We start from the raw sequence: 136,780 nt of genomic DNA on the forward strand, positions 1-136,780 counted from the left end.
ACTATTGCTGGAATCATTTTTGGCTTCGGTAACGCCCGTCTCACCAATGTTTGTCTGGAAATTATGTATCACTCTTTTATACTTAACCCAGAGACGACAGGGCTAAACTAACAAGATGATGAATGGCGGGATAGTTTATATAACGGCCCCATTCAGCTGTGTAAGCGGTAACATAAACCACATGGAATTCTGTAAAGAAGACCATCGTTTACGAAGCCGCCCTCTAAATCTGGAAGGGCGTCGTCTGCATTTTAACATCTGTGATGGGTTTTCTTAAAAATAAGCTGATCACAGCAATCCCCCAGGAGTTATATGCATGTATAGCGCCACCACAGGAGAAGGGAAGCATTACATGGCTGTCCATGTGATGAGTCCTCCAAAGTGAGGGAAACTCGTAATAGATGTGAGCAACACAGGAGGGTCCTGACCAGGGGACACTTGGGAACCAGACAATACCGAAAAAATCATATCCCTATGTGAGCGTCACCTGTATATACAATGTAGCCGTGTGTATACTGTATATAGGACACACCAAGGCCCTTTATAGCTTTTTCCCTGTAGATTTATATTTTTGTGCTCTTTATTATTCATGTTCTATTCACAAATGAAAGCTGACAAATGGAAACCATCAACAAGCAGGTTAATATACGACAGTATGATGCGATTGAGACAATCCGCCCTACCATCTACTCACATCACTCCTATACACTAGAAGTACTAGACAGAGACTTATAGAGAATAATAGATCAGTCAGCAGCAGCTTGCTGATGGCTTCCAGTGCTAGATGGTTTTGGGATTTTTGTTAGAAAACAACTTGAAAAACAAATAAAACATTAAACAACGTCATTACTATTTGTTAGAGTTGATCAATATCTGATAATCAGAGGCGGAGCATCGAATTCATTGCAGCAAGTCATGTGGAACACAAACAAATACATTTATATGAAAAATTTGGGATTTGGGGCCAATTAGGCTCAGGTGGGCGGTCCTGAGCTGGATCAGATAGTCAGGGACCGCCCACCTGACACTAGAGAGTCTAATAGGCATATTGGGAGTTGTAACTAACTGCATTGATTGCTCAGGAGTGGCAGGGGCTAGAGAAAAATATCCAACGGCATCGGAATTGGTACAAAACTCCAAACCCTCTGCACATCAGTCTATAGCCAAGTAATTTCTGAGTGTCCCGAATTTGCTGGGATTGTTCCACAATTTCTGTTATTTCAATTGACAAGTGGGCGTTACCTTTCCTCTCGCCAAGTGAAGTGCCCTTACAAAGTCTGACAACATCAAATCAATGCTAATGGTGCTGAATTGTGTAGTCACATGGCCCTTTATAACAACCCAGTTGTCAATCTACTCATGGATTTCCAGGACTAATAACAGAGGATTGTACAACATCCGAGGAGAGCCAGACATCTACCCATCACTCTCCTCTAGAAGTGGAAGGTCCCCTTGATACGTCTTCTCTCCTTCCCGAGCACAAGATTCTCTAAGACGAATCGGTGACCATCGGATTCCAAGCACAAAACGTTCCTGAGAAGAAAACATGGAGCAGAAAAATTCTGAGAAATCGCATCAATGGAGGAAAACACACGGCAGCGCGAGAAGATCCATTATTTACTATGCGGCGCTCCGGGATGAATCTTTAATGCTCGGCTTAGATTTCCTGAATCTGTTTCTGTCTCCTTGTTTAAAAGCGAAGATACAAAGATATCCATGATGAGAAGAGAACGTCCAGCAGAGCGCCATCCTCTGGCCGCATCTAATACTACAGTCACTGAGGACTAATGATCCACAAGTACAGGAGCACACAAAGACCTGAAGATGGAGGAAAAGGAGGGCGAGAAATATTATAACATGTAACTGCACCAGCAGAATAGTGAGCGCAGCTCTGGAGTATAATACAGGATAAGTATTGTAATGTATGTACACAGTGACCGTACCAGCAGAATAGTGAGCGCAGCTCTGGAGTATAATACAGGATAAGTAATGTAATGTATGTACACAGTGACTGCACCAGCAGAATAGTGAGCGCAGCTCTGGAGTATAATACAGGATAAGTAATGTAATGTATGTACACAGTGACTGCACCAGCAGAATAGTGAGTGCAGCTCTGGAGTATAATACAGGATAAGTAATGTAATGTATGTACACAGTGACTGTACCAGCAGAATAGTGAGCGCAGCTCTGGAGTATAATACAGGATAAGTAATGTAATGTATGTACACAGTGACTGCACCAGCAGAATAGTGAGTGCAGCTCTGGAGGATAATACAGGATAAGTAATGTAATGTATGTACACAGTGACTGCACCAGCAGAATAGTGAGCGCAGCTCTGGAGTATAATACAGGATAAGTAATGTAATGTATGTACACAGTGACTGCACCAGCAGAATAGTGAGAGCAGCTCTGGAGGATAATACAGGATAAGTAATGTAATGTATGTACACAGTGACTGCACCAGCAGAATAGTGAGCGCAGCTCTGGAGTATAATACAGGATAAGTAATGTAATGTATGTATACAGTGACTGTACCAGCAGAATAGTGAGCGCAGCTCTGGATATAATACAGGATAAGTAATGTAATGTATGTACACAGTGACTGCACCAGCAGAATAGTGAGAGCAGCTCTGGAGTATAATACAGGATAAGTAATGTAATGTATGTACACAGTGACTGCACCAGCAGAATAGTGATTGCAGCTCTGGAGTATAATACAGGATACGTAATATATATATATACATTACACATTGATTGTTAGGCTTTAGGATAGTCTATATACTGTGTAGAGATTGGTAAGGATTGAACATATTTTGTGGTTACTTGCATTGGACAGTGAATTGTGTGAAGTAATTTCTGCCAAACTTGATTCTGGATAATGCTGTAACTTTATCTCGCTCGCTGTAATCCATGAATACCTTGTCTCATTTATTTCACTTCCTATTATTTCTAATGTACAATGAGGGAGTTGTAATGTTAGAATAATAAGATAAAAGTTTAGCAGATGGTGGAAGCCGATATTACTGGACTCAGCTATAAATACTACAAAATGTGCAGATTGCCAGGGCCAAAGCAAAATTCTCATTCTATACATTGCTGTACACAGGGACCACTCAGGCCTTATTAGAAGGCACATTACCGAAATAATACTCACAGTGATGTCACCGCCTATATATAATACCCCCTGTGGCCCCCAGTTATTAGGGCCCATGGCAGCATTCTGTGTTGCTGGTTGTTGCCCCCATATTCCCCCCGCCCCGTCTCCGGCCTTCTTGAGTATATAATAAGTATTACACAGCACTTGTACCCGGATATTCTTGTAGAAGATTAGAGAAGCGTCTGCGGCTCCGGTGAATACAATACGTTCTGTATCCTCGGCGGTGGAGGAAGGTGAATGGCGTCAGATGTGGGGCCCTGATAACGGCTGCAGTCAGTAATGAGATTTTCCCAGTTCTGGAGAACTCCATTACTGCACGTTACAACCATAAAGGAGCGTAAAAGGCAAAATCTTTAATAATGTGCTTGCAAGAGAGATTAATTTTACAATCTCATCAGCAAGAGAAGAAATGCGCCCAGTGTGCCCGCTCTGCCCATGCATGGCGGTGGTGTGGGGGAGGCGCGGGGCACATTAGCGCTGCTACTCCTGACTTCATTATCGCTGATTGTGGTAGAACATCTCCAATCAATCCCAGGAACTGAAGCTGGCATCTTAAAGGAGCACGTCTATGTATCTGCACCTACTAGGGCCGCCTACACTAACAGCACAAAGGGGAGCCCTCGCCAGGCCTGGGCACTGCTAGGGCCGTGTGTATAACACTGGGACCAGGCATCTATGTGGTGTCAGTATTGTGCCCCCCAGGACCCACTATGTATAGTATCGTCTAAGTACCCCCAGGTCTCCAAATATAGTGCCCCAACACATCCCACACAATATTGTACCCCCTTCTCCTATACAATATAGTATCCTCCAGATTGTACTACTATTTGGTCTACTAGGTGCCCCCACATCGTATTGTGCCCCCCAGATCCCACAGTTGCAGTGAGCACTTATATCATGCCTGGTGTGCGCTCAGTCCACCATCCGACAGGGTCAGCAAGGGGTGGGGTAAACCGTCAGATCGCCCCCTTGTTCACCCCCTGGGTATTGCAGCTCAGTCCCATGCACCTGTAGAATTGGACCGGCGCTCACTTTTTGATGCAAAACAATCTTCGCTTTATCCAGACAGGCCTGACGTGTTCCAGCTACACAGCCACCATGCTGCAAATATATGGATAGAATCCGGGACATTTGGTTATGGACACCCGCTGGTCTAAGGATATATGAGGTATGGGCCTGTACCCCAGGATCTGAGCGCCCCCACCCTACCTCTACAACCTCTAGGCCAGACCAGCAGGCTGACAGCTATTCCTCCTGACTCCCCTATACACATGCACTCTTGGTTCTGCAGACCGTGCAGGAAGATGTTGCTGAGCGTCTGGCTCCGACATATCTCATTACACAACTTGTGACCTCATATGACCTCATTGTGCAGAAACCACTTGTGGACATATATGGGTCATATATAGCACAGCCCTGGTCACGTGACACGTTAGGGCTCATAAATGAAGCTATACTTCCTCTGTCACTTCCCGTTTACAGTGGAAGAGGAACAGAGCAAAACCGAAGTGTCCAGCGATGACATGACAGATGGTTCCTCTTGGCAGCACAAAAATTCAGGTATCGCTTTTCTCCTAGCAGTGGGTGACAGTCAGCAAGCAGGATGCCATAGACCCCCAACAGACTGAATCTACAGGTGATCTCATGTATATGGGGGCGTCTGGGGGGCGGGGTTATATGACGGTGCTTTCTGCTTTTTACTGACGTTCCAGGTGTTTATTAGCAAGAAATTGGCGATACGACTGCAGGATCAGACTACAGAGATTGCCTGTAGTCTGTTACTATGGAGGCGCAGCTACAATTCACTCATTCCAACTAGTTACAAAGTTGCTTGTTTGTTCATTTTAGGTTCTAGTCCTTATAAAGGGGTTGTGCAATCCTAACAACTCACTGCAGGGGTCGCCACTGATCCTCAGCGCTACTATGTGAGCAGGGGACATGTTGTTACCCTGTTATGGGTTCAGCCGCCCTACATTCTTCCCATGTATATGGGGCCAATAGTAACAGGTGAATATTATATTAGACCTCGAAGCTTTGAGAAGTTGCTTTTGTGTCTGAGCCGAGATATTTCCAGGTACCTGCTGACGTCCTCCATTGTGCAGTTATAGGAAGTATACAGGAAATCCCATTATCCCAGGAGCGAACCCCTCCTTAGTATATACGCATCCTTCCTCTGTCCATCCCTTTCATGTAGTCACCATTGTTTTTGCAGGACTTTTGGTGGAGTCTTTATATAGCGGGATAAATCATTTGAACTACGAAGGTTTGATCCTTACGATGTTTCCTGTTCGATGGGTACAATGCCGGGCCCCGGGCACCAGGGCAAAATATGTAACAGCCGGTATGGGTGTCTATTAATGCTTCAGAGCCCCGTGGGCATCAGGACTTCCAATGCAAAGGGGTAAAAAATTGCTATATTTTGCTTCAACCATTAGTTTAGCTATTGCTGAACTTCCCAAAAATTGGTATATTGACCAATAAGTTTTGTTGGGTTGGGGCAATATGGAGAGCCAGTATTGGGGAGCTGGTCTCTTCTTCTGGCCTTCTCTTTCATCTTTGCAGCACGTGGGGTTGAATTCGGTGGTTACAGATTTCGGTTTTTTTCCTCTTTCATATAACTATTCCTAAAACCCAGATCTTCTCGGCCAGGGATTCCCAGGGAAGGGTTAAATCTCAGAGCAGGATGTGCAGTGTATTGTAATAAACATCATGTACTGTGTACACAATTACTGTAGTATACAAAGTGGATTATCTCCATAGCAAAGCCAGGTCTACCAAATGTAACCGGGAGAGGAACAAGTAGGGGCCCTACATAACCAGCAGCAGAGGGAGAACACGCACACTGATGTCACAGTACAGAGATAATACACACACTGATGTCACAGTACAGAGATAATACACACAGTGATGTCACAGTACAGAGATAATACACACAGTGATGTCACAGTACAGGATAATACACACAGTGATGTCACAGTACAGAGATAATACACACAGTGATGTCACAGTACAGAGATAATACACACAGTGATGTCACAGTACAGCGATAATACACACAGTGATGTCACAGCACAGGATAATACACACAGTGATGTCACAGTACAGGATAATACACACAGTGATGCCACAGTACAGAGACAATACACACAGTGATGTCACAGTACAGGATAATACACACAGTGATGTCACAGTAAAGGGATAATACACACAGTGATGTCACAGTACAGAGATAATACACACAGTGATGTCACAGTACAGAGATAATACACACAGTGATGTCACAGTACAGGGATAATACACACAGTGATGTCACAGTACAGAGATAATACACACAGTGATGTCACAGTACAGAGATAATACACACAGTGATGTCACAGTACAGGGATAATACACACAGTGATGTCACAGTACAGAGATAATACACACAGTGATGTCACAGTACAGAGATAATACACACAGTGATGTCACAGTACAGGGATAATACACACAGTGATGTCACAGTACAGAGATAATACACACAGTGATGTCACAGTACAGAGATAATACACACAGTGATGTCACAGTACAGGATAATACACACAGTGATGCCACAGTACAGGATAATACACACAGTGATGTCACAGTACAGAGATAATACACACAGTGATGTCACAGTACAGAGATAATACACACAGTGATGTCACAGTACAGAGATAATACACACAGTGATGTCACAGTACAGGATAATACACACAGTGATGTCACAGTACAGAGATAATACACACAGTGATGTCACAGTACAGGGATAATACACACAGTGATGTCACAGTACAGAGATAATACACACAGTGATGTCACAGTACAGGATAATACACACAGTGATGTCACAGTACAGGATAATACACACAGTGATGTCACAGTACAGAGATAATACACAGTGATGTCACAGTACAGGATAATACACACAGTGATGTCACAGTACAGGATAATACACACAGTGATGTCACAGTACAGGATAATACACACAGTGATGTCACAGTACAGGATAATACACACAGTGATGTCACAGTACAGGATAATACACACAGTGATGTCACAGTACAGAGATAATACACACAGCGATGTCACAGTACAGAGATAATACACACAGTGATGTCACAGTACAGGATAATACACACAGTGATGTCACAGTACAGAGATAATACACACAGTGATGTCACAGTACAGAGATAATACACACAGTGATGTCACAGTACAGGATAATACACACAGTGATGTCACAGTACAGAGATAATACACACAGTGATGTCACAGTACAGGATAATACACACAGTGATGTCACAGTACAGAGATAATACACACAGTGATGTCACAGTACAGGATAATACACACAGTGATGTCACAGTACAGAGATAATACACACAGTGATGTCACAGTACAGGATAATACACACAGTGATGTCACAGTACAGGATAATACACACAGTGATGTCACAGTACAGGATAATACACACAGTGATGTCACAGTACAGAGATAATACACACAGTGATGTCACAGTACAGGGATAATACACACAGTGATGTCACAGTACAGAGATAATACACACAGTGATGTCACAGTACAGGGATAATACACACAGTGATGTCATAGTACAGAGATAATACACACAGTGATGTCACAGTACAGAGATAATACACACAGTGATGTCACAGTACAGGATAATACACACAGTGATGTCACAGTACAGAATAATACACACAGTGATGTCACAGTACAGGATAATACACACAGTGATGTCACAGTACAGAGATAATACACACAGTGATGTCACAGTACAGAGATAATACACACAGTGATGTCACAGTACAGGATAATACACACAGTGATGTCACAGTACAGAGATAATACACACAGTGATGTCACAGTACAGAGATAATACACACAGTGATGTCACAGTACAGGATAATACACACAGTGATGTCACAGTACAGAAATAATACACACAGTGATGTTACAGTACAGGATAATACACACAGTGATGTCACAGTACAGAGATAATACACACAGTGATGTCACAGTACAGAGATAATACACACAGTGATGTCACAGTACAGAGATAATACACACAGTGATGTCAGTACAGAAACAATACACACAGTGATGTCACAGTACAGGGATAATACACACAGTGATGTCACAGTACAGAGATAATACACACAGTGATGTCACAGTACAGAGATAATACACACAGTGATGTCACAGTACAGGATAATACACACAGTGATGTCACAGTACAGAGATAATACACACAGTGATGTCACAGTACAGGATAATACACACAGTGATGTCACAGTACAGAAATAATATACACAGTGATGTCACAGTACAGGATAATACACACAGTGATGTCACAGTACAGAGATAATACACACAGTGATGTCACAGTACAGGGATAATACACACAGTGATGTCACAGTACAGAGATAATACACACAGTGATGTCACAGTACAGGATAATACACACAGTGATGTCACAGTACAGAAATAATACACACAGTGATGTCACAGTACAGGATAATACACACAGTGATGTCACAGTACAGAGATAATACACACAGTGATGTCACAGTACAGAGACAATACACACAGTGATGTCACAGTACAGGGATAAAACACACAGTGATGTCACAGTACAGAGATAATACACACAGTGATGTCACAGTACAGAGTTAATACACACAGTGATGTCACAGTACAGGATAATACACACAGTGATGTCACAGTACAGAAATAATACACACAGTGATGTCACAGTACAGGATAATACACACAGTGATGTCACAGTACAGAGATAATACACACAGTGATGTCACAGTACAGAGATAATACACACAGTGATGTCACAGTACAGAGACAATACACACAGTGATGTCACAGTACAGGGATAATACACACAGTGATGTCACAGTACAGAGATAATACACACAGTGATGTCACAGTACAGAGATAATACACACAGTGATGTCACAGTACAGGGATAATACACACAGTGATGTCACAGTACAGAGATAATACACACAGTGATGTCACAGTACAGGATAATACACACAGTGATGTCACAGTACAGAAATAATACACACAGTGATGTCACAGTACAGGATAATACACACAGTGATGTCACAGTACAGAGATAATACACACAGTGATGTCACAGTACAGGATAATACACACAGTGATGTCACAGTACAGGGATAATACACACAGTGATGTCACAGTACAGGGATAATACACACAGTGATGTCACAGTACAGAGATAATACACACAGTGATGTCACAGTACAGGATAATACACACAGTGATGTCACAGTACAGAAATAATACACACAGTGATGTCACAGTACAGGATAATACACACAGTGATGTCACAGTACAGAGATAATACACACAGTGATGTCACAGTACAGAGATAATACACACAGTGATGTCACAGTACAGAGACAATACACACAGTGATGTCACAGTACAGGGATAATACACACAGTGATGTCACAGTACAGGATAATACACACAGTGATGTCACAGTACAGGATAATACACACAGTGATGTCACAGTACAGGATAATACACACAGTGATGTCACAGTACAGGATAATACACACAGTGATGTCACAGTACAGGATAATACACACAGTGATGTCACAGTACAGAATAATACACACAGTGATGTCACAGTACAGGATAATACACACAGTGATGTCACAGTACAGAGATAATACACACAGTGATGTCACAGTACAGGATAATACACACAGTGATGTCACAGTACAGGATAATACACACAGTGATGTCACAGTACAGAGATAATACACACAGTGATGTCACAGTACAGGATAATACACACAGTGATGTCACAGTACAGGATAATACACACAGTGATGTCACAGTACAGGATAATACACACAGTGATGTCACAGTACAGGATAATACACACAGTGATGTCACAGTACAGGATACACCTATCACATAACGAAATCTTCCATCTTATCTTGTGACACAAGCCATGTCTCTTAGTACATACCCTGCTGGTCACACACCGGCCTCCACCCACACCCCAGAGGACACTGACAGGCTGACGTGCTGATACAGATGCATTAGCTGAGGTCATGTTATACAGAACACGTCTCCTGTTATAGACAACCCCTGTAATATAATTATTACTGCACTGGGGTTTAACCACTTCATCACCACACACAGAGCGACTTATACACTGCAGTTGTAGGGACATAAAATCTGCATCTTCTGTCACCTTATACATGGACACATTTATCATTGAGAAATTTGGAAATTTCCAGTGACCTCCACAATGGAAGCCGAGCTTTTTATCTACAAACACTTGTCCATGGGCTGTATCTGGTATCGCACTTATCCTATTCTCGGTCTCATGTTCAGGGGTCACTACAATTGTTGTGGAACTACAACTGCGAGGCCTTGCTAGGAGTTGTAGTCACACCGCAGTCGCAGGATGATGGCTATTGTATATACTGATATGATATAACAGTCCTGGTGGGATATAAGAGTCTGATGACATCACAAACCGATAGTAGGTCGCGTCTCTCATTGAAGAGAGCGGTGTAAGGAGATTTATTACTCAGGCAATGCTATATGGGATAAACAGTATGAGAATGAGTTTATAGTGGTCAGATATAATGTGCACCAAGCCCTAATATTACAGCCAGTGCCGGGCGCAGTCACGGTGACAAGTGACTATTAGATTCCCAAATCTATAGATCCCACAGGTGGTAGGGAGAGGCCAGGATCTTATAGGAACCCCCAGCCTGGTGCACATGTCAGCGGCTGTCATCACATGTGCACACGTCCAGGCTCTTAGACACTTGCAGTCTGTCTTGTGGCTTTAGTTTACCTTTGCCCTAGTTTTTGTATGGCAGGTTTATAGATAGGACTAGTCAGCGACTACATTGGTGCACCGCCCTGTGCTGAGTTATACAGATAGTCCCGGGATGACAAAGTTATGTCGTAAAACTTGACATTGCAGGTAATTCACCTTCTGTTCTGCCTTAAGAGCAGAAAACTAAGACCCATGGCAAAACAGTTCCATCACATGGCACCAATAGCACCGTGGACACGACTGACTTATAGCGTAGTCACGTCATTACATCACATGTGACTATATCCACAATGGCGCCACCAGTGAACACGTGAACATACAGCGGTCAGATATGTGTGCCATGTATTCACGTCCCTATAGCTGCACTGGATGACAGAAGCCAACCCCATAGTGTGTGTCCCATTGGGGCGGTCGGGCACCGCTGGCGTTGGTCATGTGACGCCTCATATTACAATTTGTTGCTGTTACAGGACATTCTGATACTTTTATTAAAACAAATCTACTAATTCTTGATCGCCCTAGTGATCCCAGTGACACCACAGCCCTCTCTGGGCACCCAGTGTCACGTCCCCGTATCTGACCCCACAGCGCCCCCACTCCCGGCCCTGTAATCCTGCACATTACAGATTTAGCAAGTATGTAAAAGAAATTCTATCTTAGTTGCCCATTGCAACCACAGTTTATTTTGTAAGCTGATGCAACATGGATGCTTCTGTGGCTACCCATAATAACCAATCACAGTGCAGCTTTCATTACGTATTCTGCTGCTGCAAAATGAAAGCTGCACTGTGATTGGTTGCTGTGGGAGACAAGAGATACTAGTTACCCATAATAGCCAATAACAATACAGCTTTCATTTTGTATTCTCCTTCAGCAAAATGAAAGCTGTGCTGTGATTGGTTCCTATGGGAGACAAGAGATACTAGTTACCCGTACTAACCAATCACAATACAGCTTTCATTTTGTATTCTCCTTCAGCAAAATGAAAGCTGCGCTGTGATTGGTTCCTATGGGAGACAAGAGATACTAGTTACCCATAATAGCCAATAACAATACAGCTTTCATTTTGTATTCTCCTGCAGCAAAATGAAAGCAGCGCTGTGATTGGTTGCTATGGGCAACTGAGACAGTTTTGCTTTTAGCTGAATGAAGCAGCCCCATTCTGCCTTAAGAAGGGGCGTGGCGCAGCTCTAACCACACCTATCGCTTAGACTATCCCCGCCCACCCATGCCGACCACGTGCACAGACCAGTGTTTGTGCGATGACAGCCTCTCGGCCCCGCCCAGTTGATCTGCGTAGCGCCGCCCCCCAGTCCCCGCTCCTCGGTGCAGGCTGCACTTGGTGTCAGAGAGAGGGCTGAGACGGCGCGGGGCAGACGGGCGGCATCACCCGGCGGGAGCGGGCACAGCATGACAGTCCGCGGCTAGGAGCGCCCTGACGGCTGGGTAAGGCGGCGGTGCTGGTGGGTGTGCGCCCGGGCTATGGCTCAGCATCCTCGCTGGTGCTGCTGGTGCTGCTCTCGGGGTGTAGTGGCAGCTGCTCGGTCCCCTCTCTGCCCCCTCACTGGTCCCCTCTCTGCTTGTGCCTTGTTGCTGGGGCTGCCCGTGTTCAGTGCCCGGCTCTTGGCACAGGCTGTACCTGGCAGCAGACTGGCACATCATTGTTGTTTGGCCATCACTGCCCAGTTTTTGGCTTTGGGGCTGACCCTCTCTTGGCAGGCAGGTCATTGGATTAATGGGCACTTTAGTAAGCTGGCAGCAGGAGGGGCAGAGGGGTCTAATGGGCACAGGTAAGGATGGATGGGCATATAAAGGGCACCGGCTAAGAAGAGGTTAATGCTGTCCACTCTCTTATTCCTCACTAGTGCCAGTGTTGTTGGGTTAGAGCTGGTTTCATCTTGGCTGCAGAGCTGACACTCCTATTTCTCCCTATTTCCAGTGTTATTGGGTATGAGCTAGATTCCTCTTGGCTGCAGAGCTGACACTCCTATTCCGCGCATGTACCAGTGTTGTTGGGTATAGGCTGTCATTATTTTGGCTGCAGAGCTGAATTCCCTTTTGGCAGTTGTCTTGATGGCTGTGATGATTGGTGCTCTTTCTTCTTTCTTGGCTGCAGAGCTGACAATCCATATTGAGTCTATATTGATGGCCAGGTAGTAGTGAGACAGACAGAGCGGACTTCTACTTGCTTTACATGTGCCTGTATTGGGTGGTGGAATGGATTGTGCCCATGTGGCTGGGTATAATAAAGCTCTTTCTCTGCCATCTCTCTGACTCCCTCTGCCATGCCTGTGCCTATATAGATGGGTATGATAATGTATATATTTGTGTTGTCTCTTGGCTGCAGAGCTGACTCTCCCTTTCCCTGCCTGTGTCTATATTGATGAGTATAATAATGTCTATGCTTGTGCCATCTCTTGGCTGCGGAGCTGACTCTCTTTCCATGTCTGTATTGGTAGGTTTGTGCCATCTTCTGGCTGTTTTTCTTGTTTATGCTTCTGCCTGTATTGTAGAGTATAAGAGGAATCTCTTCTCACTGTTTAACTGGTTCTGCCGTGCTTGTGCCAGTCTTGATGGGTAGGATTATGTATAGATTGGTGCCATCTCTTGTCTGCAGAGCTGACTCTCCTTTGTCTTTCTTGTGCCAGTCTTGATGGGTAGAATTTTATAGAGGTTTGTGCCATCTCTTGTCTGCAGAGCTGACTCTCCTTCGTCTTTCTTGTGCCAGTCTTGATGGGTATGATTATTTATAGGTTTGTGCCATCTCTTGTCTGCAGAGCTGACTCTCCTTTGTCTTTCTTGTGCCAGTCTTGATGGGTAGGATTATTTATAGGTTTGTGCCATCTCTTGTCTGCAGAGCTGACTCTCCCTCGCCTTTCTTGTGCCAGTATTGATGGGCATGACTATATGTAGGTTTGTGCCATCTCTTGCCTGCAGAGCTGACTCTCCCTTATCATGCTTGTGCCAGTATTGATGGGCATGACTATATGTAGCTTTGTGCCATCTCTTGGCTGCAGAGCTGACTCTCCCTCACCGTGCTTGTGCCAGTCTTGATGGGCATGGCTACATATAGGTTTGTGCCACCTCTTGTCTGCAGAGCTGACTCTCTCCTTGCAGGGTGCCTGTATAATAGTAGACAGCAGCCTGCACCAGTGAGTATACTGACAGGCGACCCCCGGCTTACTCACATTCCTGCATTCCACATATTCTTCACATGATCTCCTGGCAGATAATGCCGCGTGGTATCGATGTGTTCGCAGATAGGGCAGAGCTTGTGTTTTTAGCATTGATCTCCTGGCAGCTCGTGGCATTGATTATTGAGTGCCGGAGAGAATCGCTGCCTTTCATCTTCTGACTATCTCAGCTCTACTTGACATTGCTTCTTGCACAGATTGCTTCTGATGATGCCCTTTTGTCCTGGTATATTGCCATTGCTAGGCTGGCATAGTCTGTAGATACTAATGATCCCCCCCGGGCTTTACCTGAGTTTGCCCAATCTGTATCCTCTTTGTTCCGCGGTGTGGCAGCGATTTCTCTTTATTCCTGATGCCCTCACCCCTTTTTGATGCCACGTGACCTTCACCTGTTTGCACAAGACTGTAAATTCCATATATACCATGTAGTGAAAAGTATCAGATCATAGTAATCTAGGACGGGGGTAATAGGGGCAAAAATACCCCGAGATGTCCTGTACCCCATATCCCTGACTGTGCCTGCTAGGAGTCGTAGTCCTACAAGTTACCTGGGTGTAGTTTTCAGCATGCACCACTATGATGTCATCGCGGTACTTGTATGTGCATATAAATACACCCGTCATCATGGTTTCTATATACTGTATCTATATTTGCACTGAACGTATACACCCCATGCTACAGTATATATATATATATGTATTGGTGTGTATGCCTCTGTCAGTCCTAGGACTCTGTGCACCTGTCTTGTCTTCCTTCACACATACCTTAAAGGGATGGCTGGAATAACCGGTGCATCCTGTGCAGGTCTGTACGGTTTGCCAGCGCTTTAACCCTCTGCCTGCCAGGCGGGAGCCTTCAGCCGCCTCTCTACATTCAGTAGCAATAATTCTGTCACCGCCCAGTCTTTGTGGAGCGGATCAGCCGCCTGCTGGTTTTCTAATAAAAGAATGTGGTCGACTCTCTTCGTGTTGCTCGTGGTGAGATCTGGTTAAATGCAGGAACTCTTGACCTAAATGAATGACTGCGAGTAGTAATGGCCTCTCATAATGTGTGACCGCACAGCAGAACGAGGAAAGTTTAACCCTGTGCTGCCGCACTCTGCCTACAGGATGCTACATGGTTTTCAGTGTTACTGTACCTTTAAGAGCTGGCGTTGACTTCTGTATACAAACACGGACAGAATGAGACTCATTGGGCGGTGTATACACAAGTGTAGATTTCATGGCGTCTTCTTGAGTCATTTTCGAGGGCACTTGTAAGGGTAATACATGCTGGGTGACAACCACTGATGGTAAGCATTACAGTGTCCTTAAAGGGGTTGTCCATATTCGATAATCCTTTTTTGCTAGAAGGGTCCCAAGATGATCTCAGGTTGTCCTGCATCTGAGACCCCTGGCTGTATTCTTTGGATGAACCCTGGTGTCTTCTTCAATCATTGTCAAGTTAATGTATGCTGAGTGACAGCCATTAGTGGCAGCTAATACAGGACCCTTAAAGGATTTGTCCATTTGGAGAGTTAGAAGGGTCTTCAGGTGATCCCAGGTCGCCCTGTGGCCGAGACCCCCAGTGATAATATTTGGATGAATCCTGCAACTTGTGCTTAATTCTTCTACAGCACCTCCGCAGGTGAAATGAAGCATTACACAGTACCAAAGTAAATCTGTAGACTGCCCTTATAATGCATGACTGTGACGGGTCCTCCGACTAAACTAGGCTAGGACTACTTGGCGACTTTGGCTGCTGGACATGTTGCACGGCCTGCATTGCAGCTAAGGGATGTTGCACAGCCTGCGTTGCAGCGACTGAATGTGAACATGGCCATAATGCGACCAGCAAGTTACCCTGACTGAATCCAAACCTGCTGAATTTGAGTCATTGTAGGAACCAGACCGCCCCTTTAAGGGTGTCACCCAGCTCGCCACACACCCTGATGAGCGTATACACCTACATACTAATATCCATGTAGAGCTGTGTCCGTGTCTGTGACCTGCGGGGCCTCCGGGGCGAGCTGTCTGATACATTATTGATGTGATCCTCAGAGTCTCCTCTTAGTTTGGCGTTTCTCTCTTTGGTTTTTGGCAGTACCCCAATGATGCCTGAAGACGGATCCCCCGGGCTCAGTCCGCACGATGCCCCGTACGAGGACCTGCAGCGATACACCAATGCAGATGGACAGCAAATATACTGCAAATACTGGAAGCCGACAGGTCAGCCGAGGTAAGAGGAACTCAACGGGGGGCAGAATGTGCTTTAATTTGAGCCCTTTTAATTGACGTCGCTGCTTCTAGTCCTTCTGGAGCCTCGGATTTAAAGGGGATCTCTGCAAGTGTCACCAGATAGTGAAATCTTATATTTTCTATTCTATTTTCCGCATATGATTATGTGCCGGCCATCTTGCCTGATCTCCTCTGCTCTGTTAACAGCATTTAGTGATCTACTTTACAGCACAGTCATGGCCATAGGCAGCAATAGCCTCGACTCATTGAGGTCTATGGGAAATCTAGTATTAGGCTTAGAGGTCAGAGTTGAAATTGCAGGATATATTATTTTAAAAAAAATGCCAAAGATTCTTAAAAATTTGGTTAAAAATTGGTCTTTTTCAGGTGAAACACTCCCTTTAAAAGGAAAGTATTGTTATTAGGGATTCTCCCAATTGTTAAAGGGATTGTTCATGATAAGAAAACCATGGCGGTGTCCGCAGGGCGTGTGCTATTGCAGTCTACTCTAGTCACCTCATCGGAGCTGCAATACCAGACACAACCCACGGATCTATGAGGCGCTGTTTCTCAAAGAAGGCAGCCATGTTTTTCTTATCTTGAACAACCTCTTGATATGACTTTCCTGGTAAGTTCTGCCACTTTCTCATAGACACAATCTTCAAGGTATCAATCTGGAATCCACATATGTCTTACGGAACCAATCATCATGTTACATTGTAGTCGGAGAACTCCTTTAAGCCGTGACAGTAGCTCCTCAGCATCTGCCCTCCGATACGTGCTGAGGAGCAATGACTTGTAGCGACGTATCGATGTGCGTTATTTTATGGCCCCCTCCCGCTATCCGCTGACGTTCCTTTCCTATAGCGGCTGCAGGATTTGTGCAGACAATACCCGAGCGTTACACAGCGGGCTGCTTATGCAAATGAAATGGCGAGATGGAAATTAACGAAGATTGTAATGAAATCTCTTTTAAGAAGACGCCTGGAGATGAGACAGTTGGAGCAGACGTGCAGGATATAGCGCCGCTCTCGCTGTGTGTATATAGCGGCACAGTGTCAGCGATCGCAGCTGTAAACAGGGACAAAGTTATAGAGTCAGGTGTGCGGCGCGCGGCTATCCGGTTCCACCGGTTATGGGGACTGAGAAGTCAATAACATATACTGTATATGGAACCCTATAATGAATCTATAGTGAGTGGTACGTTCCAATGACACAGTGTTACCGTGTGACCAGAGACAGTGCACATGAACCTGCAGGTCACATGACTGACTGAGAGGTTCACACCACAGGCGGTTTTCTATCACTGTACCTGGTATAGTAGAAAACTGCAAGCGTAAGGTAATACGACATTTATAGACGTACCTAATGTACCGCCATATGTCTCCCGTTTTTTTTTTTGCATTTTGATAGATCACCGTGCTATATCAGACTTGTATTATTGGCACTGGGGGCATCTGTATCATATGGCAGCACACGGAACACCGTACCATGGTCCATGGACTATCTACAGCTTCATATTACATGTGTGCGCCTCCAAACAGCCCCTGAGTTCTGTGTACGGAGCTTTTTAAACAATTTTACAAAAAATAATGTCATATATATATATATATATATATATATATATATATATATATATATTGGGATTTTGGGGCATTAAAAAAAATTATAAAATCTGCCATCTATCACTTGAATCCCTAGATATATAAAAAAAAAAAAAAAAAAAAAAAAAAAAAAAAAACAAATAAAAGTGAGAAAAAAAATTAAGCATTGTATTTTAAGGAGAATTTGCAAAATATAAAGAAAAAAGTTTTAAAAATTTTCCAAAATTTCAATAAAAATATTTAGCTTTTTTTATGCATTTGCAAATTTATACCGTGATAAAGGAAAAAAAATTATAGTGTAAAAAATTTTGCTTCTTTTTCTGTTTTTTTTTTTACAATTGCAAATTTTACCCCTAAAAAACAGAAGAAAGAATCTAACTCTAAACATGTTATAAAAACCACCGCAGTCCTGGCCTCATTGCAAATGTGTTATCTGGCGGTACTAATGGGGGCGCTGCTGAGCCGGGCAGGAGATGGGTATCAGGTCCGGGGTCTGTGCACTACACGTGGGTTTTGCTTCCTTCCCCTCCACATTAGGCAGTTCCCCCACTGACAGCCGTTGTTCTCAGGGGGGGTCACAGCAGCCGGGCCCCCTGCCATCAGCCTATTGCCGGGAGAACTATGCAGTGATGTCAGTCGGGTTGAGCACCTGGTGACCATCTGAGTCGTGTTTCTCCATATCTGCCCACAGAGGAGATATCAGGGGCCCTGCTGTACACGTGAAGGTAATTCCGCACTTACTGACAGTTGCCATTTGCGGTCTATAAAATTTTCACCTCATTCATTATCTTCCATCTTGACTGCTTGGCTCATATATTTCTATGTTCAGCCACAGCTTAGTTAATAGGAGGCTCAAGTTGTCTGAAATCTGCTCAGACTCCTTTTTTCTCCACCATGCTTTATACTGCAGCCCAGATAATTTAGGCTAAATGCTGTAGATAAGTAAAAATACAGCAGGATATTCAAGCAGCGGTTGTTAATACTGAGAACATGTGTCTGGTCCATATTCCGGGTGTATATTCTGCATTATTCATATACCTGGTCCATATATGGGTGTATATTCTGCATTATTCATATACCTGGTCCATATACGGGGTGTATGTTCTGCATTATTCATATACCTGGTCCATATACGGGGTGTATGTTCTGCATTATTCATATACCTGGTCCATATACGGGTGTATATTCTGCATTATTCATATACCTGGTCCATATACGGGGTGTATGTTCTGCATTATTCATATACCTGGTCCATATACGGGTGTATATTCTGCATTATTCATATACCTGGTCTATATACGGGGTGTATGTTCTGCATTATTCATATACCTGGTCCATATACGGGGTGTATGTTCTGCATTATTCATATACCTGGTCCATATACGGGTGTATATTCTGCATTATTCATATACCTGGTCCATATACGGGGTTTATATTCTGCATTATTCATATACCTGGTCCATATACGGGGTGTATGTTCTGCATTATTCATATACCTGGTCCATATACGGGGTGTATATTCTGCATTATTCATATACCTGGTCCATATACGGGTGTATATTCTGCATTATTCACACTAGTTCTAATATTGTCTCTAGAAATACACAAGTTGCAGGATCCCAGTACAAGTAGTAGGACCCGGGGTTACTGTGTCAAAGTTTAGTGACTGTCAAGACAACTCCTGGGCAGGCTGACGTGACCGCCTGGGACGGGACCTTTGGTTTGTTACTGTAACTCTCCGGCACCGTCCACCATCACACCGTGACGGCGCAGGTTATGAGGGTCATTGATCCCATGAACCTGCCTGAAGATCTGTTGCAGCCCTGATACATTGTAACAGTGAGTGCAAACAGTATGGCATGTGCTCTCTAACTGTATGTGGGTGGAGCTTGTCACGAGAAGGGCGGGGCTTAAAGGACAAGTCCATTTTGCACAATCCCTTTTGTAAGTTCAGTCCCTGATCCTTGGCCATCTCCTGTAATCTTTGTAGGAACTCCATTGCATGTATTTAGTTTTCCTGCAGCATCTTCAGAAAGGAAATTAAAGGGAGTGTCACCAGAATCCAGCGTATCACACCAGCCCCACAGACAGATCGTTTAGGGTCACCTGAATTGAACGGTGTTTTCCCCGTGTGAATCGATGCCTCTGTTACCGAGATCTAGTCCTCTTTGGAGCTATGAAGTCCCCTTTAAAGTAATGGCCGCCTCCTCGTTGTTTGAAAGAGCTCATTTGCATATTGACAAAATGATGAAATCGCTGTAATGGAGGCAACGATTGACAAGAGGAAAACGCTGTCGAATCGGGTAACCCCAACCTATCTATCTGCAGGCTGGGTTGATATGTTGGGTGTGGTGACACACTCCCTTTAAGTTTTACCTATTGGACAACCCCTTTAAGACCCCCCACCTAATATACCAGTAACACATTCCCACCCAGCCCACTACATGTGTAGCTGACTCCTCGCTACACGCCGACTCCAGATGGGATGTAATAACCAGACTCGCATGTTTGCGGGTTACGTGAAGGGAATCGCGTGTCAGTAACAGCTAATAAATCCGCCTCGGAACTGGGAAATAACCTGATGTGGTTGGTGCAGACACGGTGTCATTCTGGGGTTCGGCTAATAGCGGTGACACCGACTCATTCTCTGTGATCTAGTACGAGAGCGACGCCAGTTACTTACTATGAAGAACGTACATGACGGAGACGGCCGAGCAACGCGAAGGATACGGCTCATATTGTCTCCAGACAATAATCTTCAGTTATGTTAATCCTATTTTTTAAGAATTTTTGTTGCTTTTTTTTTGTTTGTTTGTTTTTAAAGTTACTAAATCCTGCATTTTTTACTTTGGCCACTAAGCCTAATAATAGACCAACACTTTCAATGAATGTCGGCTTTTGTCATTGACATCACAGATGAGATTAAAGTAGAAGATAACACCTCTATAGATGACACCACCGAGCCATCATTGCATCACGCCTGATGATGTCACAGATTAGCTCCTCCCCCTCCCTGCACAGGGCATAGCTAGGAAACTTTCCCATAGACCTCAATGAGTCTGGTCATCTATAGGTGATCCTCCATATACATCCCAGGTAGAACTAGTTATACCGCCGCCTGTATCGCTGCAGCCGGGTCCATTGTTAACAAGGGCAGGGACATTCCTGGAATCGCTAGAGCGGCCAATGGACTCTGGCTACGTCGCCGTGCACACTATTTATATGCACATTACCCACTGTATAGCATTCTGTACCTGGGTGCGGTGCTATTTATTTTAACACCATGTGCGCTGACCACTTGTGCGCTCTATCACCAGTTTATCTGGGGTCGCCCCAGTGTTAGTCCAATAAAATGAAGGCTCTATTCACACGTGGTACACAAGATGCAATGTTTTCACCCCACAGCGGGGGTACAGCTCTTTTATTATAGTGCCTGTAGACCTCCACCCTTCCTGCGATAAGACCGGGTTTCTTGCACAGAATTGCTCTTTATCGCCTGTAATTTGCAGCCCGGCCCCGGATGAATCTTCTGAATAGATTTTGCAGCAGACAATGGCCTCCACGGCCGCGTCTGACATGACAGGTGCATCTCCCATCAGCGCGCCGTCCGCCAGGTATCTGTATCGCCAGCAGGTTCTCCATCAGCTTCATCAAAGGATTATAGGAAAGAAAAACCATTTATGTAGTGAGTGGAGGAAGGTCTGGAGACGTGACCTCAGGTGGAGGACGGCAAGGACGCCGAGACGGCTCAAGGTCACGTCTACACGGCTCAGCTGCCATCTCCAGTCTCAGCGATGTGACAGATACTTAGTGAGATTCGGTGCAGAACGACTCAATACCGGAGCTGTCCATCACCTGGTGGCGGCTTCCTGACGCTTCCTGACGAATTGATATGTGTGTGGAAATGAATTGACTGCCCCCCCTCCCCCCCATCTTCGGGAATATTACTAGTTTATGAAGCCACTTCCTTCTCTGGTGTTGCAGAATGGCGGCATTGACAGACTGCTACTACTTCTTCTTCTCCTTTTTCTCTTCCTCCTCTTCTTCTCTTTCTCCTTCTACGTCTTCTCCTTCTCTTTTATCTTCTCCTTTTAATGTCATTTGATTAAATCCAAGGGGCGACCATTGGAAATTAGGGGACCCCTGATATAATTGTGGACCCCTGATGAGGCCTCTGTGGGATGTTGGGGGTATTGATCAATGCAATGGTTTATAGCAGGGGTAGGGAACCTTCGGCTCTCCAGCTGCTGTGAAACTACAACTCCCAGCATGCTCCATTCACTTCCATGGGAGTTTCAAGAACAGCAGAGCAAGTATGCATGCTGGGAGTTGTAGTCTTGCAACATCTGGAGAGCCGTACGTTCCCTACCCCTGGTTTATAGGATGGAGCATCATAGGGGGATAGAAGGCGATTTGGGAGGGGGGGGGGAATCCTTTTGGACTACTTTGACAGCCAATATGTTGATACAAGTGACAGAGGCTTCAGGGACAGAGGTTTGGTGTAAGGAAATAGGAATTTGGGGCTATGGATCTAAGTGCATTGGCATATAGGAAGCAGGGAGGGAATCCCTTTAGATTTAGGGGACCCTGATATGTTGTTGCAAATGATGGTAGGCTCTTGGGCAAGGGTGTAAGAAAACCGGGTATTGAGGTGACCCCAAAATATGTAGATACAAGTGACAGAGGAAGATGTGGATTTGGGGGATATGGATCTAAGTACAATAGTTTATAATACACATCCAATACAGGGAGGTAGAAGACAATGGGAGGGAAATAGGGGATCCCTGATATGTGGATGGAAGTGATGGCAGCTACTGGGGACAAGGAGGAAGAATGTAGCATAGGAAGACTGAAGGAAACTCAGCCCCTCCTTGGGAATTCAGGGGTGTGAATCTTAATGCAATAATTTATAGGAAACATCCAATACAGGAAGGTAGGCCGTAATGTGAAGGGAGTTCTATGGATATAAGGTGAACCCCAAAATGTGACTGCACATGATGGAGGCGTCTGCAACCAGGGTTTGGGGATTAGTATGCAGCGTAGAAAGACTGAAGAATATGAAGGGCAGCCTTGAGAAATTTGTGATCTAGCTATAGGTGCAATTGGTTATAGGGAACCTCCAATATAGGAAGGTAGACCGTAATATGAGGGAACTCCGCAGGGAGTAAGATGTGACACGAATTGTGAATGCACATGATGGAAGATTCTGCAACCTGGGATGGGGGTAATTGAGCAATGTAGAAAGAATTTGGGGATATGGATCTAGGGATGGCGGTTTATAGGGATCCTGCAATGCAGGGAATAGGCAGCTATTTGGGAGAATCCCTCTGACAATAGGGTACCCTGACCTGCCGCTGCTAAGGAGGATTCAATACAGTGACGGATTTATGGCGGCCTCATCTGACAATATAAGGAATGTGCACAGAACTGGATCCCAAGGGGACGTTTTCTGTCGAAATACTGAACACTATTTATATGATAGCCTAATACATCACTGCCAATGTAGGGGGGCACTAAGGCGATCAGGGGCCCCTCTTGGGATAAGAGGATTCTTATATTCAGATGCAAATAGTTGTCGAAGATGGGATTAAGACACTGGAAGGAAAATTGCAAAATCGGTGATGAAATCCGCTGGTGAATGAGATGTCAGGCTCTGGCTTGTCGGCGTCTAGGAGCTCCAGCGTTTTAGGGGTTAAGCGTGTACGGCATTCAGCCCTAGCACGTGCCGCTGTCGTAGTTCACCGGCTGCTGGATAAATCAATATGGATGTTTAAATTGCATTGTGGAGCTGTCAGATTAGAGAGCGCGCCATTGTACCGCCGCCTTAAACACTCCGCTGTGCAATGTTCATTTCGCACCTGTGCTCCATTGGCTTCTGCAATTCTTTCCAATGCAGATGTAACCGGAGGATTTGCATTTCTCATTCGCCTTCCTTTTTGTTTGGCGTTATCATTTGCTAAACAAATTCCTTAAGAAAAAGAATCCTCTTGACACAGCAAAGCGAGAGCCCGGTCCAGGTTACTCCGGTGTCGGAGACCCTCCAGCCATGATGAAAGACTCGTGTTATTGCATTAGTCTGATATCTCGTGTATTCCTGCGGGGTTGTATTGTGTTTGTGCAACGTTTTCCCAGAAGGGTCATATTAAACGGTGTTATTATGGGACTGGCACTGCTGTTTTATGCAATTTTACCTTCAGAAAGAAGACTGCACCGCTATATTGTATACAATTGTGCAAGATATTGCGTGCAAAACATTACCTTTAAGAAATTATCCAGCAATTAAAGGGTTCATCACATCCCTTTAAGACCCTCAGCATAGGCTAATTGTTAAAGGGGAAGTTACTGATGATTTCCTTTGCAGCGGCCACTGCAGGACCAACGTGGTATGACATGGTGACCATACAGATACTATGGATGGCCATGTGATACATGGATGGCTTGAGTCCTCCAGAGCGAAAAATTCTGCTTCGTAGTGAGCTCTATATGAAACCCATATGAAGCAGTGTTGTCCTAGTGCAGCCCCCTCCTTCCTTTATTGATACTTGAATCCTCCATAGATATCTATTTAGCTTACTTATATGGCGCCATCATATTTCGCAACGCATTACAGACATTGTCAGTCACTGTCCCATATAGGGCTCACAATCTATATTCCCTAACAGTATGTCTTTGGAGTTTGGGGGGAACCGGAGGAAATCCATGCAAACACGGAGAGAACATACTAACTCCTTGCAGATATTTGATCCCAGGACTCCAGCGCTGCAAGGCTCCGGTGCTAACCACTGAGTACTGTATTTTTGATGCCTGTTGGCATACATGGTACTGACTGTCTGCTTCATGAATAGTAGGATATATCAGGACCAGTGCATTCAATACATATATGATCATAGACGATTGGAATTTAGTTATTAACCTGGTTCCCATTTTCTATGTTCTCCACAGGGCGCTGGTGTTTGTAGTGCACGGTGCCGGGGAGCATTGCTGCCGATATGATGATCTGGCCCAGATTTTATCAGGCTTAAACTTCTTTGTCTTTGCCCACGACCATGGTAAGTGCCAATCTGCAAGCTAAGAAATGGTACGAAAGGGGTTAACCTTTGGCAATAGCAATTATTCTCTGGGAGAGTCAATGGGGAGCCGCTAAAATCATTTGCTGGTATTGTAAGTCCGGTTTATGTTGCTAAGTGAAATGCCATCGGTTTTACGTCTCCATGCAATTTTGTTGGCAAGAGAATTATTTTCAACCTGTCGCAGCTAGCAAAGCATTACTGCTGGCAGCCTGATTCTTATAATCAATTGCTATGGGAGCCCGGACCGTCCAGATATTTAACCCGTCACTCCAGTCAGTGTATCCACCTGCTTCATAATCTGTGATAGTGGAGACGGAGACAACAAATATCTCATTGTGTTCTCGTATCCTCATTATATCTCATTATATGGCGGAGAACAGAATGGATTTTTCCATTGGAGGAGTTTTCTTATAGAAAAATAAGAAAATATAACTACTATGACACTGCACCCTATATACAAGAATATACCTGCTATAATACTGCTCCTATGTACAAGAATATAACTACTATAATACTACTCCTATGTACAAGAATATAACTACTATAATACTACTCCTATGTACAAGAATATAACTACTATAATACTACTCCTATGTACAAGAATATAACTACTATAATACTGCTCCTATGTACAAGAATATAACTACTATAATACTACTCCTATGTACAAGAATATAACTACTATAATACTACTCCTATGTACAAGAATATAACTACTATAATACTACCTCCTATGTACAAGAATATAACTACTATAATACTACTCCTATGTACAAGAATATAACTACTATAATACTGCTCCTATGTACAAGAATATAACTACTATAATACTACCTCCTATGTACAAGAATATAACTACTATAATACTGCTCCTATGTACAAGAATATAACTACTATAATACTACTCCTATGTACAAGAATATAACTACTATAATACTGCTCCTATGTACAAGAATATACCTGCTATAATACTACTCCTATGTACAAGAATATAACTACTATAATACTACCTCCTATGTACAAGAATATAACTACTATAATACTGCTCCTATGTACAAGAATATAACTACTATAATACTGCTCCTATGTACAAGAATATAACTACTATAATACTACTCCTATGTACAAGAATATAACTACTATAATACTGCCCCTATGTACAAGAATATAACTACTATAATACTACTCCTATGTATAAGAATATAACTACTATAATACTGCTCCTATGTACAAGAATATAACTACTATAATACTACTCCTATGTACAAGAATATAACTACTATAATACTACTCCTATGTACAAGAATATAACTACTATAATACTACTCCTATGTACAAGAATATAACTACTATAATACTACTCCTATGTACAAGAATATAACTACTATAATACTACTCCTATGTACAAGAATATAACTACTATAATACTACTCCTATGTACAAGAATATAACTACTATAATACTGCTCCTATGTACAAGAATATAACTACTATAATACTGCCCCCTATGTACAAGAATATAACTACTATAATACTACTCCTATGTACAAGAATATAACTACTATAATACTACCTCCTATGTACAAGAATATAACTACTATAATACTGCCCCTGATAAGTTGATATGTTCGCTCCTCTCTAGGGCGAACATATCAAGGGAATGCCGTGGACATAGTATATCTTGACTTCAGTAAGGCATTTGATAAAGTATCACATAACCTTCTTATTGAAAAAATGATTAAGTATGGCTTTGACAAAAAATCAGTTCGGTGAATTCACAACTGGCTTAATGATCGGGCACAACGAGTAATACTAAATGGCTACACGTCGAACTGGAAGAAAGTCAAAAGCGGGGTACCGCAGGGCTCTGTTCTGGGCCCAGTACTGTTTAATATCTTTATAAATGATCTGGACGATGGAATTATTGGGGAACTCATAAAATTTGCAGATGATACGAAGATAGGAGGAATAGCCAACACTAGAGAGGAGAGAGAGTGTATTCAAAAGGACTTAGACACACTGGAACAATGGGCTGAGGCCAACAAAATGGTATTTAACAGGGACAAATGCAAAGTTCTACATCTGGGTAACAGAAATGTAAAATACATATATAGTATGGGAGGAATAGAACTAAGTGATAGCATAGGGGAAAAGGACTTGGGCATAATAGTAGATCACAAAATCAACATGAGCCAACAGTGCGGTGCTGCTGCAAAAAAGGCGAATAAAATTCTGGGATGTATTAAGACAAGCATTGAATCTAGATGAAGAGAGGTCATTATTCCGCTGTACTCTTCCCTGGTCAGACCACACCTGGAATACTGTGTACAGTTCTGGGCGCCTCAATTCAAGAAAGACATCGATATATTGGAGCAAGTCCAGAGAAGAGCAACCAAAATGGTGGAAGGTCTGCAAACCATGTCCTATGAGGAGCGGCTAAAAGAACTGGGATTGTTTAGTTTGCAGAAGAGAAGGCTGAGGGGAGATTTAATAGCAGTCTACAAATATCTGAAAGGTAGTCACAGTGCAGAGGGATCTCCCCTATTCTCATTAGCGCAAGGAAGTACAAGAAGCAATGGGATGAAACTAAAGGGAAAGAGATACAGATTAGACATTAGGAAAAACTTTCTGACAGTGAGAGAGTGGAATAGGCTGCCACGGGAGGTGGTGGGCGCTCCATCAATGGAAATCTTCAAGCGGAATCTGGATAAACATATAGCTGGGATAATTTAGGAAGACCTGCACTCGCAGGGGGTTGGACCCGATGGCCCTTGAGGTCCCTTCCAACTCTACCATAAGAATAAGAATAAGGGCAGGTTTCTCCTTATTACCCCCCTTCCTTCCCCCGGCTGGTTACAGTTACTATACATGTCATGTTACTTGCCAGTACAATGTGATGCAGTTACGGTCTTGTAGGGAGGGGTGTGTAATGAATTGGGGATTTACTCCCTTCCTGTCTCGGTTTCTGGCAGTTTAGAGGAATCTTTGAAGTCTCCATTAGTTGCAGAGTTTTGGTTCCTCCTTTCCTCTCTGGCTCTTTATGAATCATTGTGGAAAGGGAGTGACCCCGAGCACAATAATGACTTATTTTTCATTACCTCCAAGTGACTTGGAAAATAATTGTCAGATAAATTTTTTCTTTTCTGGATTTTTCAGTTTCCGGGACCTTCCACCTCCGCCACCTCTTTGCACCCTTTATTAGTTGCCACTTTTCTGATTCTAGGACAGTTGGATTTCTTTCTCTAGCCCTCACCGTTCCTGAGCAACCACTTCTAGTTTCAGCACTCACTATGCTAATTAGTCTTCTACTGTCAGGTGGGCGGTCCCAGAAAACCTTCTCCAGACTAGGACCACCCACCTGACAGTAGAGAACCTAATACTTATTTTGGGTCCTGACTCTAGCAATGATTGCTCTGGAACGGCGGGGGCTAGAGAGAATAATCCAACTGCACCAGAATCTGTGGGCCGGAGCCTGTTGAAAGGTGCAAATTGGTGGAGGTGGTGAAAGGTCCCTTTAAAGGGATTGTCCATAGAGTTGAGTAGAGTTGCAGCTCACCTGTGTGACCTCTGCTGTATTCATACAGGGGTACAGGGGGCCCCTATTCTTTTGCTCAGGCATAAGAAATACAAACCCCCGCACAGCCTGTGGGCAGACAGCAGGGTCACTGTTTTTAGGGAAAAGCAGCCATGTTATTCTAACCTCTTACCGTCCCTTTAATCCCTGGGTGCAGAGTCTCTGGATGTGCAATAATAAACCTTTGTACAGAACTGCATTCTCCTCTGCCTGGATTGTAAGCGCTGAGCTCCAGACTATTATAATTACAGACCCCTCCCCATATAATCACCACCATTGGGTCCGAGCTTCTGTAAGTAACCCTCAGTGTGGGCGTGCGGCGTGACACGGTGGCGTTGTGCTCCTTGCCTCTGCCTGCCCTCACATTTACTCACTTTTATAGTTTTGGAACCTTTTGTGAGTTGAAATAACTGGTGGACATGAAGTGTACAAGATACATCAGTGAGGTCCTAAGTGCCTGAGACCTCCTGGTGGGACTAGTCTGGTGGATGACTTTATATAAAAGACAATGGGTCACGCATGCTTCATGAGCTGGTGCCGAGCCCCGGGGAATGGCCGACGTCCAGCAGTTCAGACCTTTAACCCTTCTAGGCAGTAACCGCATCTTGAAATATTCCGTTTTTACAGTAAAGTAAACACAAGCACCTTACAAGACATAGCTGTTTTGGATGCATATGTAAACTTTGCACCCTGGCCCTTGTGTCCGTGGGGCCACAGCCCCTCTGTCATATAAGAAGACACCAGTTGGCACATGATAGGTGGGGTCTGGTGCAGATTTTGCGTTGTGGCTTAAAGAACCTTTGCCTATAGCATGGTAAGGGTCTGAAGGTCTGTCCCCCAACCTCATGTACCAGGGTGCAGGTGCAAAGTTATAAGGTGTCCATCTATGGCACAAGGTAGGTGGTGGGCTCTGCTACAGATTTTGCATGGGGCCCCCTGAGCTTCAAGTTAAATCTTTGCTGTAGTACATAATATAGTTAAGGTCTGAAGGTTCAAGCCCCCCCCCCCCCCCCCCCGCACCAGGGCCTGCAGGTTATGTGTCCATCTGCGGCACGTTGTAGGTAAGGGCACTGTTACAGATTTTGCATTGGGGTCCATAAGCCACAAGTTACACTTATGCATATATAATACAGAATCTAATGGTCAGGGCCCCCCCATGCACTAGGGCTCGGGTGCATCTTATACAGTGTCCATCTCCATGACCATGTCAGATCCTATATAACTAGGTACAGGCGAGCTAATAGAGCCCATTACAGTAGGGTCCCTATACTCCTTTGGTATGGGTGCAATACCAGGGCCAGGGTGCGATGGCAGAACCAGCGCCACCCATAGGACTCCATTATGTTTTGTTTTTTTGATATGGGCCCCCTATGCACCAGGACTATTTTTCATTGCTGTATATTTTGTGCTATTCCTACATTCAGGATCTTTTTTTTTTTTTTTTTTTGCACAAATAATTTTCGGAAAATGTGTAATCCGTCAGTCGTCTCTGATGTAAACATCTAAGCCTTGAAATAAAGTCACAAGCCCCAAGTTCTGGAAGCTGCAGTGGGAGATGAGAGCTGGGCTAACAGATGGCGGAGGACTCTGCGGACCTGGTATATTAGCATTGACATGGCTGGTGCTTGTCTCCTCGCCAAGCGCACGGCACAGGCAGTATCCTGCTCTGCGGGGAGCCAGATATTAATACAGATACCAACAGTTCACCATCCAGCGCGGAGAGCCTTCCTGCTGGCACTGCCCCGTTTCTATATTTACTAAACTGACATAGCTTGGCAAGGCTGCCCGGGATCCCAGGATGGTGCCAGAGCTAGACATGCCAACTTCCTTTCATGAAGAGGAGCGTTAATATGGTCTAGCCATGTCTGGACCATACATTTAACTCATTGTTGCCTGAATTGTACAGCCGGGTGTGATGACTTATTCAATGGCACAGGCTGGGCAGTCAAGTCTAATTTTGCAGTGGTCGCGGTCATACCCCGATCCTGGAGAGGGCTTAGTGGACCCTCTGCCAATCCTATAGACCATGGAACCATCCTAGATGGCCTCTCCATTGAGTAGACCCCCCTTAAGTGACCGATTCTCTCATTACACTCTATGGACTGTCCCTCTCTAGCAGCCCCCCCTTATTTTACCGTACGCAACTTTTTTGAGCTAATTTTTCAGTAGAATCGCCTTTGTAAAGACCTTATATTGAGCCCCGAACAATGGAGACTACAATATACTGCAGAGTGGACGTTCCAACGCTTCTAATTTTGCAAGGACAATTCCAGGAACTGGGCCATAGATTTTATGTAAACCCCAACCCAAAATGGCCGTTCTTGGGGTGTTCCCAGAGGGCTTTAATGTTCAGACCTATGAAATGTCATCAAGTATGGCAAGGTTAGCGATGAATAGAAAGGGGGTCCAAGCTGGGGTCTAATAGAAAGGGGGTCCAAGCTGGGGTCTAGGAATGAGGGGAAGCCCTGTCTGGGGCCAGGAGGTGTCCATGCTAAGGACCAAGATTTAAAGGGATACTATTCTGAAGATTAGGGATGAGAGGGGAGCCATGCTAAGTACCAAGATTTGAAAGGGGGAGCCATGGTGAGGTCTAGGAGGTGTCCATGCTAAGGACCAAAATTTAAAGGGATACCATGCTGGCTATTACCAATGAGAGAAGAACCACACCAGGAACCAAAAGTGAGAGGGGGAGCCCTGGTGGGGTCTAGGAGGTGTCCATGCCGAGGACCAAAATTTAAAGGGATACCATGCTGGCTATTACCAATGAGAGGGGAACCACACCATGAACCAAAAGTGAGAGGGGGAGCCCTGGTGGGGTCTAGGAGGTGTCCATGCCGAGGACCAGGATTTAAAGGAATACGTTGTTGGGGGCTTTGAATGAGAGGGGGCTCAGGCTGGCACCTAGTAAGGACCACCCTCAGCTCACAGAGATTTCATCATATAGGACGTAGTAAGAGGAGCGCCCTGATACTCCTTTATTTTGGGGAGGGATATGGCATGAAAGGCATTGAAGTCTGACAACACCTTCACCTTCTTCCGGTCCTTGCAGCTCATGATGGGGAAGGGGCTACTGCTTGTCATTGAGGAGACAAAGGCGATGTCAGTCCAAATGGTCACCAAACTTTCCTAGAGCCTGCAAATACAGGGAATACATCCTTGATGAATTTGCCATGTATGTCATTCAGGAGTCTCAGAAAGCAGTGTAGGAGCTGTAATGCAGCCATATAGATTCATGCAGCAAGAATAAGGGATAGATCCTTGAAAATCTAATCCTATATGTCATTCAGGAGCCTGGAGAAGCAGGGTGAGCTGTGTAATGCAGCCATACTACCCAGCTTTCCCGGGATCAGATAGAACTGAAGCCTCCTTTTGCCACCTCTTGATTTCTAGCAATATGGCGCCCTGCAAGCGTCCAACTGCCCCCGGGAACTGTAATACTAAAGGGTTTATTCTCCGGCTTTAAAAGCCTTGAAAGTGCGAATTGCGAGATCAGGTGTCCGCCGGCCGCCAGCGTCACACTTAATACATTCTCTACGGGCTGAAGACGGGAATCTCAGGTCTGTTTCCATCAACAGCCGCCGCCTAATAAATGTAGAACTAGTCCTGACTGCAGCGGCAGATGGATAATAATCCATCAACAATAAAAAAGGAACATTCATAAGGAGAATTATCTGATTAACCCCTCAGCGGCCGGCCCACAGGCGAGGGGGAGGATAAGCTGCAGCCACAGCAATGACTTCTCTCTAATGCAACAGTTCGCTCTAAATCGCAGATGATAAAGCGTTTCCTTTGAAGGATTTTTTGATGATAGGTCTCTGCCTTTGATCTGCCCTTGCAATTATAATTCTTGCTTATTAAAGGGGGATTGCATTTCAATTTTGCTGAGAATTAGAAAGGGAAAGGAGATGGAAATCCAGTTCAGAGCGCGGCAGCGTAGAGCCTGGGACCGCAACCGCGCCGTGACCTGGGCCGACTCCACTGGGTTCCCTGGATCCTCATCCCTAGTGTGCACCTGTATGTAGGTTACCTATATACCTATGTATGACCCATCACCGGCCCGATACTGCCATATCTGGGGGTCTATATTATAACAGTGTGGGGGTGTTCAGGCAAAATATGTAATAGGGATCCCCAACTTACCATGTGCTAATAGTATAATACACACAGTGATGTCACAGTACAGAGATAATAAACACAGTGATGTCACAGCACAGGATAATACACACAGTGATGTCACAGTACAGGATAATACACACAGTGATGTCACAGTACAGGATAATACACACAGTGATGTCACAGTACAGAGATAATACACACAGTGATGTCACAGCACAGGATAATACACACAGTGATGTCACAGTACAGGATAATACACACAGTGATGTCACAGTACAGGATAATACACACAGTGATGTCACAGTACAGAGATAATACACACAGTGATGTCACAGTACAGGGATAATACACACAGTGATGTCACAGTACAGGATAATACACACAGTGATGTCACAGTACAGGGATAATACACACAGTGATGTCACAGTACAGGGATAATACACACAGTGATGTCACAGTACAGGATAATACACACAGTGATGTCACAGTACAGGGATAATACACACAGTGGTGTCACAGTACAGGGATAATACACACAGTGATGTCACAGTACAGGATAATACACACAGTGATGTCACAGTACAGGGATAATACACACAGTGGTGTCACAGTACAGGGATAATACACACAGTGATGTCACAGTACAGGGATAATACACACAGTGGTGTCACAGTACAGGGATAATACACACAGTGGTGTCACAGTACAGGGATAATACACACAGTGATGTCACAGTACAGGATAATACACACAGTGATGTCACAGTACAGAGATAATACACACAGTGATGTCACAGTACAGGATAATACACACAGTGATGTCACAGTACAGGATAATACACACAGTGATGTCACAGTACAGAGATAATACACACAGTGATGTCACAGTACAGGATAATACACACAGTGATGTCACAGTACAGGATAATACACACAGTGATGTCACAGCACAGGATAATACACACAGTGATGTCACAGTACAGGATAATACACACAGTGATGTCACAGTACAGGATAATACACACAGTGATGTCACAGTACAGGGATAATACACAGTGATGTCACAGTACAGGATAATACACACAGTGATGTCACAGTACAGGATAATACACACAGTGATGTCACAGTACAGAGATAATACACAGTGATGTCACAGTACAGGATAATACACACAGTGATGTCACAGTACAGGATAATACACACAGTGATGTCACAGTACGGGATAATACACACAGTGATGTCACAGTACAGGATAATACACACAGTGATGTCACAGTACAGGATAATACACACAGTGATGTCACAGTACAGAGATAATACACACAGTGATGTCACAGTACAGAGATAATACACACAGTGATGTCACAGTACAGGATAATACACACAGTGATGTCACAGTACAGGATAATACACACAGTGATGTCACAGTACAGGATAATACACACAGTGATGTCACAGTACAGGGATAATACACACAGTGATGTCACAGTACAGGATAATACACACAGTGATGTCACAGTACAGGGATAATACACACAGTGATGTCACAGTACAGGGATAATACACACAGTGATGTCACAGTACAGAGATAATACACACAGTGATGTCACAGTACAGAGATAATACACACAGTGATGTCACAGTACAGGATAATACACACAGTGATGTCACAGTACAGGGATAATACACACAGTGATGTCACAGTACAGGGATAATACACACAGTGATGTCACAGTACAGGATAATACACACAGTGATGTCACAGTACAGGATAATACACACAGTGATGTCACAGTACAGGGATAATACACACAGTGATGTCACAGTACAGGGATAATACACACAGTGATGTCACAGTACAGGATAATACACACAGTGATGTCACAGTACAGGATAATACACACAGTGATGTCACAGTACAGGATAATACACACAGTGATGTCACAGTACAGAGATAATACACACAGTGATGTCACAGTACAGGATAATACACACAGTGATGTCACAGTACAGGATAATACACACAGTGATGTCACAGTACAGGATAATACACACAGTGATGTCACAGTACAGGGATAATACACACAGTGATGTCACAGTACAGAGATAATACACACAGTGATGTCACAGTACAGAGATAATACACACAGTGATGTCACAGTACAGAGATAATACACACAGTGATGTCACAGTACAGAGATAATACACACAGTGATGTCACAGTACAGGATAATACACACAGTGATGTCACAGTACAGGATAATACACACAGTGATGTCACAGTACAGGATAATACACACAGTGATGTCACAGTACAGGGATAATACACACAGTGATGTCACAGTACAGAGATAATACACACAGTGATGTCACAGTACAGGATAATACACACAGTGATGTCACAGTACAGAGATAATACACACAGTGATGTCACAGTACAGTATAAGATAAGATATACTCCCTCTTCTGTTATATATATCTCTTTTTGCTCTTTATCTCGACCTCTTGGTCGTTGTTAGAAAACAAATGTAAATCCTAATATCCAGATCCTCAGACTGTGCCGGGTGGGGTGAGTGCAGGATATTCCGGTACTCTCTGTGACGGCCGGGTGACCCTGTGACTAATCGATATCTCTTTAGCTTCTTCCTGTTTCCATCTAGACGCAGAATACCAGGTGAGTATTACAATGCGATGTATTATTATATATTTGTGTGATTTCCCGCTGTGTCCGGATATTCAGCCCATTACCAGTAGTGGGGTCTTTGCTGCCGCCATTGTGGGTCAGTGCACATGGTATTACTGGGCATTGCCCCGTCTGCCATTCTTTATATCTTCCCCATCCATTAATGTCCCCATAGTATCCCCATTGTTCAGTATTCTCTCAGCGTACATATCTCTATTTCGCACCCGATGATTTTCCAGTGTCACATTTTGCTGCAGAGTTTTGCATCCCATTCCTTCCAAGGCCTTGGCATACATATTGATTTCTGTCCGTTGCTCTGACTCGTCGCTGCCTCGTACACGTCTCTTCTCTCTCCTCACTAATTGTGTTGTAGGATTCTCTGCTTGGCCCGTGGGGACCCCGAACACGATCCCTCTCCTTGTGGTGAGACAGTGGCCTGTGGCGGGAAGCCGTAGCCCGGGCTTGTGTGTCTGAGCCCATCAGGGAGCTTAGAGCCGGGTGATAAACGCTCCTCGGTTAATTGGCGGATATTATTAAAACCCGTAATGAAATGTAATCACATTAAGTCAAGTTCAGAAGTTTCCTCGCTGCAACGCTGCCGGTTGCTAAGAGAGATTTAATTTTCTTAAATTGCAGCAGAAATCTGCCGTACGGCGGAGCCCTGATTGTGTAATAGCTCCAGCACAGCAGCGCCTTCACACAAGCCCTGCGGCAGGGCGGCGGTGGTCTCATCCATCACAAGAACATCCCTGTATGAAGGGGGAGACGTGGAGATTTATGTATCTAGGAGCATAAGACTATATACACACATATTCTTCTCTCTAATATATGTTATCACACATGGTCAAGGTTAAGGCCACGTTCACACCAATGTCATAATGAGGCCGAGTTGACAGATTTCCGTCCAGGTCGATTGAATATTGTCTAATGTTGCCGCATTTATCATAAATGTTGCAATTTTTGGATATTCCTATTCTAAAGATCGGTCAAACTTAGTGCTAAAGGGGCGGAGCCTTGCATACAAGATGCCCATGTCATGCCCCGCCCCCTCTACCCTGCACTAGGCATAAGGCATAAGGCAGATAGCACACTTAGTAAGTTATTAGCAGATACATGTTACAGGGTACAGATGGCAGACATCAGAAAGTCCTGCATTGATACAAACCCTGGAATTGAGTCTTATCAGGCGAGTTATCTCCGTCTCTGGCAGGATGACTCCTCTCTGATCTTGTGCCATCGTAGAATACATATCCCTGTATGCCAGGGCACAGAGCATGCCAGGTACCCAGCGTGCAGTAATACATGGACTAGGCTCCTATCAGATCTATGCGGACAGTGTGACCTAGCATCTCATAGATCATATCTGCTCACATTATAATAATCATAACTCGTACCCCTGCCCTCTCATTACCAGATTAGTGCCCCCACCCCCCGCACACCCTCTGCCTCCAGCATTATGTCTCAGCAGAGGTCTGTGGTGAACGTGACAGACTGGATGGAAAATGTCCCATTAACCAAAATGAATCAGCAACATTTACTGAGGAACATTCATAAACACCAGAGCAATGGGACACAATGTATCTCCTGAGATGGGCTGTATGACATGTGGCCACTAGGGGCACTGCTGTGTGACAAGGGCTACTAATTAAGGTAGCCATAAGGGGTATGCAGAAGGCAATGTAGTGTGGACAGACGGTGCAAACAAAGTCCCTATGGGCAAACAGACATGAAACCGAGAAGAGCTTATAGTCAGAAGTGTCCCTCACAATCCCTCAGATCTACAGATTATACATTGTTATTGGTCAGATTCACAATCACAAGCCCAGTCCTATAACGTAATAAAGTAAAGTCACTGTGTACATACATTACATTACTTATCCTGTATTATACTCCAGAGCTGCGCTCACTATTCTGCTGGTACAGTCACTGTGTACATACATTACATTACTTATCCTGTATTATACTCCAGAGCTGCGCTCACTATTCTGCTGGTACAGTCACTGTGTACATACATTACATTACTTATCCTGTATTATACTCCAGAGCTGCGCTCACTATTCTGCTGGTACAGTCACTGTGTACATACATTACATTACTTATCCTGTATTATACTCCAGAGCTGCGCTCACTATTCTGTTGGTACAGTCACTGTGTACATACATTACATTACTTATCCTGTATTATACTCCAGAGCTGCGCTCACTATTCTGCTGGTACAGTCACTGTGTACATACATTACATTACTTATCCTGTATTATACTCCAGAGCTGCGCTCACTATTCTGTTGGTACAGTCACTGTGTACATACATTACATTACTTATCCTGTATTATACTCCAGAACTGCGCTCACTATTCTGCTGGTGCAGTCACTGTGTACATACATTACATTACTTATCCTGTATTATACTCCAGAGCTGCGCTCACTATTCTGCTGATACAGTCACTGTGTACATACATTACTTATCCTGTATTATACTCCAGAGCTGCGCTCACTATTCTGCTGGTACAGTCACTGTGTACATACATTACATTACTTATCCTGTATTATACTCCAGAGCGGCGCTCACTATTCTGCTGGTGCAGTCACTGTGTACATACATTACATTACTTATCCTGTATTATACTCCAGAGCTGCGCTCACTATTCTGCTGGTGCAGTCACTGTGTACATACATTACATTACTTATCCTGTATTATACTCCAGAGCTGCGCTCACTATTCTGCTGGTGCAGTCGCTGTGTACATACATTACATTACTTATCCTGTATTATACTCCAGAGCTGCGCTCACTATTCTGCTGGTGCAGTCACTGTGTACATACATTACATTACTTATCCTGTATTATACTCCAGAGCTGCGCTCACTATTCTGCTGGTACAGTCACTGTGTACATACATTACATTACTTATACTGTATTATACTCCAGAGCTGCGCTCACTATTCTGCTGGTGCAGTCACTGTGTACATACATTACATTACTTATCCTGTATTATACTCCAGAGCTGCGCTCACTATTTTGTGTACATACATTACGTCCTGTATTCTATCATGTATACACAGTGACTGTATATAATCTCTGCCATGATACATGAGTATACGCTGTCACTTCTGCGCAGTATGTGCTGCAGTCACTGCAGAGATGGACATTGTGGCTCTGCTGTAAATCACTGATGGTGATGAGCGAGTCAGAACTAAGTGCAGAGACTCCTCTCGCTCGCCGGCCCCTTCACTGCAGCTCATTACACTGCGGGGAGTCATTTGTGCACTGTCGACTGTTTTATACCAAGTGGGATCATTATTTTTGCTGTTTATGCATTAACCCTTGCCTGACATGGTGTTGCAGTAATGCAGATAGTATAATTGGTGTTGCGGGGTGGAATGTTCTTTTGCCACAGTTTTTGTAACTACAGCAGCCATGTAAATACACCATTAGGGTAGGGGGTGCTTGAGTTTGCCCATTTGCCTCTTTTTGTGTCTGTCTGGTAGCAGCTTTCACTGTTCTCCATTGTGACTCAGGAGCTCCCTCTATTGGTAGGGGCAGATATCTGGAGTTTTGGCCTTCTAAACCTAACTTGACAATCTTGGGCCTCAGTGCTATGCCTTTAACAAGGCTCCCACCTAACATTACCATATGGGGGTCCTATTATGTAGCACAGTTTGGACCCCTCTCAGCTCCACGGCCTGTTAAAGGAAAACAAGTTGTAAAATAATAGGAGGTTGCATTTTATCAGCGCCCCACCAGCATTTTAATAGTTAATGGTCCGGAGGGCAAAATCTATTTTATGGGGTTTTTTGTATCACTAAATGTAACGAATGTAATTAATCTAGTGATGAATCCATAAATCATACATTGCACTGTATACACCCCCGAGGCAGTCCCTGACATTTTCTTAAAGGGGTTGTACAGGCTTAACCAAACATGGCTGCTTACATACAAACAGCACCATACCTGGTCACACTGATCTGCCCACAGGTCCTCACCAAACTCCATCACTGATGTGACCCCTAGGAGCTCTGGCAGACGGGCTGTGCGCATGTTCTATTGTCCCGGCACCATGACTCCTACACTATGGTGCCACTGGATGGAAGATAGAAGATCCGTGCATGGTGTGGCTCCACCTCAGTGCTCTGTAAGGACAAAGGCTCCCCTAACACTGCGTATCCCCCACTTGATGGCGCCGCCCTCTCAGGGACTCTGTGATGTGTCGCCCGAGGCGTGATGCCCATCTCACCTCGTAGCAGTTATGACTTCCCTGTTCTATCGTCATTCTAACTAGACACGGTCTCGTAGAAGCTGCCGCCTCCTGTACGGTGTTGACTATGAGCGTCACTGGGTGAGTGGCCTTCGGGTCTTAACCCCCTTTAGGACTATGGCCGCTTGTCATCTCAGTTAGGAGATTGACTTATATGTTTCACATGACCCAAAAATTACAAGTTATTTTTTTAAAAATGGATAAGTTATGGCGAACTGTGATGGACTGATCCAGCAGACCCCGGCATGGACCCTGACACAACCAGGAGGTCCAGCCAAGGACAACCCTATTGGAGGGCGGTGGGGCTGATCATGTACTGCTATGAGATCAGTAGACCAAAACACCAACTCTGACTCCAACCAGAACTGGCCCTGACTATGACTACAACTCCACAGCCCTGGTGCAGATCAGCTGAGCCTACATGTTATTTCACCAGGAGGATAAGCGTCCGCCGCGTACCTTTGATCCACTGATCTCTAGATAAAACCGTTTTTAACCCTTGCAGCCCTGCAGGAACATCCTGGACCCGGCAGCTTCTGCTCATTGATATCCTGCAGTTTATTTACACCCATAAGCGGTATCCTCCCTCCCCTCCCCTTGCGTCCCTTGGACCTCCTCCAGCACCAGGCCTAGGTGCGACTTCTACCCCCTATAATTACCCCAGTGCTCAGGCCATAGGACAACGTATAATTAGGTCAGTTCCTCAGTGGGGGGATGGGTCTTCTATAACGGTGATCTGCGCCTGGGTTATTCCTAGCAGCCGCCATGTAACTTCTGGCTAATTTACAGTCCTGAGCGGGCGCCGCGGATTAATTAGCACATACTTATCATCTCTCCATCTAGATTTTGCAGGTGTAAGGTTTACCACTGAATATTTACAGAAGTTGTCAAAACTTTCATCAAAAACTAAAAATGGGAAATTAGCTGTAACTGGATCTACTTAACATGGAGTCAGCGTCGCGCGCTGGAGCTGTATTACTGCGAAACCCAAAATCCGGAATTTTATCATCGTCTTGTGTTTGGCACCAAAAATTCTGTCCTGAATAGTCTCTTACTATGTCATTATAGGGGGCGCCACTCTTCTGTTCTGATACACCATCCAAATGTCTGTGCCTGCAGTCACCACTAGGGGGAGATAGAGAGTTCAGGGTATAAATGGACTGTAAAGCATAATCACTAATGTCCCAGAAAAATGGGGAGACCCCCCCGACTCCTAGAGCAGTAAGGAGCTCTCCTGAGCTGGTGCAGTCTGTATTAGTTTTGGGGGTCAGTATTGAGGCCTGTATGGGGTCTGTATGTATTTTGGGTTCTGGCCTGGGGTCTGTAAGGAGGAGTTTTGTCTGGGGTCTGTATATATTTTGGGTTTCTGGCCTGGGGTCTGTGTAGTCTAATAGTTGAGTGGGTGTTGGCTGAAGTCTGTATTAGTTTAGGAGACTTGGTTTGGGGTCTGTATTCAGGGGCCTAGTCTGGATTAGTTTAGGGGGATCTGAATTTACTTGGAGGATATGATGTCTCTATTTATTTGGGGGGGGGGGGGGTCGGGGGTCTTCATTGGTGGTCTGGTTTGGGACCTGTATTGAGGGTCTGTCAATGAATGAGAGGACTTGGTCTCTCTAACTTCCGTACTTTCGGGTATTGGTCTAGGGCAGGGGTAGGGATCCTTCGGCTCTCCAGCTGCTGTGAAACTACAACTCCCAGCATGCTCCATTCACTTCCATGTGAGTTCCAAGAACAGCAGAGCCAGTATGCATGCTGGGAGTTGTAGTTTTGCAACAGCTGGAGAGCCGTACGTTCCCTACCCCTGGTCTAGGGTCTTCATTGAGTGGTCAGTAATGAGGGGTCTGGTGTTTATTTTTGGGTTCTGGTCTGGTGTCTGAATTTGACTTTGGGGTCTACCTTTATTTTTGGGTGTGACTACATGGCCCCCCACCCATGTGCTTATATTAATACCGGTGCCTGGAGGGGTCTGCGGGCCTCCCCACGCACCCTGTGCCACCACCTCTGCGCCCTTATCGCTTCGCCGATGATTATTTTTGCATTTGCAGTTTCTTGTTTTCCAGGCTCGCGCATTTCTGGTCCCTTCTCAGTAGATTTTGCTTTGCCCCTTCTATGCCAACTCAACTTGGCAGGATATTTCCAGATTGCGAGCTCCATAATGTGCAGGACATGGGCAGGTGTCAGATGGAACGAGTCTCCATCCTGCCAAACAAGTTTTCTTTTTTCCTGACCCATTTACGTTCCTTGCCCAATTCACCTCGGCTCACCCAGCAGCTCCCATCAGGCCTGAACATCATGTCTGCCTGGTTGTTCAGTGATACGTCCCCGGCCCATGATGACACCGGGCCTAGACCGGCACAGGTCAGAGAAGCAAGGGTGGTGTTACAGAGGACTGACTGTCACTGTCGCCGAAGGACCCAAATCTACCTTGGCCCGGCCTAGTCAGGGACGTATCACCGGTTGAGAGACCTCCTATTGCTTCCTCCATTTTCCCCCGCACATCGATATCTCCAGGGTCGATATTTGAGGATTTTTGCATTTTTGGATGATTTTATACAAAATGGTTAAAATTTTTCCTCTTTTTGCTTTTTTTCTCTCACAGTCGGCCATGGCCAGAGCGACGGCGAGAGGATGATTGTGTCCGACTTCCAGGTCTATGTCAGGGACTGCCTGCAGCACGTGGACCTTGTGAGGAAAATCTTTCCAGACCTGCCAATGTTCATCTGCGGACACTCCATGGTGAGACCCCCCTCCCCGTACACCGCGGTCACTCTATAGAGCGGTCTATGTCAGGCCGCCCGTCAGCTGTGTGCGCAGGACTAGGTCAGGGCCGGACGTCAGACCATCAAGGAGAAGTATATAAAGATACGAAGAAAGCAGGAACCTCTCCTTGCTTTGGATGGGGTGGGGGGGGTAACATGGCCGCTCCTGCGTATTCCCTTTCATCTGGCCTTTGAGGAAGATTATGGCGGTGGCAACATTCTAATAAAATTTTTAGCATAATAGCTCCGACGTGTCCATAAATGAATAATGAGTGGGCGATGAGGCGAGAACGGGGACGTGGACTTCAGATCTGTAGCCTGAGCCCTTAGTGAGGCAGCACAGAGACACGACTGGTCTGGTCACAGACATGACCGCATTAGTCAGAGGCATGACCACTACAGTCAGAGACATGACCGCTAACAGTCAGAGGCATGACCGCACCAGTCAGATGAACAGAGACTGCTGCCCCATGAAGAAGACAGGGGACCCCCATTGTTGTGATTGGCTGCAGGCCTAGGGGTCCTTCTTTATGCCCATTCCCCAAGGCTTTGATTCAACAAGTCCAGATCGGTTTATGGGGTCACTACACGTTATGGGGCGAGAGTTATAAAACATATGTACCAACCAACCAATCACAACGCAGCTTTCATGTCTGGTAGCGCTCATGACAAAATGAAAGCTGTGCTGTGATTGGTTGTTATGCTGACAGCCTCACTGTTTATTACATGTATTTTCCTATGTTTTACTCCAGGGCGGCGCTATTAGTATATTAATGGCCAACGAGCGGTCATCTGAATTTTCTGGCCTGATCCTGATCTCCCCCCTGGTTTTACCAAATCCTGAATCGGCCACGTCATTCAAGGTGAGTCACAAATTCTTGGGGTTCTTTAAGGGGTTGTCCATGCTTTATTCATTCATGACCCCCTCTTGCAGATCAGGGGGGTCGGACACCCAGGACACCCACGGATTTAGCTTCACAGGTCATGTTATGTCACATTTATCAGTCACATGGGCTGACGCGCTTTAGTCCCATTCAAGTGAATGCACTGGGCTGCAATACCAAGCACCACCACTATACAATGTATGGCGCTGTGCTTGGTAAGTAGTGAAGAGGCCGCAGCGCTCACATGATCACTGATGGGATATTCATATATAACATTGTCCAGGACATTGTCTAGAAGCAGCGCCACATCTGTCCACAGGTTGTATCTGGTATTACATTCAATTCCACAAAGCTGGGTTGCAATACCAGACACAACCACTGAACAGGTGTGGCGCTGCTTTTGGTGCCATATCTATAATCTGTATACAGACACTTTTACTGTCACCCTGTATATACTTATCTATATATCTTCCCCTCACAGGTGTTTGTAGCCAAAATACTGAACCATCTTCTGCCCAACTTCTCCCTCGGCTGCATTGACCCAAACTTTGTGTCCCGGAATAAAAAGGAGGTGAGCGCCTTATACCTTGTTACTGGTCCGGGGCCATAAGGGTGTTGTTGGGGGAAGATAAGCGGCGCCCGCACGTGTTACAGCGGAGCTCTCCATTGGCACCGCTGACTGTACATGTTATTCCTATGGAGAGGGAAAGAGGAGCGGCCAGTGCAAAACTCCATCAACGCCTATATACGAAAATCCATAGGGAATATACCCAAAATGTCTGGTCCAGAGGCATGTGCTACAATACTCACAGCTGAGGGTTTGCTGCAATTGCATCTTAAGTCTCTTAGGAAGTCACAGCAGTTAACCTGACCTGTTGTGTGACCGGGCGACCAAGGGCTGTAGACGAGGCGCTGTATACTGTATACACCCTCTTAGCAGCAGTCTGACAACCTTCATGTTGTAGAACCAGAATGACCAGATTCCATACGTGACCTCTAGTGACCTCTACTGCCTGCGGACTCAGCGCTGACCAGATTTGTCAATCATTTACCTATACTTGCATTCTTACCCTATAGCATCAGATAATACGGGATTATTGCATCGCGGGGTCACTTGCTCCACCTAGTGGCCTTGGCAGAAGTACTAGTGTAATATAGGATAGGCCGCAGACTGCCCCCTACTGTCCCCAGGCAGTAATACTTGTCATGCCGCCGCACACACAGCCTATAATAATGTAGCAGGTTCTGCCAGTCTCTGCTGCAGCCGGTGGTGTAAGGGGTTAAAAAGGTCACCAGGCTGTGAAGTCGTCATCCTCATCCATATTTTAGAGACCCCCCCCCCCCCCAAGTCTCCGCTCATGGCTCATTATGGAGCGGAGACTTTCAGCTGCACCTCTCAGTATATAGATGCAGATCGGGGGCCACTCGCTGCTCGGAGTGTCACCCCCAAGACCCCGCGAGAGCCTCAGCAATATTGTATGATGGGGGGAGTAGTGCGGAGCCGAGCTCACAGATACTATCTCATATAATAGGATACAGACACTGGCGTAGCAGCTCCATCTCATAGGCTACACTTAGATACACTGCAGGCAGTATCAGTAGGATTAGATACACAGTGCAGGATAGAGTATCCACAGGATAGGATTAGATACACAGCTCAGTATACGGTATCACACAGGATAGGATTAGATACACAGCTCAGTATACTGTATCACACAGGATAGGATTAGATACACAGCTCAGTATACTGTATCACGCAGGATAGGATTAGATACATAGCTCAGTATACGGTATCACGCAGGATAGGATTAGATACATAGCTCAGTATACAGTATCACACAGGATTGGATTAGATACACGGCTCAGTATACAGTATCACACAGGATAGGATTAGATACACGGCTCAGTATACAGTATCACACAGGATAGGATTAGATACACGGCTCAGTATACAGTATCACACAGGATAGGATTAGATACACGGCTCAGTATACAGTATCACACAGGATAGGATTAGATACACAGCTCAGTATACAGTATCACACAGGATAGGATTAGATACACAGCTCAGTATACAGTATCACACAGGATAGGATTAGATACACAGCTCAGTATACAGTATCACACAGGGTAGGATTAGATACACAGCTCAGTATACAGTATCACACAGGATAGGATTAGATACACAGCTCAGTATACAGTATCACACAGGATAGGATTAGATACACAGCTCAGTATACAGTATCACACAGGATAGGATTAGATACAGCTCAGTATACAGAATCACACAGGATAGGATTAGATACACGGCTCAGTATACAGTATCACACAGGATAGGATTAGATACACGGCTCAGTATACAGTATCACACAGGATAGGATTAGATACACAGCTCAGTATACGGTATCACACAGGATAGGATTAGATACACAGCTCGGTATACGGTATCACACAGGATAGGATTAGATACAGCTCGGTATACGGTATCACACAGGATAGGATTAGATACAGCTCGGTATACGGTATCACACAGGATAGGATTAGATACACGGCTCGGTATACAGTATCACACAGGATAGGATTAGATACACGGCTCGGTATACAGTATCACACAGGATAGGATTAGATACACGGCTCAGTATACAGTATCACACAGGATAGGATTAGATACACGGCTCAGTATACAGTATCACACAGGATAGGATTAGATACACGGCTCAGTATACAGTATCACACAGGATAGGATTAGATACACGGCTCAGTATACAGTATCACACAGGATAGGATTAGATACACGGCTCAGTATACAGTATCACACAGGATAGGATTAGATACACGGCTCAGTATACAGTATCACACAGGATAGGATTAGATACACGGCTCAGTATACAGTATCACACAGGATAGGATTAGATACACGGCTCAGTATACAGTATCACACAGGATAGGATTAGATACACGGCTCAGTATACAGTATCACACAGGATAGGATTAGATACACGGCTCAGTATACAGTATCACACAGGATAGGATTAGATACACGGCTCAGTATACAGTATCACACAGGATAGGATTAGATACACGGCTCAGTATACAGTATCACACAGGATAGGATTAGATACACGGCTCAGTATACAGTATCACACAGGATAGGATTAGATACACGGCTCAGTATACAGTATCACACAGGATAGGATTAGATACACGGCTCAGTATACAGTATCACACAGGATAGGATTAGATACACGGCTCAGTATACAGGATCACACAGGATAGGATTAGATACACGGCTCAGTATACAGGATCACACAGGATAGGATTAGATACACGGCTCAGTATACAGGATCACACAGGATAGGATTAGATACACGGCTCAGTATACAGGATCACACAGGATAGGATTAGATACACGGCTCAGTATACAGTATCACACAGGATAGGATTAGATACACGGCTCAGTATACAGTATCACACAGGATAGGATTAGATACACGGCTCAGTATACAGTATCACACAGGATAGGATTAGATACACGGCTCAGTATACAGTATCACACAGGATAGGATTAGATACACGGCTCAGTATACAGTATCACACAGGATAGGATTAGATACAGCTCAGTATACAGTATCACACAGGATAGGATTAGATACAGCTCAGTATACAGTATCACACAGGATAGGATTAGATACACAGCTCAGTATACAGTATCACACAGGATAGGATTATTTAGATACACCTTCCATGAGCTTAGATACATAATTCCCCGGCACTGTAGCTAATCCTTTGTATCTAGGACTGTGGCAGATATCCGGAGTCTCAATGTCAAAAATCTTGAGAGAGCCAATAAAGTCGGAGTGACCTTATTGTTTCCCAGAATGCCCCGGGGTGTTTTGGTTTGGTCACTAATGGGTTAACATTTTCACTGAATGTTTGGAGTCACCTTGAAGGTTCTTGTCCTGTTGATGATCAGATGATGGGGTCGGTGGGGTCGGCAGCTGTCGAACATACTGCAGGAGTCATTTCATGGCTATCAGGCAGCTGACAGCACCGTCTGTACGAAGTCTAACCAAATGTGACAGCTGCTAATGCGCTCGCGCCGCGCGCTCCCCTCTCACCTGTGCTGGAGCACTGCTCAGATCTGAGTTGTATCCGCAACCATGCCGTGTATCAGCAGTGAGGCAGGGGGCACGGAGGACCTCACTAATGTAATAGGGAACAATATGGTACCCCAAGAAGAACTGCCCACATCATCCTCATCACACCACCTTTCCAGTAATTTGCCTCATAGTACAGGCGGGCATGTAACCATCCCATAAGTATGCTGCAATGATGGCTGCTAACATCTAAATCTGATTATTATGGCACCACTCGCCCCTCCTCTGCCCTCGGCTCAGTGACAACGCTACCACTGTCTGAAGGGGGCAAATAACCTGCTGAGACAGACTTGGTACTAGGGAGAAGCTGGCCATAGTAAGCAGTCTGACCATTCATTACCGCTGTCTTCCTCTAGGTGGAGTCCTATGCCACTGACCCCTTGGTTTATCATGGATCCATGAAGGTTTCTTTTGGGGTTCAGCTCCTCAATGCCACCTCGCGGGTAGAGAAAGCTCTTCCTCACTTCACGCTGCCTCTGTTATTGTTCCATGGCACGGCGGACAAGCTGTGCGACATCCGAGGCTCCCGCCTCATGATGGACACTGTACTCAGCGAGGACAAAACACTAAAGGTAAAGACATGGCATTACTACTTATCCCTACACTTGTATTATGGATGGGGTCAAGTCTGACATTCAGGACTCCAGGAAAGCTGTATGATAATCTCCTTGTCCGTCTAATTTGGATAATTGAGTGTGAATGTGGCGGAGTATAAGGCGTCCATAACACCTTTCTGGAAGGTTCATCTGATAGGATCCAGATGCTGAAGCGGCTCCGGGAGGGGGGAGGGGGCTGCACTTCGTCCAAAATTAAATAGTAGATTCAGTCTGTGCGGTGTTAATAATGTATCGGGGCTGGAGAGATGATGAATACTAATGGCAGATACCCAGACCGGGCGGGGGAAACTCCGACACAATCTGACCAAGAGCGCTGACAATGTCTGCAGGATCAGACCACTCCCTAATGTCTATGGCACTGTCACAGGCAAGGAGGATTGGGCATGCTGGATTTCAACATGTCCACTCCTTTGTTCTCAAGGGCAGGAACTACACGTATGACAGCAGCTTATTCCATGCCATGTTAGGACCCCTGAGCAGAGCATGCTTATGTATGGGGGGGCTCCGGAGGAACAGTCAACAGCTACTTAAGGTGCAAGGCCACCATAGAAAGGCAGTGACCCTATAACAAGGATTAAATCTGTCTGTTCCCCTCTCCAGGTCTACGATAACGGATTCCACGCTTTGCACAAGGAACTGCCTGAGGTGACTAGTTCTGTGTTCCAAGAAATCGAGAGATGGATCCTGGAAAGATTAGGAACCACAGGAGCTGCCCCACCTAATACGAGTCCTACCCACAGCCCCTAGGAACGTCCTCCTGCCACGCAACGTCGGGTTCCTTCGGAATAAGCTTCCAGCCAATATGGTCTTCTTCCTGCTGACCATCCCCAAACTTCACCCCATCCTAATTCCAAGCAAACCTCTGACCTGGACCCTTCTCAGCCGAGCCCAAGTCTGACTCTTACCCAATGTCCTCCAGCAGAACTTCTCGAGATGAAGGAAACTTCCCTTACATCTTGTTAGAATTCAGAGAAAGCACAAGAAAAGCATCAACCCTTCTCAAGGAGCTGCGGGACGTCCCGGCGCGGTGAAGACTGTTGTCCAAGGAGGATTTGGGCATTACCGTTCTCAGCAATAATTTTACAACTTGCGTCCACGTTCCTGATGGATTCCTGTGGATGAAGGATTCACTCGCGATCAGCCTGGACCTCGCGGACTAGAACCTTCGAGAGATTACAAAGCCTCCTGGACTCTTCTCCGGCAAGCACAAAGCAATACGATCCAATGTAACGACTTAGTGTTTTAGGAGTGAGAATCCGGCCCCGTCCCTGAAGGACCCCCTTGTAGATACCCCTCCCCCTGCCCTGGTTTTAATAGATTTTATTACACGATATAATATGATATTTAATATGTTAATATATTTACTGCCGGAATGGTTCCAGTAGTTTTTTTTAGATTATTTTTTACATTCTAGAAATGTGAACTTTGTGGCCTTTCTGCCTGCGATCCATTGCTGATATGTAACGTCTCCTCTATCCGCTCATGTCTGGGGGGGGCAGTGTGTGTAGGGTGGTGAAATGTTTAACAAAAACTTCAAAAAGTTCTTGCCCCCTCCCCATAGTGTAGCATATAGCCGACTGCCGTCATCATAAGGGTCAGCAACTCTGCAATAGTGATGGGTGAATCTCGTCAGACCCCAAAGTATAAGAATCGCGGGCCACAAGGCGGTGCAGAAGGTTAGTAACCAGCTCGTACTCCCCTTTAGCTCCTCTTTTTTCCCCGTGTGTCTTAGGGCCTCTTCAGGCATCCTGTGTGACGTCACCACTGAGGCCCAATCACCTATGGGGCATGTGAACTTTTAACACAAGTAGCCATAGCATTGACGCATCCCATGTGATCACCAAGGCCCAATCGCAGACCTGGGGCCACTGCCATTACCCAAAGGCTGGAAGAGGCCCCAAAACTCCAGGTAACCGAGGAGAAGTGAGGAAAGGGGATTAGGTCCCCTGCATATTATACTGTGGGTCTGAAGAGACCCCCGAGTATAATAATTGTGGCTGCTGAATCCCCCAAAAATTGGCTTTGGATGACCCCAAATTTTTGGAACACTTGTAACATGCCTGGATTGTTACAAGCCGACTCGATCATCCCTATTTTGCTGTATATTGGGCCCGAATACAAAATCTGTAACCGGGCCTCATCGACCTTGTTATAACACTGGCATCATCATATAGGGCCAAGGGCCCCCCCCTAAAGTAACAGGGTCAGGAAGCAACTGCTACCTCCGCACCCATACAATTACACCCCTGAAGTTGTCACCTATTCTACATAGCACCCCTGTGCCTGCACCCTAATACGCAGTCTGGGTCCACTACAAATCTAATGTTGTTTAGTCTTAAGGCCCAAATTTTGGTGCCGATTCCATAAAATAGGTTATAGGGGTCGGATTGTCATTTTTGTATACACAGCAAATCCCATGGAGCCTTCACACAGAGCTAAAAGATGAAATTCTGTCGCCACCACTAGAGGGAGCTCAGGAGCTTACTGCATACAGGTTCATCATTAGTAAGTTCCTGCGCTGCCCCTAGTGGTGAGACACAATGGTATCATTTAGACTGAGTTCACATTCTTGGAACCACCATTGATGGAAAATGTGAATCCAGCGTAAACCTTGTCTGTGGGTGAAGATACGCAGGGGATTTGGCGCTCTGTAGCAGGAAAATTACTGTCCGACTCCTATAAAGATTGTAAAAATTAATAAATTAATTTACTAAAAAATAGACTTCGAAGTATTCAGAAATGAAGGATTGATTCTAAGCTGCCTAATAATTTCTATATTCTCCATTCACATCCAGAGCTGCGTTTACAGGCTGCTCCATTGTACGCTGCGGTTTGTAGCATTTACATCAGAACATGTACAAGGCGTCTGATGTAAAGAGAAATCGCTCCACACAATGCAAAGCATCAGTGGATATTGTGAATGCAGCTTTAGCAGGGAGTGGAGTACATACAAAATGTTATACAAGCTTCCCCTATGATGCAATGAAACATTCCAAGAATTCCCTAATACTCCAGCACCCCTGGCCCGGCAGAATCTGGCGGCATTATCCTGTATGACGTTGAATACCGGTTCTGCTCCGTCGCCATAACACGACCACATTCCCTTGATCGCCGGATTTATGCAGAACTTGCCTTGAATGTAATCCTGTAAAATTAGAATGTCTGCACATGGTGACTAAGGGGGACTACAACTCCCAGCATTCCCTGCAGAAGCAAAGAATGGGACTTGTAGTGCCCCACCAGCTGCAAATGATGGAGAAAGCGCTGGACATGACAATAGTCAGAGTTACCCTTTATGGCAGAGCAAAGGGGTGAACAGATCAACTCCTGCCTGGAAAGGGTTAAAACTGTAATAGTGGAAAAGCCGGAGATTTCTATAACCGCTATACTGCACTTTGTAACAAGAAGGCACAATATACCGTATGTCACTTTTATACCTGTAACACAGAAACACCAAGAAATAAATCTGACTGTTAGAACTGAAATTATTGTAATGTTTTATCTTCTATATAGTGATCTGTACCCTGCGGAATAACCTGGGTATATACTGTATATAATGCTATATGTACAGCCGGTATAACCTGGGTATATACTGTATATAATTATATATGTACAGCCGGTATAACCTGGGTATATACTGTATATAATTATATATGTACAGCCGGTATAACCTGGGTATATACTGTATATAATTATATATGTACAGCCGGTATAACCTGGGTATATACTGTATATAATTATATATGTACAGCCGGTATAACCTGGGTATATACTGTATATAATTATATATGTACAGCTGGTATAACCTGGGTATATACTGTATATAATTATATATGTACAGCCGGTATAACCTGGGTATATACTGTATATAATTATATATGTACAGCTGGTATAACCTGGGTATATACTGTATATAATTCTATATGTATAGCCGGTATAACCTGGTTATACACTGTATATAATTCTATATGTACAGCCGGTATAACCTGGGTATATACTGTATATAATTCTATATGTACAGCCGGTATAACCTGGGTATATACTGTATATAATTATATATGTACAGCCGGTATAACCTGGGTATATACTGTATATAATTATATATGTACAGCCGGTATAACCTGGGTATATACTGTATATAATTCTATATGTACAGCCGGTATAACCTGGGTATATACTGTATATAATTCTATATGTACAGCCGGTATAACCTGGGTATATGTTATACTTCTTGTATATAGTGATATAACTTGGGTTTGGCTGGAGATTCTTTGTACGTGGCCCAGATCTGTAGACTATAAAGCACAGACCTCGCCGCATTGTTATATCTGACAACCTGCTGCCGCTTCTATGGGAGATTTCTGTGTCACTGTAACCAGGAGCGATACTTTGTACAAGCTGTGAAATGTATTCTGTGCAGCAGTTAAAATGTAAATTCTCTTCATTAACATGTATCGGCTTCTCCTGCACCAGAACACATCACAGCTGTTCTGGCATCTATAACCCGGCGCTGCTATAGGAGGGGGCACCGCTATATGTTACACCAAACCGCAGGAATACAGATACAACCCTTAGCAGGACCAAGGAGACATCCCTGCACTACATCTTCAGGCTCCTGGAAAGTCTCAGCACTCTTAAGTCTTCTGAAGTGCTTTGAGTAGGTTACCAATGGGTAATATCATTTACTCATACATTTCCAGGAGGAATCGCAGAGGAACAGCTCAGCACTTACTACATAAAGAGCGAAGATGAGATACCTGACACCAGCAGTAACATAACCTGCTCTATAACTGCTACATTGTATCACCGTTATTAAGAGCAGCCTCTGGAAGGGAACGTAAGACGTCTGAACACTAATAATGACTTTCTACAGAATTACCTGCGTCCCTTTAATAGGAGATTATTTCCTTTAAGCCTCAATGATGAAAAGATGGTTGTGGTGCTTTTAGAAATGAAATGTGAAAGCTGGAATCGCAGGTGACACCCGTGTGATGTTTATTTATAAGGAGTCCTATGACAGAGCTGTCAGCGAATCTTAATGTCTGAGGCTCAGCGAGAAAAGAAGATAGGTGACAGAAAAGGAGGAATCATATGCAACAAAGTAAGGAAGAAAAGCATCAGCTCAGGACTTGTCTCCTCTATGGACAAGAATAGCATTACTACAAAGAGACCAAAGAGTATAATAACACTGCCAACTATAGAGGAAAATATAACTACTATAATACTGCTCCTATGTACAAGAATATAACTACTATAATACTGCTCCTAAGTACAAGAATATAACTACTATAATACTACTCCTATGTACAAGAATATAACTACTATAATACTACCTCCTATGTACAAGAATATAACTACTATAATACTGCTCCTATGTACAAGAATATAACTACTATAATACTACTCCTATGTACAAGAATATAACTACTATAATACTGCTCCTAAGTACAAGAATATAACTACTATAATACTACTCCTATGTACAAGAATATAACTACTATAATACTACCTCCTATGTACAAGAATATAACTACTATAATACTGCTCCTATGTACAAGAATATAACTACTATAATACTGCTCCTATGTACAAGAATATAACTACTATAATACTGCTCCTATGTACAAGAATATAACTACTATAATACTGCTCCTATGTACAAGAATATAACTACTATAATACTACCTCCTATGTACAAGAATATAACTACTATAATACTACCTCCTATGTACAAGAATATAACTACTATAATACTACTCCTATGTACAAGAATATAACTACTATAATACTACTCCTATGTACAAGAATATAACTACTATAATACTGCTCCTATGTACAAGAATATAACTACTATAATACTGTTCCTATGTACAAGAATATAACTACTATAATACTACTCCTATGTACAAGAATATAACTACTATAATACTACCTCCTATGTACAAGAATATAACTACTATAATACTGCTCCTATGTACAAGAATATAACTACTATAATACTGCTCCTATGTACAAGAATATAACTACTATAATACTGCTCCTATGTACAAGAATATAACTACTATAATACTACCTCCTATGTACAAGAATACAACTACTATAATACTGCTCCTATGTACAGTAATATAACTACTATAATACTACTCCTGTGTACAAGAATATAACTAATACAAAAATAGAAAAAGATATAAAGTAGCTCACCCTTGTAGTCGTTCAAATGATGATTGTTGGTGCACGACCCTATTCTCCTTGACTCATTGGAGTAAATAAATGGAAGTATAATCTTGTCAAACCGAAGGTTCGATATAAGGGTCCGCGACTCACAGCTTGTAAAAACTTTTCTTTTTATTTCATCCTTTTAAAATTTCTGTTTGCCACCATAGGCTGAAGTATACATTTAAACACAAAAAAACATAGTGTAGACAAGGTAGACACTGGACATGGTGAGTTAAAAACCGCTAGAAAACTGACGCGTTTCGGGACTATTGAGGCGTCCCTTAATCATAGTGAAACTAGCCTGAACATTGTAAGCAGTGTGAACTTAATATACACTCTGAGATGACTAAAACTGGGAGGATCCAAAACCTTTCTACATCATCAGCTGATCATTTAACCCTTCCTGGCAAGTTTGTGGATCTCACTTAGTTTTGTTTTAAATAGAGACAAGGATAGAAGTAAAAAAAAAACAAAAAAAAACAAAAAAAAAAACACTTGTTTATTCGAGATTATTCTGTTGCACGAGCATAAAAGAATAAATATCTCAACTCTAACTAAAGTTGATATCAAAAAAAAGATCTTACTTAAAAAAGAAGCATTATGGATCCTCCGGTTTGGCTGTCGGCAACCGGAGGGTATGAATGCTAAGTCAGACCTGGCTTTTATTTTTTGACTAACAAACTTTTCATCTCTAACCTTATTAAATTAACGTGTTTTATTTTATATCATTTATAAAAAACGTATAAAAATTTTTTAGATATGTTAAGGGATGTGTTGAAAAGTTTTGAGAATTAAGGTATCTGTATCAGCGAATCTGATGTCTATCTTAGATGCTTGGTTAAAGTTAGTGAAAACAGTGTTACATGTCAGTTTACCTGTTAGACTAGATTTCAGCCCTCAACTCTGCAAGTTAATTACCTTGGGAGTGGTCAGGCTTGTTGTACCTTTGTAGGACTAAATTCACATGGAGGGAGGTACTGCGGTAATCTGTTTCAGTTTAGTATTGAAAGTAGCTAACTTTTTGATATCAACTTTAGTTAGAGTTGAGATATTTATTCTTTTATGCTCGTGCAACAGAATAATCTCGAATAAACAAGTGTTTTTTTTTTTGTTTTTTTTTACTTCTATCCTTGTCTCTATTTAAAACAAAACTAAGTGAGATCCACAAACTTGCCAGGAAGGGTTAAATGATCAGCTGATGATGTAGAAAGGTTTTGGATCCTCCCAGTTTTAGTCATCTCAGAGTGTATATTAAGTTCACACTGCTTACAATGTTCAGGCTAGTTTCACTATGAGTAAGGGACGCCTCAATAGTCCCGAAACGCGTCAGTTTTCTAGCGGTTTTTAACTCACCATGTCCAGTGTCTACCTTGTCTACACTATGTTTTTTTGTGTTTAAATGTATACTTCAGCCTATGGTGGCAAACAGAAATTTTAAAAGGATGAAATAAAAAGAAAAGTTTTTACAAGCTGTGAGTCGCGGACCCTTATATCGAACCTTCGGTTTGACAAGATTATACTTCCAAGAATATAACTACTATAATACTACTCCTGTGTACAAGAATATAACTACTATAATACTACTCCTGTGTACAAGAATATAACTACTATAATACCGCTCCTATGTACAAGAATATAACTACTATAATACTACCTCCTATGTACAAGAATATAACTACTATAATACTACTCCTATGTACAAGAATATAACTACTATAATACCGCTCCTATGTACAAGAATATAACTACTATAATACTACTCCTATATACAAGAATATAACTACTATAATACTGCTATGTACAGTAATATAACTACTATAATACTACTCCTATGTACAAGAATATAACTACTATAATACTACCTCCTATGTACAAGAATATAACTACTATAATACTACTCCTATGTACAAGAATATAACTACTACAATACTGCTCCTATGTACAAGAATATAACTACTATAATACTACTCCTATGTACAAGAATATTACTACTATAATACTACTCCTATGTACAGTAATATAACTACTATAATACTACCTCCTATGTACAAGAATATAACTACTATAATACTACCTCCTATGTACAAGAATATAACTACTATAATACTACTCCTATGTACAAGAATATTACTACTATAATACTGCTCCTATGTACAGTAATATAACTACTATAATACTACCTCCTATGTACAAGAATATAACTACTATAATACTACTCCTATGTACAAGAATATAACTACTATAATACTGCTCCTATGTACAAGAATATAACTACTATAATACTGCTCCTATGTACAAGAATATACTACTATAATACTACTCCTATGTACAAGAATATAACTACTATAATACTACCTCCTATGTACAAGAATATAACTACTATAATACTACTCCTATGTACAAGAATATAACTACTATAATACTGCTCCTATGTACAAGAATATAACTACTATAATACTATTCCTACAGTATGTACAAGAATATAACTACTATAATACTACCTCCTATGTACAAGAATATACTACTATAATACTACTCCTATGTACAAGAATATAACTACTATAATACTACTCCTATGTACAAGAATATAACTACTATAATACTGCTCCTATGTACAAGAATATAACTACTATAATACTGCTCCTATGTACAAGAATATAACTACTATAATACTACTCCTATGTACAAGAATATAACTACTATAATACTATTCCTACAGTATGTACAAGAATATAACTACTATAATACTACCTCCTATGTACAAGAATATACTACTATAATACTACTCCTATGTACAAGAATATAACTACTATAATACTACTCCTATGTACAAGAATATAACTACTATAATACTGCTCCTATGTACAAGAATATAACTACTATAATACTGCTCCTATGTACAAGAATATAACTACTATAATACTACTCCTATGTACAAGAATATAACTACTATAATACTATTCCTATGTACAAGAATATAACTACTATAATACTGCTCCTATGTACAAGAATATAACTACTATAATACTGCTCCTATGTACAAGAATATAACTACTATAATACTGCTCCTATGTACAAGAATATAACTACTATAATACTACTCCTATGTACAAGAATATTACTACTATAATACTGCTCCTATGTACAGTAATATAACTACTATAATACTACCTCCTATGTACAAGAATATAACTACTATAATACTACTCCTATGTACAAGAATATAACTACTATAATACTGCTCCTATGTACAAGAATATAACTACTATAATACTGCTCCTATGTACAAGAATATACTACTATAATACTACTCCTATGTACAAGAATATAACTACTATAATACTACCTCCTATGTACAAGAATATAACTACTATAATACTACTCCTATGTACAAGAATATAACTACTATAATACTGCTCCTATGTACAAGAATATAACTACTATAATACTATTCCTACAGTATGTACAAGAATATAACTACTATAATACTACCTCCTATGTACAAGAATATACTACTATAATACTACTCCTATGTACAAGAATATAACTACTATAATACTACTCCTATGTACAAGAATATAACTACTATAATACTGTCCGCAGGGTGGATATTTTGGATGACAACGAATATTACAATGGTTGTATCTGATACCCCTCTTGCCCCTACATCCTCGGTATTATTCCGCCATCTCTTGCTTCTCCTATGTAAGAGTTAACACAATTGACTGCACCGATAATCTGGACTATTACGAGGCTTCAGAACTCTTTAGAATTCATCTCCATTTTCCGTGCTTCGCTCTGTTTACCGCTAATCATCCTTCTCTTTTTCTGCCATGGCTGCCTCAGCGATTTTTCTAGGTTTTCCTTTCTCAGTGTGTAATAACACGCACTATACCGCCCCCCCAGCTCTCAGGAGATGCGGCCCCCTCCTTCATTCAGAATTTGCAGCTGTACCGCTGGTATTCAGTTCTGAGCGCGCCCAGGCGTTGGTAATTGGCTGACAAATGCGCATCCACTGCTGTGTTCTGGGCCTCTGCTCGGGGGGAGTGGGCTCGGGGTCTTTTCCCTCCCTTGTTAACCCTGGACCCGCACTGTGTTGTATACTGATAATAGGGGGGGCACCGAATACAAGAAACAGCCCCTGTGCTCTAATATTGATATAGAGTAAGATTGCCACATTATTTAGGGGGGGGGAGGGGTGCATTAGATTTTTTGTGGTCTTGTCCCCAGATATTTTTGGAGTTGTTATTCCTGCTGGTCCTGACACATTCTCACCTAACTCCCCCCCCTCCCCCATAGCCTGCAATTTTCCTTTTAGCCACTAAGCCTAATAATAGATAGATGCTTGCCAATTCTGTAGGGGTTTTCTTTGTAGTATTACAATAGAAGATAACACCTCTATAGATAACACCACTGACCCATCATTACATCACTACTGACAGTAAATGATGTCACAGCCTGGCTCCTCCCCCTCCCTGCACAGAGCAAGTCTAGAAAATTCTCCCACAGACCCCAATAGATCGGCTCCAGACACGGCTCTGTGCAGGGGCTGCGTACACGGAATGATGCTGAAGTTGTTACATTGTTTTCACTTCCGATGTTCTGGGAAAAAATTTTTGGTTGCAAAGGTGGACGAAGAATAAACTGTAGAGCTGGACCAATAATACAGAGCCCAGCGCGGGTGTGCCACCTGGTGGACAGAGCCGCTACTGCACTGAAATGGTCAATACAGGTGAAGAGCTGCAGGGAGGATTGTTCTATGGAAGGAACAAAGAGTAGTAAAAAAATAAAAAAAATTCAAAGGTCTCTCACCTGTAAAATTCCCCGAACAAAGGCTCCGAGACCCCCGACCAAGTCTGTGTACTGGTCCTGCAGCAATGACGTCACGTACAGCCATGTGACCAGGGTAGTCAATCACGGGCCTCAATGATGAAAGCGGGGACCATAAGTGGAGACTGGCGGGAACAGGGGGCGAAGGGGAGGGGGGCGTATAAGTCTATGGCTGCCAATGTAATTTTATACATCACCAATGGCCATACAAGATGGAAGTATCGTCATACAAAGAGGAGGGGATAGATAGATAGATAGGAGATAGATAGATAGATAGATAGGAGACAGATAGATAGATAGATAGATAGATAGATAGGAGATAGATAGATAGATAGATAGATAGATAGATAGATAGATAGGAGACAGATAGATAGATAGATAGATAGATAGATAGATAGATACCCCACTGTGCCAGTAGGTCATTGTTAGTATTATATCTACCTGTATATTTTGTGTATTGTATGTAACCCCCAAATGTAAAGCACCATGGAATTAATAATGTAAAGCACCATGGAAGTAATGGTGCTATATAAATAATAATAATAATAGGAGATAAATAGAAGAATATATAGAAAGGGAGACAGATATTTGTAGATGGGGTAGTTGTACATGATGGTATGTATAGAGTCAGATATAAGACAGATAGAGACCAGAGCGGCGCCATATGGTGAAGGCAGGTGCTGAGGCCTCAGGACAGCGGCGAGGTGCGCGCCATAGATAATACATAAAGACGGCAGGCAGCGCTCCAATATCCAACAGGAGACAGAACTTATTACCTGGTGTGGACATGGGCGGGAAAGGCTCTCTGTATTAGATACTGCAGTGCTGTCTGCTTTATTAGATATGAGAAGAGTCCCTGCGAGGACGGATACATGGGGGACTGATTGTCCAATAAAAGCACATTCTCCATCTACACAAGTTGCTGGCAGACTGGATTGTGTTTTCTGGATAGATAGATAGATAGATAGATAGCAACCAAAGCAAACCAGGCAGATAAATAAGAAAGATTAGATACACATGCATAGATTAGATACATCACCTCCTCAGTAAGGTGACAGATTCCTTCAGTAATGCAAGGGTTAAAGGCAGACGAAGAAGGAACCTTTCCCCATTGTCTGGTGCCCACAAGGAGTCAGCATGGCACCTTCCTCCGCTTTCTCCTTGGCGGCCGCGGCCTATATACATCTCACTGCTCATTCCCTGCAGATTTTTTTTGTAACACAAGATCAAAGTATCTCCCAGGAGTCTACAGCCAAAACTCCAGCAAGAAGAATAGAAAAGAAAGATTCTGAGGAGACGGCAGATAAAACGAAGGAAACTGTCCCTGCAGGATGTGAGCGGCGGGGACAACATGGTGTAAAGGCATTGTATATGACAATAACGTACAGAGAACAAGAAACAAAGGAACAGAAACTTCTACTAGTGCTTACATATAGTGAGAGCGGCAAGAGCCTGACACTACAATAATACGTTACATCACTGATCCTGGATTATACTCCAGAGCTGCACTCACTACATACATTACTTACCCTGTATTATACTCCAGAGCTGCGCTCACTATTCTGCTGGTGCAGTCACTGTGTACATACATTACATTACTTATCCTGTATTATACTCCAGAGCTGCGCTCACTATTCTGCTGGTGCAGTCACTGTGTACATACATTACATTACTTATCCTGTATTATACTCCAGAGCTGCGCTCACTATTCTGCTGGTGCAGTCACTGTGTACATACATTACATTACTTATCCTGTATTATACTCCAGAGCTGCGCTCACTATTCTGCTGGTGCAGTCACTGTGTACATACATTACATTACTTATCCTGTATTATACTCCAGAGCTGCGCTCACTATTCTGCTGGTGCAGTCACTGTGTACATACATTACATTACTTATCCTGTATTATACTCCAGAGCAGCGCTCACTATTCAGCTGGTGCAGTCACTGTGTACATACATTACATTACTTATCCTGTATTATACTCCAGAGCTGCGCTCACTATTCTGCTGGTACAGTCACTGTGTACATACATTACATTACTTACCCTGTATTCTACTCCAGAGCTGCGCTCACTATTCTGCTGGTACAGTCACTGTGTACATACATTACATTACTTACCCTGTATTCTACTCCAGAGCTGCGCTCACTATTCTGCTGGTAGTCACTGTATACATACATTACATTACTTATCCTGTATTATACTCCAGAGCTGCGCTCACTATTCTGCTGGTACAGTCACAGTGTACATACATTACATTACTTATCCTGTATTATACTCCAGAGCTGCGCTCACTATTCTGCTGGTACAGTCACTGTGTACATACATTACTTATCCTGTATTATACTCCAGAGCTGCACTCACTATTCTGCTGGTACAGTCACGGTGTACATACATTACATTACTTATCCTGTATTATACTCCAGAGCTGCGCTCACTATTCTGCTGGTGCAGTCACTGTGTACATACATTACATTACTTATCCTGTATTATACTCCAGAGCTGCGCTCACTATTCTGCTGGTGCAGTCACTGTGTACAGACATTACATTACTTATCCTGTATTATACTCCAGAGCTGCGCTCACTATTCTGCTGGTGCAGTCACTGTGTACAGACATTACATTACTTATCCTGTATTATACTCCAGAGCTGCGCTCACTATTCTGCTGGTACAGTCACTGTGTACATACATTACATTACTTATCCTGTATTATACACCAGAGCTGCGCTCACGTGCAGGCTTCTGAGCTAAAAGCTGAAAAGCAGAATTGTGAATACGGCTCTGAAGTACAATACTGGCTGTAACAGTTTCCTAGTTCATGGCCTTATTACCAGTTGTGTTCTGTATTAGATGATCAGATAATAATCTGCGGCCGGCGTCTCCATCGCTGTCGCGTCTCCTCTGACCTTGTAATGTTGGTCTAATCAGCTGTGACCTTAATAAGATTAGAATTTATAGTCGCCCGACACTCGGCTCCTTCATGAATAATTGAAGGCGAATTTCTCCATCAAGGATGACACTGCTCAGTCATCTATAATACACAGACAGCGAGCCGCGCAGCTTTAGAGGGAAACGGTGGCGAAAACTATCGGGGAAAAACCTGATTTTCATGTATAATTTTTTTTCATCTTCGCTGGAGAAAGAAATAAGAAACAACAACAAAAAAAAAAAAATTTCTTTTCCAGAGATGTCAAAGCGTGAAACAAGTTTCAGCGCCGCACAGAAGAACCGCAGGGAAGCGACCGAGTCTTTTATAAATAGCCGTCCTCGCAACGCTCGCTAATTAGCCGCCAGACCGGGAGCAAAGAGGAGAAACCAGCAGAGGTGGCCGAAGATTTGTCAGGAATGTTTTTTCTGCTTCTAAACATTTACATACGGAAATTAATGAAGACGTTGCGCTGACTGCATCTGCCCGAGATAGAAGGGGCCGGAGCCTGCGGGACTGACGGGTGATGTGATAGCGGAGGCGAAGGATCTGCAACATTACGAGCCCCTCCTTAATGAACTAATAAGACAAGGTGGGGTGAGAGATCACTGGGGGGGGGGGCTACAGGCGGCCGGGGAGGGTAATATATAACCCCCTCAGTGCCAGAGCCGACCCACCAACCCAGAGGGGAAGGGGCTGACCCTGATCACTAGAGGACGGAGGAAAGGACTGGGCTGTGTTCACATTAAAGTTTTCCCTTACATTTAGTAAGTTTCTGATGTGGTCATAGACCTTAGTATTCACATGGAAAGCAAATGAGTGACTGTACCAGCAGAATAGTGAGCGCAGCTCTGGAGTATAATACAGGATAAGTAATGTAATGTATGTACACAGTGACTGTACCAGCAGAATAGTGAGCGCAGCTCTGGAGTATAATACAGGATAAGTAATGTAATGTATGTACACAATGACTGTACCAGCAGAATAGTGAGCGCAGCTCTGGAGTATAATACAGGATAAGTAATGTAATGTATGTACACAGTGACTGCACCAGCAGAATAGTGAGCGCAGCTCTGGGGTATAATACAGGATAAGTAATGTAATGTATGTACACAGTGACTGCACCAGCAGAATAGTGAGCGCAGCTCTGGGGTATAATACAGGATAAGTAATGTAATCTATGTACACAGTGACTGTACCAGCAGAATAGTGAGCGCAGCTCTGGAGTATAATACAGGATAAGTAATGTAATGTATGTACACAGTGACTGCACCAGCAGAATAGTGAGCGCAGCTCTGGGGTATAATACAGGATAAGTAATGTAATGTATGTACACAGTGACTGTACCAGCAGAATAGTGAGCGCAGCTCTGGAGTATAATACAGGATATGTAATGTATGTACACAGTGACTGTACCAGCAGAATAGTGAGCGCAGCTCTGGGGTATAATACAGGATAAGTAATGTAATCTATGTACACAGTGACTGCACCAGCAGAATAGTGAGTGCAGCTCTGGAGTATAATACAGGATAAGTAATGTAATGTATGTACACAGTGACTGTACCAGCAGAATAGTGAGCGCAGCTCTGGAGTATAATACAGGATAAGTAATGTAATCTATGTACACAGTGACTGTACCAGCAGAATAGTGAGCGCAGCTCTGGGGTATAATACAGGATAAGTAATGTAATGTATGTACACAGTGACTGTACCAGCAGAATAGTGAGCGCAGCTCTGGAGTATAATACAGGATAAGTAATGTAATGTATGTACACAGTGACTGCACCAGCAGAATAGTGAGCGCAGCTCTGGAGTATAATACAGGATAAGTAATGTAATGTATGTACACAGTGACTGCACCAGCAGAATAGTGAGCGCAGCTCTGGAGTATAATACAGGATAAGTAATGTAATGTATGTACACAGTGACTGCACCAGCAGAATAGTGAGCGCAGCTCTGGGGTATAATACAGGATATAGAAGAAGTCTATATAATTTCTGAATAGACATTACCTTCCAGCCATCAGGGTTAGCCTGGTATACAGATTATATATATTGTGCGGTTTCGCTTCCTTTCTTTGCAGACTCCATTATTATTTCTCTATAAACAGACATTTGAGTCATTTAATACAAACTCTAATCTTTGATTCTTATATTAGACACTTTATCATTGATATTGGTGAGTCCGTACATCATTACTGTATAGGGTGACAGATGTATCATATATATATATATATATATATACACACATACGTACGCTCTGCCCTCCCCCTATAATCCGGCCGCTCCTCTGACTTGTGTCTCATGCAGTGTAAACAGCAAAGTAAAGGTAGAAAATAAACGACACTGCACCCGGTGACTATCGGTAGATACAATGACTAAATCCTCACAATACGAGGTGAATACGCTGATGTCAGTCTAAGCACAATTCACACTGACTAACTTGCTATAGCTGCATCTTAAAGGGATATTCCGGTTTCAGGAAATATTATAATAAATATTAATTCTTGGTATTCTATATTCTACCTTTGCAGACACCAGAGTACCCCTTTAATACCCTTTAATGTTGGGTTTGTTCTGTATTGCGGGTGTCAGCCAGGTATCCGCATAAGCCTATCAGCTGTAACGCATAGGAAGGACAAGGCAATAAAACATGGATCCTGCCGGGCAGTGGAAGCGCACAGCCCGCCATGACAAACCCCAGGTCACTATTCTAGCACTCCAGCCCCAGACTGCCCAGCAGCCGCTCCAGGGCCTCCAGACGCTGGTTGGCTTCTGCAATGGCGCTGTAGGTCTGGACGTTGCCAGTGATATGGAAGCGGATGTCATCGATCAGCGGGATGGAGTCGGTCTCCTGGCGCTCCTCTACTGCCGCCGCGTCTTCTCGGACCGCAGAAGCAAACTCTTCTGAATCCACCAGCTGTGAGGAATAAAAAGGGGAGACGACACCTTAAAGGGATGGTCTGACCTCCTATAACTAAAGCGTATTCCTTGTACAGACTATGTCCGGGACCTTGACGGTCAGTAAGAGGCCGGTCATGGACATGTCGTTCCTGTGTGTCAGGCCAGTTTTGTACCTTCTCAATGATCCTGGCCATGTACTCCGTGCTCTGATCCTCCAGCCGCGTCAGCTGAAAAAGCTTTGCCGTCTTCCAGATGGTGATCACGTTGTCCTCGTCCAGAATCTGCGCCAAGATCTTTCCACAAAGTCGCTTCAGCCCCGGGAGCAGATACATGTCCGCCACACAGAGCACCTCGTAGGCGTTCTCCGGCGACAGCTGCAGAGATCCGAGGAGAGACAGGAGGTTAGAGCGAGAGAAAATACAGGACAAGCAAGTAATGAGAAGTCACTGCGGCCAGACTCACCCTTAAAGGGGTTCTCTGGGGCTTATACGCATTGACGACCTATCCATAGGGGCCCAATGGATAAGGAAGCTGCAGCCGATTCCCTGAGTACCAAGCACAGCGCCATCCATATCATAGTGGCTGTGCTTGGTATTGCAGCTGCTGTACCATGTGACTGATGAGCGTGATGTCATCAGTACAGCGAATAGGCTGCTGCGCTAACAGGTTCTATAGCTTCATCTGCTGATCAGCAGGGCTCTCAGGTGTCAGACCCTGACCAATCATATATGCTATAGGTCATCAATATACAGCATCATGAATACTGCTTTAAGAGGGGGTGTCTCACGACAAGCTGAAAATTCTTCCAAATGTTTAGTGTCCAGTACTGGTGTCCTAGCTCCAGTACAAGAACACGCATTAGGGACTTCACAAGATTTTTAGGAGGTATTTTCTACCCCCTTCCCCAGCCTGTTTGTACCCAGGATTCAGACCTAGAGGACGTCAATTTTACAATTTAGGGGAAACATCACATCCTAAGGAGTTCTCCTTTAATTCTGCTTTCCACTAGATACACTGTCCAGGGTTTATAGCCCACACGGCACACTGCTGCCACCTGCTGGTACAACTCCAGATGACACGTGTAACATGTACGGTGGAGATATCAGCCACATCCTACAGTCACCTGGGGAAATAAACCTGATGTAACAGGGATGAAGAGTCACTAAAAATCTGCAGATCCTTTATATCGCTGGGGGTCTTACCATTTGCATTTACTTATAAATAACTTAAGGTAAAGGAAATGTCTCAAGAACACCAATAAGACTGTGTTGCCAGGAGAAGCCCAAAAGGTCGCTGAGCTTCTCTCCAAGGATTAGTCAGACCCCCACTCATCACACCCTAGCCTAGGGATCAGCTGCTGTGAAACTACAACTCCCAGCATGCTCCATTCACTTCAATGAGCATGGACACATGCGGGGGTCTTACCTCTGTGTCATCCGTGTATATGTAGTACAGCACCCGGGTGAAGGTCTCCTCGCTGATGTTGTGCAGGGTGATGACCGGGATGCTGGGCTGTGTCTGCAGCTCCTGACTCTCACAGAAGTGATCCTGCAGCAGGGCCTTAAAGTAGTCGCTGCGGCCACAGAAAAACAGCTGGAATGGGAGGGGGAGAGTTATGGTACTGCAGAGCAGGTGGGGTCCGACAACCAAGACCCCCACAGATCAGTCGTTGGAAGAGGCCATGATACTTGTGAGAGCTGCAGCCTCTTCCTTGTGCCAATAATGTCACAGTCATCAGTCACATGGTACAGAAGCAGCTCAGTCCTAATCAAGCGAATGAGGCCGAGCTGCAATACCAAGCACAAACACTATACAGTGTATGGCGCTGTGCTTGGTATTGAATGAAGAGACCGCAGGGCTCACCCAAACACTGCAACCTCTTCCAGCAGCTGATCTGTGGGGTCCTGGGTGTCAGACCCCAACAATTACACATCAATGACCTATCCCAATTATAACCCCCCTCCATATAATCATTATTACCTTGTGACAGAGGAAATTGTAGCCCATTATCTGGAAACAGACGTCGGGGTAACTGGAGAAATTATCTGTGCTGTCGAAAGGCAACTCCCCGAATCCAACCTATAAGAGACGGCCCAATATGATACAGGAGGCGGCAAGACAGGACAGACAAGTCACACGTCCATCAGGAGCGGATTGTTAGAGTGGAGCTTTAAAAGGGACTTCAGATCAACCCCTTTAAACTGCCCCTTTAAATGTGTTTATATTATAATCAAACACGCTCCGTGACTTCACAGCAAAATAAGACAATTATTAAGTCGCATTGCAGAAAACACGTCTGTGCGATCGTGAGCGAGAAGGAAAGCGGCTCCATAATGCGCGGCACGACGTACGTGATGTAGGTGACGTCTGGTGACAAGAAAATAGCTGCATCAGGTGCCGGGAGGAGCAGCCGTGTAATTACACCCTGTGCCTTTAATAGTCACACTGCTGCTGCGACACGTGTGTCAGGACGATTACAGGCAATCACACGCCTCTACCTAAGCACTATAACTCCCAGCATGCCCTGACAGCCTGTAGCAGCTTGGAGTCCTGTTGTGGCGTGCTGAAGGTTACTTACCCCTGCTTACGGGATTTAGGAAACTATAAACCATGGCTAAATTCTTCCAGAAACAGCACCACTTTTACCCATAGGCCACATGTGGTACTGCACCTCATCCCCATGTCACATCCACAGGGATGAACTACAATACCAAGCACAGCCTGCGGATAGAAGTGGCGCTGTGTCTTAAAGGAAAGGATTAAAAGAACATTGCTGTTTCTTCTCAATAGAGCGCCACCCCTGTCCATAGTCTGTGCCTGGTATTGCAGCTAAGCTCCATTTAAAGGGGTTTACCAGGACATACATATCTTTAAGGCAAGTCATCAGTATCTGATCAGGGGTGGGGGCTGACAACCAGAAGCCCCATAGATCAGCCAATTACAGAGGCCATAGCGTTCGGGTGAGCCAGGGCATCCATATAGAAGTCCTTTAAGTGATGGTGATGAGTTGCAATACCAGACACAGCCAGTGGACAGGTGTGGTGCTGTTTTTATATTAGAAAGCAGCCATGTAGTTCTCTAATCTTGGACAACTCCTTTAAGGAGACAAACTTAAAGAATGACCCCCCCTCCCCCAGTATAAAAACATTCCGTTCCCAAGTCAGCGGCCAGTAAGTTATATTTAGTAGCCGCAGTCTGAGGTCGTCCGGTCAAATGAATCCAATAATAGCTCGTGTAGACCGGACTGGCAGCGGTAAGACACGGCGTGTTCTGGAGCTGCAGAACCTCGGAGAACTTGACAATGGCGGCGATCTTATTCCTCAGGTTATCCACATTAGAAGTCATTCCTTGAGCCATGGCGGACAAAGATGGCTGCCGGCTTGAGGGCCCGGGGCACAGAGGTGGCCTCTGCCTCATTACCCCTTCACTGCCTCTCGTACCGCCATCACCTTCTACCTGCGATCGGAACATTTTTGCAGGATAAGTGTCCATAACAGCACCACCCCTTTAAGGCATAACAGCACAACCCCTTTAAGGCTTCCTGGCCCGACCGCTGATCTAGTAACCCCAATTTACTGACAGGGTATGAAGCTGTAATATGGACGCTGTAATATAGAGACAATACAATTCAGCCCCTAATCTCACCCCCGTCCTGCGGTGAGATGTAGACAGAAGGGTGTTTGGATAGGTCACAGTTCACATTACTGGATAGGTATCTTACCCGGAGCTCAGATGGCAGGGCACAGTCAGCAAGCATGGCCAGGTCCTCGTGCAGCCGCCCATTCCCCGAGGGCTCAATGGTCAGGACCTTCACACATGTTCCAGGTTTGGAAGAAACTGGTGAGAGGAGGGAAACGTGGCATTACTGCGATATTCTGCAGGATTCGCTCCATTACTACCCACAATGCAAAGCGTCTGCAGCACTAGGACATATGGCAGGATAAAAACAAAAAAATGAAATCATCCAAGACTTAAATATTGGACACTTCCTTACACCACATTCCCTTTAAAGGGACCCCTATTAGTTCCTAAACACTCCCTTTAAGACTGTCCCATACAATGACCAGGAGCGCCTACCAAACTCGTAGACTTTTTTGCACTTCTCCTCCAGCTCCTCGATCAGATCCTGCAGGCGGCATTGCTTGGCCAGTCTCTTACAATCCTCCACATGTTCCACATCGATGTCCATCCGACCTGAAGGAGAAGCACAGACAGCGCCCCCATCAGGCCCCGAGTGTTACTCTACACCCCACTCTCACTGTGAGGACCATCCACCATGACGGATTAGATCTCAGGGACAGTCACGGGCACAAACGGCTTTATAACAAGGCAATATAGGACAATATACCCACGGCCTATAAAGACCTTTAGCTAAATCTCCCCACATACAGATGACCAGGCTACAGTCTTGCAGGCAACCGCACAGACAACAGGGGGCGCAAAACGTGAGCACAACAACCCTCTATATCAGCAGTGGGTAACCTTCAAACTACAAGTCCCAGCATGCTCCATTTACTGCTTTGGGGATTCCAAGAATAGCAGAGCAGGAATGCATGCTGGGAGATGTAGTGTCAACACAACCGAAGGGTGTTGACCCCTGTGCTACAAATATACACGTGTCATGGAGGCTCTCACCTGTATACAGGTACTGGAGAATGGAGCCAAAGGCAGCCGGATTGATCTGGGGAGACAGAAGTGACATTTTAATAAATATTGACTTCCAAATCCTTCTTCCAAAATTTCAAATGCATGGAGCCCCTACCAAGTCTTCTGGTGTGCCAGAGGGGCCCCATCATGCACCGGGGCCCAGGTGTGACTGCTGCCCCTGTATAGATGCCATCTGCCTTATACAGGCATGATATACTTGCAGTGACATCTAGTGGCTAATACCTGGCACTACAACTGCACGTCCATTCTACAGTATTTTTAATTTTTTTTTACATATTTTTAGCTCCAGCATCTCCTAATTTCTTCCCCTTCCCTGTTCCCGCCCTGTCCTACCAGCGGATGCTTCAGAGCGATCATTTTTTTCCCCTTCCACTTGGTCTCAAACATTTCAGCAAAGTAAGGGCTGCGAGCGCTGAGGATGCAGCGGTGGGCGCAGAACGACTCCCCGTGGACCAGAAACATGGTGTCACTATAAGAGCCCTGCTCCAGGAGTCTGCAAGAGAGAAGACGTCAGATTAGGAAACAGCGGCGCAGATTATCGGGACATCTGGATTATCAGATTATACGAATTGTGCACAGAGATTGGGGAGACGAGCGGCGCTCTCACCGCTGCAGGAAGTCATCGTAGTAATCCCGCTGCATGCACTTAGCGGTGATCTGCTTGTAATCTTTCAGCAGGCGGCGGATGGTATCGCTCAGGGCTCCGTACAGGCAGCGCTCGCCGTCAAACGTGTTCACCTCACACCTGGCTCCTGCGACAGAATAACACGCCAATAAATCTCCAGCACTGGCATAGAATTCACTGAGGAAATTCTGTCTATTCGCCACCACCACCAGGGGGCGCTCCGAACCATTAATAACTTACCATTGGCTAAAAGGTAGCGGACAAGATCTTCATGTCCACAAAGACAGGCGTAGTACCTGCGGAGGAGAGAAGCGGGCGTCACCGACGGGGCTAGGCCTAGATGTAAGGGATCATAGGCTGGTATCTTGTACTGACCCCAGACTGCTCACTGCTGAGGGTTTGTTGCAGTTGTGTTCAGTCCAGACAATCATCAGAATTAAAGACTGGTACAGCAGCCTCCAGCGTAAGTGTGAATACAGTCCAATAGGATATTCTCCAGTATATGGGATTATCTATAGTGGATGCAACTGTAACCAAACCTCAGCTGTGAGAAGATTTAGGTAAGGAGAGGTAATCAGACTCTGGAGAAAAACCTCCCATTCACTGACAGCAAGAAAAGAGGTCCAGGGATACAGAAGTATATCTGAGAGGAGTCAGCAGCGGATACAGCGCAGGATATCACATCTCCACCCCACCGGCCCCAGCACTCACAGCGGGGTACTGTCCCACTTGTCACGCACGTTCAGTTCCACGTCTCTCTGCTCCACAAGGTATCTATAGGGGAAAAAAGAAGATAATGTACACAGTGACTGCACCAGCAGAATAGTGAGCGCAGCTCTGGAGTATAATACAGGATAAGTAATGTAATGTATGTACACAGTGACTGTACCAGCAGAATAGTGAGCGCAGCTCTGGAGTATAATACAGGATAAGTAATGTAATGTATGTACACAGTGACCGAACCAGCAGAATAGTGAGCGCAGCTCTGGAGTATAATACAGGATAAGTAATGTAATGTATGTACACAGTGACTGTACCAGCAGAATAGTGAGCGCAGCTCTGGAGTATAATACAGGATAAGTGATGTAATGTATGTACACAGTGACTGCACCAGCAGAATAGTGAGCGCAGCTCTGCAGTATAATACAGGATAAGTAATGTAATGTATGTACACAGTGACTGCACCAGCAGAATAGTGAGCGCAGCTCTGGAGTATAATACAGGATAAGTAATGTAATGTATGTACACAGTGACTGTACCAGCAGAATAGTGAGCGCAGCTCTGGAGTATAATACAGGATAAGTAATGTAATGTATGTACACAGTGACTGTACCAGCAGAATAGTGAGCGCAGCTCTGGAGTATAATACAGGATAAGTAATGTAATGTGTGTACACAGTGACTGCACCAGCAGAATAGTGAGCGCAGCTCTGGAGTATAATACAGGATAAGTAATGTAATGTGTGTACACAGTGACTGCACCAGCAGAATAGTGAGCGCAGCTCTGGAGTATAATACAGGATAAGTAATGTAATGTATGTACACAGTGACTGCACCAGCAGAATAGTGAGCGCAGCTCTGGAGTATAATACAGGATAAGTAATGTAATGTATGTACACAGTGACTGCACCAGCAGAATAGTGAGCGCAGCTCTGGAGTATAATACAGGATAAGTAATGTAATGTATGTACACAGTGACTGCACCAGCAGAATAGTGAGCGCAGCTCTGGAGTATAATACAGGATAAGTAATGTAATGTATGTACACAGTGACTGTACCAGCAGAATAGTGAGCGCAGCTCTGGAGTATAATACAGGATAAGTAATGTAATGTATGTACACAGTGACTGTACCAGCAGAATAGTGAGCGCAGCTCTGGAGTATAATACAGGATAAGTAATGTAATGTATGTACACAGTGACTGCACCAGCAGAATAGTGAGCGCAGCTCTGGAGTATAATACAGGATAAGTAATGTAATGTATGTACACAGTGACTGACCAGCAGAATAGTGAGCGCAGCTCTGGAGTATAATACAGGATAAGTAATGTAATGTATGTACACAGTGACTGCACCAGCAGAATAGTGAGCGCAGCTCTGGAGTATAATACAGGATAAGTAATGTAATGTATGTACACAGTGACTGCACCAGCAGAATAGTGAGCGCAGCTCTGGAGTATAATACAGGATAAGTAATGTAATGCATGTACACAGTGACTGCACCAGCAGAATAGTGAGCGCAGCTCTGGAGTATAATACAGGATAAGTAATGTAATGTATGTACACAGTGACTGCACCAGCAGAATAGTGAGCGCAGCTCTGGAGTATAATACAGGATAAGGGATGTAATGTATGTACACAGTGACTGCACCAGCAGAATAGTGAGCGCAGCTCTGGAGTATATTATGTAATGTATCTTGGGATCAGAGCAGTAGCAGCTGTTTCTATCAGTACACATACATGTCTTGCTCAGGGGTCACTATATTGGGGATGTGAGGGATTAGTTTGGGGTACAGCTCCTCCTGCACTATAGGGGGGATGTGAGGGGTTAGTTTGGGGTACAGCTCCTCCTGCACTATAGGGGGGGGGGGGTGAGGGATTAGTTTGGGGTACAGCTCCTCCTGCACTATATGGGGGGTGTGAGGGATTAGTTTGGGGTACAGCTCCTCCTGCACTATAGGGGGGATGTGAGGGGTTAGTTTGGGGTACAGCTCCTCCTGCACTATAGGGGGGGGGGGGTGGGTGAGGGATTAGTTTGGGGTACAGCTCCTCCTGCACTACAGGGGGGGGGGGGGGTGAGGGATTAGTTTGGGGTACAGCTCCTCCTGCACTACAGGGGGGGGGGGGGGGTGTGAGGGATTAGTTTGGGGTACAGCTCCTCCTGCACTATAGGGGGGGGGGGGTGAGGGATTAGTTTGGGGTACAGCTCCTCCTGCACTATAGGGGGGGGGGGGTGAGGGATTAGTTTGGGGTACAGCTCCTCCTGCACTATAGGGGGGGGGGGGTGAGGGATTAGTTTGGGGTACAGCTCCTCCTGCACTATGGGGGGGGGGGGGGTGAGGGATTAGTTTGGGGTACAGCTCCTCCTGCACTATAGGGGGGGGGGGGGTGAGGGATTAGTTTGGGGTACAGCTCCTCCTGCACTATAGGGGGGGGGGGGGGTGAGGGATTAGTTTGGGGTACAGCTCCTCCTGCACTATGGGGGGGGGGGGGGTGAGGGATTAGTTTGGGGTACAGCTCCTCCTGCACTATAGGGGGGGGGGGTGAGGGATTAGTTTGGGGTACAGCTCCTCCTGCACTATAGGGGGGGGGGGGTGAGGGATTAGTTTGGGGTACAGCTCCTCCTGCACTATAGGGGGGGGGGGTGAGGGATTAGTTTGGGGTACAGCTCCTCCTGCACTATAGGGGGGGGGTGTGAGGGATTAGTTTGGGGTACAGCTCCTCCTGCACTATAGGGGGGGGGGGGGGTGAGGGATTAGTTTGGGGTACAGCTCCTCCTGCACTATAGGGGGGGGGTGAGGGATTAGTTTGGGGTACAGCTCCTCCTGCACTATAGGGGGGGGGGGGGTGAGGGATTAGTTTGGGGTACAGCTCCTCCTGCACTATAGGGGGGGGGGGGGGTGAGGGATTAGTTTGGGGTACAGCTCCTCCTGCACTATAGGGGGGGGGGTGAGGGATTAGTTTGGGGTACAGCTCCTCCTGCACTATAGGGGGGGGGGGGGTGAGGGATTAGTTTGGGGTACAGCTCCTCCTGCACTATAGGGGGGGTGAGGGATTAGTTTGGGGTACAGCTTCTCCTGCACTATAGGGGGGGGGGGGTGAGGGATTAGTTTGGGGTACAGCTCCTCCTGCACTATGGGGGTGTGTGTGTGAGGGATTAGTTTGGGGTACAGCTCCTCCTGCACTATAGGGGGGGGGGGGGTGTGAGGGATTAGTTTGGGGTACAGCTCCTCCTGCACTATAGGGGGGTGTGTGTGAGGGATTAGTTTGGGGTACAGCTCCTCCTGCACTATAGGGGGGGGGGGTGAGGGATTAGTTTGGGGTACAGCTCCTCCTGCACTATAGGGGGGGGGGGTGAGGGATTAGTTTGGGGTACAGCTCCTCCTGCACTATAGGGGGGGGGGGTGAGGGATTAGTTTGGGGTACAGCTCCTCCTGCACTATAGGGGGGGGGTGTGAGGGATTAGTTTGGGGTACAGCTCCTCCTGCACTATAGGGGGGGGGGGTGAGGGATTAGTTTGGGGTACAGCTCCTCCTGCACTATAGGGGGGGGGGGGGGTGAGGGATTAGTTTGGGGTACAGCTCCTCCTGCACTATAGGGGGGGGGGGGTGAGGGATTAGTTTGGGGTACAGCTCCTCCTGCACTATAGGGGGGGGGGTGAGGGATTAGTTTGGGGTACAGCTCCTCCTGCACTATAGGGGGGGGGTGAGGGATTAGTTTGGGGTACAGCTCCTCCTGCACTATAGGGGGGGGGTGAGGGATTAGTTTGGGGTACAGCTCCTCCTGCACTATAGGGGGGGGGGGTGAGGGATTAGTTTGGGGTACAGCTCCTCCTGCACTATAGGGGGGGGGGGTGAGGGATTAGTTTGGGGTACAGCTCCTCCTGCACTATAGGGGGGGGGGGTGAGGGATTAGTTTGGGGTACAGCTCCTCCTGCACTATAGGGGGGGGGGGGGTGAGGGATTAGTTTGGGGTACAGCTCCTCCTGCACTATAGGGGGGGGGGGGGTGAGGGATTAGTTTGGGGTACAGCTCCTCCTGCACTATAGGGGGGGGGGGTGAGGGATTAGTTTGGGGTACAGCTCCTCCTGCACTATAGGGGGGGGGGGTGAGGGATTAGTTTGGGGTACAGCTCCTCCTGCACTATAGGGGGGGGGGGGGGTGAGGGATTAGTTTGGGGTACAGCTCCTCCTGCACTATAGGGGTGACATTTGCAGGCACAGTTCATGCAGTTTGCAGTGATGACTTTGGAGATCTCAGGTCAGTACACTCCTGTCTATACAGTGGCCGAGCAGTCTCAGTCTGTGCTATGCACCTGTGTCCCCGGTATTATTAGGGGGCTCCCCGGTGACCCCTGCTGCCCCCTCCCCCAGGCTGCCGTCACATACCGCACTCTGAAGATGTCGCCCTTCCTGCAGCTACTAAACAGGTCGCTAGTGTCCATTGGCCCGGGCCCGGCACTGGGCGGAGCGAACGGCTCATTGACCCGGCGGGTTCGGAGCGCAGAGACTAGAAGCACCGGGAAACGGCGGCGGCGGATCCGGTTACAGGCCCAGGAAGAGGCGACTACGGCGGATACAAACAACAGCTGACTGCCGCACTGACACAGCCAGGCAACCCCGCCCCGACTACAGGACTCCGCCTCCTCACCTGAAACCACACCCACATTAAAAAGACAGCGACAAATAGCGAGAGGCCTGCTGTAACCCCGCCCACAAGCCCCTCCTCTCAGGTATAAGGTAAACGCCCACCGGCTTCAGACTTACATAAGTGGGTGGAGCTTAATAGTCACGCCTCCTATAGGAAGCCGGCAGTGTAAATAAGAGGTGTGACTGTGTGAGGACCGTATAGGACATGTGATATACAGCTCAGCTCCATATACCTGCGTATAACATATAGGACGTGTGATATACAGCTCAGCTACATATACCTGCATATAACATATAGGACATGTGATATACAGCTCAGCTACATATACCTGCATATACCTGCGTATAACATATAGGACGTGTGATATACAGCTCAGCTCCATATACCTCATATACCTGCGTATAACATATAGGACATGTGATATACAGCTCAGCTCCATATACCTCCATATACCTGCATATAACATATAGGACGTGTGATATACAGCTCAGCTACATATACCTCCATATACCTGCGTATAACATATAGGACGTGTGATATACAGCTCAGCTCCATATACCTCATATACCTGCATATAACATATAGGACGTGTGATATACAGCTCAGCTCCATATACCTCCATATACCTGCATATAACATATAGGACGTGTGATATACAGCTCAGCTCCATATACCTCCATATACCTGCATATAACATATAGGACGTGTGATATACAGCTCAGCTACATATACCTCCATATACCTGCGTATAACATATAGGACGTGTGATATACAGCTCAGCTCCATATACCTCCATATACATGCGTATAACATACAGGACGTGTGATATACAGCTCAGCTACATATACCTGCATATAACATATAGGACGTGTGATATACAGCTCAGCTACATATACCTCCATATACCTGCGTATAACATATAGGACGTGTGATATACAGCTCAGCTCCATATACCTCATATACCTGCATATAACATATAGGACGTGTGATATACAGCTCAGCTCCATATACCTCCATATACCTGCATATAACATATAGGACGTGTGATATACAGCTCAGCTCCATATACCTCATATACCTGCATATAACATATAGGACGTGTGATATACAGCTCAGCTACATATACCTGCATATAACATATAGGACGTGTGATATACAGCTCAGCTCCATATACCTCCATATACCTGCGTATAACATATAGGACGTGTGATATACAGCTCAGCTACATATACCTCCATATACCTGCGTATAACATATAGGACATGTGATATACAGCTCAGCTACATATACCTCATATACCTGCATATAACATATAGGACGTGTGATATACAGCTCAGCTACATATACCTCCATATACCTGCGTATAACATATAGGACGTGTGATATACAGCTCAGCTCCATATACCTCCATATACCTGCGTATAACATATAGGACGTGTGATATACAGCTCAGCTACATATATCTCCATATACCTGCGTATAACATATAGGACATGTGATATACAGCTCAGCTACATATACCTCATATACCTGCATATAACATATAGGACGTGTGATATACAGCTCAGCTACATATACCTCCATATACCTGCGTATAACATATAGGACGTGTGATATACAGCTCAGCTACATATACCTCCATATACCTGCATATAACATATAGGACGTGTGATATACAGCTCAGCTACATATACCTCCATATACCTGCATATAACATATAGGACGTGTGATATACAGCTCAGCTACATATACCTCATATACCTGCATATAACATATAGGACGTGTGATATACAGCTCAGCTACATATACCTCCATATACCTGCGTATAACATATAGGACATGTAATATACAGCTCAGCTACATATACCTCCATATACCTGCATATAACATATAGGACATGTGATATACAGCTCAGCTACATATACCTCCATATACCTGCGTATAACATATAGGACATGTGATATACAGCTCAGCTACATATACCTCCATATACCTGCGTATAACATATAGGACATGTGATATACAGCTCAGCTCCATATACCTCATATACCTGCATATAACATATAGGACGTGTGATATACAGCTCAGCTACATATACCTCCATATACCTGCGTATAACATATAGGACGTGTGATATACAGCTCAGCTCCATATACCTCATATACCTGCATATAACATATAGGACGTGTGATATACAGCTCAGCTACATATACCTGCATATAACATATAGGACGTGTGATATACAGCTCAGCTCCATATACCTCCATATACCTGCGTATAACATATAGGACGTGTGATATACAGCTCAGCTACATATACCTCCATATACCTGCGTATAACATATAGGACATGTGATATACAGCTCAGCTACATATACCTCATATACCTGCATATAACATATAGGACGTGTGATATACAGCTCAGCTACATATACCTCCATATACCTGCGTATAACATATAGGACGTGTGATATACAGCTCAGCTCCATATACCTCCATATACCTGCGTATAACATATAGGACGTGTGATATACAGCTCAGCTACATATATCTCCATATACCTGCGTATAACATATAGGACATGTGATATACAGCTCAGCTACATATACCTCATATACCTGCATATAACATATAGGACGTGTGATATACAGCTCAGCTACATATACCTCCATATACCTGCGTATAACATATAGGACGTGTGATATACAGCTCAGCTACATATACCTCCATATACCTGCATATAACATATAGGACGTGTGATATACAGCTCAGCTACATATACCTCCATATACCTGCATATAACATATAGGACGTGTGATATACAGCTCAGCTACATATACCTCATATACCTGCATATAACATATAGGACGTGTGATATACAGCTCAGCTACATATACCTCCATATACCTGCGTATAACATATAGGACATGTAATATACAGCTCAGCTACATATACCTCCATATACCTGCATATAACATATAGGACATGTGATATACAGCTCAGCTACATATACCTCCATATACCTGCGTATAACATATAGGACATGTGATATACAGCTCAGCTACATATACCTCCATATACCTGCGTATAACATATAGGACATGTGATATACAGCTCAGCTCCATATACCTCATATACCTGCATATAACATATAGGACGTGTGATATACAGCTCAGCTACATATACCTCCATATACCTGCGTATAACATATAGGACGTGTGATATACAGCTCAGCTCCATATACCTCATATACCTGCATATAACATATAGGACATGTGATATACAGCTCAGCTCCATATACCTCATATACCTGCATATAACATATAGGACGTGTGATATACAGCTCAGCTACATATACCTCCATATACCTGCGTATAACATATAGGACATGTGATATACAGCTCAGCTACATATACCTCCATATACCTGCATATAACATATAGGACGTGTGATATACAGCTCAGCTCCATATACCTCCATATACCTGCATATAACATATAGGACGTGTGATATACAGCTCAGCTACATATACCTCCATATACCTGCGTATAACATATAGGACATGTGATATACAGCTCAGCTACATATACCTCATATACCTGCATATAACATATAGGACGTGTGATATACAGCTCAGCTCCATATACCTCATATACCTGCATATAACATATAGGACATGTTGTGATGTAATAATATACAGCTCCATATAACTTATAGGACATGTGATATACAGCTCCATATATAACGTGTGGTGTAATAATATACAGCTCCACATACTTCAATATACACTCACTGGCCACTTTATTAGGTCCACCATGCTAGTAACGGGTTGGACCCCCTTTTGCCTTCAGAACTGCCTCAATTCTTCGTGGCATAGATACAACAAGGTGCTGGAAGCATTCCTCAGAGATTTTGGTCCATATTGACATGATGGCATCACACAGTTGCCGCAGATTTGTCGGCTGCACATCCATGATGCGAATCTCCCGTTCCACCACATCCCAAAGATGCTCCTCTATTGGATTGAGATCTGGTGACTGTGGAGGCCATTGGAGTACAGTGAACTCATTGTCATGTTCAAGAAACCAGTCTGAGATGATTCCAGCTTTATGACATGGCGCATTATCCTGCTGAAAGTAGCCATCAGATGTTGGGTACATTGTGGTCATAAAGGGATGGACATGGTCAGCAACAATACTCAGGTAGGCTTTGGCGTTGCAACGATGCTCAATTGGTACCAAGGGGCCCAAAGAGTGCCAAGAAAATATTCCCCACACCATGACACCACCACCACCAGCCTGAACCGTTACCGATACAAGGCAGGATGGATCCATGCTTTCATGTTGTTGACGCCAAATTCTGACCCTACCATCCGAATGTCGCAGCAGAAATCGAGACTCATCAGACCAGGCAACGTTTTTCCAATCTTCAATTGTCCAATTTCGATGAGCTTGTGCAAATTGTAGCCTCAGTTTCCTGTTCTTAGCTGAAAGGAGTGGCACCCGGTGTGGTCTTCTGCTGCTGTAGCCCATCTGTAGCCTCAAAGTTCGACGTACTGTGCGGCGTTCAGAGATGCTCTTCTGGCTACCTTGGTTGTAACGGGTGGCTATTTGAGTCACTGTTGCCTTTCTATCAGCTCGAACCAGTCTGGCCATTCTCCTCTGACCTCTGGCATCAACAACGCATTTCCGCCCCCCACAGAACTGCCGCTCACTGGATGTTTTTTCTATTTCGGACCATTCTCTGTAAACCCTAGAGATGGTTGTGTGTGAAAATCCCAGTAGATCAGCAGTTTCTGAAATATTCAGACCAGCCCTTCTGGCACCAACAACCATGCCACGTTCAAAGGCACTCAAATCACCTTTCTTCCCCATACTGATGAACTGCAGGAGATTGTCTTGACCATGTCTACATGCCTAAATGCACTGAGTTGCCGCCATGTGATTGGCTGATTAGAAATTAAGTGTTAACGAGCAGTTGGACAGGTGTACCTAATAAAGTGGCCGGTGAGTGTATCTGAAACTTTGATCGACAAAAAATCCTTACCTAAGACTTGGTTGTTGTCCTGAATCCTTGATGTTCTGATCTATAGAAGTGATGACAATTTTAGAGCTAAAGGGGAAGTTAATTGAGAACACTGTACAAACGAGCAGCACCTAGGACCATACTGGTGTATATAGCCTAGATACAAAATGAGATATGGTTAAGCATGGAGGTATACAGGTTCTGTATGATATCCTGTGGCACATTTACCTACAGATATTACAGCCTGTATTGGGCCTGTAGATATTGCACACTCGTAGGTCAGTAAACCCCTGTCCAAGCTAATCCAATACATGCATTATTACTGATAAAAATGGTGACCACTAGTGTATGTGCGGGTGAGCATTATCCTGCTGAAAAATCTCTATAAAATATATCTGCTATAATACTACCTCCTATGTACAAGAATATAACTACTATAATACTACTCCTATGTACAAGAATATAACTACTATAATACTACTCCTATGTACAAGAATATAACTACTATAATACTGCTCCTATGTACAAGAATATAACTACTATAATACTGCTCCTATGTACAAGAATATAACTACTATAATACTGCTCCTATGTACAAGAATATAACTACTATAATACTACTCCTATGTACAAGAATATAACTACTATAATACTACTCCTATGTACATGAATATAACTACTATAATACTACTCCTATGTACAAGAATATAACTACTATAATACTACTCCTATGTACAAGAATATAACTACTATAATACTACTCCTATGTACAAGAATATAACTACTATAATACTACCTCCTATGCACAAGAATATAACTACTATAATACTATTCCTATGTACAAGAATATAACTACTATAATACTACTCCTATGTACAAGAATATAACTACTATACTACTCCTATGTACAAAAATATAACTACTATAATACTACTCCTATGTACAAGAATATAACTACTATAATACTACTCCTATGTACAAGAATATAACTACTATAATACCACCTATGTACAAGAATATAACTACTATAATACTGCTCCTATTTACAAGAATATAACTACTATAATACAACTCCTATGTACAAGAATATAACTACTATAATACTACTCCTATGTGCAAGAATATAACTACTATAATACTACTCCTATGTACAAGAATATAACTACTATAATACCACCTATGTACAAGAATATAACTACTATAATACTACCTCCTATATACAAGAATATAACTACTATAATACTACTACTATATACAAGAATATAACTACTATAATACTACTCCTATGTACAAGAATATAACTACTATAATACTACTCCTATGTACAAGAATATAACTACTATAATACTACTCCTATGTACAAGAATATAACTACTATAATACTACCTCCTATGTACAAGAATATAACTACTATAATACTGCTCCTATGTACAAGAATATAACTACTATAATACTACTCCTATGTACAAGAATATAACTACTATAATACTACTCCTATGTACAAGAATATAACTACTATAATACTACTCCTATGTACAAGAATATAACTACTATAATACTGCTCCTATGTACAAGAATATAACTACTATAATACTACTCCTATGTACAAGAATATATCTACTATAATACTACTCCTATGTACAAGAATATAACTACTATAATACTACTCCTATGTACAAGAATATAACTACTATAATACTACTCCTATGTACAAGAATATAACTACTATAATACTGCTCCTATGTACAAGAATATAACTACTATAATACTACTCCTATGTACAAGAATATAACTACTATAATACTACTCCTATGTACAAGAATATAACTACTATAATACTGCTCCTATGTGCAAGAATATAACTACTATAATACTACTCCTATGTGCAAGAATATAACTACTATAATACTGCTCCTATGTACAAGAATATAACTACTATAATACTACTCCTATGTACAAGAATATAACTACTATAATACTACCTCCTATGTACAAGAATATAACTACTATAATACTGCTCCTATGTACAAGAATATAACTACTATAATACTACTCCTATGTACAAGAATATAACTACTATAATACTACCTCCTATATACAAGAATATAACTACTATAATACTACTCCTATATACAAGAATATAACTACTATAATACTACTCCTATGTACAAGAATATAACTACTATAATACTACTCCTATGTACAAGAATATAACTACTATAATACTGCTCCTATGTACAAGAATATAACTACTATAATACTACTCCTATGTGCAAGAATATAACTACTATAATACTACCTCCTATGTACAAGAACATAACTACTATAATACTACCTCCTATGTACAAGAATATAACTACTATAATACCACCTCCTATGTACAAGAATATAACTACTATAATACTACCTCCTATGTACAATAATATAACTACTATAATACTACTCCTATGTACAAGAATATAACTACTATAATACTACTCCTATGTACAAGAATATAACTACTATAATACTACTCCTATGTACAAGAATATAACTACTATAATACTACTCCTATGTACAAGAATATAACTACTATAATACTACCTCCTATGTACAAGAATATAACTACTATAATACTGCTCCTATTTACAAGAATATAACTACTATAATACTACTCCTATGTACAAGAATATAACTACTATAATACTACTCCTATGTACAAGAATATAACTACTATAATACTACTCCTATGTACAAGAATATAACTACTATAATACTACCTCCTATGTACAAGAATATAACTACTATAATACTACTCCTATGTACAAGAATATAATTACTATAATACTGCTCCTATTTACAAGAATATAACTACTATAATACCACCTATGTACAAGAATATAACTACTATAATACTACCTCCTATATACAAGAATATAACTACTATAATACTACTACTATATACAAGAATATAACTACTATAATACTACTCCTATGTACAAGAATATAACTACTATAATATTACCTCCTATGTACAAGAATATAACTACTATAATACTGCTCCTATGTACAAGAATATAACTATTATAATACTACTCCTATGTACAAGAATATAACTACTATAATACTGCTCCTATGTACAAGAATATAACTACTATAATACTACTCCTATATACAAGAATATAACTACTATAATACTACTCCTATGTACAAGAATATAACTACTATAATACTACTCCTATGTACAAGAATATAACTACTATAATACTGCTCCTATGTACAAGAATATAACTACTATAATATTACCTCCTATGTACAAGAATATAACTACTATAATACTGCTCCTATGTACACGAATATAACTACTATAATACTACTCCTATGTACAAGAATATAACTACTATAATACTGCTCCTATGTACAAGAATATAACTACTATAATACTACCTCCTATATACAAGAATATAACTACTATAATACTGCTCCTATGTACAAGAATATAACTACTATAATACTACTCCTATGTACAAGAATATAACTACTATAATACTACCTCCTATATACAAGAATATAACTACTATAATACTACTCCTATGTACAAGAATATAACTACTATAATACTGCTCCTATGTACAAGAATATAACTACTATAATATTACCTCCTATGTACAAGAATATAACTACTATAATACTGCTCCTATGTACACGAATATAACTACTATAATACTGCTCCTATGTACAAGAATATAACTACTATAATACTACTCCTATGTACAAGAATATAACTACTATAATACTGCTCCTATGTACAAGAATATAACTACTATAATACTACCTCCTATATACAAGAATATAACTACTATAATACTACTCCTATGTACAAGAATATAACTATTATAATACTACTCCTATGTACAAGAATATAACTACTATAATACTGCTCCTATGTACACGAATATAACTACTATAATACTACTCCTATGTAGAAGAATATAACTACTATAATACTACTCCTATGTACAAGAATATAACTACTATAATACTACTCCTATGTACAAGAATATAACTACTATAATACTACCTCCTATGTACAAGAATATAACTACTATAATACTGCTCCTATGTACAAGAATATAACTACTATAATACTGCTCCTATGTACAAGAATATAACTACTATAATACTACTCCTATATACAAGAATATAACTACTATAATACTACTCCTATGTACAAGAATATAACTACTATAATACTACTCCTATGTACAAGAATATAACTACTATAATACTGCTCCTATGTACAAGAATATAACTACTATAATATTACCTCCTATGTACAAGAATATAACTACTATAATACTGCTCCTATGTACACGAATATAACTACTATAATACTACTCCTATGTACAAGAATATAACTACTATAATACTGCTCCTATGTACAAGAATATAACTACTATAATACTACCTCCTATATACAAGAATATAACTACTATAATACTACTCCTATGTACAAGAATATAACTACTATAATACTGCTCCTATGTACAAGAATATAACTACTATAATATTACCTCCTATGTACAAGAATATAACTACTATAATACTGCTCCTATGTACACGAATATAACTACTATAATACTACTCCTATGTACAAGAATATAACTACTATAATACTGCTCCTATGTACAAGAATATAACTACTATAATACTACCTCCTATATACAAGAATATAACTACTATAATACTACTCTATGTACAAGAATATAACTATTATAATACTACTCCTATGTACAAGAATATAACTACTATAATACTGCTCCTATGTACAAGAATATAACTACTATAATACTGCTCCTATGTACACGAATATAACTACTATAATACTACTCCTATGTAGAAGAATATAACTACTATAATACTACTCCTATGTACAAGAATATAACTACTATAATACTACTCCTATGTACAAGAGTATAACTACTATAATACTACTCCTATGTACAAGAATATAACTACTATAATACTACTCCTATGTACAAGAGTATAACTACTATAATACTACTCCTATGTACAAGAATATAACTACTATAATACTACTCCTATATACAAGAATATAACTACTATAATACTACTCCTATGTACAAGAATATAACTACTATAATACTGCCCCTATGTATAATAATATACCTATAATTGGATAATAATGACCAGAGACTTTTTTATGTTTAATGTATGGAGCTCTTCTGTTTAGTGTAGTCGGTTTCTGACCATGTAGTGACTATGGATATCTACTGTGTAGTAGTAATAATGGGTGAGGGTGTGGCTATTTAGCCCTGCTCCGCCTCTTTTAGCCCTGTACCATGTATAACACAGTGTATAACTTTGTCCTGGATTGTTTCTTTAAGGTCAGTGAAGCTGTCAGATATAATGTGTTATACAATGGTCCCCTCTCGTCTTGGTATTTCTGGAATGTTGATGTATTAGAGCATAGGAGCCCTTTTAGCCAGTTTTTATTGGGGTGTGGTCAGGGGTCTTGTTCTGTAGGATCGCACTGATATTACACTTCTGTATTCATATTTGTGTGTTTCTACAGCAATATCCAAACAATACATCCACTTACTTCCTGAAACAGCGCCACTGCTATCCATAGACCATGTTTGGTATGGCATCTCAGCCCCAAAAGAGGAAAGCTGCAATACTAGACACAGCCACATGCAATATAATGGCGCTGTTCCTGAAGAAAAAGCTGAGATATTTCCTGACCATCAGCTCAAATATATTTTTATTCTTTATGTAATATTTTTTATTAATTTAATTTTATTTTTTATTGTGTCAAGCTGTAAGGATCCACATTGCATGCGGGTAGAATCGGAAAGCAGACAAGTGAAGGAGGCGATAAATTCTGGTCCTACATCACGACACGCAGAAAATAAAAATACGACAATACCCTGCTCAGCCGAGGCCGAACTGGAATGCACCGGCAGATAAGGTTTACACCAGAGAGCTGGCTTGTAATAGAATCTTTGGAAGAATAAAGTGCAATCATATCAGACGTTGTAAACTGGAGAGCGGCCGGAGGGCGATGGCGAGAAGGCGGGCACTCAACGATACCGTGTGCTAATTATACTTCTGTGCTGCTACAGGCCAACAATCCAACGTGTCAACCCATCTAGGTACAAGTACGGATTGTGAACTAAAACATTTATAACCCCACGTGCCCAATAATTAAGAAATTAAAGTTTGTCTCCGCCCACTGGGATCCGCCCATTTTGGTCTCTACAGGTGGGTGTCTTCTTCCATGGTCTCCGTCTCGTCTTTATTTGTCTTGTTGATCAATGTCTCCCAACCGTCTGCCCGGTGAGAAGTGCCGCCATTAAGGCTTGTTTTCTTTTCTTGCATTTCTGATTGGCCGTCCATAGCCACGTCCAGGGTTGGGTTATCATGGCAGCCGTTTTCTACAAAATGCAGCTCCTTATTGTAAAAGAGAACAGACAATCACTCACCTACACACTGAGATATAGTCCTGTGCTATAATACTGCTACCTACATACAAGAATATAACTACTATAATACTACCTCCTATGTACAAGAATATAACTACTATAATACTACTCCTATGTACAAGAATATAACTACTATAATACTACTCCTATGTACAAGAATATAACTACTATAATACTACCTCCTATGTACAAGACAATAACTACTATAATACTACCTCCTATGTACAAGAATATAACTACTATAATACTGATCCTATGTACAAGAATATAACTACTATAATACTACCTCCTATGTACAAGACAATAACTACTATAATACTACTCCTATGTACAAGACAATAACTACTATAATACTGCTCCTATGTACAAGAATATAACTACTATAATACTACCTCCTATGTACAAGACAATAACTACTATAATACTACCTCCTATGTACAAGACAATAACTACTATAATACTGATCCTATGTACAAGAATATAACTACTATAATACTACCTCCTATGTACAAGACAATAACTACTATAATACTGCTCCTTTGTACAAGAATATAACTACTATAATACTGCTCCTATGTACAAGAATATAACTACTATTACTGCTCCCATGTTACCAGTATGATATAAGTGCCTGCGCTCTTGCACTCACCATATTCTTCAGTTTCGGTAAGCGTCTCTGCCAGCAGATGTATATCAGTCCTGCAATGATGATCATTACACAGATAGAGCCAATAATGACCAAAACAATGAAGAGTTTGCCGTAGTCACTCCGGGGAGGGCTGGGCCGGGACTGACAGCTGACTGTGCTGGAGTAGCTTTCAATCCCAATCTGTAGTTAAGTGATGAAAGGGTTAATAGTTTAGGATTTTTCTATAATTCTCCTGATTTGATGAGTGATTTTGTGGATAATCTGTACTAGGATGTATGTGGGGGCGCTGTTTTATTGGAGTCAATGGAAAAGATTCACTTTAGGCTATGGTGGATAGCGGTACTGCAGATAGGAAAAGCTAGACTATACCTGCCTGATCAGACACATAGTTCTCGCTGATGTATAACATGTCATCCACAGTTTTATAGAATAACATAATACTCTCACTCTATTTTCTATTCACGTACATGAATGTATTCCATTAGTTACTACAACCCAATCTAATGTATTCGCCTTCATGGACTCTGCTGCCCTCTAGTGGACATTTTATTAGAACATGTGACGACTCTACATTGCTCTTTGAGGATTTGATCATTCAATATCTGATCCCAATATGAGGTCAACAGATCAGACGAATGCAGACAACATGGCGTCACAGATAGAATGGATATTAATCCATGAGATTATGGTATACAGAGCCTGCAGGATGAGATACACATGGCTGCCTTCTTCCTGCTCAGCTGCAATACCACACACAACCTGTGGACATGTGTGGTGCTGTTCTTTGAAAGAGTTCAGCCATGTTTTCCCAAGACGGATTTGTTATTGGGTGCAATATATAACCCTCCATATACAGTGAGCTCCCCCTAGTGGAGTTCCAAGTACTATAAGATACATTATAGAAGACAATCTTGTGTATATAGAGCAGGTTCATAGGTTGTATATAGCACTGACCTCTGCAAGACTCCTCTTTATATCTCCAAGTGCTGTAAAGACGTCTTTAACAGGAACCACACCTTTACAGAACAGATAATTGTGTTAGTCAGGAGGGAGTATATGACTTCATGCAATAGTTTTGCTCCAGCTTCAGATCCCTCTGCCAGCAAAGTTGCGAGTTATGGATGGGGAGCGCAGCCAAGGAAAGTGGAGGTGCCAGTGCTGGCTCCTCAGCGACTGCACAATCTGCCGCATGAGGCGACATGCTCTTCTTGCCTTGTGGCAGTTGTGTCTCTGCCCCCGACTGATACAAGTTACCTGCCCTGATATATTGTAGTAAGCGGGGCAGCAATGCTGATGTATATAACGCACAGATATGGTCTAGACTGGACGCAACTGTAACCAACCCTCAGCTATCAGAAGTTTTAGGTCTGTCCAAGTTTTCAGACTATTAACAACAATAATGGGATGTTACACTCATCGGTCACATGGCCTGTGTGCAACTCTGTGTCATTCAAGTCATTAAATTGTGCTGCAATACCAAATACAGCCACTAAACAATGTATGGCGCTGTGCTTGGTGAAGAACATGCAGCATTTATCCCAATGCTGCAGCCTCTTCAATCAGCTGATCGGTCAGGGTGCTGAGTGTCAATATTTTATGCCTGGAAACCCCCATTAATAGTAATTTCCTCCATTCTGTAGGACTATATCACCCCCCCCCCCATGTTCTTTTTATGAGATGTGACTTACGCTCCTCGTCCGTGATTGTCATTAGAAGATGGTTGTCATTCTCGTTGGGTTTGCTCAGGAAGATCACCCAATCCCTCTGAGGCGGGTCTGTTTTCCATGCTAGCGCCCCCTCCAGCAGTGACAATAGGTGCTGCCCCTTCTGCCATCGGAACTCCTCCTGTGAAGAACAATGACACGGTCAGGTGATGGCGCTATTCCTACATCAACCCTCTATTACCACTTATCAGTCCTTTCAGTCATAGTCCCTGTGAAGACCACAATGGAGATGGATCGAGAGTACCAAGAGGATATTACATGGCACCATATCACTTTAGCTCCATGAGATAGACACCTGCAGCAAATACACTAATTGTCATAAAACTCACCACACCCAGAAATTTTGGATTGCTGCAAAATGTACTGCTATATACCATACAGAGCCTGTATATACCTCCATGTCCTGCCGTATCTCATCTTGTATCCAGACTACAGGTGTAACATCTGTGGTAAATGTACTGCTATATACCATACAGAGCCTGTATATACCTCCATGTCCTGCCGTATCTCATCTTGTATCCAGACTACAGGTGTATTATCTGTGGTAAATGTACTGCTATATACCATACAGAGCCTGTATATACCTCCATGTCCTGCCGTATCTCATCTTGTATCCAGACTACAGGTGTATTATCTGTGGTAAATGTACTGCTATATACCATACAGAGCCTGTATATACCTCCATGTACTGCCGTATCTCATCTTGTATCCAGACTATACAGGTGTAACATCTGTGGTAAATGTACTGCTATATACCATACAGAGCCTGTATATACCTCCATGTCCTGCCGTATCTCATCTTGTATCCAGACTACAGGTGTAACATCTGTAGTAAATGTACTGCTATATACCATACAGAGCCTGTATATACCTCCATGTCCTGCCGTATCTCATCTTGTATCCAGACTACAGGTGTATTATCTGTGGTAAATGTACTGCTATATACCATACAGAGCCTGTATATACCTCCATGTCCTGCTATATACCATACACAGCCTGTATATACCTCCATGTCCTGCCGTATCTCATCTTGTATCCAGACTACAGCTGTAACATCTGTGGTAAATGTACTGCTATATACTATACACAGCCTGTATATACCTCCATGTCCTGCTGTATCTCATCTTGTATCCAGACTACAGGTGTAACATCAGTGGTAAATGTACTGCTATATACCATACAGAGCCTGTATATACCTCCATGTCCTCCCGTATCTCATCTTGTATCCAGACTACAGGTGTAACATCTGTGGTAAATGTACTGCTATATACCATACAGAGCCTGTATATACCTCCATGTCCTGCCGTATCTCATCTTGTATCCAGACTACAGGTGTAACATCTGTGGTAAATGTACTGCTATATACCATACAGATCCTGTATATACCTCCATGTTCTGCCGTATCTCATCTTGTATCCAGACTACAGGTTTATTATCTGTGGTAAATGTACTGCTATATACCATACAGAGCCTGTATATACCTCCATGTCCTGCCGTATCTCATCTTGTATCCAGACTACAGGTGTAACATCTGTAGTAAATGTACTGCTATATACCATACAGAGCCTGTATATACCTCCATGTCCTGCCGTATCTCATCTTGTATCCAGACTACAGGTGTATTATCTGTGGTAAATGTACTGCTATATACCATACAGAGCCTGTATATACCTCCATGTCCTGCTATATACCATACACAGCCTGTATATACCTCCATGTCCTGCCGTATCTCATCTTGTATCCAGACTACAGCTGTAACATCTGTGGTAAATGTACTGCTATATACTATACACAGCCTGTATATACCTCCATGTCCTGCTGTATCTCATCTTGTATCCAGACTACAGGTGTAACATCAGTGGTAAATGTACTGCTATATACCATACAGAGCCTGTATATACCTCCATGTCCTGCCGTATCTCATCTTGTATCCAGACTACAGGTGTATTATCAGTGGTAAATGTACTGCTATATACCATACAGAGCCTGTATATACCTCCATGTCCTGCCGTATCTCATCTTGTATCCAGGCTACAGGTGTAACATCTGTGGTAAATGTACTGCTATATACCATACAGATCCTGTATATACCCCCATGTCCTGCCGTATCTCATCTTGTATCCAGACTACAGGTGTATTATCTGTGGTAAATGTACTGCTATATACCATACAGAGCCTGTATATACCTCCATGTCCTGCCGTATCTCATCTTGTATCCAGACTACAGCTGTAACATCTGTGGTAAATGTACTGCTATATACCATACAGAGCCTGTATATACCTCCATGTCCTCCCGTATCTCATCTTGTATCCAGACTATACAGGTGTAACATCTGTGGTAAATGTACTGCTATATACCATACAGAGCCTGTATATACCTCCATGTCCTGCCGTATCTCATCTTGTATCCAGGCTACAGGTGTAACATCTGTGGTAAATGTACTGCTATATACCATACAGAGCCTGTATATACCTCCATGTCCTGCCGTATCTCATCTTGTATCCAGTCTACAGGTGTAACATCAGTGGTAAATGTACTGCTATATACCATACAGAGCCTGTATATACTTCCATGTCCTGCTGTATCTCATCTTGTATCCAGGCTACAGCTGTAACATCTGTGGTAAATGTACTGCTATATACCATACAGAGCCTGTATATACCTCCATGTCCTGCCGTATCTCATCTTGTATCCAGACTACAGGTGTATTATCTGTGGTAAATGTACTGCTATATACCATACAGAGCCTGTATATACCTCCATGTCCTGCTGTATCTCATCTTGTATCCAGACTACAGGTGTAACATCAGTGGTAAATGTACTGCTATATACCATACAGATACTGTATATACCTCCATGTCCTGCCGTATCTCATCTTGTATCCAGACTACAGGTGTATTATCTGTGGTAAATGTACTGCTATATACCATACAGAGCCTGTATATACCTCCATGTCCTGCCGTATCTCATCTTGTATCCAGACTACAGGTGTATTATCTGTGGTAAATGTACTGCTATATACCATACACAGCCTGTATATACCTCCATGTCTTGCTGTATCTCATCTTGTATCCAGACTACAGCTGTAACATCTGAGGTAAATGTACTGCTATATACCATACAGAGCCTGTATATACCTCCATGTCCTCCCGTATCTCATCTTGTATCCAGACTATACAGGTGTAACATCTGTGGTAAATGTACTGCTATATACCATACACAGCCTGTATATACCTCCATGTCCTGCCGTATCTCATCTTGTATCCAGACTACAGGTGTAACATCTGTAGTAAATGTACTGCTATATACCATACAGATCCTGTATATACCTCCATGTCCTGCCGTCTCTCATCTTGTATCCAGACTACAGGTGTAACATCTGTGGTAAATGTACTGCTATATACCATACAGAGCCTGTATATACCTCCATGTCCTGCCGTATCTCATCTTGTATCCAGACTACAGGTGTAACATCTGTGGTAAATGTACTGCTATATACCATACAGAGCCTGTATATACCTCCATGTCCTGCCGTATCTCATCCTGTATCCAGACTACAGGTGTAACATTTGTGGTAAATGTACTGCTATATACTATACACAGCCTGTATATACCCCCATGTCCTGCCGTATCTCATCTTGTATCCAGACTACAGGTGTAACATCTGTGGTAAATGTACTGCTATATACCATACAGAGCCTGTATATACCTCCATGTCCTGCCGTATCTCATCTTGTATCCAGACTACAAGTGTAACATCTGTGGTAAATGTACTGCTATATACCATACACAGCCTGTATATACCTCCATGTCCTGCCGTATCTCATCTTGTATCCAGACTACAGGTGTAACATCTGTGGTAAATGTACTGCTATATACCATACAGAGCCTGTATATACCTCCATGTCCTGCCGTATCTCATCTTGTATCCAGACTACAGGTGTAACATCTGTAATAAATGTACTGCTATATACTATACACAGCCTGTATATACCTCCATGTCCTGCTGTATCTCATCTTGTATCCAGACTACAGGTGTAACATCTGTGGTAAACGTACTGCTATATACCATACAGATCCTGTATATACCTCCATGTCCTGCCGTATCTCATCTTGTATCCAGACTACAAGTGTAACATCTGTGGTAAATGTACTGCTATATACCATACACAGCCTGTATATACCTCCATGTCCTGCTGTATCTCATCTTGTATCCAGACTACAGGTGTAACATCTGTGGTAAATGTACTGCTATATACCATAGAGAGCCTGTATATACCTCCATGTCCTGCTGTATCTCATCTTGTATCCAGACTACAGGTGTATTATCTGTGGTAAATGTACTGCTATATACCATACAGATCCTGTATATACCTCCATGTCCTGCCGTATCTCATCTTGTATCCAGACTACAGGTGTAACATCTGTAGTAAATGTACTGCTATATACCATACAGAGCCTGTATATACCTCCATGTCCTGCCGTATCTCATCTTGTATCCAGACTACAGGTGTATTATCTGTGGTAATGTACTGCTATATACCATACACAGCCTGTATATACCTCCATGTCCTGCCGTATCTCATCTTGTATCCAGACTACAGGTGTAATATCTGTGGTAAATGTACTGCTATATACCATACAGAGCCTGTATATACCTCCATGTCCTGCCGTATCTCATCTTGTATCCAGACTACAGGTGTAACATCTGTGGTAAATGTACTGCTATATACCATACACAGCCTGTATATACCTCCATGTCCTGCCGTATCTCATCTTGTATCCAGACTACAGGTGTAATATCTGTGGTAAATGTACTGCTATATACCATACAGAGCCTGTATATACCTCCATGTCCTGCCGTATCTCATCTTGTATCCAGACTACAGGTGTAACATCTGTGGTAAATGTACTGCTATATACCATACACAGCCTGTATATACCTCCATGTCCTGCCGTATCTCATCTTGTATCCAGACTACAGGTGTAACATCAGTGGTAAATGTACTGCTATATACCATACACAGCCTGTATATACCTCCATGTCCTGCCGTATCTCATCTTGTATCCAGACTACAGGTGTAACATCTGTGGTAAATGTACTGCTATATACCATACAGAGCCTGTATATACCTCCATGTCCTGCCGTATCTCATCTTGTATCCAGACTACAGGTGTAACATCTGTGGTAAATGTACTGCTATATACCATACAGATACTGTATATACCTCCATGTCCTGCCGTATCTCATCTTGTATCCAGACTACAGGTGTAACATCTGTGGTAAATGTACTGCTATATACCATACACAGCCTGTATATACCTCCATGTCCTGCCGTATCTCATCTTGTATCCAGACTACAGGTGTAACATCTGTGGTAAATGTACTGCTATATACCATACAGAGCCTGTATATACCTCCATGTCCTGCTGTATCTCATCTTGTATCCAGACTACAGGTGTAACATCTGTGGTAAATGTACTGCTATATACCATACAGAGCCTGTATATACCTCCATGTCCTGCTGTATCTCATCTTGTATCCAGACTACAGGTGTAACATCTGTGGTAAATGTACTGCTATATACCATACACAGCCTGTATATACCTCCATGTCCTGCCGTATCTCATCTTGTATCCAGACTACAGGTGTAACATCTGTGGTAAATGTACTGCTATATACCATACAGAGCCTGTATATACCTCCATGTCCTGCTGTATCTCATCTTGTATCCAGACTACAGGTGTAACATCTGTGGTAAATGTACTGCTATATACCATACAGAGCCTGTATATACCTCCATGTCCTGCTGTATCTCATCTTGTATCCAGACTACAGGTGTATTATCTATGGTAAATGTACTGCTATATACCATACAGATTCTGTATATACCTCCATGTCCTGCCGTATCTCATCTTGTATCCAGACTACAGGTGTAACATCTGTGGTAAATGTACTGCTATATACCATACACAGCCTGTATATACCTCCATGTCCTGCTGTATCTCATCTTGTATCCAGACTACAGGTGTAACATCAGTGGTAAATGTACTGCTATATACCATACAGAGCCTGTATATACCTCCATGTCCTGCTGTATCTCATCTTGTATCCAGACTACAGGTGTAACATCTGTGGTAAATGTACTGCTATATACTATACACAGCCTGTATATACCTCCATGTCCTGCCGTATCTCATCTTGTATCCAGACTACAGGTGTAACATCTGTGGTAAATGTACTGCTATATACCATACAGATCCTGTATATACCTCCATGTCCTGCCGTATCTCATCTTGTATCCAGACTACAGGTGTATTATCAGTGGTAAATGTACTGCTATATACCATACAGAGCCTGTATATACCTCCATGTCCTGCCGTATCTCATCTTGTATCCAGACTACAGGTGTAACATCTGTGGTAAATGTACTGCTATATACCATACAGAGCCTGTATATACCTCCATGTCCTGCTGTATCTCATCTTGTATCCAGACTACAGGTGTATTATCTGTGGTAAATGTACTGCTATATACCATACAGATCCTGTATATACCTCCATGTCCTGCCGTATCTCATCTTGTATCCAGACTACAGGTGTATTATCTGTGGTAAATGTACTGCTATATACCATGCAGAGCCTGTATATACCTCCATGTCCTGCCGTATCTCATCTTGTATCCAGACTACAGGTGTATTATCTGTGGTAAATGTACTGCTATATACCATACACAGCCTGTATATACCTCCATGTCCTGCCGTATCTCATCTTGTATCCAGGCTACAGCTGTAACATCTGTGGTAAATGTACTGCTATATACCATACAGAGCCTGTATATACCTCCATGTCCTGCCGTATCTCATCTTGTATCCAGACTACAGGTGTAACATCTGTGGTAAATGTACTGCTATATACCATACAGAGCCTGTATATACCTCCATGTCCTGCCGTATCTCATCTTGTATCCAGACTACAGGTGTATTATCTGTGGTAATGTACTGCTATATACCATACACAGCCTGTATATACCTCCATGTCCTGCCGTATCTCATCTTGTATCCAGACTACAGGTGTATTATCTGTGGTAAATGTACTGCTATATACCATACACAGCCTGTATATACCTCCATGTCCTGCCGTATCTCATCTTGTATCCAGACTACAGGTGTATTATCTGTGGTAATGTACTGCTATATACCATACAGAGCCTGTATATACCTCCATGTCCTGCCGTATCTCATCTTGTATCCAGACTACAAGTGTAACATCTGTGGTAAATGTACTGCTATATACCATACACAGCCTGTATATACCTCCATGTCCTGCTATATACCATACACAGTCTGTATATACCTCCATGTCCTGCTATATACCATACACAGCCTGTATATACCTCCATGTCCTGCTGTATCTCATCTTGTATCCAGACTACAGGTGTAACATCTGTGGTAAATGTACTGCTATATACCATACAGAGCCTGTATATACCTCCATGTCCTGGTGTATCTCATCTTGTATCCAGACTACAGGTGTATTATCTGTGGTAATGTACTGCTATATACCATACACAGCCTGTATATACCTCCATGTCCTGCCGTATCTCATCTTGTATCCAGACTACAGGTGTATTATCTGTGGTAATGTACTGCTATATACCATACAGAGCCTGTATATACCTCCATGTCCTGCCGTATCTCATCTTGTATCCAGACTACAGGTGTAACATCTGTGGTAAATGTACTGCTATATACCATACACAGCCTGTATATACCTCCATGTCCTGCTATATACCATACAGAGCCTGTATATACCTCCATGTCCTGCTATATACCATACACAGCCTGTATATACCTCCATGTCCTGCCGTATCTCATCTTGTAGTTTTTATTTGTACGTGAAGCTCAGACAAGTGGATAATGAAATTCTCCTAAATATTTCGGTACTTTGTGACACTGCCGGCGCTCGGCGATCACTAATGAGGCCCGGCCATGGCCAGAATTCCCATACGCACATGCAGCAAGGCTTGGCAGTAATGAAAGGGTCAATGCCTTATGGAAAGGTCACCGCGCGCTTCCACATTCCTCCTCCTGCTGCTGCGCAGGCCGTCTAATCCCCGCTGCTGTTGCCATCGTAACATGGAAACCCTGGAGATGGTTAATAAAGACAGTCGACAGTTGTCATGGAGACTGCTAAATCTCAGGGCAGGCTCCGGCCTGCGCGCTCAACAATACAATTTGGAGGCAGAAAATCCCGTCCTTGGCAGCCGCGGAGGCAAAAAGAGATCACTGGATGTGTTTGTGCCTCAGTGACTTATTTCATCTACGTGGTTCAGCCGTATAGCGCCCCCCATTGGACAGATGACATTTCAGCAGGTAGTAGGGAGTATCTGCTCCAGGATTGCGTCTTGTCCTATCCCTACCTCCTTTGTTTTCTTCCAATGTCGGCCATTTTGGCCACTAGGAAGTTATTCTTTGGGGCATCGATAAAATGAATTTATTGCAAAAATTTGACAATTCTCCCAAAAAAGGGGTGACCTGCTGGGGTCCAGGGCGAGCAGGAAAACCTGCCATTTGGCCAGGGAAACAGTCCCCGTGGTTTGGGTACATTATAGGCCGGTCACGGGTGCGTGGTCAGCAAATTTAGCGTCCAGGTCACAAGACAGGTGCGGTTACGACTACAGTTCATTCGTATAGGTTTGAATACCTCGCTCCCATAGGAATGAATGGACAGCAAGGGGTTAAGCGCGGGCCACCTGCACCGTCCGCTTCCATTCATTCCTATGGAGCGAGGTATTCGAATACCATTCGCTCATCTCTAGTTACGACCCAAGGGGTGTAGCGTCCCGCGGCAAATATTTGCTGCCCGTGCTGTCCCCCAGGATAAGGTTGCGCAGTTGTTGGCGGTATGAACTATACTACCTACATCAGACGGGTAAGAATGGCTGCACTTAGTGCCATACAGTTTACTGCAGTCGGGGAGACACCATTACCCTGTTCATTGATTTTGGGCCTACCATGAAGGACCCTCCAGAACCCCCTCTGCGTCTCTGCCCAGAAATAACAGCCTCCTGATAACATCACATCATACAAGGACTTACACAGTCAATGTCATCCGACATGTTCAGTATAACATAGTTTTTTCCGGCCAAGTTAATCCAGTCCTTGCAGATGACCTGTGAGAAAAACATTGGACACGTCAGAAATGCTGGAGAAGATTTAGGTACATAATAGGGCCCTTACATGTACCTCTAGGGCCCTTACATGTACCTCTAGGGCCCTTACATCTACCTCTAGAGCCCTGACATGTACCTCTAGGGCCCTTACATGTACCTCTAGGGCCCTTACATGTACCTCTAGGGCCCTTACATCTACCTCTAGGGCCCTTACATGTACCTCTAGGGCCCTTACATCTACCTCTAGAGCCCTGACATGTACCTCTAGGGCCCTTACATGTACCTCTAGGGCCCTTACATGTACCTCTAGGGCCCTTACATCTACCTCTAGGGCCCTTACATGTACCTCTAGGGCCCTTACATGTACCTCTAGGGCCCTTACATCTACCTCTAGAGCCCTGACATGTACCTCTAGGGCCCTTACATGTACCTCTAGGGCCCTTACATGTACCTCTAGGGCCCTTACATGTACCTCTAGGGCCCTTACATGTACCTCTAGGGCCCTTACATGTACCTCTAGGGCCCTTACATGTACCTCTAGGGCCCTTACATGTACCTCTAGGGCCCTTACACGTACCTCTAGGGCCCTTACATGTACCTCTAGGGCCCTTACTTGTACCTCTAGGGCCCACACACACACCACTATGTTACCCCATCTGATTATCACTGCAAACACAGAGCTATAGTCCTGCAAAGAACTCTACTGATGGACCCTATGGATCCTCTTGACTGGGCCACGTGGACCTGAGATCTCTAGTAGATCTTCTCTTGGGTCTTCTCTATGATCTTCTCAGCACTCACTGCACCCCCCCCCCCCCCCACACTGCACGGGTGCACCCGTATTTGTTGGTCATACCTGATGTGATGCCATTGACACCTCACTGGGGACCACGGCCTTGGTTGGGTATTCATCTCTTTGGGTGGAGAACTTAATCCTTCCCTCTTCACTAGCAATATGCAATGACTGGGTTGATAGACTTTCTTCTTCATGATACCCAGGTCCTGGTAAAGAATGTCCTGCAGGAAGTCCCCATGAATCAGCTGGAGGTCCGGGGCGAGAGTCTGACTCTAGGTCCTGGTTAACATGATGGTTCTTTGACCATGAATGCTTCCTGTTCTTCCTGGAGGTCTTGGTGGTTGGATGAACAGGAGAAGTGACTTCCATCTTGGAAAGTGTCCTCTCCTCAATATTTGGTAATGGTGCTATCCTATCATTTTGTGCTGTCGTCTGAACTGAATCTGTCTCTTCTGGGACATTGGTGCTTGGAGAGGTTACTTTGGAGGTCTCCTCAATATCTGTAGGCCACAATGCTGTAGATGTTTCTGCCAGTTCTTTAGGTGGAATGCTGCTGCTATCTGGAGTCTCTTCTTGGTTGGTATCATAGGAACTTGTGGTATCTGGTCCATCTGAAAAAGATACATAAATGTTATTGTATCTATAAGATCCTCATCTCAGTATTCTATAGTAACATCCTATAAGGGTGCATTCACACGGAGTACCGTGCCGCATGACCTGGCACGTGTATGCCGTGTGAAATTTTGAGCGCCGTATACGCTCCCATTGATTTCAATGGGAGTTAGTCTCGTATACGCCGCGTTATTTTGCGGCCGTGATTTTGCGGCCGCAAAATCACAGCCGCAAAATAACGCGGCGTATACAATCCAGGCACCCATTGAAATCAATGGGAGCGTATACAGCCCACAAAGTCTCACACGCCGTATACGTGCCACATCACGCGGCACGTTACTCTGTGTGAACTCCCCCTAACACAGGAATCAGTATAAGTAATAGATGGTGACTGTACCAGCAGAATAGTGAGCGCAGCTCTGGAGTATAATACAGGATAAGTAATGTAATGTATGTACACAGTGACCGTACCAGCAGAATAGTGAGCGCAGCTCTGGAGTATAATACAGGATAAGTAATGTAATGTATGTACACAGTGACTGTACCAGCAGAATAGTGAGCGCAGCTCTGGAGTATAATACAGGATAAGTAATGTAATGTATGTACACAGTGACTGCACCAGCAGAATAGTGAGCGCAGCTCTGGAGTATAATACAGGATAGGTAATGTAATGTATATACACAGTGACTGCACCAGCAGAATAGTGAGCGCAGCTCTGGAGTATAATACAGGATAAGTAATGTATGTATGTACACAGTGACTGTACCAGCAGAATAGTGAGCGCAGCTCTGGAGTATAATACAGGATAAGTAATGTAATGTATGTACACAGTGACTGCACCAGCAGAATAGTGAGCGCAGCTCTGGAGTATAATACAGGATAAGTAATGTAATGTATATACACAGTGACTGCACCAGCAGAATTGTGAGCGCAGCTCTGGAGTATAATACAGGATAAGTAATGTAATGTATGTACACAGTGACTGACCAGCAGAATAGAGAGCGCAGCTCTGGAGTATAATACAGGATAAGTAATGTAATGTATGTACACAGTGACTGCACCAGCAGAATTGTGAGCGCAGCTCTTGAGTACAATTCGGGATAAGTCAGGGGTGTAAGTACTGGGTTAGCAGCAGTAGCCGCTGCCACAGGACCCTGGACATTAGGGGGTGTGGCGGGCCCCTGATGTTATATATATATTTTTTTAATAGGCCGGTACTTGCTTGCTCTCCTGCGCTCCGAAAGGCTTCAGGCCTATTTGGTGTCATCCCAGATGTCACATGGGCTGGGCCTGCATCATTATGTGTTTCAACACAAGCCCAGCTCAAGTAACATCTGGTCCATCATTGAAGATGGCCAACATCAGCGGGGAGTGCGCCGGAGCCCAGGAGAAGTAAGTAACAGTGCTTTTTATGTTTCTCTCCTCCCTTGGTTCTCCAATAATTATACTCTGTGGGTAAGGGCCAATGTAAAATGTTTGCCTTGGGGCCCCACCATTCCTAGTTACAACACTGGGCTAAGTAATGTACATGTGTTTTCGTCTGACTTTTCTAACATGACACATGATACGGTTCACAATCAGAATACAATACACCAAGCAATATATGATGGTAGCGCCTCCACCTGTCTGAGCTCGGCTGTTGTCTTCGCTGCTGCCATTCGATTTCTTCGCTTCATCATCCCAGAAATATTTTGGTGACTGATAGATGGAGATTTCTTCTGTCTCCTGGCTGGAGGAGCCGGAGCCCTGAGGTGTATTTAGGAGGATGTGCTGAAAGTCTGGGTAGCTGTCGCTGCCGCGCTCGCCGGAGTCCGCGCTCTCTAGATTGGACAGTGATGAGACGTCCAGCAGAGATGTGGAGGACAGGCCTTCTGTATGGGGGTCCTCACAGGTGACCAGGAGGAAGCAGGACAACCCTGTGGAGAAACACCACGCTGGTCATACACACCCGAATGCAACTTTACTACACAATAGTCTAAGAATAAATGCAGAAATTTGCAAACTACAACTCCCAGCATGCTCTGACAGCCCGCAGCCTATAGCAGACGCATGCATTACTATCCTATTGTCAGCCTGAAATGTGTCTTATGGATTCCCCTACTTCTCTTTCATCTTATTTTCCTACTTTAAGGTATCCAAGACAGGACCTGATACTTTGTGTAAAGAGGAAAATGGAAATGAATACTGCCATAATACAGCCCCTGGTAGCAGAAATAAATACTGCCCACCTAGTGCACATAGAACATTATATAGAGTTTACATAATAGTGCCATACATGCCCACAGAATGCTATATAAAACATAAATACCACCATACAGTGCCCACATAATGTATAAATAATACAACCATATAGTGTCAACATAATAAAAGATAGTGTTAGTATAATAGTTGTATACAGTGACGATATAATGCTATGTAGTGTATAAATAATACCACTATATAGTGCTTAAATAATAGCTCCATGAAGTACCCACATAATGCTATGTAGTGCATGAATAATACTACTATATGGTGCATGTATATTAATGCCATACAATGCCCTTATAACGCTATATAGTGCATAAATAATACCAGCATATAGTGATTCCATAAAAGCACCGCACACTGACCACATAATGTAGTGCGTATATAATACTACCATATGGTGCCTACATATTGCTCGGATAATACCGCCTTACAGTACTATATTGTGCACTTTTCACTGTGACATAACTCCATATATTTATAAGTTCAGACCACGGTGAGGTCACGTGCTGGCGGCCCTATGGGTATTGCCCCCTCTGCCCATGCCATGACCCAGTTCTAATGGCGGCCGTAGGGACTCATTGGTTATAGACACCCTGTCTGAGTCCCGGACAGCACTTCTTCTCGATTACAGGAGCGGTGTTACACCCCCTACTGGGAGACAGCGTGCAAGTGTCACGCACCAACATGACTAAATTAATTATGTGATCCTCAAGGGCCTGTTTAGCATGATGAATGTCTCGCAGCCGCCGCAGATTCCTAATCTCATTACACAAAACAGAACGGCTGAGACTCCAACAGAAGGACGAGTGCCAAATGTCATCTCCCTAATAAAGCAGACGCACTCTTCTGCCAGATCAGCCAACGTCTCGACCCAAGAGCTTGCAACCTAACCAGAGCGCACAAAGGGGCCGGACCTGGGGATAGGAAAAACTCTGCAAAAATAAAAATCCACCCCTGACCAATGGTTTGGGATGCAGGGCTGGCAGGCAGGCCTCCTCTGGACCGTACCCAAGGTGCCATTGTGAGATGTGCCCTCCCTTTGCTGCATGAATTTTTAACATAGTGTGCACAGTGTCAGACACTGCGACACAATACCCCCGTGCCATGCAAATAGCAGACTGCAGAAGGAAGCAGAGACAGAGCAGATCTTACCCAAGCAGAGGTGCCAGGCTCGCAGCATCTTCATGTCAGTATGCGATGTACACCCTTGGAGCAGAGGACATCCCTAGAGCCCAGCAACGGATGAAGGGCACCAAAATGCCAGCTTGCTTCTTTTTCTCTCTCTCTCTCTCTGCAGGGTGATGGAGGAAATCTACAGGTGTCTGGGAAGGACTGCCCTCTTCAAAGACTCACGCTGCAAATTCCTGTCGGGAAAGAATCCTCAAAATGAGCCGGGCATCGGATAGTGGTGGCATTTACTATAATGGGCAGCGGGCAGGGGGGCATTAGTGTGGGGGTCAGGTACTAGCAGGTATCAGCAGGAGGGTGGGCAGAGATCTCCTCTGGGATGATATAGGATTCAGTATAAGGATCCAGGGGCAGGCAGTAGGGGCATAGCCTAATCCGTGGCCGAGCCCAGGGGTCTGAGAGGTCGGCCAGTGCCGGATACATCACCCTGTATCTCCCTGATACATAGTATCCTGAACAGATAGATATCCACTCACCTCCTCCCTGCAGGGCTGGCGCAGTGTCTGTCTGCAGATCTCCTCTCGCCCTCATGGTCCTACTGCCCGCATCTGCTCACAGCTCCTCCTACCTCAGCCCAGGGCACGACAACAGTCTGTGATGTCAGAGGAGGGGGATCACCATCATAATACTCGTCTGCAGGGCCTTCATGTCACAGCAGAGTCCACCTACACATCACTATATGGTGTATATAGGGGGGAGTCAGGACATATAATAGTGCATGATATCATTGTCACAATAGCTTACTGCTGTGATGTCATAGCTGATCTGACCATAACCTCATAGTGATGTCATAGCAGCCTACCAGAGGGAAACAGTAGTGATGTCATAGCTTATCTAACTATAACCTCATAGTGATGTCACAGCAGCCTACTACAGGGACACACAGTAGTGATGTCATAGATTATCTGACCATAACCTAATAGTGATGTCACAGCAGAGCAACCTACTACAGGGAAACACAGTAGTGATGTCATAGCTTATCTAACTATAACCTCATAGTGATGTCACAGCATCCTACTACAGGGACTCACAGTAGTGATGTCACAGTAGATACCAGGTTGAAATACTTGTGATGTCATAACAGCATACTTGACCCATGTGTGATGTCACAGTTTACATGACCGAAATACACTTGTGATAATCAACTTATCTGACAGCAACAAACTTGTGATGTCACAGCAGCTGACCTAAAACATAACTGTGACGTCACAGCAACCTACCAAAGGGAATCTCACTTGTGATGTCACTGCAGCCCACCTGAGTAAAACCCATGCGTAATATCACAATAGCTTAACTGATCTAAACACCCTTGTGATGTCACAGCAGCTTGCCTTATACTTAAGTGTGATGTCACAGCAACCTACCTGACAAACCTAATTGTGATGTCACAACCACCTACTAGAAGGAAACACACTGGTGATGTCACTGCTGATCACCTCGGTGAGACCCTTGTGTGATGTCACAATAACTTAACCTGACTGAAAAAAAAAATGATGTCACAGTAATTGGCCTGATATTTGTGATGTCACACCTGCTCACCCGATGAAAAAACACTTTGTAATGTCACAGCAGCCTGACGGAAACAGACGTGTGATGTCACAGCAACTTGCATAAGTGATACTACATTGTGATGTCACAGCAGCCTACAAGAGGGAAACACAGTTGTGATGTCACAGAAGCTTATTTGACTGAAATACATGTGATGTCACAGCAGTCAATCTGACAGAAACAGACATCAGATGTCATAAAGGCTCATCTAACCGAAACCCATGTGTGATGTCACAGCGGCCTGACAAACACTGTTGTGATGTCTCAGCTAACCTGTCTTACATATACAGGTGATGTCACAGCAGCCTAACAAGAGGAAAACATAGTTATGATGTCACCGCCGCTCACTTGTGATGTCACTAGTACTCTATATCTGCTCTGGTTCAGACCTTGGATAAAGTTGCTAGTGAGAAAAGTTTATGAAGACAATGGTAGGAGAGCGTTGTAAAGAGACAACCACTTGTGAGACACCCAAAGATGTGCTGGGGTAGTTGTCATGTCCCTTCCCCCATCCTACTCCTATAAAGTACATGAATTATCTATGAGGGTAATAGTAGCGCGCAGTGCGTAGATCCTGGGGCACAAGTGTAAGTAGAGGGGGTACTAGATCCTGACACTATCGGCCTGTCCGTATATCACTGCCCATCACAAAGACATATCTCCGAGGTCAGTAACATTCCTTACTACAGAATGACGCTTGTTTATCACAAAACAAAACTGTTTTTACCAGAATTCATCCAAATTTACAACCCACATGAAATCCTGCTGACTGCACTACTGCCACCTGCTGGCTGCATTAGGGCTCTACATCACGGCTATGTGGTCTGCAACCTGTAGGAGTAGTAATGTCACAACAGCCAGAAAGCAAGAGACCACTTGCCTAGAGAACAGACTTATATGTTGCTAAATGGTGAACCCTTCCTCCATTGCTACAGACTTACATAATCCAGCAAATAACTGTTCACTGCCGGAACACGGGACGCATCACTTTAAGACCGGCTTCACACCTCGCTGTAGCAGGCACACATTTTGCAGCCAGTTACAAGGCGTTTTTACTTCATTCACCGCAATACAAAGCAGCATGATCATTGACCACACGGCCAATCTGGTGCCTGTGAACCCAGCTCACAACTTGCACTATGCGGTCTCACAGCTGAAGGTTTGCTACAGTTGTCTCTACTTTAGGTAATCCCAAATCCATACAGCCTCGGCTCCATGCACATACAGTAGATTTTACTCGCCCTGAAACATTGTAACAAATTATCAGAACAGAACTACATGCATGCTGCTCATGTGTCCAGCCTGGAGGCAACTGTAACAAAACCTCAGCTGTGAGGAGTAGCGGATTTTAGCAAGATGAATATTACAGTTATAGAAGGTTTCACTGCAGAGTAATGAAGTTCTCATTATATAGAATTGCACCACCCCTTATGGCAGGCGGCCAGGGCCGGTCACCTGTGTATAAAGTAGTGTCTGGAGCGCGTCCCCATCACCAGACTGTAAGATGGCAGTCACCGCCAGCAGATGCCGGCCTGACCTGGTTTAGTAAATCTCCGTTGTAGTTCACCACTAATTACCCATCTGCTCGTTACAATCTTTAGAGCTTAAGCTCAGCGTCAATCTGCTGCCGGGAATCAGACGTCAGCTGTCAGCACATAGAGCGGACCAGAGGCGCTCATCACACAGGGCGGGTATCAGGGGGTATATACCACAGAGCAGATCCGTTATATTTACTCAGCCCCCTTATATAGGGGGGGGGGTCGCTTTTCACCATATTTCATAAACCTACTTTCGATCCTCCATGTGATCGCAGGGTCCTGTCATAGGACCGACAGCAAAGCCTTAACTCATCGAGGCGTGAAAATTAAGATTCAGCAATCCCCCCGCCAGGGGCAAAACTAGCAAACACTGGGCCCCACAGCAAACATTCACTCTGGGGTCTGAAGAGCCCCCAATGTATAATCATTGCAGTATTTGTTGGGGTTCGCCCTACAAGTACTCTTGCCACAGGCCCTTGGCCGTACTGATCCCCACTCCAGCTCACAGCTGCCTCCACTTTCCCTTTTTTCCTCCGAGGGCCCAAGTAACATTATAGGAGACGCACGGGGCCTACTTCTGGAGGACATTAGGGTAAGTGGAGGTGGCCACAAGCAGGACTGTAGGACTCATTACCACTGCCGGGGCCACTAGGGTCCCGGGCTCAATGGCAGTCACTGCGGTACTTACACCACTGCTCCCTGCGGAGTGCCTGGCTACAAAGATGTGCAGTGGTTGGGCATTAAAGGGGTTGTCCTGTTACGTCCCCCAGTTACCTCTATAGGGCTGCAGGAGCTGATTATAATCCCAGCTGACCCATAGCATCGCATTGGTCACACAAGTCCACTGATGCTCCATTCAAGGCTGTAGGGGGACTTGTAGTCCCCCATCCTTCTGATAACTGGAGGACTCAGCGATAAAGCTCCCAAGCCATCAGACCCTTATCGCCTATCCACAGGACAGGGAATAAGTCTCTATGTCAGCACCCCCCCCTTTAAATAGTTCACAGGTTTGGGGTTAGTCCTGTATTTTGGACAGTAAGGACAATCCAGTGTGCAGTAATATTCCCGCCAGCAAATCAGAACTGGAACAGATTGCGCTAAATTCAGTGCAATGATCTGTAGTATTACAGGGCGGCCATTGCAATGGATACCAGTCTGTAACACACGGACACCATAGATAGGTTTCCCTGCTTGTTACTGTTCCCATTATATCCATATGCAATAGTAAGACTCCTATACAGCGGCTTTTCACGACAACCCTTACTGCACAGACTTGGGCTCAAAGTTTGGATCAGCAATAGGGTTCACCCAAACCGAATAGGGGTGTAAAGGAGTAATTCCCTCCATTCACTTCTGCCGGATTCCTGAGCACGGTGTGTAGAACTGGCCTATGCTTTTCGCCACAGACAAATAAGAGAAAATATGACAGTACAATATGGACTCAGAACATAAAACAGATGGGTAACACAGCCGTGTGCAATAACCCAGGGTATCTGTAACCTTCCCCCCTTACTGGTGAGCTGAACCCTTCTTCTTACATAGTGCAGACCTGTGAAATATAAAAGTACAACCAAGTAGCAAAGAAACGTCTTATGTTTTACTAGAAAATTACAAGTTACATCAGTTTCAAATATACACAAGTACTATCGCAGAAGTAACGTATCCTCAGCGCACCAGGCCTGATGCCCAAGCAGCAGGGTCTGGGCTGGTTAGGGGCTTGCAGACACAACAGATGCTACAACTTTCTACATCGCTCCAGACCTGGATGACCCAGTAAGTAGGAGATTTGTATAACCTTGGTGCTATAAGGTGAACAGTCTGTAAGATGCCATTTTACCATGGCATGGAGATTCAGTCTTTGATATAGAGCAGCTCCGGCTTCACGCCCCAATGACTGCCCTTTGGTGCAAAAGCAGATTTGTCACAAGATCTTCTCCCTTTCCCTTATCGTGTGCTGACAGAGGTCAAATCGTCCATGTGTCCCACATCGCCTCCCATACAGCATGCAGGCTCAGAACTGCTGGACGATGAGTTTCTTCTTCACATCGTGTGTGAACCTGTTCAGCTTGAACAATTCGCTGTCGTAAAATGCAGACAGGTTGTGGATATTAATCTGCCGAGCCTAAAGAGGAGAGACGGGAGATTAGGAACGGTAAAAGAACAGACGGCTTGGAGGGGTATTCCCTTGTAAGGTGATGGCGTCATCTTTAGGATATGCTTTCAGTTACAGTTGAGACGGGATCTGACCCCTAGGACGGAGGGATCACTGTGCTAAACTGCATGTGCATTCCCTTCTACATTATCCCTGCAAAGTATCCCCTGGTCATGTGCAAGAAACAGCAGCTAGCCCCATTATATCTGAATGGAGAAGGTGATGCATTGAACACTACAGGACCCATCTTTCTCAGGCTTGTGGAGGCTCAGAGTCACGTCAGCTTCAGAAAAGCACCACCATGTGCCAACTGGACAGAAGACAGCAGCCATCCTCATTTATCTGAATGGAGACTGGTCATGCAGAAGAGGATGCTTTTAACGCTACAGGACCCATCTTTCTTAAAATCATGGGGGCCCAGAGGTCAGTCCATCCATACGGAGCCCCTACTATTATCCAGAGCAGACATACCTTATCTACAAGGTCTTTCTCAGACACCTCGATGGCATCCTGCTGGGCACCATATCTGTTCCTCTGGTAGGTCACTTGTTCAGCCACCAGCTGCTTTAGTATGAAGAGTAGCAATTCATTGTTGTCTCTTCTGAATGCCAAGTATCGGGCAAATGTCTGCAAATATAATAATCCACGTTACAATTATGCCTATGCTTCATTTTTGCCTTCTAGGAGCAGTAGATAGCAATGGAAGTAAATGATGATGACCAACATACCTTTCTCATGCTTCGCATAACACTGAATTTCTGTGTGTCGATGAAACTCTCCAGCATGACTCTTATGGCCATGTTAACGTCATCCTCCACCACGTAATCCCTCAGATGCATTCGTGCATGTGCCTCTGCCATACGAATCATTGATTCGATGTGTCGTACAGTAATTGGGATACTGCCTGTTGCCTATAGGAGGCAGAAGAGTTTAATAGGAGAACTACACAAGTCTTACTACATTATAATATAAAGGTATAGAGATGAGCAAGTATATTCCATCGGATACCTCCCCCTGCAGAGCGCCAGGGAAGGTGGGAGGGGCATCGAATAGTTATCGCGTGGTATTCGACCGAGTACACCAATAACTATGCAAAGGGAGTAGAGATGAGCGAGTACTATTCGAAATGGCAGTCCATAGGAATGAATGGATGCAGCCGGCACACAGGGGGTTAGGCAGCAGGACGCCGTCCCCGTCTGCATGCTGGCTGGCTCCATTCATTGCTATGGGTGCGTGCTATTCGAAACTGCCACTGCGAATAGAACTCGCTCATCTCTAAAAGGGAGGTATTCCATCGAATACTATTCGCTCATCTCTATAACGTTACAATGAAAAGCTACACTGAAGGGACTGCAGTGACCCCTGGTGGTGGAATAGTAGAATACAGCAGTGTCACTTCAGCAAACCAATGAGGGTCTTACCATGGACTCTTTCCTGAGATCACTGTACATTTTTGCCACTTTATCCTGATCCATCTGATTCAGTTTCGGGTGGACCTTTTCCTTGGCGTATATGATGTATTTCTTCAGCACTTCCTGAGGCAGTGGATCCACACCAAATGTATTGGGCAGAACTTGTTCTTCTCCATCTCCATTTACAACATCTTTGTTGCTTGGATGATGTTTAATATGGCTACCGACCACAAACCTGGCCAGCATTTCGTCCTAAAACAACAAATCGGGGTTATCATAACCTTAAAATGAAGTACAAGAGATTGTGTCTGATAAAACGAAACATCATCATGCACGCAAGAGCTGAGCTATATACTTTTAGTATGGGGAGCCTAGTACATCACTGCTAGGTCCTATGCACACTGGCAGATCGGGACAGTAGCAAGCTTTCCTGGCCTGACCCCAGTCCATAGACTGGGAGTCCTTGAAGGTCTATTAAGCTCGAACGCCCTGCCTTCTGTTCTCATACTGTAAATACAGTGGAGCTGAAGGAGACAGGACCCCGCAAACTTATAGATTAGTATAAATGTAGGAAGTCCTGGTCTGTGATCTGGGTTCAGGCTGGAAAATGTGATGCATAAACCTGATTTTCTGTCCTGAATTTGCCTGTGTGTATGAGCCCCCTTGAGTCTGTGTTGTGAACAGGCCACCAAAATGATGGTTCTACTTATTAACTTTACAGATAACAGAAATACAGAAAATTCTTTACCTGTACAGGGTCCACGGTGTCTCTCACCACACAGAGAACGTCAAATCGAGACACAATGGGCTCGGTCAGATCCACATTCTCAGAAAACGTTAGTGATGGATCGTAGCGCCCTCCTAAAAATAAAAAAAAGATTTATTATGCTGCAAAATCTGTATAAAAAACCCACAGAAGCCAAAACACACACAGAGTGGAATTAGACAATGAATATTTACCAATGGGATTAGCAGCAGCAATAACGGTGCAGCGAGCCTGAAGGGAGGTGACAATGCCGGCCTTGGAGATGGAGATACTCTGCTGCTCCATGGCTTCATGGATACTTGTTCTGTCTTGGTCATTCATCTATAAATTAGACATTACATGAGCACACAGGTGAGAGGAAGGGTCTGCAAAACCTCTTCTGCCCATTACATATTATATACATAGGTTACCTTTATTACATTAGTAGGGGTGTCCCAAACACTTGCTCTGCATGTATGAGCAGTGATTGGGGCTGGTGCAGTTCCTGCACTGCAGGGTGGATGGAGTGTCACCATGCACCGATACTTAGAAGGGATTGCACCATTATCCCTTCACTTTAGGGATTGAGAGGTCCCATTGATCATAAGTGATGGCATACTGGAGATGAAGAAACACGACTGACCTTATCAAACTCATCGATCAGGCACACTCCTCTGTCGGCCAAGACCAGAGCTCCCGCTTCTAGCGTCCACTCCTTGGTCACTGGATGGCGCTGGACGTAGGCCGTCAACCCCACAGCGGAAGCTCCCTGGCCAGTTGTGAACACAGCTCTGCTTGCAACTTTCTCCACATATTTCAGAAATTGGGATTTTGCTGTACCTGGGTCACCACATAGCAAGACATTGATGTCCCCACGGACTTTGTGCTTACCACCTGCAAAATAAAGTCTCCCTTGTCACGTCTGTACAAATCATACAGGGATGGATTTTTTTTCCAAATGTTACCTACACCTAGGGCATAGAGTATATAGTGTGGAGGTGAGTGCAGGGGGCTGCATTACAGTGACACCTGCTCTCATAAGACAGACCCTACAAAATTCAGGAGGTGGCACTAGAAACTACAACTCCCACTTGCTTGGGTTCTCTCAACTCCTACTGAAACATGCTGGGAGTTCTGTAAGTTGCTAGAATTGGTAGTTCACACAATTGCAGGTCCTTATTTCATGCACACACCTGGGTTCTTTGGTTCCCCTCCAAATAAAGCAAGAGCAAGGCCTCTCTTGATATCTTCGTGTCCGTAGATGGATGGAGCAATACTAGCAAAAATCTGCAACAAAGTACATGCAAATGTTATAGACCGGATCCTGGCAACATATAGTCCAGCAAGAAGTGCAGATCGTTAACCATTTAACCCCCTCACTTACCTTTTCTCCAATCCGCTCATCTTTGGACAGAGCCACAATGGCCTTGACATCTTCATCGGTCAGTTCTCCCACAGCCACTTTGTCATCTTTCTTAGTGATGTGATTGGCAAGAATAACGGTGGCGAAGACCGGGAAACCGTTGGCTGTGTTGAGAGATCCATCGTAGTTGTTGTGGTAAATACCGGTGAGTTCCTGTCAGAAGAAAAAAAAATATGACTGAAATGTATAAAAACAACCCCCTAAAATTCCATCACAGAGGTGCAGGGCACACACAATTTAGCAATGCATCCCCTTCACAGTTGTCCCTCTGGGAACTGCAGCATAACCCCATTTATAAGGGGCCAATCTGCAGTTCCCTGTAGAGACTGAAGTCAGACCCAACACCCCTTTAACTATGGGCAGTACTAAAATACTCACTATTTCATCTCCTGGTTTGCAGCTGTCCACCAAATCAGCAAGAAGGATGGCGTCTTTGGAGCGAGGAAGCCTGCCAGCTGCCACTTTACCCGGGCTCTCCTGTATGGTGATACGCTGATAGTTCTGGTATACAGTCTGGAAAATAAATACACCCAGAAATGCATAAGAAAGGGAAAATCCTCCCCAAAACCTTGCATGTGCATTGCTTGAAAGAGCCAAAGACTTCTCATACCTCTTCCATATTGATTTCAAATGGTCCCAGGGACTGACACTCAGGACAGGATCCCGGCTTCACCTCCTGGTTCTGAGACTGGAAGAAGGGCCCCAGGATAAAGTTGCACTTGTTACAGTTGTACTTCACCATGCTGAGCTGCGGCAGGACCCCCGTACAGCAGGTCACCACGCCACTGGTACGGATCAGCTGGTTCAGATGCAGCTGCCTGAAAAGAACATAAAACCAGACCCAGTCAGAAATCTGCAAAAGACATCAAAATAGTCCTAAAACCAGTCACAGATCTCAGCCGGACTCACCTGAGGGATCGCAGCTCTTCTACCAGCGGGAGGTGAGAGATGCGCACGTGGATTTCACGGGCAATGCGGTCATATTTGGGGTACATGACCAGAACAACCTCCTTGGCGGCTTCATCAAAAATTTTTAACATTTCAGCGGGGGCTTCTGGGAGGAAATAAGCCAAGACGTGCTCCCTGGCAGCCAGGTCCTCGTAGTTCACCACCAGGCTCTCCTTGTTGTCTAGAAGTTACAGAAGTCGCCATAAGAAATTTGCATTTCATATCCAGTCGCAAACATGGGAAGAAAAGCTGACAGATCAGGACAACAGTAGAGCTAAGCGAGTACTATTCCAAACGGCCGTTTCTAATAGCACGCACCCATAGGAATGAATGGAAGCGGCCGGCACGCAGACTTTGCCCGCGGCCGGCACGCAGACTTTGCCCGCGGCCGGCCACTCAACCCCCTGCGTGCTGGCCGCGTCCATTCATTCCTATGGGTGCATGCTATTAGAAACGACAGTTTGGAATAGTACTCGCTCATCTCTAGACAACACCTATTAAGGCATTTGGATATAAGATTGATTTGCCTCTGCCCTGGACTTCAGGGTCAGGGGTAGATCCTGCGTGACCACTTACCTTTGCACATGTCACTGATCTTCTCCTTGAAGACATTGTGTCCGTGCTCATCCACATGGGTCCTCAGGAAGTTTTTGAAGCGATGGTAGATCTCCAAGCGTGTCGCCGCCATTGACACCCACTCTCTCACCGAGTAACCTTTCATGTCTTCCAGGTTTTCAATGCTTTCAATCATCTCTTCATCCTCGTCCAGAATGCCTTCTGCGGCACGCTCGGCCAGTCTACGTTTACGGGCTGGGCGGTCTTCCTCCTCCTCATCGCTGTCTAATTATAGCAAAGAAAGATGGCAGATATGAGTCTCTCAGAAGCTATGCTGTGTTAAGTAGCATATGATCCTGACAAGCACGTTTCCATTCAGTGACAGCCAGCAAAGAGATAGAAATTCAAGGAGTTTAAGCAATGTATCATTATTATACGTACCATATAGTAGCCCTCTGCGCATACGCCCCAAGTCCCGGCCCAATTCTCGGTCCCGTTGTCTCATGGCCTGCTCTGCCGCTTCTCTCTGACTGGCTGTAAGATTCTCAATATCCTCATCATCGTCCAAACCTTCGGCCTCGTACACATCCAGCTCAGAAATCGGACGATAATCCCTAATATAGAAGAGATTCAATTGAATTTAAAAGGGACTTATCACTTGGTGATCCTTATAATAGGTAATCAATTAAAGATCGGATATGCTGATATAGGGCTGCAGCATTTGTGTTAGCACTGCGGCCTTTTAACTACTTAACACACACAGCGCCGCGCAGTTTAATGTGGCTGTGCTTGGTACTGCAGTTTAGCTCATTCACTTGAATGGGACTGAGCTGCAATCAGGCCATGTGACAACGAATTTGACAATCACATGACCTGTTAGGCAGACCTAGCGCTTAGGGAGCGGTGTTGCCGTTTCAAACTGCTTATTGGTGGACTGCTGGGGGTCAGATTTCTGCCAATCCTAAGGAAAAGTCATCAGTTATTAAGCCTGGGAAACCCCTCTCGCACCGGCAAAGCTCAGAAAATCATTTCTCTTTACCTTTCCATGCCGTCTCCGATCAGCTCCTCCCCATCGTCCTCCTCGTCCACTGGAAGACCTTCATCTCCCAGGATACCTTCAGACTCATCCTCAAAGGGAGGAAGATCTCGCCCTGGGCTGGACGTGAGGGCATCAAGGCGTCTGGAGCCGCTCCTGGGGCTGGTGGCAATATTAAATGATTCTGAGGAATCCTGCAACACAAGGGTTAACAAATTAATGATATTATTAGTAAGTTTTATACTTTGTGATTTTTATTTTTTTGCCATTGCTATAGATGCGGTAAAATGACTGTGATCCCATAGAAGTGGATGGGGCTGCGGTGACAATAGCGGCAATCAGGACCTCTGTTCTCATAGCGCGAGAACCCCCGGCCATTAGACACTAACCCCTGGCTAGCAAGTGCAGAGCCTCAGGGCAATACCTCGAAGAGTCAGGCTGCGGTCACATCTGTCAGAGGGAAAAGGCCTGCGAGGTTTTAGGACAACAGACCCCGTTATAGTCACTGGGGCCCCTCACCCCGTTATAGTCACTGGGGCCCCTCACCCCGTTATAGTCACTGGGGCCCCTCACCCCGTTATAGTCACTGGGGCCCCTCACCCCGTTATAGTCAGTGGGGGCCCCCATCCAGTTATAGTCAGTGGGGCCGGTGGAGTGTGACCCTAGTGGCCGTTGATGGTATGGCACCACCATACTCTATTGTGCAGTAGGTTACAGATGCCGCCGCCGCCATGTCAGTCACATGACAACTGATGTTAGGTATCCATTGCTCCGCTCTGTCAGAGGATCAGCACAACGGACAGCTAATACACAGGACAATAACTGAAGAGGTCAGACTTGCAGAACTTTTGCAATTTTTGACAGACAATGAATGTGAACACAGCCTTAGCCTCCATAGCAGACAATGGAGCAGCCTTGTGGTGACAGAGATGATGGGAGGAGTCAGTCACGACTAATAATATAACTGCGCTCCTATAACAGTATATAGCTGTATACTACCGGCAGTGTCCTGTATACTTCCCCTCACCATGCTGCCTATAGGTCCCCATCAAACCCCAGTCACAGCCTAAAGCCATGCTGGGAGTTATAGTGCCACAGCCTACCCTTTCCCAGCCCCAGAAGCCCCCGGTTCGCCCCTCACCGCCATAACGCTGCAGCAGCCGAGTCTCCACACACGCAGCTCAGTCTCTCTCCTTCCCGCGGTTTGGCGCGAAAACACCACGTGATCTACTCAAGCCCGCGAAATTTCCTTCGTTTGCATAAACCCCGCCCTCTCCCGTGTTGAATCGTCTAGGAACTAGGCGGGGCCTCGCCGGTGCAGACTCCTGGTTGGTTGTTAGAGGAGGCGGAGTCAGACAGCTCATGAATAAGTCAAAATATAATGAGAGGAGGTCTAAGTGGGTGGAGACCTATCAATTAGGGATGTTTTAGACAGGAAGTGACCCCAACGTGGTGAACTACAACCCCCAGCATGTCACCCAGATACTGATCACCAGCTATGGCGAACTACAACCCCCAGCATGTCACCCAGATACTGATCCCCAGCTATGGCGAACTACAACCCCCAGCATGTCACCCAGATACTGATCACCAGCTATGGCGAACTACAACCCCCAGCATGTCACCCAGATACTGATCACCAGCTATGGCGAACTACAACCCCCAGGATGTCACCCAGATACTGATCACCAGATATGGAGAACTACAACCCCCAGCATGTCACCCAGATACTGATCACCAGCTATGGAGAACTACAACCCCCAGCATGTCACCCAGATACTGATCACCAGATATGGAGAACTACAACCCCCAGCATGTCACCCAGATACTGATCCCCAGCTATGGAGAACTACAACCCCCAGCATGTCACCCAGATACTGATCACCAGCTATGGAGAACTACAACCCCCAGCATGTCACCCAGATACTGATCACCAGCTATGGAGAACTACAACCCCCAGCATGTCACCCAGATACTGATCACCAGCTATGGAGAACTACAACCCCCAGCATGTCACCCAGATACTGATCACCAGCTATGGCGAACTACAACCCCCAGCATGTCACCCAGATACTGATCACCAGCTATGGAGAACTACAACCCCCAGCATGTCACCCAGATACTGATCCCCAGCTATGGAGAACTACAACCCCCAGCATGTCACCCAGATACTGATCACCAGCTATGGCGAACTACAACCCCCAGCATGTCACCCAGATACTGATCACCAGCTATGGAGAACTACAACCCCCAGCATGTCACCCAGATACTGATCCCCAGCTATGGCGAACTACAACCCCCAGCATGTCACCCAGATACTGATCACCAGCTATGGCGAACTACAACCCCCAGCATGTCACCCAGATGCTGATCACCAGCTATGGAGAACTACAACCCCCAGCATGTCACCCAGATACTGATCACCAGCTATGGCGAACTACAACCCCCAGCATGTCACCCAGATACTGATCACCAGCTATGGAGAACTACAACCCCCAGCATGTCACCCAGATACTGATCACCAGCTATGGCGAACTACAACCCCCAGCATGTCACCCAGATGCTGATCCCCAGCTATGGCGAACTACAACCCCCAGCATGTCACCCAGATGCTGATCACCAGCTATGGAGAACTACAACCCCCAGCATGTCACCCAGATGCTGATCACCAGCTATGGAGAACTACAACCCCCAGCATGTCACCCAGATACTGATCACCAGCTATGGAGAACTACAACCCCCAGCATGTCACCCAGATACTGATCCCCAGCTATGGCGAACTACAACCCCCAGCATGTCACCCAGATACTGATCCCCAGCTATGGAGAACTACAACCCCCAGCATGTCACCCAGATACTGATCCCCAGCTATGGCGAACTACAACCCCCAGCATGTCACCCAGATACTGATCCCCAGCTATGGCGAACTACAACCCCCAGCATGTCACCCAGATACTGATCCCCAGCTATGGAGAACTACAACCCCCAGCATGTCACCCAGATACTGATCACCAGCTATGGAGAACTACAACCCCCAGCATGTCACCCAGATACTGATCACCAGCTATGGAGAACTACAACCCCCAGCATGTCACCCAGATACTGATCCCCAGCTATGGCGAACTACAACCCCCAGCATGTCCTGGTAACCTCTAACCTGAGCTGTCAGGGCTTGCTGGGAGTTGTAGTCTTACCACAGCTTAGGGGGTGTAGTGTCCTATGTATGTTTCTGTAGCACTGACACAGATCATATAACGGACAGAGACCGCGCAGGTCCACATACATCTCTGTATTTTGATGAATTTTACTCTAAATTAGGGATTAGCAGCCTTCGACACCTCAGTTTTTGTAACACTACAACTCCCAGCATGCACACTCGCTTGTCTCCTCACCTAGAGAAGTGAATGGAGCCTGCTGGGAGTTGTAGTTCACCCCCTATAGAGATGATTCCAGGAAAGAGGGGTCACAAAGTTACCGACAGGCTTCCTAATACATAAAACATTACAGATGTTGCGGTTTCAGTCCCCATAGCCGTCCCCAAAAGTGGATCCTCTGCTGTAAGCGCGAAAGGTCTGCCAAAAGCTACAGGGGCTAATCAACTCCCATAGAAGTGACTGGAGAGATTCGCACCCCTGAGCCTCAGGGACCCCCAACCAGAATAGATACCTATAAGGATAGGAGACCCTCCCCCGCATAGCGTTCAGGCTGATAAATCCGATTAACACAAGGACCGAGTTTTACGCCTGAAACTTGATGGTGTGACTTTGGCCTTAGTGCACTATTTCCAGCAATGAACAAAAATGAACTTGGTCACGTTTCCTTTTGTAATCTAAGCTTGGCTGTGACCTAAGGGGTTAATGACACACAGCAGATTTGTACAGAGGCGCTCTCATGCCCCCTATGATGTGACATACTATATAAACACTATATACTGCTGTGACCCTGATCACAAGTCACAGCATTCTCTGCTTTGCAGGTACCTGCCCCAGTGCCGGAGATGTTGGTGCCCTATTAGAGGGGCCTCGAGGGTCAGTATCAGCTCTGTAAGGTAAGGAGCAGCGTCCTTTACAATCTATAGGATTATACTGTCAGGACACCCAGCCATGAGCAGCACAGTGGTATCAGTACAGAAACATACGGCACCCATACCTCTGACCCCGGGGAACATGGCTGCAAAACTGACAGGGCTCTGTATTCAGCTCAGGGTCAGCGGTCAGTAAGGCTGGGGTCACACAATGGAGGGACAATTCCTCTTCATTTTCCACCACCACCTTCAGCCGCAGGATTGCTGTGACGGATTGCTGCAGGCCACTGACATTCCCCATGTGGTTTCCGCCAAGATGAATAGGAACGAATGGCTAGGGGATCCGGAGCTGTGACATGTGCGGCAGGATGGGGCCGGACGTTGAGCTTATCCGTGTGCCGCTGCCTCCCATTGTGGCAGATTCAGGACACCCGCTGCCACCGCCTCAGGGGCAAAAGTCACTCCCAAATTGTTGGCGGATTCTTCAGTGTGTTCTTAGCTAAAACGCCACATCTTGAAGGTTCTCTTTAAGATCAATTCCAGAATTGGTGGCAAGCACATGGACCCCTGAAGAGCCCTTCACATGAATGCAATAAAGACGTTTCTGGATAAGATATGCCGTGTGTGAATACAACCTTACGGGGGTTCTCCGCATGGCGGTTTTCTTACAGAGGCAGCGCCTCACCCCGCCATGTGTCAGCTCTGTTTAAGTGCATGAGGCTGAGCTGTGATCCCACTGACAGCCTATAGACAGGTGTGGCGCTGTTTCCCTAATCCTGCCATGATACTTGGCTGACCTCACAGTCACTTGCTGTCCCTCTATATTGGGGCAAGTTGTGGTTTCTGGACAGTCACGTGACCCTGCTCATTGACAGGCAGCGCTGCCGAGTCACAGGTCACGTGTCACAGCTGTTATCCGGAAGCGGCTGCATCCATCGCTCGGCTCTCCGCAGGCAGCTCAGCAGAGCGCCGAAACATCGAGCACGGAGATCCTGGATCAGAGGGCTCTAAATCCGAGGGGCGGGACTGAGACCCCCCCGTGACCGGCTGTCAGGTGGATGAGAGGTAACCGGGGGGGGGGGGGGTAACGGGTGTGTCCGGAGGAGCGGACAGGAGGGGGCGGCAATGTAAACACAGCAGCGGAGGGGAGACCGGGGAGGGGGTGGTGATACCCTGCTGGGCCACTGAGGGGGTAAGGAAGGGGCAGAGAAAAAGCTGGGTGAGGAGGGGGCTGTGTGGGGTCAGAATAGGCCATAATGGGGGAGGGGGGACCGGTTAGAGACTGAGGGGGCTTAAAGCATGCTAATAGGGTGAGGAGGGGGCACAGAGCAAGATATTAGGGTAAGAAGGGGGCACTGAGGAGGGGGCACAGAGCAAGATATTAGGGTAAGAAGGGGGCACTGAGGAGGGGGCACAGAGCAAGATATTAGGGTAAGAAGGGGGCACTGAGGAGGGGGCACAGAGCAAGATATTAGGGTAAGAAGGGGGCACTGAGGAGGGGGCACAGAGCAAGATATTAGGGTGAGGAGGGGGCACTGAGGAGGGGGCACAGAGCAAGATATTAGGGTGAGGAGGGGGCACTGAGGAGGGGGCACAGAGCAAGATATTAGGGTGAGGAGGGGGCACTGAGGAGGGGGCACAGAGCAAGATATTAGGGTGAGGAGGGGGCACAGAGCAAGATATTAGGGTAAGAAGGGGGCACAGAGCAAGATATTAGGGTAAGAAGGGGCACTGAGGAGGGGGCACAGAGCAAGATATTAGGGTAAGAAGGGGCACTGAGGAGGGGACACAGAGCAAGATATTAGGGTAAGAAGGGGCACTGAGGAGGGGGCACAGAGCAAGATATTAGGGTAAGAAGGGGCACTGAGGAGGGGGCACAGAGCAAGATATTAGGGTAAGAAGGGGGCTAAGAGGGTGCAGGTGGGATAGGAGGGGGCACTGAGGAGGCAGGTTCAGGGCTGAGGAGGGGGCACTGAGGAGGCAGGTTCAGGGCTGAGGAGGGGGCACTGAGGAGGCAGGTTCAGGACTGAGGAGGGGGCACTGAGGAGGCAGGTTCAGGGCTGAGGAGGGGGCACTGAGGAGGCAGGTTCAGGACTGAGGAGGGGGCACTGAGGAGGCAGGTTCAGGGCTGAGGAGGGGGCACTGAGGAGGCAGGTTCAGGGCTGAGGAGGGGGCACTGAACAGCCCCTTATTACTGTTCCAATTTCAAAGCTCTTTCTAAAGAACCTGCTTATGATAGAAGTTCAGCAGGTGATGAAGGGGTTACTGCCCCATAATACCGCCGCACACTCGCAGGCACTTCAGGATGTCATCAGGTGATTTCCTCATTCCTGAGCCTTGAGTAACTCTGCAGGATGTTGTTACAGTTTCGTTATTCGTTGCTCTGCATCTGTTTGGTTCTGTCCATGTTTTGGGGCTTTTCAGCAGGTTTACCCCTAGGGCTCTTACACTAGGAAGGCGGAAATAACAAATACTATGGGGGGGGGGGTCACAGCAGGCAGACCCTCACTGATCAGAGGTGTATATCTCCTAATCTGATGGGCGACCCCTCTAAGTTCTATATTTAGAATCTCTCACATGACCTGTAGTATTTTGCCTGTTTGCTCTGATTAGTGCAGTGGTGACTCATTGCTCTGTAGGGGGCGCTGTTTGTAGCTTGGACATGTTTTCAGTTTGTCTTATCTCTGCAGGAAGTGAAGATCTGCAGCTCCAGCTTGTGTCCTGGTCCGATCACATTCAGGATGTTTTCAGAGACTCCAAACAGCTCAGTCACCAACATCACGTCGTCGCCCTTCACGGCCTCGCCGTATGTGACATCAATGCTGCCAGCGACGACCCCTGGAAATGTTATTACACCCCATGTGTGCCTGGTAATCCTGTATGAGGACATCGGGAGCTCCAGGTACAGCACTCCGAACCAATATTATGTCAGGGTCTGAATCCTCAGTTATAACCTCTATTATACTTCAGAGCTGAAATTACAATTGTGCAGGCTCCAGAGATCACAAAGCATCTCCTGCTAGCAGAATAGTGAGCGCAGCTCTGGAGTATAATACAGGATAAGTAATGTAATGTATGTACACAGTGACCGTACCAGCAGAATCGTGAGCGCAGCTCTGGAGTATAATACAGGATAAGTAATGTAATGTATGTACACAGTGACTGCACCAGCAGAATAGTGAGCGCAGCTCTGGAGTATAATACAGGATAAGTAATGTAATGTATGTACACAGTGACTGTACCAGCAGAATAGTGAGCGCAGCTCTGGAGTATAATACAGGATAAGTAATGTAATGTATGTACACAGTGACTGCACCAGCAGAATAGTGAGCGCAGCTCTGGAGTATAATACAGGATAAGTAATGTAATGTATGTACACAGTGACTGTACCAGCAGAATAGTGAGCGCAGCTCTGGAGCATAATACAGGATAAGTAATGTAATGTATGTACACAGTGACTGCACCAGCAGAATAGTGAGCGCAGCTCTGGAGTATAATACAGGATAAGTAATGTAATGTATGTACACAGTGACTGTACCAGCAGAATAGTGAGTGCAGCTCTGGAGTATAATACAGGATAAGTAATGTAATGTATGTACACAGTGACTGTACCAGCAGAATAGTGAGCGCAGCTCTGGAGTATAATACAGGATAAGTAATGTAATGTATGTACACAGTGACTGTACCAGCAGAATAGTGAGCGCAGCTCTGGAGTATAATACAGGATAAGTAATGTAATGTATGTACACAGTGACTGTACCAGCAGAATAGTGAGCGCAGCTCTGGAGTATAATACAGGATAAGTAATGTAATGTATGTACACAGTGACTGCACCAGCAGAATAGTGAGCGCAGCTCTGGAGTATAATACAGGATAAGTAATGTAATGTATGTACACAGTGACTGTACCAGCAGAATAGTGAGCGCAGCTCTGGAGTATAATACAGGATAGGTAATGTAATGTATGTACACAGTGACTGCACCAGCAGAATAGTGAGTGCAGCTCTGGAGTATAATACAGGATAAGTAATGTAATGTATGTACACAGTGACTGTACCAGCAGAATAGTGAGCGCAGCTCTGGAGTATAATACAGGATAAGTAATGTAATGTATGTACACAGTGACTGTACTGGCAGAATAGTGAGCGCAGCTCTGGAGTATAATACAGGATAAGTAATGTAATGTATGTACACAGTGACTGCACCAGCAGAATAGTGAGCGCAGCTCTGGAGTATAATACAGGATAAGTAATGTAATGTATGTACACAGTGACTGCACCAGCAGAATAGTGAGCGCAGCTCTGGAGCACTGCAATGCGTTGCGGCCGTGGTTTTTCCCACAGTGTTTTTTCTGCAGGACGCTTTGTAGGGCTTTAGCCTTATACATTAATTTACACTTAGACGTTCGCTGTTGCTGCAGTACAGACTTTTTTGAGCCATTACTAGTGTCTGCCATCCAGCTACATATCATAAATCCAATTCCTAACATGGAGATCTTTCCCTCCCTTTTAGGGTGAGGTATTGGGACCTCTTGCTTCTAATTCCCAATGTCCTCTTCTTCGTGTTCCTGCTGTGGAAGTTACCGTCTGCCAGAGCTAAAATAAGAGTCACATCAAGTCCGATCTTCACCACTTTCTATATCTTGGTAATGTTGTCTTTTGTCTCTGTGAGCTCCCCCTAGTGGTGGGGTTATCATTCTTCGCTATGTATTTGAGATCCGGAGCGATGACTCCTATAATCACGGCCTAGGAAATGAATTTACAGACGTTTTGAGCTCTTTAGATGACAAGGACTGATGTGCTCTCATGTTTGATGCAGGTCTTTGTAGTGGCCCTGGTGGGAATCACAAGAGCAATTGTGTCCATGACTGTCAGTTCATCTAGTGCAGCCACGGTCACTGACAAGGTAAGAGTCTCCTGTATCTGTGTATATTTGGGTGTATACCTCTAGCGCACACTTCTCATCCTCTCTACTTTCTTAGGTTTTGTGGGAGATCACCCGATTCTTCTTGCTGGCCATAGAACTGAGTGTTATCATCCTGGGTCTGGCTTTTGGTAAGTAACGCCTTAACAATTCCTTTTTACACCTTGACATCATATAATATAACCCCTTAATGACCCAGCTTGAGCCTTAAAGGGGTGATCTGGGATTTTTAGGATAGCCACCCCAACTGTTTGAAGAGCACACACAGAACACAGAGAACACAAGGCCTGTTTGCAGCTCAGTCCCATTCAAGTGAATGGCATTGATCTGCATTACCAAGCTTAGCAGCGATACAATATACTTGTGCTTAGTATTCAATGAAGAGGCCGCAGTGCTCATTCCATCTTCAAGAAGCTGATCGGTGGGGGGTCCTGTATTTCGGACCTCCACTGATCAAGTGAATGGGAGCTGAGCTGTAGTGAGCCAGCCCTGCCAAATCCTCAAGTGTATGGATCCTTCTGTTTCTGGCCAATATACTGTATGTGGCTGAGAACATCTGGTTGGTGGGCCTGCCAGGTGTGGGACCCCAGTAATCTGACATTAGTGACATACCCTGAGAATGGGTCATGTGATATTCTTTTACATGGGCCTATAATTGTTTGTAGAAACTTGTAAAATCAGAACTTGCCAACAAATGTGTTTAATGAGCATCTGACAAATGAGTCACATAATCTCATCTGACTCCTAAATGGAGACATGAAAATGACTGTCGGCCGCATGTCGTCCCTTGTGAGCAGGGCTGCGTTTCCAACATTAACGAAACTGTGTCAAGTAATAACTCAGTCACTATCATTGCTCCATGGAAATGGAAATAACCCTTTTAAGATGGGAATGCAGCCTCCTAACCTGTACTGCAGAGTCCTCTAGGATCCAGCAGCTCATACATTCCCCGCTCCTGACGGTCCTGGCAGCTCCCATAGCTGTGCACACAGCAATAGGTAAGGCAGGGATGATAATAATCCATCCCTACCTTCTGCAGTAACAGCCAGCACCCCGCTCATACCGCTGCATGATCTTGTGCAGATGCTGAACCTTGCAAGGCCATGCACATACGTCCTTGCAGGGATAGGAGTGGTCCGCTAGGACATATTTGATCAATGGATGTTTAACTTTGTTCTGATAATTTCTCGCTCTGTCTTTTAGGTCATCTTGAAAGTAAGTCCAGTATAAAGCGGGTGTTGGCGATCACGGCCGTCCTGTCACTTGGTTATTCTGTAACGCAGGTAAATCAGCCACACATTATACTATATAATACAATCGGTCCTGACAACTCCATGCTGTCTGTTTCTTCACACTTGGAAGAGGGACTCTAGATAACATGTCCTGAATATTCATCTCCTCCCCCCAGTAATGTGTCTGCAGCATTCCTGTTAGATTCATCATACTGGAGTGCTGCAGCTTTTCTTCTATTGCCAGAGCCTTGGGTCCGACTACACCACTATTTGAGACAGAGAATGCTGCTTAATGTTTTATCTGTATGGATGAGGTTAGCTAGTAATATTGTTTTCCTTTATTTAGGGTACCCTGGAAATCCTGTACCCAGACTCCCATCTCTCAGCCGAGGACTTTAACATCTACGGACATGGCGGCAGGCACTTCTGGCTCGTTAGCTCTTGCTTTTTCTTCTTGGTAAGCAGATCAGCCATCTTGGTGTATTGTCATCTCTACTATTAAGGGATATTACATTAAAGGGGTAGGTTAGAACAGGTCTTCAGTATTTAATTGGTGGGGGTCTGACACCTGGCACACCCTGGTTCCCCCACCTGTTTGACTATACCACTGCATTTGGATGATCGCCATGTTCTCTTCAGTCCTTACATATTGTACATTGGCTGTGCTTGGTATTACAGCTTGGTCCCATTTGTTTGAATGGGCCTGAGCTGCAGACAGGCCAGGTGAACGATGAACGTGAAGTCACGGACTTGTGAAACAAAAGTGCCACTCAATACATCGGTCGGGTGTCAGACCCCTGCCGATCTGATACTGAGGACTTATCCTAAGGATAGGTTATAAGTATTATCATCCCCAAAACTGCTTTTGCAGGACTCCTACTCCAAGTAAGTTCAGCTGTTTTTGCCTCCACTGCAGCACGCGTACAATCTAATAGTTAATTAAATCGATGTATTCGTCCTTATTTTGGGCCGTCCTCTCCACAAGGGTTGTACAGGGTTAGAAGAACATATCTGCTCTCCTGCATGACCACAAGCACCACGCCTGTCCATGAGCCGCATCTGGTATTGCTCAGATCTATTGAAGTGCACAGGGCTGAGCTACAATACCGCATGACTTATGGATGGGTGTGACTGTTTTTGGGAGAGAGCAGCCTTGTTTTCTTAGCGCTCTATCTTCACTTTTTATGATGTCTGATAATCTTCTCCCCACTGGGTCTCATTGATAGTGGATTATATGACTTTTCATGAAGGAAATGTGATTGTCATAAGAATTATTAGTGAATGTGTCTCTATTATTTGTCATTGAGGTGCGGGCTCTCGGTCTCTTGATGGTTTACAGCTTTGGATTTTATGATCACATCTATTCTTGTTTTACACCCTCCTCTCGTTTCTTGCCTACAGGTGTATACATTGGTGTCTATACTCCCAAAAACCCCACTAAGAGACCGCATCTCTCTACCATGTAAGTGGCCAGTGCCGGGGTAGTATACAGTCAGTAATACTGATGAGCGTGTATATATGGAGAGCACCTCTTGCTTTGTATCTAATCTATTCTTCCTCTTATTTACTCATCCATAGCTTGTACAAAAACTTAGATTTTGGGTTTACATAATTGAGATACAGGTAGTCCTCGGGTTCCGACGTTTCGTGGTTGCTACTAGAGATGAGCGAGTAGGTCCTTGTTAATCGGGAGTGCTGGCAGTTTGCATTTATGCAGGAGGTGACTTTTTCTCATAGGAATGCATTGGCCAGCGTTGATTGGCCAAATGCTGTACACTGGCCAGGAGGCGGAGTCTAATATCGGACCACAATGGAGATTGCTGTGGTCCGATATTAGACTCCGCCTCCTCACAGACGAGCCTCCGGCAGAACCAGTGTTGATTGGCCAGTGTACAGCATTTGGCTAATCAACACTGGCCAATGCATTCCTATGAGAAAAAGTAAGCTCCCTCGTAACAGCAAGCTGCCAGGGATCCCTGTACAGTACGTGATTTAGTGTGCAGCGGCTCGGAACCGAGGAAGACTGTACTCTCCTGTATATAGTACAGTCTTCCTCGGTTCCGAGCCACTGCACACTAAATCACGTTGATCCGTTCCTACGCGGTGGCGTATGGTATGTTTCCCACTTATGTCGAAATTCGGTTTATGGCGTCGCGTAAGAACGGATCAACGTCGTAAGTCGAGGACTACCTGTACTGCAAAGTAGAACAAACCATTCTGTACACCATTCTTCTCTCTATTAGGGGTTTTTGGGGGTTCCCTATTTTTAGATGTAGATTTTATTGGAATATCCTTGTTAGAAATCTCGCACTTCTATAATAACCTGTCTGTGCTTTCAATGACGTCTCTTGCAGCAAGGAAAAGTTTCTATGTATATGCAATAATCCTGGCTGTCCTGAATTTGGTGCAAGGAGTTGGCAGTGCCCTGTTGTGTGCGAACGTTATCAATGGGCTGTGGTAAGTGCACTTCTGCAAAGTCCTTATACTAGTGCATGATAGAATCTTAAAGGGGATGTGCCAAGTTCTGAAGTTATCCCCTAGTGATATGATGGGGGGATAATTTCATTCGTATGATTGTGCTTTTTGATGTTTCCTCTTCCGTCTGTTCATTCCTCAGCCTCGTGGACGTCACCACATTCCTATACTTCAGCCTGTTCGCTCCGCTCATGTATGTGGCGTTCCTGAAAAGCTTCTTTGGGTGAGTTTATAATATATCACTATATGGTCAATAAATAGATGCAGATTTATGAATCCTGTCTTATAGTTGGACCCTTTCTGCATGGAGGTAGATGTGCTGGAAAATCCAGTCTGCGCATTGTCTGGATTTTCTGGCCTGAACTCTGTCCCGAGACCAGGACTCCTTGCATCATTGTGATCTATAATGCCAGGACTCCTTGCATCATTGTGATCTATAATGCCAGGACTCCTTGCATCATAGTGATCCATAATGCCAGGACTCCTTGCATCATGGTGATCCATAATGCCAGGACTCCTTGCATCATGGTGATCTATAATGCCAGGACTCCTTGCATCATTGTGATCTATAATGCCAGGACTCCTTGCATCATAGTGATCCATAATGCCAGGACTCCTTGCATCATTGTGATCTATAATGCCAGGACTCCTTGCATCATTGTGATCTATAATGCCAGGACTCCTTGCATCATGGTGATCTATAATGCCAGGACTCCTTGCATCATTGTGATCTATAATGCCAGGACTCCTTGCATCATAGTGATCCATAATGCCAGGACTCCTTACATCATTGTGAGCTATAATGCCAGGACTCCTTGCATCATTGTGATCTATAATGCCAGGACTCCTTGCATCATGGTGATCTATAATGCCAGGACTCCTTGCATCATGGTGATCTATAATGCCAGGACTCCTTGCATCATAGTGATCTATAATGACAGGACTCCTTGCATCATGGTGATCTATAATGCCAGGAGTTCGTGTGTCTTTGTAGTTATACTAAGTAAAGCTGTGGGGGTAGAGGGACTCCTACTATTATACATCACTATGGCACAAGGAGTCCCAGTTTTTTTTAACCACATTCAGTCCAGAAATTGCAGACTATGTACGGTCCGGATTTTCCATAACAGGTTTTTAGACTTTGTAGATTTCATTCTCTGGATCGTTGGGGGTCCCCACAAATCAGAAAGTATTGCTATAGCCTAGCTGTATGCCATCACTTTATAAGATCCCTTGAAATAATTCCCGTCTATATCTTTTATTCCAGATCCGAGCCCAAAATTCTTTTCTCCTACAAATCTCAAGTGGATGAGCCAGATGACACAGACGTCCACCTCCCGCATCCCTACGCCGTAGCGAGGAAAGAAGGCTCAGACTCTGGGTTTTACTCCAGCACTCAGATCGACACGGCGGCCTATCTAGATGACGTGGCCTCCATGCCGCACGTTGGGAGCATTAACAGCATTGACAGCGACCGCTGGAAAGCTATAAACGCCTGATCCTCAGCCCTCACCAGTCAGTCAACATCTCACGGAGGTGCTGCCTCTCTAACCTCCAATCTCTGGATTTCCAAATGTCTGTAAAAGATGCAGAAGTTCTTCAGAGTGCAAATCTCTCTATATAGAAACAAATCTTATTTTTCTTCTCTATGAAGCATACTCTTGTAGAGTCTTCAATGGACATCAGACCGACTATACCAGAGACCTCTTGAATGCTGCTAAGCTCTTGCAATCCTTGAGGAGGACGGTTGCTGATTTTGGTGCAAGGTGCCATGTCCTCAGCCCTGGGAGCGATTTCAGAGGCCGACATGGCACAGATTGCTTTTAGGACTGCCGTTTACCCATGCAAAAGTCACCAGTGCGGCCTGGCTGGACTCAGTAGTGGATGCTGGATTCTCTTTATTAGATGCTGGATCCTCGAGGTTAAGCCCTGGCTTATCCTATTGTCCGTACCCGATCTCAAAGCTTGCATGGATCGCTCCCCATCTGGTGCAGGAGACCCAAACATGTGGCAGGCTGCATCGTGTATAACTCACTGCACTGAATCAGATCACATGGGTTACTGGCAGCTGACACATTGCAACCAATGTCATCCAGAGCAAACATGGCTAATCTTGTTTTGGATTTTTGGTTACCTTATGGGTGTTTTGCAGAGTTGCTCCCCTTTACTTTGAAAACAATCCATCAAGTACAAAGCTTAATCAATGTAAAAGTTCTAGAAACTTCTAATACACTTAAGGGGGGGTATTCAGCCAGTTCAGCATGTTGTACAATGGTCTTGATGTCCTGTGTGTCAGTGAAGGATGTGCTTAAAGGGGTTTTCCAGCTCCAGATTGACTTTTTATACTTGTGATCTGTCAAGGTCTGACATCCGGGCCCTGCACCGATCAGCTGCTGTAGTGGCCAGGCAATGCATGCAGCAAGTAATAGGAGTGCTGTATAGTGGTGTGTCTGGGGATCTGCAATGCCGCGCCTATCGCTTCCCTAGGAGCGTCGCTGCACGTGCTGTCTGTCTAGTAATAGATTCCGGTAACCAGACACTGCTGTAGCAGCTGATCTGTGCGGCATCCGGTTTTTAGACTCTTCCAGATCACATAATGATGACCTATCCTGTGCACATCCTTCCTTTAGGCACATCCTTCACTGACATACAGGACATGGAGCCCAGCCTGCAATACGCTGATCTGGCCCAATATGGCCTAGTGGTGTTAAAAAGCCGCAAACATCCTATTTTTGTCTTTTTTTTTTTTTTTTTCTGCCCATACAATGGCCCAGATTCTTGGTGAATATACCCCATTATGTTTCAGTTCCTCTGCTAGCTGCCCATGAATGGAACCGACAAGGAATCAGTATGACCCCATTCACTGACAGCCAGCGGAGATCTTTAATACAAGGAATTGGAACACGAAGTCTATTAGAAAGCTCAATGATTAAACTCATACAAAATGTAAAATCCCAAGATTGTCCCTCACGGGTTCCTGTAGACGTTCCTGCCCTATGCTGGAGGCTGAATGTAGGTTTGATTGCTCCCGCACAATATGGCCGACCACCGGAGTGTCTGATCTGGGTGAATTTACCCCTTGCCATGAGTTTAGATTAAATTATTGTCTTAGTGAAGGAGATTATTTTTGTCTTGGAGAAATGACAGTACTGCTGAGTTTTATTTTCTTAAAGGGGTGTTCTTGTGTAATAAGGTGATGGCGTTTTACTGTGACGTGCCGTAGGGATTGGATCTCCGCAGTCCTGTGAATGAAGGGGGTGGCTGAGCGGATTTAGTAGGTATCCCAATGATTTCCCTGCACAGTGGCCCCCGGCCAGCTCTGTTCTTGGGCCACTTTATAGGGAAACTTCAGAAGGACCTAGCAGTACTAAATCTGCGCCGTCGCCCCTTTATTCTCTGGATAAGTCGGGGTCCACCCCCACTGAGTGCTGGCATATCCCAGTGATACAGCGTCACATGATGGGTAACCCCTCTTAAGGCCCTGGATGTCAGGATGATATTTTATTGCTGTGTTTTTTGTTTAGTTATAGATTTGCCTTTGTTAGTTTTTGATATTTTCTACACTCTGTATCCGACATTACAGCTTAAAGGGGTCCATGGGACTTGCGTATTGTTGACCTGTTCTTTAGGATCAGCGGAGGTCCAACACCCAAGACTTCCACTGATCAGGAGGTGAAAGAGGTGGCAGTGTTTTGGGAGGGGCGCGCTGTGGCTGTTTCACTGAATACCAAGCACAGCGTTGTACATTGTATAGTGGCTGTACTTGGTACTGCAGCTCAGCCCCATTCACATGTATACAATGAACATGACGTCATGGGTGCCATGGCCTCTTTAAACATTGGGGGTCTTGTGTGTTTAACCTCCCTCCCTATCACCTGACTTAAGGATAGGTCATCCGTCTATAAGGACTGGAGAACCCCTTTAATCTACGTAAACAGTTGGGTCGTTGAGTACAATTAAAAGACTCACAGAATACTGCCGGAAATACCAACCCATTTTGGCGGCGCCTTTCATACAATCCTGCTGCTGACTCGGCAGCGGAGTCGTCCTGGGTGGATGTCCCATAAGGCCGTGGTCACAGGATTAGGACATGACTCTATTTCAGCCTGTGGATATAAACCTGAATGTATTCATTCATTGACAGCAAGTGGAGATCTTAAAGTGAGGAGTTGAGGCACAATGTGTATAATTATAATGCAATGTGTATGGGGGGGGTGTCCGGCACACATGCATGCTCGGCTAGGCCTGATATACATTGTGTGATAGGGAGGAAGAGCTGTCAGGACTTAAAGGCAATGTCAGTATATCCGTACCGTTACCATCAGAGCTCTGCATTGCTGGGAGTTGTAGTCCGGCAGTAGCTGGAGGAGTCCCTGGCTAAGGACCGTAATGTAAGACACTTGTTTTTTTTCAATGCTGTATTTTTATTGTATTAAGGACACTAAAGAGTAATTTCCGGCGCGAGGCGTAAAGTCATGTGACCTGTAACGCTGCAGCACTCTGCAACCATTAGGTCTCCGGCTGTTTACATACCTTGACATCCATGCTGGTTGTTGTAGTTTTCCAACATGGCCATAGGTTGCAGACCCCTGTACTACAGGTGACCCCAAATCTGAAAGTATGATAGAGTGCTCCCTACCGAAATAAAAGAATGATCTACCTGAGCTCTGGAGGACACCTCTCCGGACCCATCGCCTCCTGTGCTGAGAGCAGTGATGGTGGCCATATTGCTTGTCCAATAATCTAGGTTAATATCTGCAGACGACTCAAGGGTTTGCATTGAGGATTGGGCGGGGGGTGTTACTTTTGCACACCGCCATTGTGTGATATTATGTGTAACTCTCTTAGTGTTTCAGCGATGACTACAGAAGATGAAGTATGATGTAGTAGACATCGGTCCCATGTTGGAGCTCACAATGGCGCAAGCGCAGACCTCACTGAAGTTTCCGGCTTCCAGGTTTTCCTCCAACCACTTTCCATTTCAGGGGTCCATCTAATATGTGGTAACATGTATAAGAAGCGTTCCCACCACTACAGGACGGAGCAGGTAGACTCTGTGGAAGGATCTGGACACATTCAGACACTCCAGTAACTTTTTTTGGCGCAAATTGACAACAGAGTTTCCATCCATCTGGGTATGAGAACCGCCGATGTGATGGCCGCCATCTTGGAATCTGTGTCTATTCTCCGGCTCCTTTATGTATAGATGATGCCGTTCTCTTCCTGTAGGTGGATTCTTTTATTGACGTCCAAATACCGGACGCGTTTCTCCGTTTTTCCCTGCGGCTGGTCAGATATGGCAGATGAGAATCTATTGATGTGAGTGTAAATATGAAGATACTTTATGAAATGTACAGATTATATTTTTATGGTTGTTAAAGATATAAAAAATAAAAGCTGCTTTGATGAAACCTCAGAGGGCGGCCATGTTTTATTGCCTTATTCCGTATCGGCCAGTGGGTGGTGATCGACGATCCCTAAGGTCTTCTAGGAGGACTATATCCTAACCTATCTATCTGCAGTCACCAGAACCAGCATATCACCCCAGCCCTGCAGATAGATAGGTTACTGTCACCAGAACCAGCATATCACCCCAGCCCTGCAGATAGATAGGTTACTGTCACCAGAACCAGCATATCACCCCAGCCCTGCAGATAGATAGGTTACTGTCACCAGACCCAGCATATCACCCCAGCCCTGCAGATAGATAGGTTACTGTCACCAGAACCAGTATATCACTCCAGCCCTGCAGATAGATAGGTTACTGTCACCAGAACCAGCACATCACCCCAGCCCTGCAGATAGATAGGTTAGTGTTACCAGAACCAGCATATCACCCCAGCCCTGCAGATAGATAGGTTACTGTCACCAGCATATCACCCCAGCCCTGCAGATAGATAGGTTACTGTCACCAGACCCAGCATATCACCCCAGCCCTGCAGATAGATAGGTTAGTGTTACCAGAACCAGCATATCACCCCAGCCCTGCAGATAGATAGGTTACTGTCACCAGACCCAGCATATCACCCCAGCCCTGCAGATAGATAGGTTACTGTCACCAGACCCAGCATATCACCCCAGCCCTGCAGATAGATAGGTTACCAGAACCAGCATATCACCCCAGCCCTGCAGATAGATAGGTTACTGTCACCAGACCCAGCATATCACCCCAGCCCTGCAGATAGATAGGTTAGTGTTACCAGAACCAGCATATCACCCCAGCCCTGCAGATAGATAGGTTACTGTCACCAGAACCAGCATATCACCCCAGTCCTGCAGATAGATAGGTTAGTGTTACCAGAACCAGCATATCACCCCAGCCCTGCAGATAGATAGGTTACTGTCACCAGACCCAGCATATCACCCCAGCCCTGCAGATAGATAGGTTACTGTCACCAGAACCAGCATATCACCCCAGCCCTGCAGATAGATAGGTTACTGTCACCAGACCCAGCATATCACCCCAGCCCTGCAGATAGATAGGTTACTGTCACCAGGACCAGCATATCACCCCAGCCCTGCAGATAGATAGGTTACTGTCACCAGAACCAGCATATCACCCCAGCCCTGCAGATAGATAGGTTACTGTCACCAGACCCAGCATATCACCCCAGCCCTGCAGATAGATAGGTTACTGTCACCAGTATATCACCCCAGCCCTGCAGATAGATAGGTTACTGTCACCAGACCCAGCATTTCACCCCAGCCCTGCAGATAGATAGGTTACTGTCACCAGAAACAGCATATCACCCCAGCCCAGCAGATAGATAGGTTACTGTCACCAGACCCAGCATATCACCCCAGCCCTGCAGATAGATAGGTTAGTGTTACCAGAACCAGCATATCACCCCAGCCCTGCAGATAGATAGGTTACTGTCACCAGAACCAGCACATCACCCCAGCCCTGCAGATAGATAGGTTAGTGTTACCAGAACCAGCATATCACCCCAGCCCTGCAGATAGATAGGTTACTGTCACCAGCATATCACCCCAGCCCTGCAGATAGATAGGTTACTGTCACCAGACCCAGCATATCACCCCAGCCCTGCAGATAGATAGGTTAGTGTTACCAGAACCAGCATATCACCCCAGCCCTGCAGATAGATAGGTTACTGTCACCAGACCCAGCATATCACCCCAGCCCTGCAGATAGATAGGTTACTGTCACCAGACCCAGCATATCACCCCAGCCCTGCAGATAGATAGGTTACCAGAACCAGCATATCACCCCAGCCCTGCAGATAGATAGGTTACTGTCACCAGACCCAGCATATCACCCCAGCCCTGCAGATAGATAGGTTAGTGTTACCAGAACCAGCATATCACCCCAGCCCTGCAGATAGATAGGTTACTGTCACCAGAACCAGCATATCACCCCAGTCCTGCAGATAGATAGGTTAGTGTTACCAGAACCAGCATATCACCCCAGCCCTGCAGATAGATAGGTTACTGTCACCAGAACCAGCATATCACCCCAGCCCTGCAGATAGATAGGTTACTGTCACCAGACCCAGCATATCACCCCAGCCCTGCAGATAGATAGGTTACTGTCACCAGGACCAGCATATCACCCCAGCCCTGCAGATAGATAGGTTACTGTCACCAGAACCAGCATATCACCCCAGCCCTGCAGATAGATAGGTTACTGTCACCAGACCCAGCATATCACCCCAGCCCTGCAGATAGATAGGTTACTGTCACCAGTATATCACCCCAGCCCTGCAGATAGATAGGTTACTGTCACCAGACCCAGCATTTCACCCCAGCCCTGCAGATAGATAGGTTACTGTCACCAGAAACAGCATATCACCCCAGCCCAGCAGATAGATAGGTTACTGTCACCAGACCCAGCATATCACCCCAGCCCTGCAGATAGATAGGTTACTGTCACCAGACCCAGCATATCACCCCAGCCCTGCAGATAGATAGGTTACTGTCACCAGACCCAGCATTTCACCCCAGCCCTGCAGATAGATAGGTTAGTGTTACCAGAAACAGCATATCACCCCAGCCCAGCAGATAGATAGGTTAGAGTCACCATGTACCATACACTGTTTTTTTTCCTTTGTGAACTTCTTTATCTATTGCTGATATATTGCTGTTTTTTGTCACCATGCGATGAGCTTTATGGAACAATGGTGGCATTTGCAATTGACAAAAAAATGGTGATATCTCCGCAAGGGTAAGACAAATTAGGGGTCACCTGGAGCCACACTCCCTTTAATAACACATGGTCAGACGCGGCGCTCTCCTTTAACCAGCAGCCATATATTCCATTTGTCTATTTTCTTGCCAGAATAAGCAGAAGTTCCCCAACTTTCTCATTTCAAGGCTTCCAAAGTGGCGAACAAAGACCGAGAAGAAGTAAAAAGACATTTGTCACAGTTTCTACATCACATGCATCAAAGAGAGAATTTTTCCACGCTGGCTGAGACGCGTCGCGCCTCCATCTGTGGATTTCCTTCGTCTTTTGGCCTTTGCATTAATAAAATGGATTGTGTTAAATTCCACCGGGAGATCACAGTCATATTTAACAGATGTTCATCTCGCTACATTCGTAAATCAAACCCCTCATCTCGCCGCCGTCTGCCGCCACCTCGTCATATAATTAATGACCGCAAATCAGCTCATGTAAATGGGGAATGTGCAGAGGAAGGGAAAGGCGTTGCTTATGTATAGGGAGCGGGCAATAGGAGGGCAAAGTCAGCAATACAGAACATACCTGCAGTCTATGGGGGAAGCAATGGGACGTGATATGGGCCGGATCATCAGATATGCTGGATTACTGGATGGTCAGAGAGAAGGGTGTAAACTAGATTTTAGGATGCTGCTAGTTTGGGTCATTAGACCTGCGTCAGGTACAGGATTTACCGCTGTAATACGGGCCTTGGGATACAAACATGAATCCCGTCCTTGGGGGCCGCATTACATTGTACTGCAAATCTCTAATAATGTGAATGAGTGATGACATCATCATGATTAATGGCCATGATGTCATCACTCATTGTCTGACGGGGACCGAAAGCTGCAGAGACTGGATCCACAGTATAGAAATGAGACATTTTCGGATGAATGAGGTTTTATTTTTCTTTTACACGTCCATCTTTGTCGCCCCCTCACATTACGCCCCTGGGTATAGCCCTCTATGAAGAGTACCCTACAATA

General features: G+C 44.5%; 5 protein-coding genes across 11 annotated transcripts; 2 read left to right on the forward strand and 3 right to left on the reverse strand.

The window, feature by feature from the left end:
* The first annotated feature begins 4,567 nt into the window (after window positions 1-4,567).
* Window positions 4,568-51,633, forward strand: MGLL (monoglyceride lipase). Of its 4 annotated transcripts, none has more exons than XM_075286627.1 (8): window positions 4,576-4,717; window positions 16,319-16,453; window positions 24,999-25,105; window positions 42,350-42,486; window positions 43,262-43,372; window positions 43,875-43,964; window positions 47,907-48,122; window positions 48,768-51,633. In XM_075286627.1, exons 2-8 carry the CDS (start codon window positions 16,326-16,328, stop codon window positions 48,912-48,914), a joined length of 936 nt encoding a protein of 311 aa, XP_075142728.1. In that variant the 5' UTR covers window positions 4,576-4,717; window positions 16,319-16,325; the 3' UTR covers window positions 48,915-51,633. The 4 variants fall into 4 exon arrangements, with proteins under 4 accessions (XP_075142730.1, XP_075142728.1, XP_075142727.1 ...); XM_075286626.1 differs by lacking the exon at window positions 4,576-4,717 and adding an exon at window positions 12,378-12,488; XM_075286629.1 differs by lacking the exon at window positions 24,999-25,105 and having other exon boundaries at window positions 4,568-4,717.
* Window positions 51,634-64,283: 12,650 nt separating this feature from the next.
* On the reverse strand, window positions 64,284-75,679 carry ABTB1 (ankyrin repeat and BTB domain containing 1). 2 transcript variants are annotated; one of them, XM_075287646.1, is made up of 12 exons: window positions 75,443-75,678; window positions 71,050-71,112; window positions 70,579-70,634; window positions 70,321-70,465; window positions 70,047-70,206; window positions 69,681-69,726; window positions 69,123-69,239; window positions 68,767-68,882; window positions 67,026-67,124; window positions 66,471-66,638; window positions 65,219-65,419; window positions 64,284-65,061 (listed from the first exon to the last, which is right to left on the reverse strand). In XM_075287646.1, the coding sequence occupies exons 1-12, from the start codon at window positions 75,496-75,498 to the stop codon at window positions 64,855-64,857; spliced, it is 1,434 nt and encodes a 477-aa protein (XP_075143747.1). In that variant the 5' UTR covers window positions 75,499-75,678; the 3' UTR covers window positions 64,284-64,854. The 2 variants fall into 2 exon arrangements, with proteins under 2 accessions (XP_075143747.1, XP_075143748.1); XM_075287647.1 differs by lacking the exon at window positions 66,471-66,638 and having other exon boundaries at window positions 75,443-75,679.
* A 10,862-nt stretch (window positions 75,680-86,541) lies between these two features.
* PODXL2 (podocalyxin like 2) lies at window positions 86,542-104,153 on the reverse strand. Of its 2 annotated transcripts, XM_075287296.1 has the most exons (9): window positions 104,082-104,153; window positions 103,570-103,781; window positions 101,793-102,086; window positions 99,619-100,169; window positions 98,688-98,762; window positions 89,551-89,707; window positions 88,817-88,878; window positions 87,863-88,042; window positions 86,542-87,181 (listed from the first exon to the last, which is right to left on the reverse strand). In XM_075287296.1, the coding sequence occupies exons 2-9, from the start codon at window positions 103,601-103,603 to the stop codon at window positions 86,987-86,989; spliced, it is 1,548 nt and encodes a 515-aa protein (XP_075143397.1). In that variant the 5' UTR covers window positions 103,604-103,781; window positions 104,082-104,153; the 3' UTR covers window positions 86,542-86,986. The 2 variants fall into 2 exon arrangements, with proteins under 2 accessions (XP_075143397.1, XP_075143396.1); XM_075287295.1 differs by lacking the exon at window positions 104,082-104,153 and having other exon boundaries at window positions 103,570-104,068.
* Window positions 104,154-108,266: 4,113 nt separating this feature from the next.
* Window positions 108,267-116,152, reverse strand: MCM2 (minichromosome maintenance complex component 2). The gene is made up of 16 exons (XM_075286256.1): window positions 116,104-116,152; window positions 114,966-115,156; window positions 114,368-114,540; window positions 113,948-114,211; window positions 113,333-113,552; window positions 113,034-113,241; window positions 112,802-112,936; window positions 112,385-112,576; window positions 112,194-112,287; window positions 111,644-111,894; window positions 111,216-111,342; window positions 111,004-111,116; window positions 110,265-110,507; window positions 109,572-109,754; window positions 109,315-109,470; window positions 108,267-108,813 (listed from the first exon to the last, which is right to left on the reverse strand). Exons 1-16 carry the CDS (start codon window positions 116,107-116,109, stop codon window positions 108,703-108,705), a joined length of 2,667 nt encoding a protein of 888 aa, XP_075142357.1. The 5' UTR covers window positions 116,110-116,152; the 3' UTR covers window positions 108,267-108,702.
* A 3,800-nt stretch (window positions 116,153-119,952) lies between these two features.
* Window positions 119,953-133,020, forward strand: TPRA1 (transmembrane protein adipocyte associated 1). 2 transcript variants are annotated; one of them, XM_075287952.1, is made up of 11 exons: window positions 119,953-120,051; window positions 121,677-121,888; window positions 123,498-123,630; window positions 123,804-123,890; window positions 123,967-124,039; window positions 125,112-125,191; window positions 125,487-125,597; window positions 126,542-126,602; window positions 127,495-127,597; window positions 127,758-127,838; window positions 128,883-133,020. In XM_075287952.1, the coding sequence occupies exons 2-11, from the start codon at window positions 121,728-121,730 to the stop codon at window positions 129,112-129,114; spliced, it is 1,122 nt and encodes a 373-aa protein (XP_075144053.1). In that variant the 5' UTR covers window positions 119,953-120,051; window positions 121,677-121,727; the 3' UTR covers window positions 129,115-133,020. The 2 variants fall into 2 exon arrangements, with proteins under 2 accessions (XP_075144053.1, XP_075144054.1); XM_075287953.1 differs by lacking the exon at window positions 119,953-120,051 and adding an exon at window positions 121,265-121,301.
* Window positions 133,021-136,780: the final 3,760 nt, after the last annotated feature.

Source organism: Leptodactylus fuscus, chromosome 9 (assembly GCF_031893055.1).
Source record: "Leptodactylus fuscus isolate aLepFus1 chromosome 9, aLepFus1.hap2, whole genome shotgun sequence".
Classification (NCBI taxonomy): domain Eukaryota; kingdom Metazoa; phylum Chordata; class Amphibia; order Anura; family Leptodactylidae; genus Leptodactylus; species Leptodactylus fuscus.

Bases quoted from the DNA above. Each gene is read 5' to 3' on its own strand.
- MGLL (XM_075286627.1), top strand. From the start codon at position 16,326: ATGATGCCTGAAGACGGATCCCCCGGGCTCAGTCCGCACGATGCCCCG. The intron at 16,454-24,998 runs GTAAGAGGAACT...TGTTCTCCACAG, and splicing joins AAGCCGACAGGTCAGCCGAG to GGCGCTGGTGTTTGTAGTGC. The intron at 43,965-47,906 runs GTGAGCGCCTTA...GTCTTCCTCTAG, and splicing joins TGTCCCGGAATAAAAAGGAG to GTGGAGTCCTATGCCACTGA.
- ABTB1 (XM_075287646.1), bottom strand. From the start codon at position 75,498: ATGGACACTAGCGACCTGTTTAGTAGCTGCAGGAAGGGCGACATCTTC. The intron at 67,125-68,766 runs GTAAGATACCTA...CGTCTCTTATAG, and splicing joins CCCTGCCATCTGAGCTCCGG to GTTGGATTCGGGGAGTTGCC. The intron at 65,420-66,470 runs GTAAGACCCCCG...GGATCTCTGCAG, and splicing joins TATACACGGATGACACAGAG to CTGTCGCCGGAGAACGCCTA.
- PODXL2 (XM_075287296.1), bottom strand. From the start codon at position 103,603: ATGAAGATGCTGCGAGCCTGGCACCTCTGCTTGG. The intron at 102,087-103,569 runs GTAAGATCTGCT...GTTTCTCCACAG, and splicing joins AGCCTGGCACCTCTGCTTGG to GGTTGTCCTGCTTCCTCCTG. The intron at 98,763-99,618 runs GTATGACCAACA...TTTTTCTCACAG, and splicing joins TGTCAATGGCATCACATCAG to GTCATCTGCAAGGACTGGAT.
- MCM2 (XM_075286256.1), bottom strand. The intron at 114,212-114,367 runs GTACGTATAATA...TGCTATAATTAG, and splicing joins GCGCAGAGGGCTACTATATG to ACAGCGATGAGGAGGAGGAA. The intron at 112,577-112,801 runs GTGAGTATTTTA...TTCTTCTGACAG, and splicing joins GCAAACCAGGAGATGAAATA to GAACTCACCGGTATTTACCA.
- TPRA1 (XM_075287952.1), top strand. From the start codon at position 121,728: ATGTTTTCAGAGACTCCAAACAGCTCAGTCACCAACATCACGTCGTCG. The intron at 123,891-123,966 runs GTAAGAGTCTCC...CTACTTTCTTAG, and splicing joins CAGCCACGGTCACTGACAAG to GTTTTGTGGGAGATCACCCG. The intron at 127,839-128,882 runs GTGAGTTTATAA...CTTTTATTCCAG, and splicing joins TTCCTGAAAAGCTTCTTTGG to ATCCGAGCCCAAAATTCTTT.